Below are 144,179 nucleotides of genomic sequence, written 5' to 3'. Positions count from 1 at the left end.
AGTACCATAGTCAATTCTACAGTCAGGTGTTTTGTCATCTGAAGTCATAACCAGACCTAAATAACCCTAAGCAGTTAGTCATCATTGCAAAATCAAGAAAACTCCATGTAACTGTATATTCACAAATACCCCACTGGCTTAGAATTAGCAAGTAACACCCTAGGTATTCCCCAGGTGGGAAGGGATACCCCCTTGGAAGTGGGTGAATTCCCACTGGATCTCCCCATTTGTGTTGGGGATCTTGACTCACATTCCCTGCTTGGGGAGCCCCATGGGTTTCTTAATTGCTTCCTTCAGGGATGGGAACAGAATTGAGAATATCACCATGTTGGGGAAACCTAGAAAGCTCTTTATTCCTTAATAAGATATGGGGCAAATTAGAGATCAAGGAATCCCAAGCACACTTCCTTTTATGGCTTCTACCTTTTAACTTATAGAAATGAAAATATTTAATCTTTGCTATGTTGAAGAGACCCAGGTAATATCACCATGAGATTTTACTGAATATCTGATAATTAATGGTTATTCCTTCCTGTCTTCTGTTCCTTAGGTACACCTTCACAAATTGGTACTTTATTAATTCTACCCATTTATAATAGGGAAGCATTAACATAATAACAAGTTAGAATATGTGTGTGTGTGTGTGTGTGTGTGTGTATCGCCAAATTATTAAATGGCTAAAATTGCAAAAATAATAAAAAAAATTTATGTTCACCAAATAAAGATCTTCTTGAAAAAAATTTTAGAGCTTCTGGAAGGAGCTAAATGTAGACTATATGTCCTGATAAACTAGTTGGTTAATTCTCTAATATTAATAAGAACTATGTGTAGTCCACTATAGCTCAGTCTCTGCCTTGACTATGAAGAAGTACTTTGTGATTTCATCAGTAAGAACATTTTAAAATATAATTATTCTTTTATTTTATTACTTGACTGATTCCTTTATTCTAGATTACTGTGCTTGGGGATTTTTTTCCCCATACGTCTTTGCTTTAACTGTAAGCCATTTAATTTTTTCAGAAAGTAAGAAATAGATATACTTTAAGTAATCAGCATTGTGTTACTATCTAAAAAGAGAACACAAGACTGATAGACAATAAGATTATTATTTCACAGATGAGAAAACCAGGGATGTAAAAAGGAAAATATCTCACCCAAAGTTTCTTCTCACCCAAAGCCAACACAAACATCAGGAAACAGAGGGTGGCGCTCACGTAAAGTTTCAAAACCCAAACTAGAGTCATTCTTGTCACAAAGTCCTCAAGAGGACTCAGGGTGGTATATTTAGGGCTAAAACACAGATACGGTCTTTTCTTTTTTCCAAAAAAACAGGAACAAGTGTTTCTGTTTTTGTACTTATTAATATGCATATGTTCATTCTTACTCTTATAAATAAACATCTCCTTTTAAAAATAGCCAGCAATTTTTTAGCAAAAGATGTTTAAACACATGGTGGAGGAATCTTAGGGAAAATCCAGAGATTTAATCCAATTTATTCCAAGAAAGGGACAGGAAATTAAATTACTAAACAAATTCACTATTTATATATTTGAAGTGCTGTTGGTTTTATCCATGGTCTCCTCATTGGTGATATAGGCATGTTTTCTAAATGTTTATGCTAAAATTGTCTACCTGGTCTTATTACAGTATATTTGTTTTGAGAAGGGAAAATTCTTCTTTTCCAGATTTTAGAAAATCCCCATCGTATTTCATATGTCTCAGTATGTACAATTTTCTAAAGCATAATTAATTATACAGAGTATATAATTGAAAGATGAATAATTCTCATAGCCCCTTAATTGACCCAGTTATTCATTATAGACAGAATTGGAGGGAAATAAAAGAGCAAGAAAGGGCATGACATCATTTGTGGATTATGTAATAGCTAGGCTTGATTTTATTGTTGGCTGTAGTTAAATATTGTTTGTTTGTTTTTTTAAATAAAACAGTGCCTAGTTCTCCAACATTAACTGTACAAAAAAACTTGACTTCTGTATTTATCAAGGTATAGGCTTATATAACATTGCTTGCTTCCTTGAATAAATAATATTGGTGTCTTTGTCACTTTGGGCCTTTAGCAAGTGATGCTGTAACTGGCAGTGAATAATTTAAGTCATTGCTCTTGAGAAGGCTCTTTTGTTTGCAAGGAGCAAAACTCTACTCAAACTAACTAGAAAAACTAAAAGAGAGGTTTACTGAATAATATTAAAATATCCAGGAATCCTAAGACACAAAATGAAGCATAGTTTGGCTTTTTGTGACCTGGTACTAGAAGTACAAAAACTGAGGTCTTTCAAGAACTGCCTTTATAGTTTCTTCTTATTTTCAATTTTACTCTATTAATATGTTCAATATGTAGTTTTTTATCACCTTTCTTTATGACAACAAGCCCACTCTATATTACCACCTATCAGTTCTAACTCTAAATTCTGAATTATCTGTGTTCCTCAAAACCTTGAGTTCAAATTTCTGAAAAAGAAATGTGATTGTTCTTTTCTTTAATGTCTGCTCAGAGTCTGTGACAATTGACTGTCATAGACAACTAGTCAACCTGTGGATTCATTTAGCTGTGACTATAGTAGGGGAGAGTCATGTGATCAACTAGGGCAGTAAGTGGGCAGATAATAGTTAACACGTCTCATGAAACTGGTTAAATATAAACCTCAGACTGGTAATAGATAAGAATCTGTTTCCTCCTGTGTTAAAACCAATGTTTACTTAATATTTGCTTTTCCTAAACTTAAGTTGTATCTCTAGGAATAAATGTGTTTAATAGAAAGGAAAACACATGAGCAACCATAAAGTTTTGGAATACAATCAATAACAATACATCTACTATCAACCAAACTGTTTATAAAAAGACAAGTTACACGTAGGTAAGAATCATAGTCTCTCACGATGTTGGGTGGCTTCATATAGATGATTTTCCAGTGTAACTTAGATGAAATCAAATATCTGACATAATTATTAAGTATTTTTCTTCCTTCCCTGGTCATTCGAGTCATGGTGCCTCTTCTAGAACAAGTGAAGAGCTGAATCTCTCACCCTGATAGACAAAGTTTGAGGGATATACATTGATTTTTACCTTTTGTTTAAATGTGTCTCTTATTGCAGATTGAATTTGGCTTGGAATTTGGATGCTTGATTTGACTTTTCATTGTTTCCTTATTTGTATTTGATTTTTCTTTAGCTGCTGCTGGTTCTGGTGGTTTGTTTATTTTGTACATTCTATTTTCTAGAAATCTATCACTGATGAGGGCTTAAAAACAACACACACCAGAGAAGAAGGAAAGGAGTAAAGAGTTCAAGCCCTGATAATAATGGGACTCATCCAAAAGTTTGCAAAAACAAAAGGAGATCTGTTGAAAAGTAAGTTATAGATGATGGAAGTCTACATTTATTTCTTCTTATTACTCATTTTGGAATGAATGCTATATTCTCTGTAGATTCAAAATATCCTCAGAATCCTAAGTATGTGGTAAGACCTAGAAAGGGCATGATTAACCCTTTGTCATTAAGACAGATCTTTTATTCACCAATTTTAATAATGGATTATGGCCAGGCACAGTGGCTTATGCTATAATCCCAGCACTTTGGGAGGCTGAGGCAGGCAGATCACCTGAGGTCAGGAGTTTGAAACCAGCCTGACCAAAATGGTGAAACTCTGTCTCTACTAAAAATACAAAACTTAGCTGGGCATAATGGAATCCGCCTGTAATCCCAGCTACGAGAGAGATGCAGGTAAGAGAATCACTTGAATCTGGGAGGCGGGGGTTTCAGTGAGCCAAGATCGTGCCATTGCACTCCAGCCTGGGCAACAAGAGTGAAACTCCATCTCATAAAATAAATAAATAAATAAATAAAGTAAAAAGGTATTTATGCTTTCAGCAGTTTATATTTATGTATCACCATCATTCTCCAAATTTACTTATAATTGCCCATGGAAAATATTTGTTGTAACCAATCACGACAGAGTATAGAACTAACTAGGGTTTTAAAAAGCAAATTGCAGCACTCTTGACAATAGCAAAGACATGGAATCAATCTAAATGCCCATCAACAGTAGACTGAGTAAAGAAAATGTGGTACATATACACCATGGAATACTATGCAACCATGAAAAACAATGAGATCATGTCCTTCGCAGCAACATGGATGGAGCTGGAGGCCTTTATCCTAAGTGAACTAACACAGAAACAGAATATAAAATGCCACATGTTCTCACTTATAAGTGGAAGCCAAACATTGAATACATGTGAACACAAAGAAGAGAACAACAGACACCAGGGTGCCTACTTAAGGGTCGAGGGAGGGAGGGAGGAGAGTAAAGATTAAAAAAATCTACCTATCAAATACTATGATTATTACCTGGGTGGTGAAAGAATTTGTACACCAAACCCCAGTGACACACAACTTACCTATACAACAAACCTGTACATGTACCCTAGAACCTAAAATAAAAGTTTCAAAATAAACAGAACTAGTGTATCTATGGCCATGATACATAGATGTTTTATGTGTTTCTAGAACCACTGGTAAAATTAATTTTTAAAAAATTCGAACCTAAAACATTTTTATTTTAGCATCTTTAAAAATACAGATATAAATTTCTATTTCTTTCAATATGGAGTTGTTTATGAATATATTTTTAACTCAATTCTATTTAATGAATGTATTCTGTATCAAAAAATAAGTCTCTTACTATGAAATTGAAAATGTTACAACTGCATGGCATATTTGAATAAATATAATAGGTGTATCATCCAGAGCTTTGCTACTCAATTGTGTGGCCTGGACACGAGCAATATTGGCCCAGCTTGGCAGCTTATTAAAATTTCAGAATTTCAAGTTCCTTTTCTAACTACCAAATAAGAAGCTTGATTTTAACATGATTCCCCTGTGATTCCTGTGCACATTGAAGCTTCTGAGACATGAATATGAAACAATAGCTTGAGTAGCAAGGATATATACACCAAATGTTTTCTTAGCAGAAAAATAAAACCCTGCTTAAAATCTAGCTAATTACATTGGAGCAATTTAATTTCTGACTGAAAAAGAATAAGGTTCATGTTATTCAGAAATGTTTAAGAATTGTTTTGCAGGACACTGATCAAAATGTTTTCCATGTGCTATCTCACAGGATTTAATCCACCCCGAAATACAACCTTACATATTTTCAAGAAAGTTGAGTTTTGTCCTAATTATATAAATTTAAATTCAGACATAAGTCATGAGTCTTGGTAAGTCCCACTGACTAGAAAACTTGTGAATTTCCTCTTTGATAATATTTAACTCCACTAATTTATCTAACAGTTTTATTTTGTTTCAATTGTTTTATCTATAAATGCAGTATAGCAATATTGAAAAATAAAGCTGAATAAATAAAAATAAATAAATTAAATTAAATTAAAAGTAAGTTTGCTGCAAAACTAAATCAACCAAACTGGAAATCCAGCCTTTTTTTTCCGCCCCGTGGAAATGTTAAACACATTGTCCCCAAGTGAAATACTTAGTAACAGCAAAATTCTTATGATACATGACACAATATAATTATATGATTTTTAAACTAGATTATTTTTAGGATAATTCTTGAGCACCTATCTTGAATAAGGCATTGGCTATTTAACAATAATGATTTTAAAACTCTTTGCGGGTACTTCCTTCCAAAAGGCAGGAATTCTTTCAGGAAGATAGGTATGTAGACCTGGAAAGGTAATTAAGCTTCAGAGACAACATAAGCATGATAAATGCCAAATAAGTAAGAAATAATAAGTGTTTTGTCAGTTCAGTTGAGAAAATAATAATAATTAGGGGAAAAGTGGCTATAAGAGCTGATTTCTTAAAGGATGTTAAATTTAACTTGGGCTTTAAAGGATGGAAAGTTATTGGCAAAACAATATAGGATATCAGCCAAGGGTAGCTGCTCAGAAAGATGGAGAGATAAAGTTCCACAGGTTGAAACGGGAGAATTGTTTCAGGAACAGTGAGAGATCTGCTTGGGGCTGTTTTGCATGTGATGGATCTCAATTATTACACACCCTTTCTCACAAAGTCATTTTGAAATGATGAAAAAAAGAAGTTACAAAATTAAAACCACAGGGAAAAGGGTATCTGCAGTAGACCAAAAATGTTGAGGGATTTCCATAAATAGAAAGTAGACAGGATAAGATTGACAAAGAAACCAAAAGAGAGAAATTCATGGTCTACAGAAAAAATCTATTGTGGTGAGAACTTTTCCTGGTGGAGGTGCAGAAAAACTCCAAGCTCAGATTGAATGAGCACAGAGCTGAAAAACGAATTGAGGAGTTATGATCCAATTTATGACACTACTTTATAACTAATTACACTACTATATATTTATATATTAATTAATTATTTAATTAAAATATTTTTATAAGGTAACTGGAATAGAAATATCTTTCGCCATCCCCATTATACAACTGTAGCTGTTAGCTATAGTAGTTTACCTCTAGGATAAAGTTTATAATGCACTCTGAAAACAAAATGTGGGATCTTTTTTGAGTGGACTCATGTAAAGGATCAATGTCAGAGAGGGCAATTCTGAAAAACTTTGAGAAAGTCCACAATGGATGAGGAGGAAGTTATTTTTAAAAGGAAAGATGACTTTGTTTGACAGTAAGATATACTAAAGCTCTCTACACTCAATGGCATTTCTCTCTTCTTTTATCAAATGTGAGAACCCTTAGACTGCTTGTCTACTTTGTGCTTACCAATCCTGAGAGAAAGTGTGTAAGGTAATAGCTTTCCCTCACTGACACAGTACCCACAATAGCCCTTCCATCAGGTGCAAGGCCCACTGTAAAAACACACTTGTAGAACTGTAGAGGAAACTCATAGCCTCTGACTACTAGTCATCCTAGTAATGGAGAAAAATTAGGAAGAGATCACCAAGGATTACAAAATATTTGACAAAAACCAAAAGCATACAAGACAATGATCAAGACGAATCAAGCAAACATCTAAACATCTAAATTTGGAGGAAACAGATAATACAAGAAACAAAGAGCCTCAAAACTTTTAAAAAGCAATGTCCACACTATGATTCAAAAGGGTATTACATCCACAAAACAAGAGCTGGCTGCCTCAGAAAAGGAGAAATTAGAATACCTATATACTAAAAACAAAATTACTAAAATAAAATATTTAATATAAAAGTTGACTAACAGAATGGACCTGAATAAAGACTGAACAAATAACCCAGAAGATAGAGTGTAATAAATTCTCCAAAGACTAAAGCAAAATAATAAAAGAGTAGATTATATGGGAAAGTCAGCCATGTGGCTAATGTATATATGCTCCTTTGACATTCAACTGGAGTTCCAGATGGAGACAACAGGAAAAATGTGATGAAGAAAATAAATAAGAAATAATGGAAAAATATTTAACTGAATTGAGGTTTGTGTCAGTGGGTTTTTCTTCGGGGAACATAAACAGAATCAATCAGACAAATAGGGACCCCCCCCCCACAAAGAGTACTCAAGAAAGAACAAAGGGTGTTTTAATTCTAAGATGAAGACTTTATCAACCTACTCTGCTAAGCTGACTGTTCTCAACTTGGGGTAGGATGAGGTGGGGTTAGGGCAGGTGGATATTTACCCCAGGCAATGTCCGGAGACATTTTTCATTATCACAGTTGATAGGAGGTGGGAGGGGAACTTCTGGCTTCTGGTGGGTCCAGGCCAGAAATGTTGCTAAACATCCTACAATGCACAGGACAATCGTCTACAATCAAGAGTTGTCCTGCCCAAAATTTTAATAGTATAGAAGCTGAAAAACTGTGCTGATTGAATTCTCCCCCTACCCCTGACCTTAATTGCATTGTGAAAATACTTCCATCCTCCCTGGCACCTGCTTTAGAAGCCCTTCTTCTTTTCTCTGCTCCCAGAAGGTTCTTGTTATGTTTATAAAGCTGTTCTCTCAGAAAGTTGAGAGTATCCTGAAAGTCAACACCATTTTGTGCTTGATGTCTATGAGATTCAACTTTCTCTAGGATGCATTGGAGAAAAATCAATCACTTTTACTTTCCTTTACCAGTACTTTCCTGTGCCTATCGAAGGATCATTTAATCCATGTGTTTGTTCTTGTGTCTCCTTGAGATTAAATGCAAATTCTTCCTAATTTGCAGATATCCTTATTGCTGTCTGTATTATGTCCTAGAGTAGTTGGGGATTTTATTCTTTTGTTTGTATTGTTTTTGTCATTTCAATGGCCTTTGCGGAAACAGGAGAGGTAAGCACATATACTCAGGTTGCTATTTTTACTGAAACTTTCTGATTATTTTTGAAAAGTTACATCCATAAGATGTTAACTATGAAGAATTGAAGAATCACCAGGAACTTGTGAACATATATGTTTTCAGGGTTTGATGGTTTGTTTGTTTGTTTGTTTAAAAAATGATGGAAAGTATTTCCTATGTGTCTTTAAAAATGTATTTTTGATATTGATATTTTTACAAGAAGGAAATTTTCTTCATAGAATCAGATCTTAAAGTGTAAACTTCTTTTAAAACTGGATATTAATAAACATTATCATAATACTTTATAGCCTTTCAGATACAAAGTGCTTTCACAATACATTATTACTCCATCTGACCCTGACAACTCCAGGAATAGGTATTGCTATGACCTTTTAACTGTGAGAAAACTGAAGCCTTGAGAGGTTGGGTGACTTTTGAGTGAAGTCACAGAGTTGGATCTAAGTCAAGTCTTCTAATTATTTAATAAACCTGCTGGTCTACCATACTGCTTTCTTACATTGTATCGGTTCCTCCATTCCATGATGGGGAGGGAGCTATGCAATAATTCAAGTAGAGTATCTTGTATTACACCTTCTCTCTTGATATATCTCCAGAGATGCCAGCCACAGAGCCCTATTAACATGAGTATGCCACTAGCTCATTGTTAAAAAAAAAAATCAGTAAATAAATGACAATGCTCACAGTGTAGAAAAACTTCTAAGGAACCTTCTAAGGCATAGAAAAAGCATAGTCAAATCTAACTTCTCGAATATCAGATCAAAGAAAAAATAATTTTTGAAGAATTTTCCAAATGTGGCTTAAATCATGCCATGCTGTGTGTACTTCTTCCCAGTGTACAAAACCTCACTGTTGTGTCTTTTGATTCATTATTTCCTTGTTTCTACCTTCATTCACTATTTGGGAAGTTAGAAAAATGACTTTTACTCTCAGTTCTTCTACTTTTTTAGAAAGCCATAGCTTTACTCATTAAAGTACTGATTTCTAGTAGAATAAAACTATATGTTAATCATAATCTCCTTTTCCCTTGGAAATTCAGGCAAGTACTGTGATTTGTCTTGAAGAATGTGGACTAATAAAAAAGTCTTTTCTTCTTCTTTTTTCCTTACTAGAACTAGCCCCTGCAATTAGCCCAAAGGGAAACACCCCTTTTTATTGTTGGCTACACTCAGTGTTGCATGGTCAAAGGAGCATTTACATAAGCTAACAAAAGTTAGCACAGCAGGAACAAGAGAAATATGTGTATGACCCTCCCATGAGAAAAGAAACATTTCTGTCTACACTGTTTTTTTACAACTGGTATCAGAAATAAAAAATAGCTTAAATGTTTGCTCAGTATTTAATATGTCAAGTAGTGTTCTAAAAAGTAACCACTTTGCATTATTGCCTAGTCCTCACAAAACTCCTTTGAGAATGGTACTATTTTCTCTCTAATCTTACAGACAAAAGAGAAAGGAAGAGAGACATAGTAGTTTGCCTAGCATGTTGTGAGGCCTGGATTCAAATTCAGTCCAATTATAGCACTTGCTCCTAAATTGTTTGATAATTTCACTTTTTTCAGGAATATAGAAAGTTTTCAATATATTATCAAGATCATTTTTTCCATTTCTGACATATTCTTTTCATGGTGAGTTAATATGCTACTGACTTTTTCATATGTGCATCAGAATTATAGATAGAAACATTAATGTAAATTAAATAAAATTGTTATTATATTTACTACTTTTTTAACTTCCAGGTTTTGTTGGTGTAGCCAAAGTGCTTGCATTTCCTAATTGGCTCCTGACAGCAGACTCTAACTTAGATACATAATGGTTTTTTGTCATTTCATTCAATTCTTTCATTTTCATTTGATTTGTTCCTGGTAAACTCCCTTTCATATGCCCTCAGGGACTGTCCTAAATCTCTGCATTGTCCTCTAGATCATTACTCTCACTCTCATCTTCAGCAAATATCTATGTCTTCATTTCATAGTCATCTAGTATGAATGTCTTCAGGTCTTTCATTTTGTTAATATGGTGCATTGAATTTATTGATTTGGGTATGTTGAACCATCCTTGTATTCTAGGGATAAATTCCACTTAATCATGGTGAATGATCCTTTTAAGGGGCTCTTGAATTCAATTTGCTAGCACGGGTAACCCTTGAAGAAGATGGGTTTGAACTATGTGAGTCCACTTATACGTGTATTCTCTTCCACCTCTGCCACTCCTGAGACAGAAAGACCAACCCCTCCTCACCTTCCTCTTCCTCAGCCTACACAACATGAAGACATTGATGATGAAGTCCTTTATGATGATCCACTTCCACTTAATGAATAGTAAATATATTTAAAAACAACTGTTTTTAAAAAGGTTTTGTATGGTAGATCTACCATCAGTTCTGTTTTCCTCTGAATGAAACATACTTTCTTGTTTCTTAGTTTGTCTTATGATTTTTTTAAACTGGACATTTAAATATACTTCCTTATAATTTTCTTAAAAATGCTTTCTTTTCTTTAGCTTACTTTATTGTAAAAGTATAGTATGTAATACATATACTATACAACATATGTGTTAATCAACTGTTTATGTTATTGTTTAGGTTTCTGGTCAAAAGTAGGATATTAGTAGTTAAGTTTGGCAGAGTCAAAAGTTACATGTGGATTTTTGTCTGTGTTGGGGGGTATATTTTGGGTCAGTACTCCTAATCTCCATATTGTTCAAGAGTCAATTGTACATTGATATTGTCATGCAACCATCACCACCATTCATCTCCAAAATCATCTTGTAAAACTGAAACTCTGTACCCGTTAAACAGTAACTCCCCATTCTCCCTTCCTGCAGCCCCTGGCAGCCACCTTTTTACTTTCTATTCTATGATTTTGACTATGATAAGTACCTTATACAAGTGGAGCTTCTTAGATGTTTGTGTTTATGTCCTTCATCAAATTCAGGAAATTTTCAAATATTCTGTGACTTTTTATCTCTCTCTTTTCCTTCTGGAATATCCAAGATGTGTATGCTGGTCCAGTTGATAGTATACCACAGGTTCCTTAGTACTTTGTTTACTTTTTAAATTTCTGTTCTTCAGATTCAATCATTTCAATGGTCCTATCTTCATATTTACCAATTACTTCTTTTGACTTCTCAAATCTTCCTTGGAATCTCTCTAGAAAACTTTTCATCTGAGTTGCAGTGGTCCTACATTTTCCACTGGAGATGTTTCAGGCAGTGGATGCCTGGAACTGAAGATAGTACCAAACCCCATTGTCATCAGTCAGAACACATTTCTGTTCACATCTTTCATCCACAAATTTCATGCATTTTTCATCATAACTAAATGCTTGTAATGCATTGTGACCACAACTTTTGCAATTTGAGGTGCAACAGCAAACCCAGTACAATTTTTTTCCTTCCTCACAATTAGAAGATCCATTCTTATAACAGATCTTAGCAACCTCAGCATACAATTTTTTTTCTTTCTTAATTAAGCCAAGAACTTTCTTTCACCTTTTCACTTAAAGAAAGCACTTTACAGTTTCTCTCTGGTATATCTGAATTGCCAGTTTCACTACTCTTGCACTTTGGGTCCATTATTAAGATAAGGGTTACTTGAACACAAGCATTGTGATACAACAATGGTCAATCTGATATGCTAGAAAAAGGGGTGATTTATATCCTGGGCAGAATGGAGTTCACCAACATACTCAGAACAGAATGCAATTTAAAACTTGTAAGTTTTTTATTTTTGGAATTTTTCATTTAATATTTTTGGACCAAGGTTGATCGAAGTAATTGAAACTGTGGAAAAGAAAGCTGCAGATAACTAGGGGACTATTGTATTGTACTTTTTAGCTTCAGACTTTCTCTTTAGTTTCTTTTTAGATTTTCTTTCTCTTTATATTTCTACTTTGTTCATACATCAACTTTCTTGGCTTTTCCAGGTTTTTCTTTAGTTATTTGAGCATCTTTAAGACAACTGTTTTTAAAAAGGTTTTGTATGGTGGATCTACCATCAGTTCTGTTTTCCTCTGAATGAAACATACTTTCTTGTTTCTTAGTTTGTCTTATGATTTTTTTAAACTGGACATTTAAATCTAGTAGTGTGGTAATTCTGGAAATCAGATTATTTCCCTTCCTCAGAGTTCCTTAGGGATTTTTGTTTTGTTTTGATTTGATTTGATTGTTGTAGGCTATTACCGTGCTGAGGATAAGCCTCATGTGTAAACAAGGTCTTTTCTGAGCCTCCACCTGTCCCTGGCATTATGGTGACTGTCTAATTTTCCACAAATATGCAATTGCTTTTGAATGTCCTAGTTTTTATTTTTTTAATTTCTGGCTCTCAAAAGGGAAAAAAGAGAAAAATGAATGGGGAATGGGATACTGACCCTTTAAATCTCCTGGAGGTCACTTCATCTGAAGGGAAAAGGGCTTCCAACAATTCAGGGAAGTGCAACAGTAACAGATGCCCATCTCCGGTGTTTGTACTTCCATAATCAGAGGCAGCTGTCAGTGATTAGAACACAGATCTCCAATACTGGAGGATAGGATCTTTATTGCCCACCTTGGTTCCTGCAAGTTCTGTGTAAGCTGTTCTAAGAACATATGCACAGTTGCCTGCCACAAATCTGGGGGTATGGGGTGGGTGGCTGCTGTCAAGCTAAAAGCTGACATTGACTGAAGTTAACCATAATTTACCATCCATGTCTTCCCCTGGAAGTTGCAAACCTTCAGTAGACTCCAGATTTCCAAAATAGTTACATCGAACAGATTCTGCCACTGTAGATGCCTGGCTGGGGAGATGGATGCCTGGTGCTTTCTATTCTGCCGTCTTTCCCGAATCCTCTCATGCCCAAATAAGCCTTTGTAAGGGTCTTTAATAGCTTCTTATACCTGTAATAAATACAAAGACTCTAGAATGAGAATAAGATTTTCATAAAATACTTTTTTAAAGTGGAGATAAAATATTATGTAAGACCATTGTCCTACTGTTTACTCCATACATTTATACAACTTTAAGTCCTTTTTTTCAGTGGTACCAAAATATGCCCTAATATATATGTTGATGAATTGATATTGAAGATTGCTAACAATTTTCATTTGCTATATTCTTTCCTGTAGATTATGCTATTTGATGACTCTCCATCTCAAACATAATAGAAGTATGCTTCCCCTATGGGTTTCATAAACTTCCATTGGCAGAAATGATTTTCCTTGTCTGGCAATATTGTCTGTGCTAACCAAAGTATTTGCTCTCCCAACTTAGAATTTGAAGTTGGGAGAAGTGGCAAGACATGAAAAGCAAGAAGCAAATATTACTGGAGACACCTATGAAAAAGAAATCTTTCTGAAGAACATTTTTAAAGCACCATAATCTGTTTGGTAAGAATGAAATTAATGCACAAAAGTGATAAAAATGGACCACCTGGATGTAGTTTCTGAAATGGCAGGGTATGTGTTCTGGTGTAAAGTACAAAATCTATGTCCTAACCTGAGTGATTTTGTCCCTCTGTTTATGATTTTGAACAATGGTGTAGAAGAGACAGGGGATTCTTCTTTCCCCTGGAAAATCCCTATTTCTTCCCTCTTAGAATTGAAAGGGGCTACCTTTGTGTTATGAGGCTACTGGGGAATTTCAGCTAACTCCTGTGGGGAAAGGGATGGAAGCAAGCATTCCTCACAATCCCACTAATCAACCACGGGTTTCTTATGAGCATCTACAGGATTCCCACAGGTCCCACTGAGGGATAAGTGGTCAAAATAGAATCTCCACATTTAGTCATACTTACTATACTGCCTGTTGCTAACTGTAACAACTGTTCACTCCCCTGAAGCCTGGAGCCAACTGGCATGGGCTAGAAGAAACAGCAGGAAGTCTTCATGGTCACCATGGCTTCCTGGTGACCATCTAACACAAAATTAAATAGAACAGTATTATCTTTTAAGCTGAAAATAAATTTTAGCAGTGTTCTTATTGGTTAGCAAAAACTGCATTTGCATTGATGACACAAACATTGTTATGTTATTCTAGTCTAAAGAGAAACCATCTCAGCAAAGATCATTAGAAAATCATTTTAGAAACCACTAGGTCATAAGCATAATTTTAAAAAATAAATTCAAGAGTCTGTCATAATATTGCTCAACCTAACCAAATGAGAATTTTAACAACAGAAAAGGTATTTTCAAAATAATAATCAAGCCTATGATGAATGAGCTAGAAGTACGTGCAGGACATCTTCAATTTGCCCCTCAGATCCTGTACTCATTCTTCATTCAGTTCTGTCCTGGGCAGCTGGCCAAAGGAAGGGGAGAAAGAAGAAAAGGGAGATGGACTATTTCTTCTCCTCTCCTTCCTTATGTGACAATTAATTTTGTATGTCAACTTTGCTGGGCCGCACTGCCCAGATATGTGGTCAAAAATTATTCTGGATGTTCCTATGACAATGTTTTCAGATGAGATTTAACATTTACATTGCTGAACTTTGAGTAAAACAGATTGTTCTCCATAATATGAGTGAGTTTCATGCAATCAATTTAAAGCCTGAGTAGAATAAAAGACTAACTTACCCCAGAGCAGGAGGGAGTACTGGCAACAAATTGCCTTCACATTTCAGATATGAACTACAGCATCAGCTCTTCCTAGGTCTCCAGCCTGAGGGCCACTCTGCAGATTTTGAACTTGCCAGCCTCCACCATCACATGAGCAAATTTCTTTAAAAATTCACACATACGCACACACACGCGCACATGCACACACATATTCGATTAGGTCTATTTCTCTGGAGAACCCTCATACATCCTGCTTCAGCTCTGAAAGCAGGAAATAGAAGCATACCCCACTCTCATACTATAGCTCAGGTAGAATAGCCCCTTCTCCTCTGGTCCAGCTTTCACTAGGTCAGTCTAGTGTCTCTCATTCTTTGATCGTAAGGATAGTACTATTTCCCCCTGTAGCTAGTCTCTTGTGTCTTACCATCCTTTAAGTCCTAGCACTGCCCATGCTTCTGAAAGCAGTCCTTTCATTCTCACCACAGAGGTTGAACCTGGGTTCTCTACTCAAGCTGCATATTAGAATCAGCTGGGAAGCTTTTAAGACCTCCCAACAGCCAGGTCACAAACCAGACCAACTAATGCAGAACCTCTGAGGGTAGAACACAGGGATGTATATTTTTCAAAGCTCCCCAAGCATTTCCAATGTACAGCCAAGACTGAGAACCACTGCATCAATGTCTCTTCATTTGAACAATTTCGGATGAATGTTGTTTCCAGCCAGAACCTGAACAAATGTACTATCATCGAAAATATATATATTTGCTTAAAATCCTATAAGCACTTGTCACCAGTACTTTTCATATGAGTATTTTCTATACTGCTACATATTGTTATTTTGTTATCTCACTTTTAAGACTGTGACTTATTTTTTTTCTCTCTCTCCCATTCTCTCCAAATGTTCCAGCTTATGGCCCAACTCAAAACCTTGTCTCTCAGCCACTGTTCTTAGCTTCTTTTATATATATACACACATATATATACATGCACACATATATAGTTTATATATACACATGTATATATAAACACATATACCTATACACATATACACACATATGTACATATACACATATACATATATACACATGTATGTATATATACACAAACACACAGGTAACATACACAAGCACACATACATATATATATTTATACACACACACACACATATCCACCCCTCTTTCTAAAACACGGCTGACCATGTTGCCCCATATGATGCAAATTTCACATTTTTGTTAATGATGCTCTACAACCCATATAAGTTGTAACTTCCTGACTAGGCACTAAAACCTCTGCATTCATCACAGTCTGACATTCATTATTCTCAACAATTCTCACCCTCAACCCCTTTCTAATGTCATACACTCTACCAACTGTTATCTGTTCTTTTGCCTCCCCTTTCCCTTCACACTTCCTCTTTATGGTCATTTCTCCTGCCTGAACCCCCTCTTCTGTGCTTCAGCAGCCTGTCCTTTCAGTCTTTCAAGACTTACATGTTCCCTCCTCAATTAAGACTTCTCTAGTCCCTCTATACTGCTAAATAACGGTAAACCATTATTAACTCTCTTGAGGACTAAGAGCAGTTTCTTGAAGGAAGAGATTTATAAACTGGGACTGAAAAAAAGGGAGGGAAGGGATGGCAAGATGGAGAAGAAAGGTTCAAACAGCTAACATAAAAGCCCAAAGGTGAGAAGCATCCATAGCACAAGTGTGATGCACTGCAAATATGTCTGTAAGGGTAAATGAAGGAGATTGATGAACAAGGGGCCTTGTAAACCTCGTGAGGAGTTTTGTCTTAAACCTGATAGCAATGGAGTGCACAATTTTACAAACATCATTCAGAGTTGTAGAAAATATTTTGGAGGAGAGAAATATCACAAACAGAGAGAACAGTTGTAGGCGCTCAGAGAAATGCAAACGTTCCCAGCCTGAACTGGGTTGGTGGCAGTGAGAATGAAAAGGTACCATTTTCTGCATTTTCCTTAAGGTTAAAAATTATGCTGTTGCCGCATGGAACAGTTAAGATTCAGAGTAAGAATTCAACACCTCTAGGGTTCTTTCGATTGATTTAAATATTATATAAAATGCACATTTATTTAAAAAATAGTCAAATATCTTTAACAACATATCAAATCAATTACCATCAGCCACAACATCAAAAGTCAACCGTTTCATTGATTTTTCCGAAAGTCACCTCCTGCCACAGTGTTTTCTCATTCCACCCCCTTATTTATTTTTGGCATTTAACAGGTTTGTTAGTCATTTGAATATCTTTGTTTTTACAGGTATATATGTGAATCTTGAAAAACCTTTTGTGAGTCAAGATACGTCAGTATATAGAACTGACTTTTTATGATTACATCAAAGAATAAATATGGTTCAAATGTGGGTAACAAGTGACCAGGGTGGAATCTCCACTGTTGTCACAATAGGTAAATACAATTTGACCGATAACATAACTCAGAGTTAGAACTTTATTAAATGATTTTGCTTTATTTAACATATGAGAAAGTTATTTACTATGAAAAATTTAAATACTAAACATTTCGATTTCAAAATTATTCTAGTGAGGATGTTACACTGATAACTGACATACATGGAAGAACATAAACTACATAATGATGCCATGTGGTCATATATGTAAAGCAAATGTAACCAGAGACCTTCACCCTCAGAGATATACATGAGTGTCACTCAAACCATCAGTTTGAGTTTGATGCTCCAGATCCTCTCTATGAGGTCTGTAAATGCCTGAGACTTTGCTTGTGGGGTCCCCCATTGCTTCCTTTCTTAGATCTGTGCCATCTGTTAGCCTGGCATGCATCTAGACATGAAACTATAACTTTGCTGGTATCCACAAAAACTTACAACAAACATTCTGTCAGTCTAGTAACTTCAGTGATCATAGGAAATTAAGATTATCCATGGAACAGCTGTGTTAGTCCATTTGCATTGCTATAAAGGTATACCTGAGGTAGGGTGTTATAAAGAAAAGACGTGTATTTGGCTCACAGTTCCGCAGGGTGTACACGAAGTGTAGTACCAGGATCTGATTCTGGTGAGAGGCCCAGGAAACTTCCAGTCATGGCAGAAGGCAAAGGGGAGCCAGTGTGCCGTGTGGGAGGAGAGGGAGCAAGAGAGAAAGGGAGGAGGTGCCAGGCTCTTTTAAATAACCGAATCTCATGGGAACTCAGTGAGAACTCACTCATTATTGTGCAGAGGGCACCAAGCTATTTATGAGAGATCCACCCCTATGATCCACACACCCCAAGCCCCACCTCCGACATTGGAGATTACATTTAACATGAGACTTGGAGAGGAAAAAACATCCAAACCATATCAATAGCTTTCTTCCGAGTCCTGTGGCCTCTTCTTTGTACCCATTCTCAGCCCTCTCATCTCTTAACTCTGTCCTCCTCTGCTCCCATGTGTACGAACAATCTCATCTGAATGGCACACACACACACACACACACACACACACACACACACACACACAACAATTACTGAACCCCTCGTAAGGCCAACACTATACCTGCAAGCACTTACTTCACCTAAGAGGTTTATCAAAAGCTTTCTAAATAAATTCTGTTCTCCATCTACTATGCAAATAAAACTGCTGTATCTTATCATGTGTGTAATAAATGTGAATGCAGAAAGCAACCTTGCTTACTAAGCTATGATATTTTGCCCAGATCATAATCTCTCTGGTATTTGCCATTATCCATCACCATCCGTTATTACCTATCACTCATCTTCACAGAGCAAATGCATCATCTTTCTTCAGGAAATGGATTACATTGAGGCGAAGAATATGCTCTTTGTCTTCCAAGGAAGAAAAAATGAAGGAACAGTTGAGGGCTTAGGAACAAACAATAACTACATGCTAGATGACCTCCTAGGCATTTTACAAATACTACCACATTTAATATGCTTTTTAATTTAGTTTTCACAACAAATAAATAAAGTTTTATCATCTCTCTTTTACACAGGTGAATCCTAAGGCTGAAAGAGACTGAGTAACAGCTATTAAGTAAGGTAGTAGAGTCCACTTTTATTCTGCTAATATTCTGAGCTAAAGACTAGCATAGGCTGGGCGTGGTGGCTCATGCCTGTAATCCCAGCACTTTGGGAGGCTGAGGCTGGCATATCAGGAGTTCGAGATTAGCCTGGCCAACATGGTGAAACCCCATCTCTACTAAAAATAAAAAAATAGCCAGATGTGGTGGCACACACCTGTAGTCCCAGCTGCTCAGGAGGCTGAGGTAGGAGAATCGTTTGAACCCAGGAGGTGGAGGTTACAGTGAGCCAAGATCGCACCACTGCACTCCAGCCTGGGCGACAAGTGAGACTACGTTTCAAAAAAAAAAGACTGGCATAAATGCCTAAGTTTTTTTTTTTTTTAAATCCCTTTTGTTACAGCTATGACATCACTCTTCAATATAAATTCATGTCCTTTCATGTGCAAGTTAATCAAAAGTTAAGCAAGAAGTGTGTCTTAGTAAGCATTTAGGTTCACTATAGACCTAAGAATGAAAATTTCAATGTCCAAGGCTTAGGATATCACCTATTTCTATAGGAGATAGTAACTGGGGATACAGTCAAAGGTTTACCTTAGTCAAATCATTCCTTCATTTCTTTATCTAACACCATTGCTTTATTTCAAAGTCAAGACGAAATTCGAAACTGAACATGGATTCTGTGCTCTAACCAAGTTCTGTGACCTTAACATATGTAGCCAGACTTTTACCACTCACAGTCACCTCCCAGACAGAGGAAATGACTCATCATTTTTCAAAAATGGAAGTCTTAAAGTTAACATAAAATATCCCATGACAAAAATATCTTTTTATATGTAATATAGGAAGTATGAACTGGTGTATTTTTATAAATGTAATTCATTTTCAGATCTTTAATTCTCAAGTATCTCTGTCAAAATTTCAATAAAAGTAAACCCATAATGGAAAAATAGACTATTAACAGAAAGGAACATCTATTCTTGGGTTTAATTACACATATAAGTTTTATATAAAAATTTTAAACTTTACTTATTTAAAGATGTGCATCTATTACAACACCATACCTCCAAATTCCACAAAATTTTTAAAATTGTTGAAAAGAAATAATGATGTACTTTCTTTGATTACAGATAAGGTATGATTAATAAAAATACGACTATACTAATTTTGTACTTAAAAATTTAGACAATTTAAGACTCAATTTGAAGGGGTCAATTGAAATTATTAAAAGTCAGACTGACCTCACCATGAACATTCAGCAGGAAAAAGCCATTTTCGTGGAGCTAATGTCCAATTCTCTCTCTCTCTCTCTCTCTCTCTCTCTCTCTCTCTCTCTCTCTCTCTCTCTCTCTCTCTCTCTCTCTCTCTCTCTCTCTTTCTCTCTCTCTCTCTCTCTTTCTCTCTCTCTCTCTGTTCCTAAGCCCTCTTTCATCATATATATATATGACAGTGTTTTGCTCTTTCACCCAGGCTGGAGTGAAGTGGCACGATCTGGGCTCACTGAAACCTCTGACCCCCGGGTTCAAGCGATTCTCCTGCCTCACCCTCCCAAGTAGCTGGGATTACAGGCACCTGCCACCACACCTGGCTAGTTTTTTGTACTTTTAGTAGAAATGGGGTTTCACCATGTTGGTCAGGCTGGTCTCAAACTCCTGACCTTAGGTGATCCACCTGCCTTGACCTCCCAAAGTATTAGAATTACAGGCGTGAGCCACCATACCCAGCCCACAGCACGCATTTTTATATTATAAGGTACAACATCTCAGAAGACAGAGAGAATAGCTTCAGATATGAACCTCAGAAAGAAGTTCAAAAGGCACAGAGATCTGCTTCAAAAAGAAAAAAAGAAAGTTGAAGGTCTTGCTCCAACAGAGGGATTTGCTTTAAATTACTCCAAAAAGAATGACTGGCTGATATCCAAAGAAGAAAAAGAGCCTTTGCATTCCTGACATCTGATATCTTAATGCATGATACATAAAAAGCAATATATTTCAAGGACACACTAATAATCCCCCATGCAAAGGGAGGATTATCCTCTCAGAGACAGAGGGGGAATAAGGGGAAAGAGAGAGAAAAAGAGAGAGAGAGAGAGTAAGTACATACACAAGCCTGCCTGTTACTGGAGGAGCATGGGTGCCAGGATCTTTGACCCAAGGATCCAAAAGCTTGGCTGAATACAGCATTTCAGTTGTTCCCCGAAGTGAAAGCAGTAAAATAAAGACCAAAGGAAGCTCTAAGTTTAAGGTCAAGACCGAATTGCATAAGAACCAAGGATGTAACCTAGGGTTAATGCCTGGTGGAACAAAAAGTCACCCAGCATTTTCAGGGTGATGGCAGACTGTGAGAAGGCAGGTTGTAGAAATGATAAGGTTGTTTTATGGCATGCTTTTATTGGCTGCGTCAGAGAGAATGTGAGGGCGTGTTGGGTATGTCCTTGAAGTTATAGGACCTTGGTTTACATACACTTTGTTGCACATCCAGTAATAATAAGCAAGGCATTTCTTATTCTTGGTTTTTATTTTCTTTTCCTTTGTTCTGGCCTTTTTTCTGTAATTCCTGCCTTAGTTAGTGACACCACCACTCCCCTCTTTGAGCAACCCAGAAAGAAGGCAGTCATCCCAACTCTTCCTCCTGCCACCACATGTAATCTTTGTCTTTAAACAGACTCAGTGTGTTTCACTTAAGTAAATGTATTTGGAAAGAAAACTTCATATTACTTACTAAAAGGGAAAATGACTATCAGTTCTATAAAAGAAATCTATTTTTTAATTAACGAAAATGAAACGACATCATTAAATGTTGGCAGAAATTCACTCTGTCTTTGTTAGAAAGACTGATTAGAAAATACCTTTTAAGGCCAGGCGCAGTGGCTCACACCTGTAATCCCAGCACTTTGGGAAGCCGAGGCGGATGGATCACCTGAGGTCAGGAGCTCGAGACCAGCCTGCCCAACATGGCAAAACCCCATCTCTACTAAAAATACAAAAACTTAGCCAGGCGTGGTGGCGGGTGCCTGTAATCCCAGCTGCTCGGGAGTCTGAGGCAGGAGAATCACCTGAACTCGGGGGTGCGGAGGTTGCAGTGAGCTGAGATTACACCACTACACTCCAGTCTGGGTGACAAGAGTGAAACTCCATCTCAAAAAAAGAAAAAAAATACTATTTAAGACACAGATTAGCATAAATCTAAGCCTTTCTCCTGAAGTTAATCAGAAGGGGTAACAGGTAACTGAAAAAATTTTAAAATCATGTGACAATATGATTTCATGCTTCATCCTCATACAACCAAAATGTTTTCTGTAAATGAGTCCCTCACTTTGGGAAGCACTGGACTGTGGTATACAATTCAAACTCAGTAGCCTGCTATGATCTTACTCCCAATTCCCTTTTGATCTGATTTCCTGCCACTCAGCAAGTCATATTTACAACTCTATTCATGCTAAAGGACATATCATTTGGCCCTAGGAATTCTCCATCGTGTCTACTGAAAAACATATTAGGCCTCTGAAGAGGTTCTAGATGTGAAGCTTTCAGAGACCCCACCCAGGCACCTTTCTCCTTAGTATGAGCAAAGGCGCTAGTCAGGCTCCTCTGAGTTCTCTTGTTGACTAGGCCTCAAGCTTACCTTTCTAGGTTGAACAAACACTAAGACAGTTTCTAACAGCTCAACATTGTTTACTTAGGATGAGCCTACCCCCCCCCACTTAAAGTGCAAGCCTGATAATACTCAAGGCTGCCAAAAGAGCTTCCTGTTGTTCCAACCAACACCTGAAGACCGGGATCCCGGTTTCCAGTCTCTGCGGGAGGGGAGGGGCCGAACTTCAGTAAACAGCAGTGAACAAAACTAGATGGGTTTTACGTGGACTAACCTCTTTTCCGGATTTTTATAATTTTTCATTTTCCTGAAAAACTCTATGGAGTCCCCACGCACCCTTCTCCCTGATCCTTCATTCTCCCACCTAATCACCTCTGTACAGGTCAAAGTTGAGCTTAGTTCACATTGCACTCTTTTCCCTATTGTAATAATATACATTAATTCTTACCATTTTATTTAGTGTTCAGCGTTGTTTATCTTTCGCAGCATTTCATAGCTACTTCTAATGTACTATATAGTCATTATTCACTGAACTACCACTCTCACCCGCTATGCTGTGCTCTGTTCTGTACTCCGAGTGCTGAGGTCAGCCCCCGTATTGTGCCTCCCATATTAGAAATGGCAAACATTCTCTTTACTCACAAGTTAATAAAGTGAAATAATAACACAATGTATTTTGTCAGATAAGTACCCATCTACCACTGAGGTGGTATTTTCTTAAGAGCAACCTTTACATTTAAATAACTCTTAAGAGCAATCTTTATGTTTAAGTAACTTACATTTAAATGTGCTTAGAAAGGGGGAACTAAGTTACCTGACTGCTGTGAACAGGGTCATGAGGAGAGACTCTAACACACTGGTTTAGTTTTATTTCAACTTCAGAATCATAAGAGGGACATTACACATTGCATCAAATTCTATAGTGTAAAAATAAAATAAAAATATCAGCTTACTTTCCTTCTTTCTTAGTTTGTCGGTGTCATTTTTAATTCCAACGTTTTGTTAAACCTCACATCTTCCTCTTTTGAATTTCTACTTCCTTTTAAAATGGCAATTGCCATTTTTTTTAATATCTTTTGTCTTATATTAGTAAGAGCATTTCTCTAATTATAACATGGGGAATTTACATGTGGGTTACAGTGGAGACTAGATTTTTACATCAAAATTAATTTTGTTTTATTTGCTCCTAATTTATAGGTGAAAATGCTATTTTACATGGAAACGTATTTTGTTCCATAAAATTAAATGAACCATAACCCAGAAGTGCAACGAGACACACACAGCATGACCACATTATTTCTGAAAGCTGAAGAGTTGCCAGTCTGCTGATCTCAGACTTCTTGAACCACATCGTTCAGTTCAAATTGTTTCCCTGCAATAGCTTTGAGTCCCTGCCAAACAGCCACTGAAGGACTCTGAAAAATACAAGGTAAGGAGATGGCACCTAAGAACATTTTTTAAAAAATGTTAACTCTTTTATTGAAGTTTATTTCATTGCTTTTATCAGAGAGACTGATGTCACATCAGACATTTTCTCACCTAAAGGTAACATGCAATAATTGCCAAGATAGCATACTATTCGGAACGTGGAACCAAATGTGTGGCCTGCATGGGCATTCCTCCTTTGCCAATAAATTGCAAATGCTTCTTTCTTTCTACAAGTGTACAATGTTAAACATTAAATGTGGAGGTCTTAATGTGGGTTGATCTTTAGCAAATCAGGTCTCCTTTCTGTTTTCAGTTGCTGCCACTATCACCTATGCGCAGAGTCAATGTTAATAATGTTAATGAAACCAGGCAATATATTAAAAGCTTTAGCCACAATCATTAACTCGAGTCTGGAGTAAACCATGTATTCCAGGGCCCAGTACGCAGATCGCCTGTGGGTGTCAGCAAGCTGCAGCCACTCCGCTATCCGACAATGCTGTTACGTAAACTTCACTTTTGGGTGTCTGTCCCTGTAGGCATCCTCCACTCCACACCCTAAGTTAACCATCACTTGTTGAACAGGGGCCCTGCCTCATGGCTAATATTTGGCCTTGAACTTCACACTCCATTTCCTGAACACTGGCTGCATCTTTGCTTCCAACTGAATGGGCCCTTTCCTTCTCTTGCCTAGCACTAAAGCCGTAACATTGCCTGCAATTCCTATTGTTATATCCTCCCCACCACATTCCAACCCCTGATAAATCATTCCTGGCCCAGAAACGCAGTTCCACTACCCTGGGATATAATTATTTGGAATGCTGGTGACTCACTCGACTTTTAGACCCTTAGTCCTAACCTCTTTGTTCTTTCTTACTTCTTTTTCCCTGACTTAAGACCCAGCATATGTCAAAGCAGATATGGTATGTAAGATAATGTCAGTGTGCAAAAAGCGCTCATCATATAAAGAAACTTAAGTGTATCTTTTAAGTCAATGCAAATAATCACCACAATATGTTTTGTGGGTTTTAACTTTTTTAATGAAAACAAACTTTTGCATTTTCTCTAATGAGAAAACAGTATAGTTCCCTTTTATTTATTTTTCCAACATTCGACAAGGCACAGGATCAAGTTATTCTTTTTGAGATGCCATAATATGCCAGGTATTGGAATGCCCAGCTAGCACTTGCATTGTATAGTTAACATTGTGCTATAAGCATGGTTCTTCCTAAAAGCTTTCAGTACTGTTTATATTTTGTGCTGCCCAGTTCCCATGGTAACGTGTTTGTTCCCATGGAGAAACAAAAGTGAACACCTAACCAGGGTTGAACTTGAAGATATAAAACTTCACTCAGTAGATAGTTCACTCAGAGGCTATTAAGGAGGAGGAGAAAACAGAAGAACAGAAAATATACCTAGGTTTCTAGTTCCAGTTCAGAATTAAGAGACTACTGATTTACTTTGACCTGCTGTATAACAAATCATTCTTGGTGTCGGTGTCATTATTTGCAACTTTAAGGAGACCTTTTTTTTTTTTTTTTCTCTCAAAAGCAATTTTAAAAGTAACTACTGGCAGGCGCGGTGGCTCACACCTCTAATCCCAGCTCTTTGGGAGGCTGAGGCGGGTGGATCACGAGGTCAGGAGATTGAGACCATCCTGGCTAAGACGGTGAAACCCTGTCTCTACTAAAAATACAGAAAATTAGCCGGGCGTGGTGGTGGGCGCCTGTAGTACCAGCTACTTGGGAGACTGAGGCAGGAGAACGGCGTGAACCCGGGAGGCGGAGCTTGCAGTGAGCTGAGATCGCGCCACTGCACTCCAGCCTGGGCTACAAAGCTAGACTCTGTCTCAAAAAAAAAAAAAAAAAAAAAGTAACTGTTTAGACAAAGGGCCCTTTTTAATGGTGATTTGCTAGTTTATCTTAGCAGTTTGGTCCTTGTAGTTGCAATCTGTATTTCCATATTTCAAGAATTTTTGGAATTTTCATAAAACCATCTAAATTTAAGTAAACTTGATTTATTAAAATAACTATAAACTAAAGCAATAAGAATGTGAGCAAATGAGTATAAGATTATCTTTAATGAAAACAGATTCTTTTGCTTTTTTTACTGCCCAGAATTTTTCAAGCCTAGCTATTGCCATATTATGCCATTTGAAAAAAGCTTGAAAGCTGCAAAAGGATGTAAATTCAGCTTCTTTGGTTTAACGTGAGGAAAGTTGATAGCCTTTGTTAAGGCTAACACTACCATGCCAAATTCCTAACAACGTTACAGCAGGATTTTGAATGCCAGTAAACTAATTCACATCCATTTGCAAGCTCCAGTCAAGTGGCATAAACCCCACTTGCAGAAGACAAAGCAAAATGACTGGGCTCCTCCCGCCGCTCTGGCTCTTCACTCTGCTGCCGCCCTCCCTCCCGACTGTTGATGTTTCTTCCCCCACTTTATAATCTAGACACTTGCTCCCTTTCCATTTGATACTACTTCTTTGTTTGCTGTTCTTCAGCCTTCTTTGTGCTTTTCTGACCTCCTTTTTTCCATTCTCTGCCGCTGTTCCTGTTCTACATTTCATCATTTTTTTCTCCAGCTTCACTTTTGTGCATTTGTGCATTACGCTCTTCCCACGTCAATCTTTAGCCATTTTTGTATTGTCCTGACTTTCATTCTTCTTCTTTACCTTTAGTTTATATTCATTCTGACCACCTTTTCTTCTTCTCTTTGCAGCCCCTCTGTTAGATGTTCGGCATTTTGCTCCAACTTTAAAACAAATATATATATATTTGTTTTAAAATATATACAAATATATATATATTTAAAACAAATATATATATCTGGGGGACAGTGTAGTTGACTTAAAATCTAACCACTATTATGCAAAATTTTAGTTGAGAGAAACTATATATATATGTAGTTCCTGGATGACATTCTTTTCTCAGTCCTTCTGTGTATTATTTTTCCCTAGTTGTTTAAATCCCAGTCCCACTGACTTCGTGCAAACGATTATGATTAAAGCGATTTTAAATATTTCTTTAATATAGTAAAAGGTGAAGAAAAAGTTACCTTAGAAAACAGCATTCTAAATAGACTGCCTTTAAAAATAAATAAACAAATAAATAATAAATAAATAAATAAATGTCTGTCCCATTTGTAGGTTCACAGGGAGTAATATCAATGAGATCTGCCATCTCCTATACTTGTCTACATCAGACATCATTCACCCCAATCAAGTAGTGAAGAGTGAGACTCAAATCGGCAAGTCTATCCTGCTGAATTGCTGCCACTCAAGATAAAAATAACTTTCTTACATTGTATGGTCCACTAGCAAGCAGCAGAATAATGGTGTATCCCAAGATTAGTTGTGGTTTCTGGAGTGATTATTGCAGGGAGATGGAACAGAAAAGTTTTTTCTCTTACTTACTTTTGTGTGGTATTGGAGACAGGAGGCGTGTCCATCATTTTTTACTGCTTATTACATACGAAAAATAGAATAATGAAAGCTTTCACAATACGGAGGTTTTCTCTAATCTCCTATCATCAAATAGGCATACATTTTGAACTGATTTTTTTTTTTTTAAGTTTTGGGAATTGGATGTTCACCTTTCTTTTATTGACTTTCATCTAATTTTCAAAAGTGTGCAATAGTAGATTGCATGTGAAGGTAAATGGTCCACTGAGATTTAAATGCATTGCTTTGAACTAAAGAGATATAAAATTCTGATATCTGAATTCTTCATGGCTATATACATGTTTACTAAGTCCTTTTGCATAGTGGCAGATTCTTTATGCTTTTGGCATATTTGAAGTTAAATTTTAATTCATATTACATTTATTAAGTGCCAAGAAGACACACTCATCTACTATTTTAGAATTTTTTTAATAAATTCGCAGTCTTGTAAGTTTATGAAAAAAATATTGACACCATAATATATACTGGTTTCATAGCACTTACAGACTTGGTAAATTTTACCTACAAGAAAATCAGTTCTTTGTGTTTTTCTTAGTTTACTGTTTTTGCATTTAACAGTTTTGACCTTGATTAAAGACTCCAGGTTTTCTGGGGGACAGTGTAGTTGACTTAAAATCTAACCACTATTATGCAAAATTTTAGTTGAGAGAAACTATCTGTATCTTCTTTTTTTACTGCTGTGATTATAGAGCCAACACACACAATCATGTAGGTTAAGCATTGCTAGGGAGCCATTCTCACCTATGTGTCGGGATTCATGGGATTCATTTTGCAATTCCCACTGCAACTATGCCATGAGTTTACTCACCAGATGGAAAAAAAATTTCTGCTTTGACAATGTTGAATGAAGTCTTGCTTTACTCTGTAAAAGTATAAAATGTAACATTTTTGGGTTGAGGGGACACTTAGAGATCTTCTGGTTCTCCTCTTTGGTTTCATAGAGAAGGAAAATGTCTCCACAGAAATAATGACTCCTTACCACAATTTTATCACTATATATATATACCCTAAGATTCAGGATTAGAGATGGCTCTCCTGATCCCTGGCCTTGGGAATATTGTTTTAAAACCATTCATGGCGACATAGAAAATATTACATTTCTATCACGTAATTTCGTAGATACAACCTTCTAAGTTTTCAGCCTAATTTTCTTCCTAGACAATTTTGTATTGTAAATTACTAGAGGACAGAAATAATTTCTAGATAATTCTGTGGGCAACTTGCTGTGTAATCCAGCAACATACTCAGTAGGTTTTTTTGAGAGAGGATGTCACCATCTTCATTGATTAATGTAGTGGAAAATATTTAGAAAAGGAGCTGTTTCATGCTACTCTGGCATCTATATTGTGAAAGTGTGATTTTGGAATACTGACATTAAATAACGGAACTAGAGTTTCTTAGGAATTAAAATCTTTATTTTCCCATTAATGTGTTGGGGAACTTCACTAGTTTATTCATCTTCTCTATGGAGGTTTTCTTTATTACTATCAACCCACACTTTCTCTTTTCTTCTTTTTTATTACTCAACACCAATGTGTGGTTTTTAATATATTATTTTAATTTGTTTCTGTTCTCTTGCTGCATGTAGAGAGCTTGTCAGCTCCTTGTGTAGCGAGTTTGTCGTTTACTTTGTTTTCGATCCTCTATGATGCTGGGTGGGTATACAGCCATTGCTAAATGTGTACTACTTAAGGTGACAAGAATTGAACTAGAAACACTTCAAAAAAGGCCTAATTAGAAGCAATTACCAAATTTAGTCTGTGTTGCCCAAAAGCCTTATCAAAAAGTGTACATGAATCTAAATGCTAACAGAATTAATGGCTAATGAGAAAATTTTTACATAAATATTACTCTAAAACAATATCTAATAGTGATGCCTAAAACTTTTTGAGTAGATTAATGCATACTGATGAAAAGAACAAACAAGGAGTTGAAACGAGTGCATGTCATCACAAAATCATAATGCCTTTTAAAAAACATTTTATCCTTTTCTTTTTTTCTAGACCTGAAAGGGGTACATGGCAGATATAATCATAAACTTTCATTTCAGAGAGCAATAAAAAAGGAGAAGAAGAACACACTGGTACTCCAACAAGTCATAGTTTCTGCCAGATGTTGCAAAAGTGAGTTAGATAATTGACCTTTCTTCTGGGGCCTGTGTCAACTTTGAATGGAGCTTTCAATTGCACAATAAGCATCTGGACAGTTTTGACATCTTTATAACACTCTTTGAGTTCTTAAAAAGCTACCATTTTGTTTAAAGATGATTTATGTGAAGATTAAAACAATTACTTTAGTGCTAAGAATAATTAATCCTGTAACTCAATATCAAATACCATTGTCTTCCCAGAACTGGGTCTCTCACTACTAATCATAATCAAGATACCAACTGTCAAATCAAATCAAAATTAAAATTTGATTAATTATTTGATGATATTAACATTCAAATCTAGTTCCTTCCCAAGCCTAATTTTGTCCTTGTGTTTGCTTTGAACTGAATTATTGTGGTTTAAATAGCCCGTTTTACATGACCACTTTAAAACAAGATCATAAATTCTCATAAAAACAGGCTAAGGAATTCATAATCATAGCTCTTGGCCGCCACCTAAAGGTTTCTTTCTTGTTTTATTTTACATGAGACCTACTATGCATTCCTTTTAGAATAAAATTGTCTTGTCATCACATGTTTCTACATAAGTACAGGGTAAAAAGACTTTTTCAAGTATGTTTTTCACCTTTATGTATTTAAATTAACAGCATATATAATTATGTCTACTTTTCAATTCATTCAACACACACAAAAAAACAACTTAAACCAGGTTCTTTTAAATGGCCAGAAAATCTTTCATGCATTTAAGAAATAGTGTGTTCTTATTATGTATCACCCCCACGCCTAGGCCCATAATGAAAGAAATTTAATTAAACTCATGTTTACTGAACCACTGTTGAATGTAATGTAACAGAAAACTCCTCAAATTCCAACAAGAACATTAACAGATATAACTTCTTCATTATGCTTGAAAGTAAATGAGATACTATAATTGATGATTCTTGCTCCATATCCTATTATCACTTCCTTTATTCTCCTCCTAAAAAACACTTGATTGAATCAAGCTAAATATCTTCAACACCTTACTTGGACTCTGACAAAGTCAACTTTGGAGAATGGATTTATGATATCATAGGGAAAATTAGTTATGAACTCTACAAATTTCTCATTTGAAAGCTCATATGGATAGAGCATCTATGAATCACCCGAATTCTTGTTAAACATATAGACAAGTTGCATTAGCACATGCATTCTCCAATATATATTCCATGTACTTACCCTTGATTTATTTATAGAACACCATTCATGATTTTATTAATTCAAAAAATATTTACTAAGGCCGGGCGCGGTGGCTCAAGCCTGTAATCCCAGTACTTTGGGAGGCCGAGGCGGGTGGATCACGAAGTCAGGAGATCGAGACCATCCTGGCTAACATGGTGAAACCCCGTCTCTACTAAAAATACAAAAAACTAGCCGGGCGTGGTGGCGGGCGCCTGTAGTCCCAGCTACTCGGAGGCTGAGGCAGGAGAATGGCGTAAACCCGGGAGGCGGAGCTTGCAGTGAGCCGAGATCGCGCCACTGCACTCCAGCCTGGGTGACACAGCAAGACTCCGTCTCAAAAAAAAAAAAAAAAAAAAAAAAAAAAAAAAAAAAAAAAAAAAAATTTACTAGGCACCTACTATGTGCCAGGCACCCATCATTATCAGAGTTCAATAAAGCGGACTGGTCTTTTCCATCATAGATCTTGTGAAGGAAACAGAAAATGAACAAAAAAATAGGTAAAACACATAAAGATACTGGCTACAAAGGAACTAAATATCATATCATAATAGAGAATAGTTCTGGGGAGACACAGACCAACAATAGGTAGTTAAGTCAAGAAAGGCCTCTCATAGGAGACAGTTTTTAAACTGGGACCTGAAGAATAAATAGCCAGCTCTGCCAAGAATAGAGAGGAAGAGGTGGAGGAAATTATGTGTGCAAAGGACAAATACTAACAGAGGGCCAAGGGAACTAAAGCAGAGTGAGCCAAGGGGCGTGTCATGGATGGGATTAGAGAAGTAAGCAGGAACCAAATCATGCAAGGCCTTGAAAGCTATGGTAAGGACTTGGGGTTTTATTTGAAAGAGATGGAAAGCCATGATAGTAGTTAAAAAAGGAAGTAAATTGATCTGTTGGCTGCCTGAAGAAGGAATTAGAGGCAGCCAAGAGAAAAGGGAGATAGAAGTCTATCACAGAAGTACAGGTGGGAGAGATGATGGTGATGGTGACATGGACAAGGTGGTAGCAGTGGAGGCAAAAACAAGTGATCACATTTGTGATGCATTTTGGAGTGAGGCCTTGGTGGTAGATCAGATGACCCTGTGGTTCTGCCGCTCCTTCCCAGCTTGTTAGCATTTGCTGCCATAACTTTGAAAAGCTGATATAGTTTTCCATATAAGATTTTATATCACACCCAAGCTTTTAATTTAGATTTTTAAATTTTAAAGAAAATATCTTAATAGAATGACCAATTTGTACATCAAGAAACACTTATTATCTAGTATCTTCAGCAAATGAAATAGTCCACAAAACTAATTTTATAAATAATGGAAGTGTGTCTATTAAAAACATCAAAGCTTATTTTACTTTAACCACTTTGAAATAATTATTTTCTAAAATTGTTCAATATTTCCTTGATCTTTCAAACAGAATATATTCAAAATAGTTAAGCTTTTCAAAAACTCAGACTTACTGTGAAGAAACATATATGAAACATACCTCTATAGTATGTAGTATGGCTAAAAACAGTGAGATGTAAAACCGAGTTTCCCCACTCTGAAAAACTGAAAACTACCTTGCTTTGAAATCACTACATTTTTATTTTGTTGCCTCAGTTTCCCATAGTTCTTATTGTGCCTGACTGTAGTTCTCAACTTCTGACTCATTCTAACACACTGCTTTACCTTGGCTGTAAGCTGGGAACCCTGCTGTCAGAAATCCATGCAAGTTTATAGAAAAAGACTCCAAATAAAGGCTATGAAATTTTGCATTCTATTTTGATTGCACGGAGGCCTTTTTACACTCTGCTTTCTCAAGTATAGTTTAGGCCACTGAAGCTGCTTAATCAGCAACATGTAAGTCAGGGAAATCTCCCTACATTAGCATGTTATTTCCCACAGTTTCATAATTCCCCTTGAAAACTGAATCCGCATTACCATATACATTATCATTTTTAAGTTTCTGCAAAGAATCCTTCCTTGTGATACAACTTCAGCTACATCATCATAAATGTTGACTTTTCATTTGATGCCTAAAGTATAGTTTTCAAATGTAACACAAAAGCATGTAAAACTTGACCCCAAAAGTAGAATTTATGTGTCTCATATAAGCGTATAAAATTTGACCCAAAAAATAATTTCAAATGTCTTGACTCAGACTACAATGTTATCTCTTTTCTTTTTTCATTTTGACATGGCATGGAAACAAAAACAGATCAAATGTCCGCAGAAACTCCATCAGCAACACTGCTTTCCAAGTGTCTTTTGACAAGTAATGTGTGCATTTTACAAATCCAAAGGCAATATTTGAAGTAGCTCTTCCAAACAGCTGTATTACTCAAAGCTATCTCTATATCACCACCTTGTTTCGTGGAAGAAAATGTGGAAATGTGTACTGAAAATGTGTAAATGATTAAAGCATCAGTATAAAGAAAAAAACATTCTGAACATGAATAAAAATTATTTTGAGGGTTTGTTGAAAAATCAAACACCAGATGTCCATGGCTGACTTGCCAAATGAAAATCCTTGAAAGAAAGGTTCAGAAATTGGCATTTCAAATGAATATACCCCAGCTGATTGACACAGGTGTACCTTTGAGCAATCCTGGATAGCACTGTGGTAGACCCCAGGTAAGCAATCCTGTGGGATCTGCTTTTTCAACTTTGTAGTAGATTGTATTTTCCAAAGTGACACTGACATCTCTCCACCAAATGATGGGATTTATGTTACCTCTTCTTGGACCTGGGTGAACTTTTGACTGCAGTAGAAGTGACGCTATGTGACTTCTAAGACCAATTCATAAAATGCAATACAGCTTCCTCCTAACTCCCTTGGGATGCTGGCCCTAGGAAACCAGCCACCATGCTATAAGAAAGCCAAGCAGCCACATGAAAAGACCACATGTAGGTCTTTCAGTCATAGATCCAGTTGAACTCTCCATTGACAGCCAGCCTTTAACCACTACATGAGTGAGACTTTAGATAATTCTAGCCCCCAGCTTTTGGGCCACCCCCGTAGACAAAAGACGAGCTCTTTCACCCAACCTTGGTCAAATTTCAGATTTGTGAATGAAATTTATGTTGTCACTGTTCTAAGCCACTAAATGTTATAGTGGTTTGTTACATAGCAATAAATAACAGAACAAATTCCAAATGCTTCCACATCTTCTTCAGATAAAATGTAAAGCCCCACGTAAACCTTCATGCATTCCAGTTTGCATTTAAGGATTTCACATTCTATCCAACCAGATCCACCCCCAGCCCAGACTGACTTACTGGGTCCTGCTTTAGCTAATTGGCTAAGTCTACAGTTCTGAATCAGGAGAGATTTTGTTTCCCACAGAACATTCGGCAATGTCTGGAGACATTTAATGGTTGTCACAACTGGGGGAAAGGGTACAACTGGTATCTAAATGGGTAGAAGCTAGAGGTGTGGCTAAACATCCCACAATCCACGCATGACCCCTCCCCTGCAACAAAGAACTATCAAGCCTAAATGGTGCCAAGGTTGAGAGACTCTGACCTAGCTCTGGTCCCCAGCAGTGAGGTACTCAGTTTTCACGAGTGTCTTCATCATCATGTAGGTTGAAGGTTCTCAACCAGGAATTAAAGAAATAGTGTGTGCTGGGGGAAGGGGAGGTTAGAATATCAGGATTTTCAACCTATACTGTTGCTACAGCCTAGATGTTTGTGTCCCTCCAGAATTCATATGTTGAAATCTAATCCACAATGTGATGGTATTAGGAGGTGGGGCCTCTGGGAGGAGAGTAGGTCATGAGGGCTCCCATGAGTGGGATTAGCACTCTTTTAAAAGAGGCTTGAAGGAGCCTTTTTTTCCCCTTCCACCATGCAAGGATAGAGTGAAAGGGCACCATCTATGAGATGTCTGGCCGTCACCAGACTTTGAATCAGCTGACATGTTCATCTTGAATTTTTCAGGCTTCAGAACTACAGGAAATAAAACCTGTTGTTTATAAATTATCCAGGCTAAGGGTTTTTGTTATAGCAGCTTAAATGGACTAAAACAAGTGAGCTTGTGGTGTTCAACCATGGCTACAAATTAGAATAAGTTGGCAAGGGTTTTTTTGTTAGTTTTCTTGTTTTTTGTTTTTTTTTTTTCGACTATCACTGCTCAATCTCCAACTCTGGAGATTCTGATTTTAAAAATACTGGAATCTAGTATTTTTTAAAAGCTTCTTAAGTTATTTTAATGAGTAGCTAAGCATGAGAACTGAGGCACTGGCCACTTCTCACCTGGAGACTGTGACTCCTAACCTGTTCCAGATTAGGTCACAAAGGGGAGATTGGGGAAATCTAGAAAACAAAATTCAAAAATCCCAGTGGGTAATTCTGTTGGCTCCATTCCCCTGCTGAAACCCTCTGCCTTACATAGTCCTCTGCTCTTAGTCTGCCATATTCTGGCAAGAAAAAGACCTGAGCCGGACTCCTCCTTCATTCTAGTGCACTTATTTGGGATGGAAGCAAACCTTAAGAATTAATTGATTCTTGTCAAGCCACTAAGTAGTACCATTTTTTAGCAAATGCTAAACAATTCTGTCATAATAAATTCAGTCTGCTGTGCACCTCTTCACCTATGAAATAAGCTCTGTTTACTAGATTTTCCATTAATTACCTAAGATGGATATAAAAACATTATTCAATATTCTTAGAATTTTAGCACTGGAGTGTCAAGCTAAATCAAATAATTTATATATTTACATAGTTCAAGATGATGACAATAGTTTACTCATAGTAAGTTATTTTGCTGAGGTTTATCTCTCTCTCTCTGCACAGGACTTAACCTCGCTCCCCAACCAAAAAAAAAACAAAAAAAACAAAAAAAAACAGCAGTTAGGCAACTGTCCTGCCATCTGCCTCAGATGCGAAGCAGATAAAAGTCGGCTCACTAAAAACAAAAATGACTTGGGTGGAGAGGGAAAAATGTGAAATAGCCTGTTATTATAATAATTACCTCAGTAAAATGTGTTATTTTATCATGATAATGAGATTTTCTGAACATGTTATTACATTTGTGGTAAAAAGAAAAAAATCAAAACTATGTTTTTGTTTTCAAAATCCAGTCATCGAAGGAAAACACCAATTTAATAAATTTCTCAATAATTATCAAATTATAACTTTATAACTCTTTCCCATCAAAGCCAAAGGCAGAAAGAATCCTTAATGTCATATTTACGCTCATTATCTACAACAGAGAAAAGCTGAATATCTATAATAGTTTTGAGTGCTAAGTGTACAGAGTAAGTGCCCATCTGTGCTGGAAGGCAGTCATAATTGTGAGCATAGGTTCTTGACTAGCATTGCCTGGGTTTAAATCCTAAGCCCACCATTTACAATGTGATCTTGTGCATATTATTTTACCCTATTAACTCAGTTTCCTCCTCTAAAAAACAGTGATAATAATAGTACTGGGATCATAATTACCTTTGGGAACTAAAAGATACAATGAATAGAAAATGCTTTGCCTAGTCCGTGGAACATAAGATGTATTTAAAGAATGAGCGTATTTTCACTCTCAAATCTATAATGACAGCTCATACTTCCCTTTTTAAGTTTCAGAACTATATTTCCAACTGCCTTCTGGATGTCTCCATCTGAATTTCCTCAGGCCACTTCTAAATTATCTTTTCCAGTATATATTAGTTTTTCTCCATTACTCCTTGACTTATCACTAAAACCATTTTACCAAGACAGAGTAAGGTGTTTGGAATGGGTTTTGAGCTCAGGTATCCTTCTAAAGGACGGCTATATGGCAATTATGCTTCTAGTTGTTATTTATCTCCCTTTTCTAGAGACACATTGTTTGCTGTCAAACAGAGTATCTAAAATAATTTTAACTGACACCTTAAGCTCTTCAAAATATTGTTATCTTATAACCTTTCTAATATTCTAAAGAGCATTTTTAATAGTTTCTTAAAGGTACTAGGCTTAATGTCTTACTTAACACTTTCTGTAAACAACAGAACTTGATTTTGCCCCATTGTGTGTACCTCATTTCTTGAGCACCTCTCTAATACTGGCCTCAGTGTCCATGATGAAAAGTCATATTCTTACTTAGTTTTGAGACCAAAAACCAACTGGGCAAGATCTAGGACTGTAGGACTTTTTTTGATAAAAGTTGAGGCAATAGGCCGGGCACGCTGGCTCATACCTGTGATCCCAGCACTTTGGGAGGCCGAGGCGGGTGGATCACCTGAGGTCAGGAATTCTAGACCAGCCTGGCCAACATGGTGAAAACCTGTCTCTACTAAAGATACAAAATTAGCCAGGTGTGGTGGTGCGTGCCTGTAATCCCAGCTACTCAGGAGGCTGAGGCAGGAGAATCGCTTGAATCCGGGAGGCAGAGGTTGCAGTGAGCTGAGATTGCGCCATTGCATTCCAGCCTGGGCAAAAAGAGCAAAACTTCTTCTCAAAAAGAAAGAAAAAAGTTGAGGCAATAATGAGCATCAGGAAGCTATTGCTAGGCTCTGCCCAAGTGGGTAAGTTAAAAACAGGTGTCATAACAGGATTCAGTAAAATTTAGTAACTAGAAGAAATGCAAGTTTTTCTCTCAGTCTAACCAGTAATTCAATAAATAACACCTGAAAATCAGAAACTGTCAGTCTTATAGAGCTACGACAGAGTATATTTGGAGGATTCAAAATCAATTGAACATCAAGGAAAAGAGAGTTCTCAAAAGATAGGAAACTTTCAGTTTTATGAAAGTCAATCTAATGCAACAAGAGAGAAGCTATTATAACTTGAAACTTCTTCCTGTAGGCTGAATAAAATACAGAGTTAAGAGGTACAATGGAAACTGGTAAGAGCTAGGACACAGATCAGATAACAGGCAATCATCATTTGGCCGAAGGAATTACAGAGAGGTTGTTAGGAATTTTCGTTATGCCACATTTCATTGACAATAATGTAATTCCTGCTGAATTGATGCTAAATGCTGAGTTGATCTAAGGAAATAAAGAATCAGAGGCTGGGCACTGCTCCCTTTGTCCATGAGCCACTGTGCAGGGATCACAAACTTAAATGCCTGTAGGACTTGGGCACATAACATACATCAGTGAACTCAGCGTGGCTACATGAAAAGCAGGAACATGTTCAAAAAAAGAAAAACGGTAACTGACTCTTAAGGAGACAGCAGAGTGGTAAGGGTTGTAGCAGACTGGAGAGCTCGGACCCGTTCTTAAGTAGGTGGAAGATAAACAGCCCTAGCTCATTGCCTTGAAGAAATGCAGACCCAGTTGTGCCCAATATTCTGATTAAGAGATGCTGAAAGTAGGATTTTATGAAACATCCTGATTTTTAAGTTTTACACAAAATTTATTAATTTTTTTTTTTTTTTTTTTTTTGGAAACAGAGTCTCACTCTGTTGCCCAGGCTAGAGTGCAGTGGCAATCTCGGCTCACTGCAAGCTCCGCCTCCCAGGTTCACGCCATTCTCCTGCCTCAGCCTCCTGAGTAGCTGGGACTACAGGCGCCCGCTAATTTTTTTTTAGTCGGGCCCGGCTAATTTTTTTTGTATTTTTAGTAGAGACGGGGTTTCACCGTGTTAGCCAGGATGGTCTCAATCTCCTGACCTCGTGATCTACCCACCTTGGCCTCCCAAAGTGCTGGAATTACAGGCGTCAGTTACCACGCCCAGCCAAAATGTATTATTTTTTAAACCACTCTGTGGAATGATGCTATGAGGGCCAAATAAAGATCTACTGGTCACATTTGGTCCATGGGCTGCCAGTTTGCTAGTCTCCACAACAGGGTTTTAGAACTACGCAGTGACCTTTGTTTCTCTTCCTTCACTTTCATTCTTTGTATTTGATTCTGGGACTTGTGTTTTCCAGTCAATCAAGAAGATCCAAAGAGTCCAAGTGAAAAAGTAGGAGTATATATGGGAGCAAAGAGACCTTAGTTAGCAAAAATACAAACACTTAGTGATTAATCAAATATGTAAAATTTAGACTAAGTAGCAATTTTTGTATTTCTTTTGCTAACTTTGACAAGATAGATTATGGCTACCTTAATAAAGCCAATTTCTTATCTCTTGGCCATCTGATATCCTTTAAACTTAAATCTGTTGGATATTTTCCATTTGTCCATCCAGTTTCCTTCTCTATCCACTCTGTGCCCCCAGGAAGCTGGCTGGTATAGATTGCATTAAAGGACTACTTTACCTCTAGCTTCCATTGAGTTTGGCCCATCTGGGAGCACTGGCAGGAGTTTGGAGGGTAGAGAGAAATGAAAGTCAGGGCATTTATTTGCCCTGCTTTCCCCCTGCTGGTCCATTGATTTAATCCCTTCTTCCTATTTGGAGGTCCTCCTTACACAGCCCCCCATTCCCCATGTGTGAGTGTATGTATGTGTCCCTTGAAATATTGTCTTTTACTGTTCCTCCAAGCCAGGGATGCTAAGGTTCCCCACTATTATAAGTCTCAGAGGACTACACCACCGGTTGTTCCTTTTCTTAAAACCTTCCCTACAGGCCTCAACTATTCAATTTGTCTGCTTTCTGTTTCCTGCTGGAAGCCTGACTTAGAAAGCCATTTCAAAGTACACAATCCATCCCCAGCATTGCGATCTTAACTGGACAAAGCATCTCATCAAGTCCTTTAGTTCTTATTTCTTTGGGTCTTTTGGCTCGCCCTGTTTTCTTCTACCTGCAGACTAGCAACTATCCTCCTAACCAAACCAACCACACCCACCCTTTCCTTCTTACTCCTTGTCAGAAAGTTTTTCCTGAGGGTTACATTCCCCAGGGTTTAAAATATAATGAAAAAGCAGTTTCATGGTTTTCTGGTTGGAGGATGAATTTGTACAATCTTTTGGAAAAGCAAAGCTATTTGGCAGTAAGTGTTAGGAGCCTTGAGAATGTATCTAAACTTTGACCCAGTAATTTTACCTTAGGAACTTTTCCTACGAAAAGAATCCTAAATATTAAAAAATTTGGATAAAGAGGCATGCAAATATGTTTATTAATAAAATGGCCAAAAACTATACACAGAACACACTCCAACATTGATGTTTGCCAGTTGTCTTCTGTTTACCCCACCAGCTTCTCTCTCCAATTGTCCTCCGTCATGAGAGGCTACCCTTCCTAAGACTCTGACTGTGGCTCCACTAACTTCTGGCTTTGGAATGAACTTTACTAATGGTATGTCTTGATAGAAATTGAAGATGAGAAGAAGAATGAAGTAGGAGTAGTTATTTTCCCTGTCCCCTTTCCGCAGATAGCCTCAGGCTGGCCACCATTCTTGAACAAAGGTAAAACAGTAAAACAGCCTTTCACATGCCCTCTTCACATAACTCAATCTCCCTTAGGTTCAGTAATATATGCTTCTCTTGTCTTTTGAAGCCTAGGGACAGTGATGCATTCTGTTCTGCGCCCTGCACCCATGCACACTGTTTCTAACTCAGGGATACTGTGCTGTCACTAACACCCTAACCCATTAGAAAATTCTCCTCAAATTGCCCAATTTAAGTACACCAAATATATTTCACTGCCAAGAATCTGGCGCAATCACACAGCATATTTAAGTATACTAGGCACCACAGTCACTATGGAATAATATGTAACATAGAAAGATAATCATAAAAAGTACAACAAAAAAGATAAATCTAGTATGATTTATCAGGTACATAAAAATAAAGCAAATAAGATTCATCATGAAAATGTAATAAGTTTTCTATAATAAAAAAATATTACTTTTTTAATGAGAAAATATTTAATGACTTAAAAGGAAAGACATTGTAAATCATGCCCAGAAGACTTTGAAAAGACCTTGCAGAAGTGACAATAGAAATGATGCTTGACAATCAAGTAGGACAAATGAGAAAAAAAAAAAAAAGTGGGGAAAAAAACATGTCTGGCTGAGAATGATGCCTATGAAAAGGCAAGTGAAAGTGCTTGTAGAAAACCAGGATTCTCTTCTGAAGAGCCTAGGGTAAACAGAGTTGAGAAAGGGCAGAGGATTTCACAGAAAAGGGTACTGGGAATGTGATTTGGGGCCAGGGTGTCCAAGGTTTCATAGCTGATGTTAAAAGTCTCTCCATGGCCTAGGAGAAAGGTTGGAGAGTGGCATTAAATGAACCATAGAAGGGTTTAAGAAGAGGACAAACAGTTTATATTTGTGTCTCCAAAGGAAAACTCTCCTACCACTGTGGAGAAAGGAGGGCTAAGAGTTCCAAGAAAAAAAAAAAAAAAAAAAAAAGCCTGAACTAAGAAGTTTTACTAAGGAGTAAAGAGGGTAAAGAGAATAGAAAAGATTTAGATGCTTCACTAAGACAGGATTAATATAATTTGTAAACTAATGAAAGACAGGTGTTGTCTAGCATACATCTGTAAGAGGGAACAGTGATACCTGGGATACACTTAAAATCTTGGTAAACTTCCCTGCTACTTTAGCTTGAAAAGGGTTCAAACGGCCAAAAATACTGTTTTCATTTTTTTGTTGGAATTGTACATCGTACTGAAGAGCAGATCTTTATAAATACATTTCTTATATTTCTGAACCTTTAAAGGACTAAATTCCCAGATATGGGATTAATATTTCAAATATTTTCAAGATTTTATTACATAGTGCCAACCGATTACAAAAAATGTTACAGCCAATTTGCAATTTCACCATAAATGAGTTCCTGTTTTAACCTAGCTAGCACTACATACTGTCATTTTTTAAAAGTCTTTGAGCATTTGATGGGTAACAATAGTATCTCATTTCTTAAATTAGTATTTCTTTGATAACTAGTAAAGCTGAACTTTTTCCATGTCTTTAAACATCTGTATTCTCTGTCCTCTTTACACATTTATCTATTGTAGGCTAAATGTTTTCTTATACATTTGTATGAGCATATTCTATGGTATGTGTTTTCATCCATTTCTGCAACATTTATAAATACCTAAGGTTTAAAAAAAGTATCATCAAATGTGTCCATTTGTTTTCTTTAAATTGGATAAATTATTTTTACATGTAGAAAGAACTTTCATTGCCAATGCCAGAAAGTACTGACCTATATTGTCTCCTAGTTTTACACTAAGTTCTTTAGTTTATGATGAATGTATTTTGATATAAAGTAAGTTTCTAGATTTAAGCTTTTGTCCAAGTAGCTAATAATTGTCCCAACTCCATTTATTATTTATCCCCTCTTCATTGATTTTTGAAGCAAATTTTATATTATATTAAATTGCTATTAATATTGGGTTCTATTTCTGAACTATCTTACTTTTAACAATTTACCAAATTAGTCATCTTTTTTATTATTATTACATATTATTTCCAAATCAGATTATAGTATCTTTCAAAAAAGGGATTGGGTTCTATTGATGCTTGTGTTTTCCATAGGGCCCATCACTTTACACATAGTAAATGTTCAATAAATATTTACATATTTATTAGATGAATGTTTAAATTGAATATCCTGTGCGTAACATGCAAAGAATTTCCTCACTATGTTAAAAGGTCACATTCTTCAAGGTGAAACATGAAGTAATTTTGAAATTGGAGAAGGGGGCTGAGAATGGCAGTATTCCAAGTATAAAAACTCCATGTGAATTTGATTAGAATAATTTAAATTTTGTAGTGACTTCACTCTCCAGAGGCTATGTGATCATGAGAAAATGCTGAAAGGGAGAATTTTAGTCATGGGTTCCCTCTGAGTTATTGAAGTTCAGAAAGGCCTTTAGCTGTGTAATGATGTGCAAATCAGTCCACATTCCACGGTGGCTCAACAGATGAACTATGTCAATGGTGAAATGTTGTCTTTATAATGTCTGCTGATACCTCTATTTGAGAGAACCAGCTGTTGGTCCTTTATACTGCTGTCCATTTAGAAATCTGAGCAATAAAGTAATACTTAATACTTATTGCATATTCATTTACCCCCCTAGCTACATATTAGGGTAAACATGTTAAATTTTAGATAAAAGGCAGTATTAAATATATGTGTCTCTGGCACATGCAAGTGAGTGAAACTTTCATACAGTTGTATATCAAACTGTACAGAGATGACTTCAGACTAAAAAGATTGTGGAACAATTTTGTTTGATTAAGGAGACATAAAACTAGATTGTCATAAAGAATACTAGGATTACAGACTTCTATAAAAAGACATGCTCACTACATCTATTCATGTGGGTAAAGAATAGTATAGTTACCAGAAAAGGAAAAGTTATGTATTCAGCAAAACCAAAGATATTTGATGTTATTTTTATGACAATATGCAAGTCTTGAAATAAGTATTCATGTATTTTCAATGTTGTTTATATTATGAAATTAAAATAGTCCTAATTACCATTGCAAAAATCCTTGGGATAATATATGATGAATTCTAACATGTTTCGCTCATGACCTCTTTTGATTTTTTACAATTATTTTACTGGGTAGTTTTGTGTAGCATGTGTTTGCATTTTATAGACTTTAATTTTTAGAGCACTTTTAAGTTCACAGCAAAATTAAGGGGTAAGTACAGAGTTCCAATATACTCCCTGCCCCCACATGGGCTCAGCCACTATCAACATCCCACATCTGGTATAATCGATCAATCAACATTGACATACGATTATCACCCAGAGTCCACAGTTTACATTAAGGTTCACTCAGTATTGTACATTACATGGGTTTTGACAAATGCATAATGACATGATTCCACCACTGCAGTACCATACAGAGTAGTTTCATTGCCCTAGAAATCTTCTATGCTCCACCTATTCATCTCTCCTTCTCGCAGTCCCAGGCAAACACTATCTTTTTACTGTCTCCATCAGATTGCCTTTTCCAAAATGTCTCAGGGTTGGAATCAAACAACATTTAGACTTTTTGGTTGGTGTCCTTCACTTAGTAATATGCATTTAAGTTTCCTTCAAGTCATCCCATGGCTTGATAATTCATTTATTTTTAGTCCTGAGTAATATTCTATTGTCTGGATGTACCACAATTTATTTATCTACTTACCTACTGAGGACATCTTGGTTACTTCCAAGTTTGGGAAATTACGAATAAAATTGGCAGACATAGCTTTCAACTCCTTTGGGTAAATACCAAGGAGCACAATTGCTGGATCATTTAGTTTTGTGAGAAACTGCCAAACTGTCTTCCAAAGTGGCATTCCCACCAACAGTGATGATGGTTCCGAGTGCCCTATGTCCTTATCAGCATTTGGTATTACCAGTGTTTTGGATTTTGGCTGTTCTAATAGGAGTGTAGTGATACTTCATTTTAATTTGTAATTTTGATAGTTTTAATATAGTCATCACATAAATGAGTTGAGGCTGCAGAAAATTAAATAAGTTACCCATGATTCTACAGCTACTGGGTAGCAGATTCAAACTTACTTCTTAAGACTCCAAAGCCCATGTGCTTTTTGCACTGTGGTTGTCTTATAGCTAGACAAGAAAAGAATTTAAATTCATACATGTGGCACATCAGCGGTTAGTTTCCAGTCACATTTATTGCTTGTCTTAATTTAGTTTTATCCAGAAGAAGACCGTGACACCAGGAAATATTGGGGGGGTCACAGGGAAATGAAGGAAGGAAAGACAACCAATGAAGGATCTATTTGAATGCAGATATCACTGTGACCAAGTATAGCTTGGTCATACAGGGGAACTTCGGAAAATGGTGCTAAATATTATTCCTAATGTAATGTGTGGCGTTAGTACATCTTCTACTGTTTGAGACTGGCCCAGGACAAAGAATGTATAAAAATTAAAAGTACTAAGAAACTTTTATAGAAATTTGACATTTTAGTGATACCCATTTTTTCCAGTAATTCATTTTACTTTATGTTATTTAAGTATCAATCCATGATAGATTGAAAATTAAAAACTAGTTCAAAAATAGTGTAGAACACAAGGCCTAAAGTGACTTCATACAAGAAACAGGGAGCTGGGGTATTTATACCTCACTTCCTATCTGGTTGGTGCACAGTTAAGACAGCACCCGGGAATTTTGTTCATTCTCTAGCACTTCTAGCACACAGACTTCCAGTTGTGTGCGATGAAGTGGTGAGCCAGGGCAAACATCATCTTTCTAATGATAAGATAAAGGCTAAGCAAGCATTAGTTTCCTGCATGCTATAAAAGGATAACACCATACACAGGCTCTGTGCATAGGATTAGACTATGCATGGATAAAATGTTTCATTCAAAAGTACCCATATTTTCTACCAAGAAAGCCAAAGACAAGAGCCCTCCTCTCCTTTTCCCACACCCAGAAAGCCAGTGTACTAACATGTGATGAAAATTCTGAAAATCAGATATTCCCAACAAGGATTTTGAATCTTGAGCAAGTGATCCAAAGCAAAGGGAGGATTCAAAGTTGTTCTTAAGAGTTAGACACTTCCTGCTACTGCTTATGCCTCCGTGTTTTCTGGCCTTGGTTAGTCTTAGTCTCCCAGCTTCCTGCTGATTCTGTGAGCTCCCAATTTTCTTTCAATAATTTCCTTTTTTTTTTTTTTTTTGAGACAGAGTGTCACTTTGTCACCCAGGCTGGTGTACAGTGGTGTAATTTCAGGTCATCGCAACCTCCACCTCCGGGGTTTAAGCAATTCTCATGCCTCAGCCTCCCGCATAGCTGGGACTGCAGGCATACGCCACCATGCCAGGCTAATTTTTACATTTTTAGTAGAGACGGGTTTTGCCATGTTGGCCAGGCTGGTCTCGAACTCCTGACCTCAGGTGACTCTCCTGCCTTGGTCTCCAAAAGTGCTGGGATTACAGGTGTGAGCCACCACACCTGGCCAATAATTTCCTTTTTTACTTAGAATAGCCACAATCTGACTCTTTACTTGAAACTAAAAGTCATGACAATATGAGATGATTGAGAAGTATCAGAGCTCTGATTTCTGCCTGCTCACGAATTCCCTTGGAAAAGTGAGGTTGGAAAAAAAAAGAAAAGAAAGAAAGAAAGAAAGAAAGAAAGAAAAGAAAGAAAGAAAGAAAGAAAGAAAGAAAGAAAGAAAGAAAGAAAGAAAGAAAGAAAGAAAGAAAGAAAGAAAGAAAAAGAAAAAGTGAGGTTGGTTTCTTTGCCAATGTTTGTCTCAGTTTCCACATTTGTAAAATGGGGCTAGCTCTGCAGCATGCTTCAAGGAAGATTAATCTGTGAGATGTTCTCTGAATAAAGGGTTCTTCCTTTGGAGAATCTAATGGCATGCTGGTCTATTGAGTTTCTGGAAATTCCTCTAGTAAAGGATTTAATTTGACTTTAATTCAGCATTTCCCAAGCTTAATCATGGAAGTCTTGTTTCAGAAAACATTAATATCTCACTGATTGAGTCATCCATAAACTATCTTGGCAAAAGACATTGGCTCCAGCAGTTCATTTTTCTTTGAATTTGCACCTGACACTGATCTTTGTTATTAAACACTCATGAGGCCTTTAAGAAGTCTCTGCATTAACCCATTAAAGTAGGAGGTTCTTAAACTTCAGAGCATATAAAAACCATTTGAGGGCCTTGGTATAATGCAGATTGCTGAGCACCATACAAGATCTACTAATTCAGAATCTCCTGGAGTAGAGACAAGGAATTAGAACTCAGAATTACTCTATGGGGGATTGTGTTGTATGCAGTCTTCAGTCTACAGTATGAGAAACACTGTCTTATTAACAATTCAGTGAAAAATATCTTCAAGTAACTTATGTACTTTATCATTAGAAGAAGCCAGAGGTCATAGTCACAACAATATATCTCACTGGTCTGACCATTAATCATCTTCTGAGATGTCTCAGACAAGCTCATAGATAACTTGTGAATATCCACCCAAAACATACTGAATGGCTCTGATCCCAACTTCAAACATTTTAAACACACTAAATTTCAAATGTGTCTGTACGTGCCACTGTGAGATCAATAATTTGGTCAAATCTAGTTAACATGTTAATAGCCACAGCTGTATGTGGTGTCTTACACCTATAATCCCAGCTACACAGAAGGTTGAGGTGGGAGGATAGCTTGAGTTCAAGCTTGAACCAGGAGGTCAAGGCCAGTTTGGGCAACATAGTGAGATAGCAAGATCCTTTCTTAAAAAACAGTCTGAATGTCTCCCTCACTCCTGCTACCTATCTATAGCTTATTCATTCTTACCATAAACTGACTTAGTGAGAAATCAAGGTTAAAGGAGTAGGGAAGAAATTTAAGTCATCTCATTTTATGACCTTTTAGTAACTCAGCTCAAAGACTCTAATGATAGGAAGCCTGGAATGAATAACTAAAATGTTATTTTTAGACTATCTGTGAATTTCGTTTCCTCTCATTACCACAAATGATGAAAAATTAGCTGTCAGAAATTTCAAAGCAAGATAGCCAAACATGATAGAAAAACAAATTAATTAAGTCACCATCTTCTGAAACAATTTTCCTTTATTAGAATTCTTCAGGTAATACGACGAAGATAACAATACTGCATTTCTTTAAAATGTGCTGTACATTTCCTTATAGGAAAAAGGATGAGTTGTGGTGATCAGTGACATTTATTGGAAACAAGTAAACTTTTTGTTCCTGGGTCACTAGTTGTATTTACTTTAAGAAAACCCTAAAGATGATTTGCAGTCTTTCAGGAGAATTAACTTTTATGTTTACAGCCCAAAATGTGCAGATAACTTTTTTGTAAATAACTGGCAGGGGTCAGTCTCACATCTAGGATGTTTCATTTTATTTTATTTCAACAACCAGAGTTACAGCTTCTTTACAACTGAGAAGTGGTAATAAATGGTATTGTGCTTCTTCTTCAACAACTCCATAGCACTGGCACCTGACATATATTTGCATGAATTTCACGTAACAAAATGTAGAAATCTTTCTTTCTAAAGGGCTTCAAAATTTCCCGAAACAGACTTCTGAACTTCATTTTATTCCTCTTGCTACATGGTTTTTCTGGATTAGTATATATAATATATCAACACCTAAAAATATAGTTACAAAAATTAGTGCATACCTCATCAATTTCATAAAGTTACATCCTTTCTTGTTTGCATACATTTATATGTTATTTGTTACTGTAACTGCCACTTACAACCCAGCATCAGGAGTTGTATTTTAGAATATCATGGAATGGTGATGTGATAGACACTTTAAAGTGTACTGACGTAAACTTTGCGTCAATCCTTACAGGAATGAGGGATTTAATTTTTTTTTTAACTGGAGCACTGCACATCTCAAGGGTGGCTGCATTCAGTAGGTCTGTGTCATAACCCCTGGAAAACACACAGGCTGCCCAATGGAAGAGTCACTAATCAGATATTGACTATGATACTTTTGTGTTCAAATTTTCAAGTCCTCACACCCTTCCTAACTAATGTGTAGGTCTTTCCTTTAGGACAACCAAAAAACAAAACTATAACTGTTCAAACTTGGAACTAAGAAAATAAAAATTAAAGCGGAGCTGGATTTATTTCTATTTATTTAGAGTACATCACCTGTGGTAGAATTATGTTGCTAAGGTTGGGATCACGGCTTTGGTCTCTCGAAGGGACCTGCTTTGTAGATCCAGGGCGCGTTTAATTTTCTAGCTGGGTTCCTGGTTTGCTTAACTAATTCTGTGCACCTCGCTGTGCAGTCCACACCTGAAAGGGGGAGTTTCGATGTTGTGGTTTATGAACCAGGTACTTTCCATTCACTCAGTCAACAGAAAGAAAAAGAGAGAGAGAGCACGCCTCCTACCTTTTTTTTTTTTTTTTAACTACAAATAAGGAGACGGAAACTATTAAATAAGAAGGGGGGAAACTCCCGCATATTTCACGTTGACCTGGCTGGACTGGTCTGTTGCCTGTAAGAGGCGGGTGTTGTATTAAAATAAGAGGTCAAACTTCTGGACTGGGAATCACTCCTGCCCCTAGAGGGAAAAGAGAACCATCACAGTGTTGAACTGGAAACACTGCCTCGTTTCCAATGCGGGGGACTGAGTTCCCTCCCTCGACTTAGAGTGGTAATGACAGGACCCGAGGAGGCGCGCTGCTTCCCGGACAGTTGCCCAGCATAACACCCGCATCCTACTTGCACCTAAATTTCTGAGCTGCAAGCAGGCAGAAACGCCTCCCACCTTCTCTCCTTAGCTCCCCTCTCCCCACTTAGCTGCTGTCTGTAACTTCTTTGTTCCGTTTACTGGGAAGGTGACGCTTAAGATCAAAAGACCCACTGTAACTTGCAAAAGCCCAGAGCCACCACCAGACGCTGGGGAAAAACAGGGCTGTCCAGCCCAGGGTTAAGGTTTTGAGTAGGGAAGGAGCAGCGAGAAATCTCGGCCAGTCGCTCCGGGAACAGCCCCTGCAGACTGGTCCAACTCTCCAAAGGCTAGGGAGACCGGGGCAGCCTTGTAGTGGGGCAGAGGACGAGCTCCTAACTGCAAGCAAAGTGCTGAGTAGAGGGCGTTGGGGGCAGGGGCGGTCCTTTGACTCCACTTTGTATGCAGCAGCTGCGGGGCAGTGAGTATCTCCGAACAAAGCGGCGAGCAGCGCGGGGGTGAGAGATTGGGGTTTGCTCGCAGCTGCTGCTGGCGCTGAGCGAGTCTCCCACCACCCCCGCGAGCGTTGGGGTGCAAGGATTCGGGGGAGGAGGGAGAAGGGAACTAGGCGTGCCATTCCTGTTGCGCGGCTACGCTTCAGGAGTTCTTGTGAACGATGGGAATGGCAACTATCAGAGCCAAGGGGGGAAAAAAAGAGCTGGAGTGAGCAAAACAAAGAGCGAGTGTGGGCCGTGGTGACTTCATGCCTCACCAATGTCCCGCCCACGCTGCTCCGAGCTGTTACTGCTGCTCCTGCCCGGGCTGCAGCCGCGCCTGCGGGCAGCCGAGCCGAGGCGCTCCGGTAGCGTGGGGAGGTTTCCTAGCAACTCTCTGCCCTGAGTATACCGGGCTACCCGCAGGTCTGAAGCCCCCCGGGGGGCCAGAGCAGGACCACCCCTCTCCCGCCCATCGCCGCCCTCGCCTCTCTTGCATCCTCGCCGTGTGCACCCCAGAGCGCGCCAGCAACTCGGGCTCTGGACTGCGGGACGCCTGAGCCGCGCACTGGGGCCGACAGGACAAGGGCAAGCAGCCCCCGCCCCGCGTAGCCGGGCTCCGGCACCCAGCGGAACCTCCCCTCCTGCGCTCGCAGCCGCGGGCCCCACTCCCCGCCAGGCAGGGAGCGGCGATGCCTCGCTCTGTGCCTGCGGGAGTCGGCGGGTGCTTCTAGGGAGCTCCCAGAGTCGCCTCCCCCTGTTGCTGGCATCCCGAGCTTCCTCCCTCGCCAGCCAGGACGCTGCCGACTTGTCTTTGCCCGCTGCTCCGCAGGCAAGGCTGCAAAGCTGCAGCTAGTGAAGTTGGCCTCCCTGCCCACCTGTGGAAGAAACTGCGCTGATTGATGCGCCATCGACTTTTTTCCCCTCGACCTCGCCGGCGTCCCCTCCCACAGATCCAGCATCACCCAGTGAATGTACATTAGGGTGGTTTCCCCCCCAGCTTTGGGCTTTGTTTGGGTTTGATTGTGTTTGGCTCTTCGCTAAGCTGATTTATGCAGCAGAAGCCCCACCGGCTGGAGAGAAACAAAAGCTCTTTTCTTTGTCCCGGACCAGGCTGCGGAGCCCTTGCAGAGCCCTCTCTCCAATCGCCGCCGGGGCCCTTGGCCGTCGAAGGAGGTGCTTCTCGCGGAGACCGCGGGACCCACCGTGCCAAGCCGGGAGGGCCGCAGGGGCCCTGAGATGCCGAGCGGTGCCCGGGCCCGCTTACCTGCACCGCTTGCTCCGAGCCGCGGGGTCAGCCTGCTAGGCCTGCGGAAAACGTCCTAGCGACACTCGGCCCGCGGGCCCCGAGGTGCGCCTGGGAGGCGCGAGCGCGCGTCCGGAAAGCAGCCAGGCGGCGGGCGCGGGGCGGGCTGTTTTGCATTATGTGCGGCTCGGCCCTGGCTTTTTTTACCGCTGCATTTGTCTGCCTGCAAAACGACCGGCGAGGTCCCGCCTCGTTCCTCTGGGCAGCCTGGGTACTTTCACTTGTTCTTGGACTGGGCCAAGGTGGTAAGTTGTTTTGTTTTGTTTTCTTCTTTTCCTCAAAGGTCTTGGGCTGGCACGAAGAGCTGCCCAGCCAGAGCATCCCGGCCAGGTAAGTTGCGGTCATCAGAGAACTTCAAGAGGGCGGGTGCGTGGCAGCGTCCTCTAGCACAGATGGCCTCTAGGCCAGGTGTCAAGCATTTCTGCCCTGGAGCGACAGCAAGGACTAATTATCAGAGGAGGCACTGTGTGTTACTCCTAGGTGTTGAGGAAGCCCTAACAGAAAGGAATTTTGGAAGACAGGGTGTCCTGTTTACAGAAGTCATTTAGGGGCCCTGGTCCATTCTTAAGGGCATCGTCTGTACAGAATATTCTCCCCATCTTTCTAACATTTGGGTCCACTAACGACTAACTTGCCTTTAACTCGAGGCTGTAGATAAGTTGGTTATAATGGGAGTAGTCTTCAATTTTTGAGTCCAGAAAAGGACAGCATACGAGTTTCTACTATCATTAGTGCTCAATCTGAATGAGTCACCCACACTGGAGGGATATTCATGCTTTAAGTCACCATCCTTTCAGCTTAAAAAAAATACTATCTAATTGATCCCTCACAGAGATCCATCTCTGGTACAGAGAAGCAGAAAGAACTCTGGACCAGGATTGACAGCTTTCTGTCCAGGCAAACCATTTATGTCAGAGCTACCTTGATGTGGAGAGGTTAACTCTTTATGAAATTCATTGTCCTCGTCTGTAAAACGAGGTTAATAATACCTGCCTTCTCTAAATCACAAAGGGAAGTTCAAGTCAAATAGTACATGAGAAGGTGTTTCAGGACTTTTGATTTATGAGACAAAATCAAATGTAAGGTGGTATACCGGATTGGATTGTTGGAAAATTATACAACTAAGTAATAGGACGAATCATGAGTTTAGAATGAGTTCTTAATGGTTTTCAATATAGACCCAACATTTATTTTTGCCAATGCAGTGACTATTGTCATACTTTCTTTTTTTTTTTTTTTTTAATTTCACTTTTTGTCTGTTTGGTCACCAAGTCCTTAAATTATATTAGATCCTTTCTCTGACCTCTCAGGCTCAAGGAGAGTTGAATTAATAGTTGTAATTGTTTTGTAGGTTAAAATTTACTCCTATACTTTGATGTGCCAAGTTTTTGCCTGAAGCTAATTAAAGCAGCCAAGTCATAACCTTATAAGTAGGCTCTCTCTCTCTCTATATATATATAAAAACATTTGGAAACATCCAGCTGTCTTTAGTAAATTGTTGCATATATAGTTTTCTAATATTTGTTTCAGGGAGATTTGCTCAGTTATCTGAAATGGAGAAATTAGAGTAAATCTCTTGATCTTGTGGTTATTTTTTGGCTTGTTTGTTGATTTCAAAATAGTGAAAAGGCAAAGGAAAAAGTAACATTCATTATCAGTTATCTCTTAAATGGAAGAAGCATGCATTTGTTGCAACAAATTTTCCACAAAGCATAATTTCATCCTGTTTCAATAAGTAATAAAGTCCTTTTCTAGATTTAGCAAACACACACACACACTAGTAAAATGACCAAAATTTGTGTTATAACAGTATATTTTGTTCCCAATGTATAGACAAAGGAAAAAGTCTCACTTGCCTCTAAAATTTACTATTTATAGTACATTTTAAAAAAAAACATTAACTGTGCTTATAAACATTAGTCAGGCTCTTGTGAAAAAGCATTGTATTTCTACCCAGCGTCTAAAACTGATTTGAAGGAAATATTATGAATGGGCCTCCTTGCACCTGCAGACCTGAAAAGGGAATGCTTATCTGAAATCAGAACAAGGCATCCTTTTCCCAGTCTCTGTCAATATACAAAGGTTTCTGATGTATACTGATTTGCATGGCAGTTAAAAACATGCAAAAAATGTAAATTATAGCCAGTATAACTCAGAAAATTAGAGATCAGCATAAACTGCTGTACTTTTGTGATATAGCTACAAGTCTCAAATTATATGTCTTTACAATGCAAATTAGATGCTTAAAGCAGAATAGAAATTTAGGTATCAGTTACAAAGGAAATCTTGTTCCCTTGCTCAGTAGTTTACACGAGGAAAATGTTGAGGGCAATAAAGCCATACAAAAGAGACCAGAAGCTGCATAAGACCAGCATAACTTTGAGTTTAATTTTTAAAGCAGAGTTTACAGGTCTCGAACACATAGTTTATTTTTAATAACAAATATATAGTGAGCAGTGGGAGATGTTATTAATCAAATCCAAAGATTTCTGATGTAGAAAAAATTATTGCAGTTTGTTTTTTAACTATCTCTGGTGGAAATTACCCATAGCTAGAGAAATAATAGCACTATAAAATGGTTAATAAATAACCAGAAAACATAAAGTATATCTAGTGATTAATATTTGAAGAGTTAATGTAGCAACATTGTTTCCACATTTACTTATTTTAAAAGATAAAGAACTTTCATTACCTACATTTTTATATAGCAATATAAGTGTAACAAATTTCAGATATCACAGTTTCTTTTTAAAAAGTGGTAACTATTATTATAATGAAATTTCACCTTCTGTTAATTCAACTATCAATTATTTATTCTTTTCAACAACAACCAACTAGATTAACATTATTCTGTGACCGTAGCATTACTTCCCCTCAAAACGTTGCATAGCATAAGTGTTCCCAGAATTCTTTATGCTTACCTAAAGTGATTGGATATTTAAAAGAACCAAGGTATAATTAACAAAAAATTCATCCTTCTAAATTATTTGCATAATAAGCACCCAAATTAATTCATCTTGAAGCAATGGAGACACTTTCTGATAAATTAAAAATCATACATGTTTGCCCTCTAAAGCTGACAGCAAAGTAGCTGATATGGTTTGGAAAATTCCAGAAAAATTCCTGTGCCCCAAAATAACTTATTCTCTTGTTACCAAATTATCTGAAATCTCACTACTTAATGGATTCTTTTTGGTTAAACATGGTATTAACCCTATGATTTTTTAAAGTTTTTAACATGGTATAATGGAAATTTTCAAATGCATACAGAATTAGAGAGAATGGTACAAGGGACCGCTATATACTCATCACCCAGCTTCACTAACCATCAACTCAAACCCAACTTCTGTCATCTCTGCTCCTACCAGTACCCAATTCATCCCCTTCTCCCAACTAAATATTTTGAAAGAAAATTTTCATGTCATTTTATTTTAAAATATTTCAGTAAATAAAAATTTTATGGGAGGAGGAACACACTGTAGCTAATCTTAAAGATGAATTTTTTAAAAAACTGAAACTTAGGGCAACAAGAATGGTCACAATGTTTAAAGGGATCAATTGCAGAAGAGAAGGACACAAGGAATGGCAAAGACACAGTTTCAACCATTTACTTTTCAATAGTTCTATTAAAAATATTTTTATTTAGAAAGTATGGATACATAATAGCTTTTTGATATGCATGTGTATGAGGAGGGAAAAACAACATGAGTAAATCTGCTTCCCCAGAGAAATGTTAATTGTTTTATTCCAATGAAATCACAGCAGGTACACCTTATAAAGTTTCAGTTTTAAGGATCCACCCATCCTTGCATGATTAGCTTTTCTCCTATCTACTGTATAATTTAAAGCAATATCCATATATGTGGCAAAATCTTTTTATCTCTTATTTTTCACTCTCCTTTTGCTATAAGTCCTTGAAAGAGTTGTCCATAACTCTTGTCTCCGATTCTTCTCCTCATCTTCTCTTTGAATCCATTGTGAGCAGGCTTTCTTTATCACCTCTGCAGTCCACTTTCATAAGATCAGGGTAACCTCCACATTGCCATATCTGATGTCCAATTCTTAATCTCCATCCTGCTTGATGTATCATTTGTTGGTGACTTGACACTGTTGACCTTGCCCTCCTTGAAAATAGTTTTGTTGGCTTCTTGGACCCACGCTCTCTTGGTTTAAGCTCCTTCTCCACCTCTGATGTTGATTCTTCCTCATTTCTTAACCTCCAAATGTAGGAGTGGTTCAGAACTCACTTCTAAGAACTTCTCTGATCTAGTCTTGGGTCTTTTTTTTCTTTTTTTTTTTTCTTGAGAAGGCTCACTGCAAGCTCCGCCTCCCGGGTTCAGGCCATTCTCCTGCCTCAGCCTCCCAAGTAGCTGGGACTGCAGGCGCCCGCCATGACACCCGGCAAATTTTTTGTATTTTTAGTAGAGACGGGGTTTCACCGTGTTAGCCAGGATGGTCTTGATCTCCTGACTTCGGGATCTGCCTGCCTCGGCCTCCCAAAGTGCTGGGATTACGGGCGTGAGACACCACGCCCGGCCCAGTCTTGGGTCTTAAATACCATTTCTACACTGACACCTCCAGAGTATTTATCTCTAATCCTGACCTGTTATCTGATCTCCAGAAGGTGCAGCAATTGTGAGAACCACGTCTCCACTACATGCCTAAAGGCAAAAACCCTAACGCATTCAAAACCAAACTCCATTTTCTTGTCCAGTCTTCATAATAACACTGTGAGAGAGGTCCCTATTTTTGAAGCAAAGAAACAGGAGCAGAGGGGATAAGTAACTTGCCCAATGTCACCTGTCTAGTAAGTAGGAGAGATGGGATTTGAACGTAGTAGAGAAAGCCTGAATTATGCTTCATAATATGAGCTTCCTAAGCAGTCTTCATCATTTCAAACCTTTGTCCACCCTTTCTACTCAGAACTTTTCCCTAGCTCCCCCATTGTCTTCAGGCTCCTCATACAACTTCCTCCCAGCGTTGCTATGGACACACCCACGTGTGACCTCCTTGAGGGGAGAAGCTGCTTATATTTTTGTGTGTCCAGTGCTTGGTACACAGTAGGTCTTCACAAAGTATCTGGGGTAAATGACCCCATGGATAACTTGAGGATAATAGTGAGCAATCTAAAATTGGGCAGCTAAGCAAATTCTCCCTAATCAGTTCTAAGCCTCACTAGAATTTGAACTTAGAGAAATAAAGTTTTCTTTTAAAAGTGGGTTACACCATAAAGGACACTTGTTTCTGTTTTCCCAGCCCATACCAGAAAGCAGTCTCTTGACCTTCTGGGCAAATCATTAGCAAAGATTAAAAGCTGAGACTTAGTACTCTTTAATCTTATTTTTCAAAGTCTGTCTTGTTTTCAAACTTTCTGTGACAATTATTTCTATTGTTGATAATAAAATATAAAAAGTGATCCTAATTCTTTACCCTTGGTATCAACTTTAAAATTGATTTTGATTTAGATTATGAAAACTGGAATTTGTAGTAGTTTTCAACTAAGTACTTTAAAAATTAATAAAAAAACCCAAGCTATTCTAACTGCTTTAATTACTATTCATTCAGACTTTCTTAAAGCACATACAGCTTTATGACAGGCACTATACTGAGTTCTGGAGTTAAAAAATAACAATAGTTAAGTTTTGTGTATTATTTACTGTAGGCCAGGCACCCTCCTAGACACATTATATGAAAATATATTATTTAATGCTTACAACCCTCTTAGTTATATACTGTTATTCCCATTGTATAGGTAAGCAAACTAATTAAAGAGGCATTGAATAACTTCTTCAAGATCTCTTAACTAATAAATAATGGTCCCAGAATTCTGATCTGTGTGGTTTGAGTCAGCATTCTGAATCATAATTATAAACATATAGATTGCTTTTCAAAGGTGAGAGGAGTCCCTACCTTGAACCTTGGAAGGTTCAGCTCTAGCTGTCCTCAGACCATGACCTCAACCATGGGCAGGGAGTCCATGGGGCTTGCTCAAATAGCGTCTGTCACCCCCTCTAGATCATCTCCAGAATTCTTAGCCTAAACAGCCTCAGGCTACTTTTATGGCCTGCCATCTGGAGGTAAACTGAGTCACCCCTGTGCCAAATCCTAGGTGAAGATGGCCAAGGACACTGACACAGGAGAAGTAAACAGAGCTTGGACATGCAAGCTGAAGTGTGCATGTAGGTAAACGACAGGCTACCTGTGCTGCAGAACAAATCTAGAGGTGGGAGAAAAGAGGGGAAGATCATGGCCGGAGAGGCAACACTTCACACACTGCCCGGTTCCTAATCAGAAATCTGGAGGTGAATATTCCAAATTCAGACCTAGCCTTCCAGGTCATTATGCATATATATTTATCAAGGAAGGAAGATAGAACTTGTTTTACCTGTGGGTTTCTTTGCCTGGTTTGTAGCTGTTAAATATTTAGTCTGTTATGCTCACTGCTATTTGTGCTCTTGCTGTTGGCCCTGACAAAGTTAGGGGCAGACTTGTCTACTAGTTTAAATATTACTGGCGGCCGGGTGCAGTGGCTCACACCTGTAATCCCATCACTTTGGGAGGCTGAGGTGGGAGGATCACTTGATGTCAGGAGTTCGAGACCAGCCTGGCCAACATGGTGAAACCCCATCTTTACTAAAAATACAAAAATTAGCCGGGCATGGCAGTGCGCACCTGTACAGTCCGAGATTCTTGACAGACTGAGGCACAAGAATTGCTGGATCCCAGGAGGTTGCAGTGAGCCAAGATCATGCCACGGCACTCCAGCCTGGGCAACAGAGCCTGGGCAACAGAGCGAGACTGCATCTCAAAAATAGATACATAAATAACAAACAAATAAATATTATTTGGGAGGAGACAAAGAAAGCACCAGAGACCATTGCATAAGGTAGTCTGGTAGTCTTGACTACCTCATGTCAAAGTGCCTTTATATTTTAGTAACTAAATCCCTTTTGGTAATCTTCGAGATGTGTACAGATTATACAAAATTTTACTCTCTTGCAAATCATGTTATAATGAGAGTCAAATGTATGCATAGTGTTAATTTAGTTTTACTTATTTCCCACTATTATTTAAAAAAATATTTTAGAAGGCCGAGCACAGTGGCTCACACCTGTAATCCCAGCACTTTTAGAGGCAGAGGCGGGCGGATCACGAGGTCAGGAGTTTGAGACCAGCCTGGCCAACATGGTGAAACCCTGTCTCCACTAAAAATACAAAAATTAGCTGTGTGGTTGTGCACACCTGTAATCCCAGCTACTCAGGAGGCTGAGGCAGGAGAGTTGTTTGAACCCGTGAGGTAGAGGTTGCAGTGAGCTGAGATTGCACCATTGTACTCCAACCTGGCAACAGAGCGAGACTTCATCTCAAAAAAAAAAAAAACAACTTAGGAAAGAACATTTTTACTGATGCGAATGACCTAATTTGGTCAAATTATTCAGCTAGCATGTATTTGATATTTAATATCTATAAATGAATGACTATATAGAAAAAGCAGTGCCATACTACATTCAAGGAGTAAAAGGACTATTTTTCAACTTAAAGTCAATCTTAATGTGACCTTATTTCATCTTTCACAGTAAGTAAATTATTTGATTTACACACCAAAAAAATGTATTGAAAGTCAGAATGGTTTCCATTGGGATTTTATAATTTAATTAAAACAGACCCAACTTTAAACAAAAGTGCTAAGATCAACTCTTGCTAGGAAGCTACTAATATTAAACAGATATATTTAAATTATCTTCCTGCAGTTATTGAAAAAAGTCCTTAACTAATATTAGTTTAGGAAACAAAAATAAGATTATCAACTTAAAATTGCATTGTTAAAGTGTTCTTATCAGATATATACTTTTAAGATGATTTTTAAAGATGCTTCTATTTTGAGTGCTATTATCCAAAGTACTAAATGTTCATTTTTAGGCCAAGAGCAGTGGCTCACACCTGTAATAACAGCACTTTGGAGACCAAGGTGGGTGGATCACCTGAAGTTAGGAGTTCGAGACCAGCCTGGCCAATATGGTGAAACCCCGTCTCTACTAAAAATACAAAAATTAGCCAGGCATGGTGGCGGGCACCTGTAATCCCAGCTACTCAGGAGGCTGAGGCAGGCGAATCGCCCGAACCCAGAAGGCCGAGGTTGCAGTGAGCCGAGATCACGCCACTGTACTCCAGCCTAGGAGAGAAAAAGTGAGACTTTGTCTAAAATAAAATAAAATAAAATATAAAAGTTCATTTTATAAAGCAGCATATAAGGTCTTATAAAGTGGCCTTTCATGCTGACCTCATCAACGAGCCAACCATCACTGCTGGAATGGTTTTAGGCATGCGCCGTCTCTGCCAGGTATTTTATTGTTGTTTTGCTTTTTTTGTAATCAACAAATACTGTTACATTTGTTAAGGACAGAATCTGTTGCTATTCCAGATAAATGTTGGTATAGTTTGTTTATTCTAGAGGATTGCCAAAAATTGTACAGTCTCGTGATAGTACAAGGTAAGAAAGCAGAGTAGCTGTCAAGGGCTAGTTCAAGTCAAAGTTCATGGAACAGACCAAGTTTGGAAGTGGAGAGAAGGACTGCTGATGAAGACAGGAGGATGAAAAGCTAAAAATATTCCAGCTCTGAAAAATTGTACCAAATATATCTTATTAGGTATGTGAGATGTGCGGTGGATTTGGGCCAGGAATGTTTTGGTGTTTTCCATGGTTTTGGACTCAACTTCCTTTTAGGATAAAACGGGTTGATATTTCAAGATCTGCCAATAGTAAATGAAGCCACAGTTAAAAGTACTGCTGTTTCATGTGTACATGTGGTACAAGGGTTCTTTCCTTGGAATTGAACAACAAACAGCTTCCCAGGTAAAGGCATTTTTTTTTTTCTGATTTTAGTAAGGACCATATATTTAGGATAATTTCTTACTAACCGTTACAGGTACTAGGTAGGGAAGGGGGCTGCGTGAAAAGCTTCATCCTTATGGAATGAGGGATTACCACTATGCTTTAAAGGATCATTAGAATATTATGAGGTCAAACAAAGAAAATAATTAAAAGGAAAATTCAAAATTCTACAAGGACTGGATTGACAGGATTTATATTAAGGAGTATCAAATAGGGAATGTCTTCTCTAATTGCCTGCTGGAGAGGTGCAAAGAGGCCAGGCGGGGTAGGCTTAGTCATGTAAGGTATTCATTGACTGCAATAGAACAAAGGATGCAAAGAAGTTTTGGGGTAGCCAGGACTTGCTGTAGAACTGGCTGTTCTAGTTGGAAACAAAGACACTATTGTATCTGAACTGTATTGTTGGCAGCAAAATGACTGGCTGGTCTCTTTCTTAGTACAAACCATACCTCCCAAGGTATTGCTCCATTGTCTTTTTGTGCATTTGGTTTGGATTTTTATGGGGAATTGAAGACAAGTGGATCATGAAGTACAAAATAAAACGCTCTAGAAATGACAGACGGGGCCCAATTTCCAAGAAAATTCATCTGGACAGTGGCAGCACTGAGAAAAGAAAAGAAACATTGAAGAAGGGAGTCACTTTCAGGCATCCTTGGTTTTGGTTAAAAAGGTCCCTTTTGTTGAGCGTGTCAGTCACTACCAGCTGGAACAAGGGCCCTAAGGTGAGGGCCAATGTATATAATCAGAGAGCCTGACCTCAGGTTGATACTGAAAATATGAGAACTAAATGGCATTACTACCAGTCTTTAGTTTAGAAGATATAGCATGTTTGAGGCCTTGTGAAGAAGGTGTCCAAGGCCACATGATACTTTGTAACATCTGATGGGATTGTGATCACATGGCAGAAGGGAAGGGGGATCTTCAGCACGTGCCTGTGGCCCACTTAAGACAGCATAGCCAGCTGGAGATTGGGCCTAGACCACCCTTCTAGGGCTGTCTGGGGCTGACAGTTGGCTACTTGGGGGTCAGCATAGCACTGATGCCAGAACTCACTGTTGCTTGAGGATGGATTATCTGGTTATAGACTTGTCTGGGCAGAGATTGACTTTTGGGCATTATGAAGTCAGACATCAGGGCTTTTTGGACAAATTCTGCCTCCTAGGGATATGTTTGAGCTAAAAATAAAAAGATATGTTACTTCTGACTGCTTTCTACTGGGGGGGGTAGAAATGTTGGGTCAGCCAGAACGATCACTGGATGTTACACTCCTCCTTCTCACAGGGCAAACTTCTCAAAGACTGCCCAGATGGTATATGATATTTTCTCCTATACTGCATAATTTTCAATTCCTTTGGGATTAATCTTAAGAAAAAAAAAAAAAGCCCACATGCAGAACCAAAGTATTCTTGGCCCTTTGAACAAACTAAATGCTTCTAGCATGATACAAAAGAACATCAAGCTCCAGAGGATGCCAGAATTGGCCTCCAAGTTGTACAATACAAAGCTGCCCTAGTGTCAGAGGACCCACTAACTGGTCAGTCCACTTGAGGATCTTTGTTAGGGCTCTTCATCGACAATCAAGGAACTAAATACCCTGAAAGTCCAAAGAAATATTGAATTACCTCAATGTTTTGGAGCTTACCTCTCCAGCCTAGTGGCACTCTTATACATGAATTTCCTAGGCGGAATTTGGATTCCCAAAAACATTACCCTTAAAAGGGCAAACGCACCTTTCTAGGCCTCTGAGGATGCTGTACAGTAAGTGGTCCAGGATGGTCTAAATGAGTTGGTTACACGAGACCAGGTTGTTGGATGTTGCCTAGATATACGGTAGACTCTTCCATCCAAAAGATCACAAGAGGTACCACATAAACACTGGGAGACTGACTGGAAATTACAGAATCTGAGAGGGCTTTACCAACAACTTCTATACCCATGGCACATTTGGTAAAAGATTTTTCATTCATTTTTAAAAATTTTTTTTCTGAGTTGTTGGTGTGCAAAAGTGAAAGGTGGTGGGAATCCGGGCTCTTTAGGGTTGTTCAGGAGCCAAGGAATCAATGGCCACAGATACTCACACTGCATGTGAGATCACAGAAACCTAGAAATACAAAGTTTGGAGTTTGGTTGTCATTTGTTTGGGAATAGTGCAGAGCCTTCCAGGCCAGAAGAAACAGATTAACTTAGCTGCCTCTGCATAATCAATGGATATGCAATGTGGGTCTGACAAGGTGCAGAGACATCCTATTCCCTCAGTCATGGTGAGGGTGTAGCTCCTGTATTTCCCATTCAAATACAAATTGGTTGTACATTTTGAAAGGCAGCTTGTGGGTCTTAGTAGATATGGCAGCGTTGAACCTGAAAGGTATTAAGTGTTAGAAGACAAAAGAAATCTGAGGTCCAAGGGAAAGCTAAGTAGGAAACAGAGGGGCTCAGACATCAAAGTTTAGACCTAGGAAGTTGGATATTGGCAGATAATTTCATGTCTTTGAACAGGTTTGCTGCCGTTTGGCCAGTTTTTATTGATCTGGCTGCCTGGGCTGACTCTCAGTAGTAACCTAACAATACTGTGTGGTTTTTAACAGATGACGTATATTTGGGAACCAGACAGAATAAAGATGCAATCATGTAATAAAATGGCCCGGGAAATTCCTTAAGGAAGTTTTCTCTGGCCCTCCCACTCTCCCTTGAGGTGACATCGTCCTGTTATCTGCTGCCTGCTGCACCCTGCCTGTTCCATTTGATAGCACTGCCGTTAAGTTCTGTCTTATGTCAGGTTGTGCTGTTATTCTACAACAGGAACATATGCAGGTGCCCTATCCCTAAAACACTGCACAATGCCATGACTTAATTGCAAGTATTAAATAATAACAAAAAAATTCAGGGATGGAGAAGCCATCAAAATTACTACCTCAAAATTCCTTAAGAAGAGGAGTTTTCTGCTCTCCACTCCCAGATGATAATGTCCTTTCTCTTTTGACTAAATCTTGGCCCATTCTCTTCCTCTAATCAAGTAGCTTTTGATAATACTAACACAGCTACCTATGAGCAGGTAAAAATTCGTTATAGGAAAATCTTGGTCACCTAGAGTGCCTATGAAAGGTGATGTTTTAAGTAGTTAAATTCTATGGCCATTTATATTCTGACTCTTGCCTTTGAACATCTTTTCAACAAGTGTGTGTACATTTTCCTTTCTTGGTAAGTACATCATTTAAACTTTCTTTGATATTTGAAAAAAGCCTTGCAGTTATCCTTTGATCAGATTTGCAAATTTTCACCATTACCATTTAATCAATAAATGAATTCATTGCTTGAGCACCTGCTCAGTGCATTTCACATTGGACTAGTTGCTATGGGGACAGAGAGGATGTAAGGTGTCAAGGAGATGGGGTGGCTGAGCCTGAGGAGCTGTGTGGGCATACAATACGAGATGGTGCTGTGGGGCAGAGGTGGGTGGTTTGGGCCATTAGTGCTGTAGAGCTTTAGGCTTCTGATTCAGACAGGAAATAGGTCAAATGTGTTCTGATGCAAGACAGAACATTGCAGTCTTTTCTAAAGATTAATACTTAGTTTCAGTTTTTCTCATTTTTTAGGAGGGAATTAAAATCTAGTCCCCTGATTAATTGAAGGTTCCAGCTATTTAGATTTTATAATACATATGGTCCACCTTTTCTAGGCATAGTGTATTTTGCGAGATGGTCTTAAAACGCATCAGCACAAAGCAAAATCCATACTGTGTCTCCAATAGTACATATAATTATTTGCATTGTTTTTAGCTATTAGAAGAAACTTTTAAATGTGTGTGTAAAGACAGGAAAAACAGAAGTGCCAGTATTAATTTTTTAAATGAGTAGAGCGAGGATATCACAATGGCAAAATTCAGGGACAACCTGTGGGAAACAATAGTGCTTTGTGTGTGTGCAGAGAGCAGTGCAGAATGGCCAGAGGAGCAAGTGCAGTAGGAGGACAAAGCTTCCCCAGGGAGACGCACCCTGAGCTGAGCTCCAGAGTTGACCAAGAGAAGGGACAACATCGGAAGAAAGTTACCCGAATGTCACAGAAGTAAACAGAAAGAAAGAGAGAGCACATAGGATGTTTTGGGCAAGGCAGGGGAGACACCCATTCATCCTCTCCTTCAGTGAATACCTACTGAGCTCTTACACTGTGCCTGGTATTGCTCTAAGCCTCAGGGATATGGCAGAGAACCAAACAAAAAGATCTGCTCTCATGGAGCTTTTGTTCTAATTTAGAGAAACAGACATTTGACATATTAAAGAAATAGAATGTGTAGCACACCAGACAGCACTAAGTATCTAGCACCTTCTGTAGAGAGAAAGAAACCCAGATGGGTAGTCAAGAGTACTGGAGATGGAGGTATGATCTTAAGTAGGATAATTAGGGAAGGTCTCACCGAGAAGGTGCTATCTGAGCCAAGTCCCAGGGCCTCAGGGAGGGAAATATGAACAATATATCATCTGCCTCAATAATATATAACTTTCTAGTAGGATATTGACATTATAATCCAATAAATTCTTTAATTTTAGCTAAAATTGAATATGTGCTAATTATTTAATAAATATTTTTCAACAAGTGTATGGCAAGTACCATTCAAAGTATGAAAACATTATGAAACTAAAGGACAAAAGTTCTTGTTCTCATAAGTCTTATATTTTGGGGGAGGACGGACAAAATATTTTTTAAAATGTAGTTATACATAATTATCTAGTATGTTCAAAGGTGGTAAATACTATGGGAAAAAGTGGAGCAGGGTTGGGGGAGGACAGAGTTGCCATTTCAAGTAGATTAGATGAGGTAGGCCTCATTAAAAAAAGACCACTGTTTGAGCCAAGCCCTCAAGGCAGTAAGAGAGTTAGCCTTGTGGGTAACTGGAGAAAGGGTAGAGAAATGAGAGGCTATGAAACAATGTGAGATATTTTTAATGTGTGGGAGGATTGAAAGACTGGTAGTGGCAGATTTTTGGTATCTGGAGCCTAGGCAGAGTGAATTAGCTTGTAAGACAAGAGGTGGTGGTCAGACAGGGTGTTATGTGAAACTGGAATTGTAGAGAAGTTGCAGTTACTGGTAATTACAAGGTCTAAAGTTCTTAACATGGAAGCAAAGTAGCCAAATCAGGGTGGAGGACAAAATAATTGGAGGAGAAGAGAATAAGGAGCTGATGCATCTTGTATTGCAAAGATGATGTGTGTATATACAAAAATTGTCAGGAATTGACATAGGAGTACTGTTGGAGAAAATTATAGCAAGCAAGGAGGCAACATTTTCCAAAAATGAGACAGCATCTCCCTGTGGTTGGTAAATGTCAGTGAATGCCTGCAACAATTCAGGATAGTGGGTGATATAATGTAAGCTGCAAGTGTCAAAGCTCAGGGTGGGATGACTAGGGGATAGAGAGGAAGAAGTGCCTGTGAATAGCAGTGAGGACTCAAGAAGACGCTTACACATCTCCAAGCTCAAGGATATTTGGATTCTGGGAGAAACATCAGCCATTACTCTTGTGGTCAGGGGAAGACGAGTTCTCAGGGGAGAGCCAGGTTTCTGTTCAAGCAAGATGGTAAAGGGGACATTCAGATAAGGGACTGGGATATGGGCATTCCTTCTGGAAATGGACTGTGAATTTCAGAGGGCACAGGGGATGGGTTTCTGGAGTTGTAAAGGAGTAGGAGATAAGGAGAAAAGAGGGATTGTGCAGAGCCTTCTAGGGATTAGAATGTGTTGCGGGAATGAGGGTGAATCTGGGAGTCTTGGGCTTCTTGTAGAAACTGGTGCAATAAACATGGATAAGTGAGATTAGTCTTTGGGATCTCAAGGTAGATAGTGGTGATGATACTGTGAGTGGTTGAGGGGCAAGGGGAGGTTCTGAGATTTGCTCTTGATTCTTATGGAAGGAAGAGACAAGGTCTAAGGAAGCCTGACTTAGTTTTGATGTGAGGCATTCACTCCACCCCATCTCCTGTCGAAAGCAACATGGACTTTTTTTGGGCGTCTTGAGACACTCTTGACTCCAGATGATTAAAGTGATTACCTAAGAAATATACAACACCTGAGGATTATACCTGAAGGGGGCGCTGCAGGCAGAGAGAAGGTATGTACATTGACCATGACATAGGGCATTAGGGGAAAAGCAAAAGAGAGCACCTTGGAGTTAATGGCAGGTAGATTTGTTAGAACTTTATGCTGTGGTCTAAACGTTTTTGCTTCTCCAAAATTCATGTATTGAAATGTAATCATCAATGTAATGACATTAAAGACGGGGCCTTTGGGAAATGACTTGGTCATGAAGATAGATCCCTGGCGAATTGTATTAGTGCACTTATGAAAAAGGCCTGTGGGAACTCGTCTGTCCCTTCTGCCATATGAAGACACAGCAAGAAGGTGACACCTATGAGGAAGGCACCCTCACCATACCACCCCATCTGTTGCTGCCTTTGTCTTGGTCTTGCCAGATTCCAAAACTGTGAGAAATAAATTCTGCTGTCTGTAAATTATCCAGTCTAAGGTATTTTGTTATAGCAGCCTGAATGGACTGAGACACTTGAGTACTCATGTGGTGGAAATAATTCCAGGCGTTTTGTTTTGTTTTATTTTGATTCGATTGTTTAGTAGGGTAGTAATGTGATCACACTGTATCAGTGAAAGAAACTGGTAATGTATTTAGTGAGTTTTAGTGGTAAATGGTGTTTGTAAGAGACTCTGAGAACATTGTTACATTAAAGCAAATGATCAATAAGGAGGGCCTCAACTAGGATGGATCCATGGGAATGAAAAGAGGGAGCAATAAATACTAAAGACACTAAAGTAAAAGCAAAAAGTCTTGGTGACTGACAGGTTGTTGAGGCTGTGGTATAGAGAGGAGTCAAGGTTGACCACAAAGATTTAAATCAGAATAGATGGGAAAATAATGTAATTAATGGAACAGATCATTCAAGTCAGGAAGAGGAACATAATGTTTGAGATTCGAAGATTTTGAAGTTGTGGCAGGAATCTGGGTGGGTTGCCCTGCAGATAGTTGAAAGTTCAAGACAGAAGCTTGGGTGAGAGTTTGGAACTGAAGGTACCAATTTGGTGGTCATGTTCAAGGAAGTGAGGCTTGGAATCTGTTAGTTCATAGAGTCATCAGGCTGTAGAGTTGAGTGAGCAATGTGAAGATAGCCAAAGACATAACAGTCTTGAGAGTTGCTTGAGAATGAGAGAAGTGATAGAGTGCCCACTTACTGTTGAAAGACAGAGGAAATTTAAACATTGCTGAGTGCTAGTTGCTAAATGTAATTAAGAATTATTATTTGCCTTTGAGTGATCTATTAACTAGAGAGCTAGAGGAAATGATCTTGGTAATGAGGAGAGATATTTTTCTAATAAGAGAACAAAGACAATTTTGACTTGAGAAGAAGGAATATTATTTAGATTTTCTTGATAATACAAAGGTAAAGTTAGGGTCATATCTTAAATGAGAGGACTTGGTATGAGTTCTTATGGATTTCATGAGAAAGAATTAGAACAGTGAAAGTGAAAACATATGATGGAAAGTCAACAAGAAATTAATGAAAGCAGGGTCTAGGAACTAGATGAGGTGAGAAAGAAATTTGGAGGGAACCCAATTCTTAATAGGCTTCTGGCAGTGTCCCATAAGGCAGCCTCAGATAAGCAAATATTGCTTAGGATGCATCATCCCATTTGTGTCTGACCTCCTGTTCACTTTCAACTCCATGTTTCAGAGTTCCTGAACCAGTAGCCTGCTTTCTGTCTCCTCCTCTGGCTCCTCTTGAATTTGTTATTTATTCTGCTTCTCTTTGGTTTTTCATACATAAGAACTCATTCATGGTTCCGTTATCCAGTGGCTCCTCTATAGCTCATGAGAATTTCCTGCTGCAGCTCGTGGCCCCAGAGAGTCCTAATGGCTCTGTCCATGGTGGAGGTAGTGAGGTGTGGGGGGTGTCTTGGGTAAGACAGAAAAACCTTGAGCAAGGTGATGAATACATTGTAAATTTAGCTGTTTCTAGTGCTGATAACAAAGATGGGGGAGCATAAAAATAAGAGCTGTGACCTTTGAAAGAATAGAGATTGATAAGTGTTACAAGATGGAAGTTGGGGAGAATCTCATAAGTAGCCAGTGGGAACAAGGAGAATATATTTCCAAAGCACTGTTTGAACACTTCCCCAAGGAATGATGAACTCTGCATAAAGCTGACTTTTGATGAAGGAGAAACAGTAACTGGACCATTTGGGGAAATATGGAGAATATGGAATAAGAATTTTATAGGACAATATGGACTATGGTTCATAATACAGTATCAATATTAAATTTTCTGAATTTATCACTTCTACTGTGCTATATGTTTTCAAATTTCTACCAATGATATTAAACTGAACAAATGTTAATTGAAAATTATAAGATATTAAAGTACTATGGAAGATTATCTATCCTATAAGATACAGTTAACATATTTTATGATAATTCAGAGTTCCTTTTTGTCTGAGTCTCCAAAATAAAATGAATTTTAGAAAAGACAAATATTTAGAGTCACATTTGGCACTGAGGATAGAAGAGAATTTACTTTAGAGAACAGGATATAAAGTGTAATATTGATGTGTAGTTCAAGCTATATTAGTATTACTATTGATCATAATATTAGCTTGGTGCTAAAGTAATTGCGGTTTTTGACATTACTTTCAATGGCCAAAACCGCAGTTACTTTAGCACCAACCTAACAGTACTAATTACCAGGATACTTAATCTTACATTGGTATCACTACCTACTCCGTTAAATTTCTTAGGCTGCCGACAGTTGGCAAGAAATTGCAAGCAGAATATAACAAATAAGTTTTGAATTTGAAAAGATTTTTTTATTATCTCACAAACAAGTTCAATCCATATGAAGAAGCATTAAAATAAATTAATCTGAATATAAGAGGATATGTAAATCAAATGCCATATATGCCGTATAGGGATAAACAACTTTAATTAACCACTATCTAATCTGTAATCAACAACAACAACAACAAAATAAAAACATAAGCTGTCACTGGCTTTTTTTCTAAAAATCATATACTGTAGTTTAATGTTTTGCTACATACTGGCAGGAAAGAAAGAAATATTCCTTTACTGTGCACTGGCTGTCTTTTATCTAACAAATAATCCATCTAAGTTAATTTACAGTGCTAATTGTAAATAAACTTTATTGATATAATTTACATCAATAAACTGCATTTATTTAAAATGTCAGTGGATGAGTTTTGCCAGATGTATAGACCTCTGCAGCTATGTACCACTACCATCAACATACAGAACCCTTCCACCCACTAAAGTTTTGCTCATGCCTCTTTACTGACAGTGCCAAAACATAAAACAGGGAATAATCAGTGTGCATTATTGGGCAACTGTTTTATCTAATGTATAGGGATTTTGGTGGCCCTTTTTTAAAAAGCAAAAACAAAAACAATTCCCTTTATTGAAGTTGTTGTTGTTGTTGTTGTTGTTGTTGCTGTTGTTTTGAGATGGAGTTTCACTCTTGTCGCCCAGGCTAGAGTTCAATGGCGTGATCTCAGATCACTGCAACCTCTGCCTCCCAGGTTCAAATGATTCTCCTGCCTCAGCCTCCTGAGTAGCTGAGATTACAGGTGCCCGCCACGATGCCCGGCTAATTTTTGTATTTTTAGTAGAGACAGGGTTTCGCCATGTTGGTCAGGCTGGTCTTGAACTCCTCACCTCAGGTAATCTGCCCGCCTCGGCCTCCCAAAGTGCTGGGATTACAGGCGTGAGCCACCGTGCCCGGTCTTTGGTGACTTTTAAAATAAATCTTTCCTATTATAAATTGTATCTTAAGACAGTCCCATAAACTCACAGAACTGTACATACTATAAAGCAAATGTTCTCCGCCAATCATGTCACTGTAAGTTGCACTCTACTTTTCAAAATGTTTTCACAGCTCAGTGGAGGAACACAGCACATAACGAGGGGAACATTTTTCCTACATCATCAACGAGGAAGCAAAGCTTCAGCAAAGTTAGTTTATGAAGCGGAGGCCAGCGAATAGGCAGGGTTAGGAGAAGAACAAGTTGCCTTCTCCTCTGTTCCAGATTTGGCTTTCAAGACAGAGCTAGAAATTCACAAATGGAAACAGCGACTGCGAACACCACTTCCTATGCTACTGCCTAATTAGCATGCAGCTCAGAGCTGTCCCCTGGCAAGAGCCTGGGGAAACATGGTTGTAAAAGGACAGCTCTCCCCTCTGCTGAACAAGTGCCAGCCAATCTGCTTTATGCTCTCAGTGAGGTGTTCAGGCTGGGGCTTTTTCATGCTAAAACTCAGTTTCCCTGTGCATAGAAAAAAAAATGAATTTTGAAAAGGGTACCAAAGTATTTAGGAGAGTCTCTGACTCCAAGGATGGAAAATAATCTTACTAGGGAGAATCTAACATTCTTATCTTTAGAGCGGGAAAATAGGATTACCTTAGCACCGATGATAAGAAAAGTAATGACATACTACTTATATTAAAGAATTATCTGGAGGTACTGGAGATTACTGTTGACTCATCACTTAAGAACTAATAATAGTACTAATTAGCCAGGGGTTTTCAGTCATGCTTTGGGAAAATTCTCTTTTTTATGTTATTCTCTATTCTACCTAAGACAGTGTTTACAAGAAAAGGTTCTGTCATCAGTACTGGGTTCAAACTTGATCTCTGTATTTACCACTTCGGTGACTTTAGGTGAGACAGCCTCTCTAAGCTGTAGTTTTCCATCTGTAAAATGGGCATAGCAGAACTTTCCTCATGGGAACTTTATGAAGCTTCAAGTAGATCATTTATATAAAGTGCTTGGCATAGGGCCAACACAGTGTAATACACAGATACTTGTTTTTTTAAATTTTCTCTAATTTTATTGTACTGTATATATAGATTTAATTTTCAAGTGCAGAGTCAAAACATATTAAATACATTCTTGAATTTTGAAATGTGATTACAGGAAAACCAAATCCTAAGTGACCTAAAATTCATGTTGGATTCTAATTTACCAGTATATGTTTTTTACTTAGCACTAAATTTCTTACAATATAGAGTGTTGCTTTGCTACCCTAATCAAGTTCACACCTGCAATATGACTTTAAGTTTAAAAGATACATTGTAGAAAATGTATTCCTAATATCCTTGGGCATTTTTTTAAAACACCTTAATCATGTCATTTGAAGTTTGGACATGAATAGCAGAGTGCTTTTTTTTTTTTAGTTGGAGAAAGGAAACCCATACCTGCCAAGTGAAATACCTGCCAAGTGAAAATGAAAATAGGACGAACCCCTGAAACTCTAGTGTGTTAGACTGAAAACATTATTTAGAGGAACAGAGTGGGAAACCGGTGAATATTTTGGCTTTTATAGAAAGGGAGTGTGCCTCATAAACAGGACAGTTGGAATGTATGGAAAATTTCCAGTGAAAACAAGACACAAAGCACATGACTAATAATTGCTTTTCCAAGTTAGACAAATGCAGCTTTAACCAGAATTTGCCACTGAGGGGCCTTGGGGGCCCTCCTTGAATCTTGAGACTTTGATCCTTTTTTCAAGTTCCAAGTCTAATGTAGGAAAAGCTATACAGATAGATGATATGGTTTTGATCCCATCTTTCTTCCTGTTTCTGCCATTCCTGAAAATTCCCAGCAGGTGAGTGTCAGAAGACAAATTGAAGTATTCAGCTAAATGAGCAACTGCAAAACTGAATTTATTCCTCTTCAAGAATTACTCTTCTTGTATGTTGAGTGACCATTTGGCTGCCAAGAGAAACTGCCTTGCCTAGGAAACAATATGGACTGCAAAATCAGTTTCAAACACAAATGACAAATCTTCCTTATGTTTTGTCATCTTCTTTCCACATCAAATATACATGTAAAGATGTACAGAAGGCATAATCTGAAGATAATCAAACAGCTATTAACCAGATTTCTGCATTTCACCTATCCTTCAAAACCAGCTTCAAGTCTACCTTTACGTTGAGAGAGTGCATCTTTAACTATGGTGTTCTCTTTCTCCTTTCACATTTCCTGTAAACTCATCATGAATTGCCTTGTCTATTGTTTTGATTTCTCATTGAACAACAAAGGAATACTCTGTGTTTAGAGTGACCTTAGACTTCAGCTTTCCTGAGGAGTTTCAGTTTAACATCTTGCACCGGTACAATTAACAGTGCCCCTTTCAAGTTAAAAAGTGTCTCGTGTAGATCATAAATTATATAGTCACCCAAAGTGTGCAGCAATCAGAGCTTTTTCAGTGCGAAGTTGATTATGATGGGCATAAATGAATCATAATCAAACGATCTGATATGATCCCATCTGACTGGGCTTCTTGTGATGGCCCATTTCAAGAAGGATGTCATTAGTGGCTTCACAATGGTTCTTCTTGTAAATTCCCTCATGACCTAGAGTTTTGATTTATGCCATCCCAGACCACTTTAAGCTCTGACTCATGCTGGGATTGCCCTAACCAGGGCAGGGCAGACTAATGGAATGCATTGCATTGCCCTAACATTTCTTAACCTGCCCAAGGTTGAACATGTTTGTTTGTTTTTCTTTTGCTCTCCAAAAATCTTTATGCTAGCATAAAGCCCTGTTATAATCACACAAATTACTCACTATGTAACAGGAGAAGTTGAAATTTGTTCCTGAAACATAAAGATTGCATATAATAAAAACCTTAAAAACCTATCTATTGAGAACCAAAGATATTAGTGCTGTTTCCTAACGCATTACAAGAAAATTCTGCTCAGTCAGGGGATACTCACCTTTGGAGGTACAAGGAACATTTGATGAATTCAAATTAGGTTTAGATCTGTGCAATAAGGAAAAGTAAGTGAATTTGGTGGTCTTGTACCTGAGGATGGCAGCATTTAAAAAGGCTATTTTAATTTAGTAGCATTTCATTATATCTTCAAAGTTCTTTAAAAATAAGCTAGTTCAGGTGAACTACACAATATCAGAAGACCAAGTGTAAGAAAATGGTAATCTGTGTTTGTGGAAACAAAAAGATGAATTCATCTAGCTATGTATCATTATGTAAACATAGTTCCATTGCCTTTTGTGATAAATAGGTTTTGGAAATGAAGATTACTTAAAAATATATGTAGTCAAGACTTACAAAAACTCAGGAATTAAATTGCCAAATTAACCTCTACTTAGAATATTGTTTATTAATTACACATTTATTGAGTGTGTTCTAGTATATTGAGTGTATGTATGAGGCTCATAGACGGGATATACAAAGAAAATGTATTTAAGCACCTTTCCTCCCAGGAACTGAGAATCTAGTATTCTTACTTTTCCAAGGAAAAACAAACAAACATGAAGAAATACATCTCTTTAGTGTGGATGGTCTACTTCACATAAAGTGATTTTATGCTTAACATTTCTTTTAAAACATTTACATTTATTCTATTAGAGTCTCTTATTTATCTTTCAAAACTCAGATGAAAATTCATCAGTTAGGGATTGTGTTTATCTGCAAGTAAGAGGGTCTTTGAAAACAGGATTAAGTAAGATTCGAGTAAGACTTCTTTCACATCAGACCCAGTTCTGAGAGTAAACGAGCAGATACAGGGACTCCTTGGTATTCTAAGAGGCCTGAGCTGCTTTCCTCCTGTTGTCTTTAGCCTCAGCTTCTATGAGACAATTTCCCTCAAGTCTGAATAAGTCTGCTGCAGGTCCGGACATTACATCCACGTTCCAGGCAGAAAGAAGCAGGATGGGCATAAGGGGAATAAAAAGGAAAACAAAAAAAACTTTTTTGAAAACTTTCACAGATGCCCCATTCAGAAACTTCTGCTTCCGTTTAAATTATCATAATTAGTTATGCAATCATCATCATTGCAAGAGAAGGTGAGAATTGCAGCATTTCAGTTCCTCTCAATGCCACCTTCAACAAATCTAGGTCCGTTAGTTAAGAACATGCAGGCAAACAGCAATCTGTGCTACAATACTCTAATCATTTATCACCCTCTGGGGGAGATTATTATATAGACATTGCTAGTGCCCCACCCATGCTCTTTTTATAGGACTGGTGCACCCATCCTCAGCTGCTCTGCATTCTGGCTGTTTATGGCTCACAGTTGTCACTTTCTCAAAGGAATTGCCCTCCACCAAAAGGAGCCACATTGCTCAGAGATGCCTGGAACATCGACCCGCTCCAACCTCACTCCTCCCCATACCAGGCTGCATGCAGCCATTGACCGTCTGATATGGGTAGAAAACAGGCCCCAGGCTTCCAGGTGGGACAACTTTGTGTTGTCATTTGGGCTCAAAGCTATGGGAGGGGTCAGGTTGAGGCCAGACTCCCTTTGCACCAACGTATATGCTTGCTGCTTGCACCAACGTATATGCTTGCTCCCTGTCCCAGTAAGTCACTTGCTAACAATCTCTACTCCAGGGTCTTTCTCAGGGGAATTAAAACAATTGTTTTTTCTTGTAATGTCCTCATTCCCCCAGCTTCCTGCTGAGCTGCTATATAAGAATTGAACATTATTGTACCACCTCCTTCTCTTCCAAATACACGTTCAGACTATCAAACCTAATCACTGGAACAGCAAACAGAGAAGGCAAGATAGAGAGGAATCCAAACTGGTTTTCACTAAACATAAATACTATTGTAGGTTTTCCTAAGTGAAAGTAGAGGCAAAATTACTTAGAGAAAATAGTTTGCCCCCTAAAGATACTTATTTTCATTTCCATGGTCTGAATGCTTGTTTTCTACAAGTTTGAAACAAATTAAACACTATGGTGGAGGCAAAGGAGAGGAATGTGCCAGCCTAGCTGGGTGATACTACAGGATTGTAGTATTTCCTGAAAGCATAATTCAGAAGCCAACTACAAATATTTTGAATTTCATGAATTTTGTTCAATTAATTCTATATGAGCACAGTTTAAATAGGCATTGGTGGTATTTAGCAGCTAAAGTTTTGCCACAGATGTGTTATCGTTATTTTAATGACATCTGCTTCTTTGTCTATTTCAACAAATAGGTCCTTGCTCCCCCTGTTTTGAGGGATCATCTCAGGCACTAACTTCTCAGTAATATATCTTCTCTAACTCTTCGGAACCTACCTACTCAAATCCACCTTTTTCGGAGAGCTTTCTGTGCTTCGTCCTTTTCTCTCATGCCCATTTACTTAATCCCTGGTAATGTTTAACTGACTTTTGTTTTGTTTTGTTTTTTTGCTGCACCTTATTTTCAAAGAAGTAGGCCTAAGCACCTACTCCTTGCCTTTATTTTTGTAGGGGCCTTTAGGAAACCTCAAATCAAAACTTGGAATAACTAGGTCGTGGCCAGTGATTAGAATGCCAATGTATTTATTTGTTTTAATTTTTATATTAAATGATAGCATATATTATATTTCTCTGTAAAAGATAGATTCAGTAATCAAGTAATATATTTTTAAGGCATATTTACATGACCATGATATGTATATGTAGAAGGAGGAAAACCCAGTTATACTCTAAACTTTACTCTTAAGCGTGCTCAATTTGTCTGATTTTGACTGTTATCAAAGCAGAATATGCATTAATTACAACAGTGTTTACTTGTTTTATTTTTTAAGGAAGTAGTTTTATATAGTTATCTAAATTTAATTTAATTTGTATAGTAAATGCAATTAGGAAAGGGATGTTGCCTGGAAAAAAAATGCATTTCTTACAAATCATTTTGTCTAGGAGTAACAGAAGAATCCAGAATAATTGATTCTAAATATCAAGTACTACAGTTTTTATCAGTTATAATTGTTCTTTTTGCCAGATAACCATGAACATCCTTTAAATGTTGTTAAAATTTTATTGACTTTACTACAGAAAAAAACTAGAAATGTCTCTAAAAACTTTAACTTGATCCAATCACTTGACTTATGGAAAGATCCCATTCTAAACACTGACACTTCTGTTGTCCTTTTTAGTTTTGGGAAGTTTGTTGGTCCATATTTTCCCCCTGTCACTTCTATCAACTAAATATTTTCAAAATAATATGAATGAATGGCACATCAAAAACAAAGAATACCTAAGTGGGTGTCATGAATGTCTTTTCCTGATTTTTGTGTACTCTGTCCTATTGACGATGGATATTTATTATGTTTTATGACAGATAGCTATGGAGGTCATTTCACATATGTCATAAACATTTAATTCTGGGAAATAATTTAAAAATTATTCAGCTTAAATCAATGTTCATGTTGCAAAATATGAATAAAATGCAGGTGTTCTAAGAGATTTTCAGTAAGCCAGTTCATAGTCATGCCAAAGTTGTATTTGTAATAGATTGGATGGATGTGTATATATTCAACGTTGTGGGCTTTTAAGAATCATTTTTAAACAGCTAAAATAAATGCAGCACTTTTTACTTAATAGCCATTTTTATATATTAGATTTTTTTTTTTTTTTTTTTTTTTTTTGAGACGGAGTCTCGCTTTGTCGCCAAGGCTGGAGTGCAGTGGCCGGATCTCGGCTCACTGCAAGCTCTGCCTCCCAGGTTCCCACCATTCTCCTGCCTCAGCCTCCCGAGTAGCTGGGACTACAGGCGCCAGCCACCTCGCCCGGCTAGTTTTTTGTATTTTTTAGTAGAGACGGGGTTTCATCGTGTTAGCCAGGATGGTCTTGATCTCCTGACCTCGTGATCCGCCCATCTCAGCCTCCCAAAGTGCTGGGATTACAGGCTTGAGCCACCGCGCCCGGCCAGATGTATTTTTAAAACTTTATCTTTATGACCCAAGGGACTTTCATTTTAAAGACAGCATGTTACATTTACAACAAGTTTGAGGACACATAACATCTTTCTTTGTTTTTTGAACATAGAGCTTAATACACACATGAACATACACGTATGTATGTGTCTATATATATAATGTGTATGTATGTGTATATAGATAATATACCCATCATAGATAATATTAATTATAATGACATTACAACAGTTTTTTTATCGAATGCCTACTGTGCCCTGAGCACTCTGTTTGGCATGCTTTACCTTACTTCATCCTCACATCAGCAATTTCATATGGTTATAGTTAGCCCTGTGTTACAGTGGAGGAGATGGAGGCTTGGAAAGTTTAGGTAACTAGCTTAGTAAGTAGCTGTGTTATGGAACATTGGAAGTTTCTTCCCAGTAACTATTTAGCAATACTATCTCATCACACAATGAGAAAATATAAGATGCACAGCACATGCTAACAGCTCCAGAAATACAATTACTTAGAATGTACACATTTATTGACAATATGCAATTAAATCTCTTTCTGATTTCTGTCAAGGCAGGTTTTGTTGTTGTTGTTTGTTTTGTTTGTTTTGTTTTGTTTGTTTGTTTTGAGATGGAGTCTTGCTCCGTCGCTCAGGCTGGAATGCAATGGCATGATCTTGCCTCACTGCAACCTCCGCCTTCCAAGTTCAATCTATTCTCCTGCCCCAGCCTCCCAAGTAGCTGGGATTACAGTATGTGCCACCACACTCAGCTAATTTTTTTGTATCTTTAGTAGAGACAGGGTTTCACTGTGCTACCCAAGATGGCTCAATCTCCTGATCTCGTGTTCTGCCCACTTCAGCCTCTCAAAGTGCTGAGACTACAGGTGTGAGCCACCGCTCCCAGCCTACCTGGTTACTTTCTCTAGATGGGAGATAGTAATGTGACATAAAACTGCCCCAGGGACTCCAGAACTGCTGGTACAGTTATACTTCTGAAGAACTAGGCCCCAAACCAATTTTTCTCAGAATTCCAGATGATAAAAATATTAGCATCTTTTTTGTGTGTGTGAGAGTCACAATGGATGTCAATTTTCTAACCCTTTTTATTTCTATTTTCTTCCTGCTCTTTCCTGAAAATTTTCACACAGCTATAGCAAACAAAGAAAGTAGCTGGGACTACAGGCATGCACCACCATGCCTGGCTAATTTTTGTATTTTTAGTAGAGACAGGGTTTCACCATATTGATCAGGCTGGTCTCAAACTCCTGACCTCAGGTAATCCACCCACCTTGGCCTCCCAAAGTGCTGAGATTACAGGCATGAGCCACTGCACCCAGCCAGCAGTACATTTTTTTAAACTTTTATTTTAGAAACAGAGTGTACATGCGCAGGTTTGTTACCTGGTGTATTGTATGCTGCTGAGGTTTAGGGTATTAATGATCCCACCTCCCGGGTACTAAGCATAGTACCTGACAGTTTTTCAACTCTTGCTCCCCTCCCTACTTTTACCCTCTAGTAGTTATCAGAGTCTGCTTTTCCCATGTTTATGTCCACGTGTATCCAATGTTTAGCTCTCACTTATAAGTGGTAACATGTGTTATTCGGTTTTCTGTTTCTGAGTTAATTTGCTAAGGATACTGGCCTCCAGCTACATCCATTGTGCTGTAAAGGACATGATTTTGCTCTTTTTTATGGCTGTGTTGTGTTCCACGTTGTATATGTACCACATTTTCTTTATCTGGCCCACCACTGAAGGGCACCTAGGTTGATTCCGTGTCTTTGCTATCATGGATAGCACTAAAGCAATACATTTAATACATTTTTTTTTAAATAACATGGGCTTTATGAGGCACTGAGAACTAAAACAAATGAGCACACAAGGAGGATCTGAAGATCTGTGCTTTAGCACATTATAATACTTCTTCCATTGGCTTAAGAATTTCCCTTGGGATCAATAAAACATAATCCTTATTAAAATGCAGTGTTTGAATATAAAGAACAAGGTGCACATTGCAACATCACTAGGCAAATAGCTGAACAAGCAGCAACCGCAATCATAAAGTGGGAAAACCCACTCAGGCACACCCTCTAATGAGGTGTCGGTGCAGTGCTGAGGGCTGCTAGGAAACCATTGCTATAAAGTAGTTTTCCTGTAATGTTGGATGGGAGGGCAAATTAACTATGTAGATCCAGAAGCTGATAACAAACTGTCCGTGTCTGTAAACAGCAGTCATGCATTGTTGTATATGCAGTGTAAAGATTTTTACTTTCACAGAACAGTGTGTTTGTATGTGTGTTGTGGGAGGAGAGGGAAGGAGAGAGCGTATGTGTGTTTGTGTGGGAAAGAGAGAAGAAATTCCTAGCACACGCTGACTAATAGCATTCATAATACTTTGAACATTCAGCGAAAATAATTCCTGTAATTGTTGATATAGGTATATTTGGCATTTTACTTACTTGCATATTTTTAATTAGAAAGAAATTTCTTAAAATGCTGCATGCCAAACTGTATCTGGCATGTCTTCTGTGAAGCATAACCATGACACTCTCCAGAAATGATGTTTGACACTCTTCCCATGCAGTTCAATTTATGACCTTCCTCCAGTCCTGCAGAACCATGTGGCCACCTCCTCCAGATCCATTTATGGGATCTTTTTTCCTGTAGCTATGTAGACCCTGAGAAATGTCAGCCCTGGAACCTGGAAAGTATTGACAGGACCACATTTCTCTCCCTCTGGGTCATCATCGTTAGGCGTCTGAAATTTGAGAATAGAGATGGGCACTAGAACTTTTTAAAGAAAAGAATCAGAATACAAAGAAAACAGATTTTCACTTGTGAATTTGTTTTTGCCATGTGTACTAGGGAAGTAGGAGCCTTATCTGAGCTTGAAGCTAGGTTAACTTAGAACAGAGTCAGACAATTATTAGAAGCAAAGACCGGCATCCTAGATTCCGCAGCATCCCTTCCTTGAGTCTACGGTACTTTAAATTTTTTTTTTTTACTTGAGTAGCGTTAGGTGTACAAGTGGTTTTTGATTACGTGGATGAACTGTATGGTGGTGAAGTCTGGGCTCTTATTGTTCCTATCAGCCAAATTGTGTACATTATACACGATAGGTAATTTTTCATCCCTCAGCCCTCTCCCAAACCCTTCTTCTGAGTCTCCAATGTCCATTAAACCCCTTTGTATGTCTTTGGGTACCTATAGCTTAGCTCTCACTTGTAAATAACATGTGCTATTTGATTTTTCATTCCTGAGCTACTTTGCTTAGGATAATGGCCTCCAATTCCATCCAAGTTGCTGCAAAAGACATTATTATTTTTTATGGCTGAGTGGTATTCCATGGTGTATATGTATACCAGATTTTCTTTGTGCACTCTTCCACTGATGGGCACTTAGATTGATTCCATATGTTTGCAATTGTGAATTGTACTGTGATAAACATGTGCACACAGATGTCTTTTTATAAGATAACTTCTTTTCCTTTGAGTAGATACACAGTTGTAGGACTGCTGAATCAAATGGTAGATCTACTTTGGAGATTGCAGTCTTTTTTGGAGTTATTTCAATTATATTATTGTATATAATCACTTGGAAAAAACATTCCTTTTTTTCACAACCTTGCCAGCATCTGTTGTTTCTTGACTTTTTAATAATTGCCATTCTGACTGGCATGAGATGGCATCTCCTTGTGGTTTTGATTTGCATTTCTCTAATGATAGGCAATGTTGAGCTTTTTTTCAATGTTTGTTAGCCACATTAATGTCTTCTTTTGAGAAGTGTCTGTTCATGTTCTTTACCCTCTTTTTGACACTACAGTCTTAACTGCCAACACAAAAGTCTTACCTGTTGAGTGAAAGTCTTGGTCAAGTCTGAACTGAAATAGACTTAATTTCATGTTTCATTTGAGTCAAGGCTAAGAGTTGGCAAAAGTCAAATCAGGTCTGTGTCTTAGTTCATCTGTACTGCTAAGACAAAATGTTTGTGACTGGGTAATTTATAAACAATAGAAATTTCCTTCTTACAGTTCTGGAGGCTGGGGAGTCCAGGATTAAGGTACCAGCGTCCAGTGTCTCGTGAGGGACTTCTTGCTGTGTCCTTACGTGATGGAAGCGCTGAAGGACCAAGAGAGCTAAAAGTTTTGGAGTCTTAATCCCATTCAGAAGGGTGGGGCCCTCATGACCTAATCATCTCCTAAAGGCCCCAGCTCTTAATACTATTGCATTAGAGGCTAAGGTTCAACGTATGAACTCAGGGGGACACACTCAGACCGTAGCAGTCTGCAAATGTGCATAACGTCTACACCTAAATTGGTTTTCTTTCTGGAAACAAAACGAAAAAGGTCACTCACTTTTCTGAACATTTTAGTAGCAAGCAGATTTTACAGTTTAGCAGCCTACAACAGATGGAAAATGTTTAGGCTAAGGAGTTTTCATACTTTGGGAAGCCAAGCTGGTGGTAAAGGAAGCACAAAATATTAGAGTTAACTTTAGTTCTTTGTGTTCTAGGCCAGGTCTAGAAAGGTTAGTGAAGTGAAGAAGTTTTGGACAATGTATATACAAAGTTGATATAAAGTGAAGGACAAAGGAGATACACAGAGGAGATGATAGAACATTAGAGGTATTAGGGAAAGATGTTTTCTACTTACTCCATTGAGTGTCCGGGGAAATACAGGGAAGGGTGCTCCATACCACCCCAGTTAGCACTTCTAGCTGTAAACACAGGAGTAAACACAGTTCCTCCCTCTCTACTCTTCTCCTACTACTTTCCCCTCTCATCCCCTTCCACCTCCAGGTCAGAACCGCTTTTATCCTGTATTTCCAGAACGTTGGGGAAAGTTGAGAGAGAAAGAGAAAAAGAGAAAACAGTTGGAATATGGCTAGCTAGAGATTCTGTGGTCTCTATTCCCTTTTAAATTACCATGACCATGTGAGATTGGGCACATACACACATGTGCATGAGTGTGCACACAGACACATACTTTTCTTGTATATGTAATATATTTTTTAAAGAGATAAACATGGATTAGAAGAAAGAAAATGAGATGACAAAGAGAGATACTAAATGTGACTGCCTCTGGGGAGCAATCCTTAAATATACCCTCTTCCTCCACCCCAACCTATCCCTCTCTAAAGCAGAGTGAGAGGCACCTTCTCCCTGTTCTTCTACCACTTTGGTGAAATCTCTCTGTGTATCTTATACTATGTGATACTGTTTGCTTATATATGTCTCTCCTCATTTGGTCTGTGAGCTGCCTACATCCAGGATGTCCCTTTTCTTTACTCTGAGTGAGATGGACAGATCACACTGTGACTTCCAGTGTCCTTACAACATCTCATGGTAAAGAATAGACTGTAGGAAGTATGTGATTGTTCTAGTAAAAACTCATGATAAAATGATGTATGACTCATTCTGTATCATAGTTTGCGTTTCAACCTATACTAATGAGCCCTATTTTAATTGTTTCAGCAGTTAGTGGATAGGGGGATAATGGCAAATAATTTCCAGGCACCACGATGTTATTATTAAACTATTATGGACATGTGCAGGAATCTATGGAAATGTGAATTGGTCATGATCTTAGATCTTTAGTCATCCAATCTGAGAAATTAAATTTACTAAAACAACTCATTCAGTTTAACCACTTTAATTCTAAAATATTAAATCATGCCAGTATGTCTGGTTCTGGTATTCCTCAAGCCAAAATAATCAATACTCACACAATTAGAATTCCCAAGTTAATTACTTTATATGCCCATCAAGATTGTTTTGCAGAAAATTCATTATCTGTGATTTAATGTGAATTTATATGTTGAGATTTATGTCTATAAACAATCATTTTTGTAGGAAAAACTCTAGAACCCAAAGCACCTATTTGCTTCAGAGAATATGAAATACAGTGAAACTTACTAAACTTACTAAAAAATTTGGAGGGTCCTTGCCCTCTACTATTGCAGCAGAATTGAAGCCAGACCCCCAAACCTGATCAAAATCACATTTTTGTCACTCTTCTTTCTCCCAAATTCATAACTAAATCATAATTATCAAGGTATCTGTTAATTACAATGAGCAGGTCAACTCTTTCCAATAAATTATATATCTTTGTTGTTAGATTTTTGTAATAAAAGGTCCTCTTGTTTCAGTTTTTCAAAATGCATTGTAGTCTAGAATTATATATGCTTTCTATTTTGAGAGTAAATTATAACTGTTTTCTCCTTCATTACAGAGGACAATATATGTGCATCTTCAAATGCAGCATCCTGTGCCAGGTGCCTTGCGCTGGGTCCAGAATGTGGATGGTGTGTTCAAGAGGTGTGCCTTTTTTTTTTTTTTTTTTTTTTTTTTGCTTTTTCTCATGGTTGACTTGAGCTATAGCATGACTTCATTTTCCTAATATTCTGTGCCTTGAAGGTGCATCAGGAAAAAGAAAGATACTGCAGAACATAAGGAAAATTTTATTTGGTTTTATACTTGGAAATAGCATATCTGGCTGAATATAAAATAAAGCATAACCTTTTTATTAGGAAAATTACGGTAATTTTGAAATGAAGTACAAACCATTTTATGTTTTCCATCTGTTCTATAGAGAGAATTGGCAACCACAGCTAGTAACTTTTGATAGTTCAGTAGGCTTTGGTGTGGAATTCTTGCTTCAGCTTGAGGCATAAGGTTATGTATCCTGTTGTTCAAAATAACTGTTTTTCTGTTCTACCAAGATAAACAGATCCTAATAACAAAATTCTTAGTAAAACAATTACAATGCATTCCTTCTTTCTTGGCTCTAGGGTTGTTTTGTGAGTTTTCTTTTTTTGTCGGTAATCTAGAGTTAGAACTGCCTGTATCTAGTAAATTGCACTGAAGAAGCAATCTGCTAATTTGGGATTTCTTCTTGTATGAGATTACCTAAATAATTTTACATTTACTTATGTAGCTCCTGGGAATTAGAACAAACAAATGGGTCTTTAATGGCCTTTTGCTTGACATGGAGATAAGTCTGTAGCTTTTGTCTCCTCTGACTTAACAACTGTGCCTACTGTTATCCTTCCGACCTCCTTTATTACTTCTTGGAGAAAAAAGAAAGTTGAAAGGTAGCAACAAATGGTGGATATCATTTTCTTCTAGGAAGCAAGTCAGAATAGAGGCAGGGGAAGAGTTCAAGAAATCGTAGGCATGTCTGAAAGTAAGTCTCCCTACCGATAGCCTAAAGGCTTCCCAGATGGACTCTGGGCTCCACCAGTGAGAAAACCAGATGTCATTCATGAACTACAAAGTGCTTCATCAGAACCCGTGGAGCCAGGCATGTCACAGAGAGGACAATTTCAGAGTTTCTGGGTCCGATCCCATCACTTCCTGTGAGCCAAATGACCAAAAGAATTCACTTTACTCTAGCATCTCCCTTTCTTCATCTCTATAACCTCAAATTTGGTGTTTGCTTCCAGGTTTTTCTCTGTCAAGAATGTTTCATGGCTTGTTATTTCCTGACCCCAAACCAGTACTTCATTTTAGATTTTTACTGCTTCACTAAGGAAAATCCTTAGAGCCCTGAAGTTTGTGCCAACTTGCTGTCAACTGCTGAATGCTTTAGTGAGGGTAGTTTGGAAGAGCCTTCAAAAGAGAAGCCCAGTTGTCAGCCACATGTAAGATGTTAGCCATAGAACATTCGATTTCAGAGGGACCCCTTCTCCCTCTCACACCTCCGACTGGAAGAAAATAATCTGGAGAGTCACAGCTTTGGGAATAACTGTCAGTCCTGCCATAGAAGGAGGGATTTTGAGTATTCGGAGGAGTCAGTTGTCCGATAGAAGGAGCTAAGTCAAGGAGAAAGGAGGTGGCTGCTGGAGGGGAGAAGGAAAATCTATCACTATTGGTGACATTCTTCAGATGGGATCTTAGGGAAAACAGTCAGAAACTCACTTGGGTGCTCGTGTCCTCAAATATTCTATACAGCGCAGTTCAGCCTAGTTTATGTATTGAAAGAGCAGGCTCTGAAGAAACACTGAGTTGGATTCAAATCCCAGTTCCACCAGTTTCTAATGTTATAAACTTGCACATGTTACCTAACCACTTTGAATCTCAGATTTCCATACCTCTAAAATGGAAATACAAATTGAACCCTCCACACAGTCTTTGTGAGGATGAAATGAAGCAATGTGGGAAGCATTGGGCACAGAGGCATGGCTTAAGAAATGGGAGTGAGGACTATATAGAACTTTAACAAGGCTCTGGAACAACTCATTCAGGGTTAGGAAACCAGGAGGAGTGCCTGCTTTAATAACACAACCTCAGGGGAAGCAGCCAGTTTTAGGACTTAGCCACCATCCGTGCCATTAACAGAAGGAGCTGTCCACTCCCTGCAGGCCGACCTGATGTCATTGAGAGGAAGAATGTCTTATTTAATTTTGGAAGATCCCTCACCCTTTAGGTGCGGATGTGGCTGATGCCAATGATTCCTCAACCAGTAAGCCTGGAAGGAGAGGCAAGGGAGAGGCAGGCCTTTTTTTTTTTTTTTTTTTTTTTTTTTTTTTTTTTTTTTTTTCTGCTCATGATTAGGATAGATAAATGGTAACAAAGTAAACCTGGCTTGAATAATTTTCAAAGCTAGTCAAAAGCAAAAGGTCTCTAGAAAATTTAGACAGGATATATCCAGTTTGCTTGCACTACTATGTAGCACGTTAATCTGCCATTCCATGTACTTTGCTTTCTCTTTCCTTCTATACTACATAAGTAATTGGAAAGTAATTAGGATAGAAAGGGCATCATCAATGTTACCTAGTTTAATGCCCCATGTTCCTTTCTAACATCTATGAAAGACATTATATATCTTGAAGAATTCCCTTCCTCTCCTACCCGTTATATCTGATGCAGAGTGTCATGCATAGTTAGAGTTCAGAGTGCAGGCTCAGAGCATAGTTATACTTTCACAGTATATATGATAGGAAAAATTTCACTGTCAAAGGGAATATGATAGAATTCTCTCACTTCTGTGCAAATTGCTATGTTTGGAAGTCAAAAAGACTCAGTCATGAGTAGGAAAAAGAAAAACCTTTTCATATATATATCCCCAGAATATTATATTAAATTGATGAAAATAACAACCAATAAAAAGCCAACCAGGTCAGGTGCAGTGGCTCACACTTTGGGAGCACTTTGGGAGGCCGAGGCAGGCAGATCACCTAAGGTCAGGAGTTTGAGACCAACCTGGCCAACATGGTAAAACCCCATCTCTACAAAAGATACAATAGTTAGCTGGGTGTGGTGGTATGTGCCTGTAGTTCCAACTATTTGGGAGGCTGAGGCAAGATAATTTTTAGAAGCTGGGAGATGGAGGTTGCAGTGAGCCAAGATCGTGCCACTGCACTCCAGCCTGGATCAGGAGGGAGACTCTGTCTCCAAAATAGAGAGAAAAAAAAAAGCCAACCAGAGAAACTTCAGTCTGAGCTTTTCCTTCTCAAATAGGTTTTAGATGCAGAAAGTGGAGTAGGATTTTTGCTTGTGTTTTTCTTGTAGAAAGAGTAAAAACATAAGGATTAGAAGAAATTAAAATGATATAAAATACCAAAAATGCAATATTTGCTATGTCATTTTCTTTGAATGTAACTGAGATGATATACACTAAAAACATCAGTGATTTTCTTTCTTTTAAACAGGATTTCATTTCAGGTGGATCAAGAAGTGAACGTTGTGATATTGTTTCCAATTTAATAAGCAAAGGCTGCTCAGTTGATTCAATAGAATACCCATCTGTGCATGTTATAATACCCACTGAAAATGAAATTAATACCCAGGTGACACCAGGAGAAGTGTCTATCCAACTGCGTCCAGGTTTGGTCATTTTCAAATACATCTATAATGATTCTTAACTTGAAATTGCAACTTATTTTAATTTGCTCATTTTAAATATTATGTGGCAGGCAGTATTGTTATTGTAGAAGCCACAGTGGACTCAGAATCAAGAAATTAGAATTCTAGTCTTTATAGTGCCTGCAGCCAGCTGTGTGTCTTCGGACACTGCAAACCTGACCACACTATATTCTAATTATGTGTTCTGTTCACATAATCTGATCAGGTTGTGATGTAATTGTGTTTTTCTACTCTACTGTGAGCCCTAGGAGCAAGGGGACATGTTTATTCCACTCTGTTTTTCCAATGCCTAGCAGAGCGCTGGCATGTAGTAAGCACTCCATAAGTATTTGCTAGCTTGATTGATCCCCTTTGGAAGGGATCTTCCAAAATTAAATCAATCAAGCAATCAATATTTATGTGATTGTGATTTAATCACAACCAACTTGTGATTAAAAGTTTATTACAAAGTTCTTAGAGCTTTTGTAATAGACTTTCAATCACAAGGCTGCAATTCATGATTATCATAATTACCTTGGGCCATTTTGTGATGGCCCCTGAGATTAATTTACACCTTTTCTCCTATACCTCTTTTTTACTTCCCCTTCCTTCACAGTGTATTTCACAGTTTGGCCTATGTTGTAGGCCACTGGACATTATTCACTTTCCTCCACTGCTACAGAATCCTGGTGTAAAAACTACATATAGTAAGATAAATCAAGGTACACAGATGTGCACCACTCAATTAGATGCATGTAGTTTAAAATAGCTCGCAATTGTATCCAAGCCTTTGTCATTTCATTGTGGGTGGTCCTGTCCTGTCATTAATTTTTAAATAACCATTCTTGACACATTCCCTTCCCCATTCCAGAAATGTGCTATTTCTTCCAGACTCTGATTATCAGAAAAACAAAATCCATTACTTTCTTGGCCCTGGGCATATTCCCAGTTTCCAATTAAAACTATGCTCTTTCCCTTATTAAATAATGACACAGCCCAGTATGGACATTGTGAGCAACAGCTGGAAAGGGATATACGAAAATGAAAGTAATTAGATTGGTAAGATTATAGCTATTCTCACCTTCCATTGTAAAAAATTATTTAGTGTGGTAAATAAATTCTTTTTAGAAAAAGAGAAAGAGAGAGGGTGAAACAAAAATTATATGCTCTTGTTCACCTAATTCCAATTCAATACATCCACTAAACTCTGCCCTTAGATATTCCTATAATTACACATGCCTCTCTCGTCTGTGTTTTCTTTTGCCTTTTTCTTAGTACTGGAAAGTTTGAACATTATCCCTAAGCTGGTAACCATTTTTAGCTCTTTTTTGTGTAATTTGTATCTCCATACAAATATGCCTATTTTTCTAATCGAATGCCAATTTTCAGCAGCTTATATATAAAGCTTACCATATATCACTTGCCTCTAGTAAATATGACTACATCCTTAAAAATGTTTTATTCTTTTTTAAATTCTTGAGATGTGACAATCATAAGCTGCATTTTTTTATTTATTTATTTTTCTTATGCTCCTTCGTGCACACTGAATATAAGCTGTATTTTAATGTTATAGTTGCCCAACCATCTTTAATGATTTTTTTCTTTTCCTGTTATCCTAATAGGTTTGTAGTCCTAGTTTTTCTGATCTATATGAGCCTGAGATTACTTCTAGCATCCCCAATTTCTTATGCATTTCCATATCCCCAGCAAGACTACATACTAGAGCCTTTCCCATTGTTAATCTACCTGATTCTTCAGGATCTTAATCCAGGCCATCGCCCCTTTCAGCACACATGTAATTCCATTACATTTCAGCTTTCATACTCAAATGAGTCTGGAAATACTTCCCAGTTCACACTTGAAGAGTAAGTTGTTAATATCATCTTTCCTGCAAATCTTTCAGAATTCTCAATACCTGCCTCTTCACTCTTCATTTTCCTTCAACAGGATTTTCAAAATAGCAGAATTGAAAAACCCACACCTTAATATTTGCACATGAAGTAAATAGGAATTATATAATAGAATAGAAAAATAATTAATAAACAGTCTCTTAGTCTGTTTGGCTGCTATAGCAAAGTACCATAGATTGGGTGGCATACACAACAGTTTATTTTCTCATGGTTCTAGGGGATGGAAACTCCAAGATCAAGGTGCTAGTGGATTTGGTTACTGGTGAGAAGTCTCATCCTGGCGTGCTATGTCCACACAGGACAGAGAGAAAGTGATAAAGAGAGAGAACACACATGCACAAGAGTGAGAGAGTGAAAGCTCTCCAGTATCTCTTCTTAGAAGGGCACTAATCCCATCATGTGGGCTCCATCCTCGTGACATCATCTAAACCTAATCATATCTCCCAGAGACCCACTATTCAAATACCATCACATTGGAAGTTAGGGCTCCAACATATGAATTTTTCAGAACACAATTCAGCCAATAGCATTTGATACATACATAATATTTTCAAAAGTCCATGGAATATTTTTAGAAATGAATTACACTTTAGGCAGGAAAACACAATTCTAAAAATAAAGCTGTTCTTATATGCCAATATCTATAAGCATGGCATAGTAAAATTTTAAATCAATACAAAATGATAAGTAAATATTAAATAATGGCAACTTTCAGAGAAGCCTCTCATAAATAATTCTATCTCCAAGAATAAATTGAAACTCTAGTCCTATAAGCCAATAATAATAGTAACAAGACTTCAAAATATACGGGTTGTTACTGAAGTTGTTGTTAGGAAAATTCACAACTTTAAGTGATTTTATTATTAAAGAAAAATGACTCCAGATGAACTAAGCATTCAAGGATATAAGAACAAGATAAACAAAAAAATTCATAAGAAAAACAGAAAAGAGTTCCTAAATTTAATAACAAAGCAAAATTAATGAAATGCAAAATAGGAAAAAAAGAATAAAATGAATGTATAAATCCAAGAGCTGGTTCTCTGTAAAGTCTAATGAAATAGATAAATTATTGGCAAATCTAATTAAGAAAAGAGGACAAAAATCAAATAACCTAATTATATAAACCATAATTATAGAAAAAATTTCAGAAAGAAGCCTTTAAGAAATATTAAGTACAAAAATCTATGATAAACTGTTTAAATCTTGATAATATAGATAATTTTCTAGGAAAATATGTCTAAAATTGACTCAAGATAGAGAACCCTAAGAAACCTAATATACAAGAAGTTTAAAAAGTTATAAATGTTTATAATTATAAAAATTATAATTACCTCCCTTAATAAGCAATACTCCCTAAAGACATTAGGTCTAAATGCTTTCATGAGAAGAAATGTTTCATTATCATTCAAATACTGAAGGAATACATTATCTCTGTGGTATATAAACTCTTATATCACTTTATTTATTTATTTATGTATTTATTGTTGTCATTATTATTATTTTGAGATGGAGTCTCCCTCTGTCACCCAGGGTGGAGTACAGTGGCGCAATCTCAACTCGTTACAACCTCTGCCTCCCAGGTTCAAGCGATTCTCCTGCCTCAGCCGCCTGAATAGCTGAGATTACAGGCACCTGCCACCATGCCCAGCAATTTTGTTTTTGTATTTTAAGTAGAGACAGGGTTTCACCTTGTTGGCCAGGCTGGTCTTGAACTCTTGAACTCAGGTGATCCGCCTGCCTCAACTTCCCAAAGTGCTGGGATTTCAGGAGTGAGCCATCGAGCCCGGCCTAAACTATTCCATCACTTTAGAGGATGCCTAGAAGCTACTTAACTATTACAAGGTTAGCATAACTCTATTATCAAATTCTTAATAAAATTTTAGCAAATCAAATTAACTGTATGTGATAAGAAGAACAATATCACCAAACAAATAGACTTAAGCTAGAAAACCAAAGATAGTTGATTTTTGGAATTGATTTATTTTTATGATGTTAGTTTGCCAAAAAGAGATAAAACATTGCTATCTCAACAGATAACAAAAAATCATTCAATAAAATTTAGTGCCCATTTCTGACAAAACCAAAATTGAAGAATACTCCCTTAGGGTATATTAAAATCCTTCTCAAAAGTATACATAAATATGATTACATTTTTAAAACTTAAATAAGAGTTATAAACATTTTGAAAAGATAAAGCAAAATTATCATGCCATGGAAAATCCAAGCAAATCAAGTAAAGCTAACTATTGAATTTTTTAAAATTTTACTCTGGCAGGTTGTTTTTTAAAATATTCAAAAATCAGTGAATTTCCTTTGTAATATTAAATATAATGAAGAAAAATGATCAATTGTGTGATTATCTCATAAAAGCAACCTAGAATGTAAACTGTTTAGGAATAAACTTTTAAAAAAGTATAAGATCTGGGAGGGGGGAGGGATGGCACTGGGAGTTATACCTGATGTAAACAACGAGTTGATGGGTGCTGACAAGTTGATGGGTGCATCACACCAACATGGCACAAGTATACATATGTAACAAACTTGCGCATTGTGCACTAGAACTTGAAGTATAATAAAAAATAATAATAATTTTTTAAAAAGTATAAGATCCATTGTGCTGCTTAATAGAAAATATGAATAAATGGAGAAGAATTTTATGCTCCTGAATATAATAGCATAATAATGACAGTTCTCTATAAATATAGTCTATAAATATAACAAAGTCCAAGTGAATCAATAAATGTAAGACAATCAATCCAAATCAAATCTGAATGAAGTTTTTTAAAACACATCTTCACTGAAACTTACTATGCGTGTATCTTTGTATATAACCGCATATTTCTTTAGCATGCATTCCTGGCAGTAGAAATGCTAGGTCAAATGTATGACAATGTACTTACTTTTTAATGTATATTGTTACATTATTCACAAAAAAATTCGATGTTCAGTTTAGCCTTTCATTAGTCAACCATGCCTGCTTTCATTCTTTTTAATGTCTGCTATTTGTTTAGTCCATTAGCTGTTTTCTTTTGCCTTTTTCCTAGAACTAGAAAGTTTAAACATTTTTCCTAAGCTGTTAATCATCTTCGTCTCTCTTTTTTTGTGTGTGATTTGTGTCTCCATACAAATATGCCTATTTTTCTAATTGAATCCTAATTTTTAGCAGTTTATTATATATTATTTGCCTATTATAAGTATATTCTTTTAAATGTCTTACCCTTTTTTAAATACACAAGTATGAAAATTATCAGTTGCATTTTTTCTACTGGTATGTCACAAATAATTTATACACTTCAATGAGTTTAGCTTGTTCTTTTTTTGTAGATATAATGATGATTTAGTCCTTCTGAGACTATAAATGAACAGTTCAAAAGTTGGAAAATTGTTTCAGTGCTATAGACAAGCAATGATAGTGGTAATGACACAGGAGAAAGCCCGGTAAACTTGAGGAGAATGGAGAGGTGGAATCCACAGGAGTTGGTGATTGATGGGCCATGTGGGACTCCCAGGATCTGGCAAGCAACTTAGTGTGGTAGGGAATTCTGCTCCTTATGAATGGAGTGGTGTTGATTTAAACTGGGATGTCTTGAGTTGAGAGAGAGAGACTTAGCTATATGAGGCTGAAGCTCCGGGGAGAGATAGGACTTGGAGATAGAAGAGAAACAGGAGACATCAACAGGAGATGGTAAGTGAACGCAGTGGGGAAGAGATCATTGGGAGTAGGAGAGTGAAAAAAGAGAAATAATTTTATGTCAGTCATTGCGGAGCTTGATTTTATTAAATTTCCCGCTACTATTTGAATTTCTATGTGCAAATTAGCATAATTGTCTAACGTGTGTAAGTCATCTTTCCCACATAGTTGTGAGCTCCGTGTGGCAGAACTAGTTTGTAATCCCCATATATAGCAAATATTTATTAAATTAAACTGAAAATAAGTTCTTAAAAATGAATTTGACATCAAAGACATATCCGTCTTAGGGCATAATATATAAAGCTCAATTCTGGCAACCCCAGATATATAGAAACATACTCCATGATGTAAAAGTCCTTTTCACCATGAGTTGAATCAGAGTCAAGGGCTTGATATAATGCATACCTAAGTGGAAAATGCATTCAGCTCTTAATATTAACTTTGATTTATCACTTTATTCTTCTCTGATAAAAATTTATGACTTCCAACGTAGCCTCTGTTAAAAATTTTTCAAGAATATATTCACTACATCATATCTTGACTAGGTTTCTTAAAAATGTTAGTAGGACTATATTTTAATTGAATGTTTTAAATGACATTAAAAAATGACATTTTCGCCGGGCGCGGTGGCTCAAGCCTGTAATCCCAGCACTTTGGGAGGCCGAGACGGGCGGATCATGAGGTCAGGAGTTCGAGACCATCCTGGCTAACACGGTGAAACCCTGTCTCTACTAAATAATACAAAAAACTAGCCGGGCGAGGTGGCGGGCGTAGTCCCAGCTACTCAGGAGGCTGAGGCAGGAGAATGGCGTAAAAACCCGGGAGGCGGAGCTTGCAGTGAGCTGAGATCTGGCCACTGCACTCCACCCTGGGCGACACAGCGGGACTCCGTCTCAAAAAAAAAAAAAAAAAAAAAGACATTTTCTTTAATTTTCACTTCTTAAATTATACCTTTTTCTTATTTTCACCTATGAATCTTATGGAAAATGATAACAGAAGTAGACTATTGATCCTATTTGATGTCCTCTAAGGAAACTGGATATTAACTCTTTAGGAAAATAGGAGAGAGAAGGGAATTCTCTAATTCTAATTTAGAAATAATACAATGTATAGGATAAGGATTAGTTTAACCTATATTTCACTAACTTAAGAAAATGTTTCAAACTTCGTTCATTTTAACAATGGGCAAAAAGAATCTTCTAATTTAGCGTAGATTTAGTAAGATTTTCCAGATATGCCTTACCTCTTTCTTGATTTCAAAATTTAGAAAACAAAACAGAACTTACACATTTTCTCTCCACCCCGGCACACATTCCTCACTTTATTTCCCACAGAAATTAGGAAATGTACTGGAGTCTGTATCTTGCCATTATAAACTGGTCCCATTTGGGGGCCCTTCTCCTTCCACTGCTGAAGTATAATGAATAGAAATTGGCTTATAATTCTTCCACTTACAGTTTTCCACATTTTCTCTTGGTTTTAAAATTTCATCTTATGCAGAATGCTTTTTACTTATCTTTTCCTAGTGTGCAGTCATGTTTGTTGTACCCAGTACATCAGGGATGCTCACACCATTCTTTGAGTAGTTTAAAAACTCATTTTAACCACTTTTTATTCTTTGTATTCAAACCAATCATTGGCAATAGCTCTAAGTAGGTAATTTAATTAACTCTCCTCCATGTCTTCTTTCTAATTCTGTCACAGACTCACTTCTTCCCTTTAAAGTTAGTGGAAGGAAATGAGGGTCTGAGTCCTTAGAATCTCAAAAGGCACGAGGATAAAGCTTTCCTGGAGATAATATAAGTGGTGGCAGGAACATTTGGGAGCCAGATGATACTGTTTTCCTCTTAGAGAAACTCTGTGGAAGCTCTCCCTACACTGTGGGAAATAATTCTAGATACTGACTTCTTTCTGTGGTAAATATGTGGGCCCTTTGAAATGTTGTACCAAAATGTGCTTCAAATATAGTTTAGTTATAAAACATTTATGGGTGACTATGTATGTGCCAATTACAGAGGCTTCAGAGATGAAGCAACAGTTCTTACCCTAATGTTGCTTAAAATCTAGTAGTAGTAATAATTACTAACATGTGCATTTACTATATATGTAATACTATGGAAAATATTTTACATAGATTATCTTATTTAGTAGCTCTTAGCTGCTTAAAAAAAAAAAAAAAGATAAAGATGCCCAGTCTAGAATCTCATAATTATATGGTAAACACTAAAATGGTGGTATGATCCAGTTGCCATGGAAACACAGGGGCGGGGCCCTCAGCTCAGTTTAGGAAGGAGCAGATTAGTGAGTGGTGTCTAACTGGTAATTACACGAAGAAGAAGAGGTTGGGTCACCACAGGCAGAGGAAGGACCACAAGCAGGGCATAGGAGTATGCATTTGTAGGGTGTATATGGGGGAATTAAAGCAGATTTGTTTTGCTAGCACTAAAGATGTAGACAAGAGTAAGTATTATGTAGGAACTTTGATCTGACATATTTAGCCATTGGGCATTGGCCATCTGGTGGAGAGCTGTTGACAAAACATAAGCAGTTTTGAATTTTAAAAAGACAGATTTGGTGGTATAGATAATGATGGCAGGAAAATGAAGTGATAGAGGTAGACAAATGAAGAGGTTATAGAAATTATCCAGGCAAAAAGACAAGAAGGGCAAGGGTGGATAGGAATATATCCCAGTATTCTGGCATGCTAGAGGAGTTCAACTGAAATGTTTAACTTGACGAATAATAGGTAAGGAGAGTGAGTGAAAACTAAACTACTAGATTCTCAACTCTTAAACCCTTTACTGCGTCAAAAGTAATGAGTTTGAACTATAGTGTTGAAATTAACCTGATTCTACCCTGTGTTAGAGATTCTACATTCATAAAGGAAAAAAAAAGAAGGAAATGTTATGGTGGGCCCTAAATTATAGTCAATTATAACTATTTTCCCCAAAGTTGGCCTTACATATGTTTAGTGGTGAGAATTGATTGTTTAATATAGGAAAAATTGGTGAGATAATGTGATTCGAATTCCAAAAAAAAAAAAAAAAAAAAAAAAAGGAAAATTAGATAGCTCTGCATTCAGAAGAACTGAATGATATTTTAAAGACATTCACATAAACACACACCCAAATAGATTCTTCACATTTACTTGTATTCCAAAAACAGAAAACTATTGAAAAGAATGCAGTATGGCAGCAAAGTACATAAACAAAAAAGCAAATGAAGTATCACCAGAATTTTGTTTTCTGTTGTAGAAACTTACTTAGGTTACTTCCTGAGACTGGCAAATAAAGATACCAGAAATGTAAAGTAATAATTACTTTTATCTTCAACACCCAAATCCCCTAAAATGACAAGAACAGCTATAATTAAGTTAATGTGAAATTAAAAAGGAACACTGACATATCATCTATTAATATTCAATATAAATATTAACCCATGGTACCTTACAACTAAAAATATCTGGAGCGCACATGCCAGGTTAAGTTTAATTTTTATATAACAAATCCAGTTGCATATAACTGTTTAATAATTCCTGATAGTTGGAATAGCCCAGATAGTTGTAAAGTATTAATAGAAATATATTCAACAGGGCTTCTGCAAAATTAATAAAATTCTTTAGGTAAAATGGCTTTGAAAATCATATATTATGCTTGAGGAGGAGTGAATGTGGGAGGGGGTTATTGTAGTCGGGCTTGTCCTACTTGGGAGGAAGGAGGAAAAGTGAGGAGCAATCATTCCCCTTCCCTTCCCTCCCCTCCCTGAAATTCCCAGGCTGTTTGTTTAAAACCAATGGATATTGCCAGTAGGCATGTGATGAAACTGAGGGTGCTGTCCCTGTCAGGGCAGAGATCCACGGTCTATCTGGACATTTCTGTTGTCCTTTTCATATAGCCACGTCCCCATGCCAACTAGAGTTCCTTTGGTAATAATTCTGAAACCACTGATGGGAAGTGGAGATTTTCCTGGAAACCCTGACATGGGTCATAGCACTTCATTAATTAAATCATTTCCAGGGTCACTCTAAGCCCCTGTTTTATACCCTATTCCATTTCTCCTCCAAAATTATGCCCAGGCATCTTGTCCAAAATAGTTTATAAGTGGCTCTACGATGAGATCACGTACAAAGGTTAAGTGGGGGCGTTAACTAGGGACATAATATCCATAGTGCCACACAAAGGTATTTCTGTGTCCTCTTACTGTGGAATACTGATGCCTAGGACAGCTGCTCCCAAGAGTTTTCTCCTTTATTTATAATTATACAATCCAAAGCCAACTTGAGAGCATATTATGAGGAACATCTCAAACTGATGGGCATGACATGGTAATCCCAGCTTGACCCCTTTGGTTTCCTCCTTATCAAACAGAGCACGATTTGGGGTCAGCCTATCTAGGTCTATTTACCTTGAATTGACTACTTAAAGCTAGACTCTCACAACAAGCTCAGGGGTCTTGCAGTGTAAAAGTATTGATTATTTTTCTTGCCAGCAATTACTAAAAGGCCTGTGTATGGAAATATTCTCTTTTCCTCTTTATTAGAAACTTCTCTGCTGAGGCCTCAGCTGACCCCGGTATACGTGCTAAGGCCAGAATCTATGGAATCCAAAATCAAGGCACAGCAGCCAACACCCTCACACCCCAACCATTTGGCAGTGCTTTCTCACAGTCTTCTTCTTTGCTGAGGCCAGTGAGACCAGAATTTGCTTGCTAGGCTATGAGCAGCTGGTTTCAGCTGAGCGCCTTCGTGTGGCTAGCATTTGGTTGGAAGGCCCTGAATAGCTTACCTCCAAGGACTGTGCCTTTGCTGATGCTACACAGGCTCTGGTTGTTTGCTGAGGTCACCGACCCATACCTTTGCTGGGTCCCTGGCACAATATGCTGACCATCTATTACATCTAGCAATACCTCTGAAAACAGCCATTCATCTTTAGACAGAGCCACCGTAAACTGCAACGATTCACCAACATAAAAATACCATGATACCATGTGGCCAGTTTACAAAAACAATCTTTTTTAAATCTACAAAGATGACAGTACTTTTCATCAACAGCAGTTCACCTAGAGAGAGTCGATACTTTGGGTCTGAGTGAAAAACAAAATACACTGATCCACACATCAAGGTTCAAGTCCCTGCACATGAGTCGCTCTCCCAGTAGTGCTGAATTTCTACTTCTCTTCGATCTGGTCCAGTGTACCAGTGTTTAACATTCCCCTGAATTTAATTTCTCCACTCAAATTGCAGAACACTGCCACAGGAACGGGTCTTTCTGTCAACAGAAGCCCAAAAGCAGAGCAGAATATAGGATATGCTCTCTGGAGGCAGCCTAACTTCTGAAGGCAAGGGATGAGAGAATGGACTGGGCTGGGCCACGCCTGCCCTATTTCTCCTTTCAAATATGAGCCAAAACCTAGGAGCATTACACCAAAGGGGTTGCCTGCACAAAAAAAGCAAATTGGGAAGGAGTAGTCCCTTTCTCCCATTATTATTATTATATACCAGCAAAACCTTATTATTTTGAATACAGTAGGTAATTTGGCTGAAAAACATCTGATTTGTGAAATAATTGAAAAGAAAATATTGCTATTTTATACTAACACCAAAAATATAATTTGATAAATTAGAAGGTTCTTTAAATAAGTAAATTATGTATACAAAAGATGTTTATTTTAAAAATGTCTTCCATTCAGAATATTCTTATGGAAAAATAATGACTTACAAAGCATTTGCTTAATAGTTTCAAAAAGTAAAATTTACAAATTATGAATTGCTTACATTTCAATAGATGCCTTTTCACTATATACTTTAAATTAAAAGTAGAGGTACCAACTCTATAGAGGGTTAGGGGGGATAACCCAGGTCCTTGTATCTAATAGTAATATGACAGAAAACTAAATAAAATTGTAGTACCCTGTGGGGACTACCAACATTTGTCCTTGTGGCAGCCCCCTCTTCTCATCCAGTTGTTCTGTCCACAGTGGGTGCCTCACTCATGGGGCCCCTCCTCAGCATGTGAACACCCACTGTGTGTTGGACAAATGCTGATCCTTACCTGCCCCAGGTCCTCCATGTGGCACTGCAGGGCACCATTCTTTAGCCCACTGTCTCATTCTTTCTCTTGGCTAACTGATGGGAAGAATCATATCAACTAACTAGTGACGAGCTACTAATTATTTTGAACAACTTGCTGTACTACACAGTACTAGAGTTTTCTCATCTCCTGTGTAAATACACTTTAACCCAAAAGAATGAATTCATGCCTTTATCCAATAAGAGTTCATTTAAAAAAAAAATGCCTTCCCAGTTTTCCTCAAGTCATTCCACAAGTACAGCCCCCTCACTCTCTTGAGATAGAATGCCGCTTACTGGTTTGCACTGTGTTTTTCTAGCTACTAAGGCAATGGAGGTTCATATAATGATACGATACCCTGTTACATTTATACGGAGCTAGCCTATTTGTTATTATCCCTATTCAGCCTATAGAATTGTGGGAAATGAACTGTAGGATTTGGGACTAATAAATTGGTATGGTTTTCAAATTGCCTTATAATTATACTACAATAATAATTATACTATAATGATTATAATTATACTAGAATATTCCAAAATTCATGTGCACATTTGTGATGATTGTGCTAGGTGCTAGAATGTGACTAATTTATTGATAGCTTATCCTGAAAAGTTTAAAATGAAGACTACATGATGTTTTTCTTCTGTCGAACTAGGAGCTGAAGCTAATTTTATGCTGAAAATTCATCCTCTGAAGAAATATCCTGTGGATCTTTATTATCTGGTTGATGTCTCAGCATCAATGCACAATAATATAGAAAAATTAAATTCTGTTGGCAACGATTTATCTAGAAAAATGGCATTTTTCTCTCGTGACTTTCGCCTTGGATTTGGTTCATATGTTGATAAAACAGTTTCACCATACATTAGCATCCACCCTGAAAGGATTCATAATCAATGCAGGTATCTAGGGTTTGATGAGCATATGCTAAATTAATTTTTTGCTTATAAAATCTCACTTTGTTTTTAATGTAAAGAACTTACCAAGTTTTATATTTTTGTCTTATAAAATAAGAATAAAAATATTTGGTGAGGTGGGAAAGTTTGTTCATATCTGAAAACTTCTGAGATGACCTGTAGATTGGGCTTTTTATTTTCTATTTCTTTAAATATTTAGTTAGTTTTTATCACCAAAAATAAACAAACAAACAAAAAACAATGCCTAATGTTAGTAGCTTTGAATGAAGCTTCAATAGTTAGGCCGCCATGTATATAAATACCTCTTTGGAAATGCTGTATTTTTATGCTTTGATTGCTCCAAAATTGCTGAATTATGATTTGACACATTTCAAAGAGTTTGTGCCAGCACGTCATCTATCTCTCCAATACTGTACTGTGACTGGGGATAATGATGTTGCCTATGATGTGACTACAAAGAAAGCTCAGCTATCACAAAAAAGTGGGTCAAAAGATGAGAATTTGACTGCTTAGAAAGCCTTTTTTCTTATCATTTTAGAATTCTTATTCTAAATAACAGATGTCCCACTATGAAAGAAGAATTAACTTTAAAAATGTAAGTGTCTCACACAATATTGCCATTAGCCCGTTGAATTTTCAGAAAAATAAATCCGTTTGGATCTTTTTTCATAAAAGACTTTATCTTTCTTGCTTCTACCAATTCCTTAGATTACCTTAAAATACACATTCCAATTTACCGAAACAGCTCTGTCATCTGTTGTACCAGAACAGGATTGATGCATCCACTAATGGAGTTTCATAAGCCTTCTTGAGGTGAATGTACCAGAGGAATCATTCTTACTTTCTGGATATCATGGATTCTCAAAATAATTTTAATGAATTTTGATTGTTCATCAATAATTCCACCAAGCATGATTTTAAAAATTAGTGCAGTATTAAAAAACAAGCAGTATTATCACATTTCAACTAAATTCCTCAAAAGCATTTTCCAAAAGTGTTTCTCAGCTGTTCAATGATAAGAAATCACTGCACATTCTTTTATTCACCTTAAAAATTCAGTGCAGATTAAATATTGAAAGCCCTTAGCTGTCCTATATTAACAAACATGTTTAATCATCTTTATTTTTTTGAATACCAGCTACTTATAGTCTTATTTCCTACTTGCAAAGAAATGATCATCAATATTGAACTTCTCTCTAATTTTATAAGCACAGATTTTTGTCTTATAAAATTCCCCTGGCACAAAAGAAGTACTCCCTTTTCACTCAACTGTACAATTTTACTGTTAAGTATTCTAGAATGCTTAAGAAAGAAGAGCAAAATAAACTTTACACTTCCTCTTTTCCCATATAGTGACTACAATTTAGACTGCATGCCTCCCCATGGATACATCCATGTGCTGTCTTTGACAGAGAACATCACTGAGTTTGAGAAAGCAGTTCACAGACAGAAGATCTCTGGAAACATAGATACACCGGAAGGAGGTTTTGACGCCATGCTTCAGGCAGCTGTCTGTGAAGTAAGACGTTTCACATTATTGAGTGTTTGCTAAGATGCAAAACTTTCAAAGAATTTAGAATTTTTGTTTTCTCTTTGATTTGAGGAGTGAAAACGTAGTGTAGAAGAAAACATATCTTACTATCTCTTACTCCTCACCAAGGTGATTCATTTTGGTATGTGTTTTGTACAGAGGGACTAAATTGGGGGAGGGATTTAAATAGGAAAAGATAAAAGGGAAAGAAAAGGTTATGCACGTGAAAATTCTTTCCAAAAGGGCTGCTTTTCTCATGCGCCACACTCCAAGGAGGAACTAGAAGTAGACTGTTGCCCTCCTCGCTTCAGCTTGTTCTCCTCCTTTTTTTTTTTTTTTTTTTTGAGACGGAGTCTCGCTCTGTCTCCCAGGCTGGAGTGCAGTGGCGCGATCTTGGATCTCGGTTCACTGCAAGCTCCGCCTCCCGGGTTCACACCATTCTCCTGCCTCAGCCTCCTGAGAAGCACCTGCCACCATGCCCAGCTAATTTTTTTTTTTTTTTTTTTTTTTTGTATTTTTAGTAGAGACGGGGTTTCTACTAAATAATTTTATTTAGCCAGGGTGGTCTCGATTTCCTGACCTCGTGATCCGCCCGCCTCGGCCTCCCAAAGTGCTGGGATTACAGGCGTGAGCCACCGCGCCCGGCCTCTCCTACTTTTTAATCTATCTTATTCTTCCTCCACTGGAACACTAGACATCTCTAGCCAGGAACTAGTGTGGTCACATGGCTGTGGGAAAATAGAGGATGTACAAATGAAAGTTAAAGCTATTTATGCAGCAGCGTTGTACCCATGCACATCGTTCTAGCCTGACTTAATGTTCATCGACTCAAACATGATGTTTACTTGAGGTAAAAACCACAGTACAGATCTATGTTATTGTACAAAATCTAATTACATGTTTATTTTTAAGAGTCATATTGGATGGCGAAAAGAGGCTAAAAGATTGCTGCTGGTGATGACAGATCAGACATCTCATCTTGCTCTTGATAGCAAATTGGCAGGCATAGTGGTGCCCAATGACGGAAACTGCCATCTGAAAAACAACGTCTACGTCAAATCGACAACCATGGTAATGTAGCAGTAGCCCCTTAGTAGATATGACTCTTTTGGTTAAAGTACAATTTTAAATTGGCAACTCCACTATTTTTGTACCAGGAAATTACCTAAAAAAGAAACAAGGATAAGCCATGAGAGAGAATTTATGGAACAGTGCAATCTATAAATACTGATCAATAAAATGTATGAATCAAACACTTTGACAGTTTCTAGTAGCTGACTCTTTGATGAATGACAAAGCACAGTATAATTTTTGAAAATAAAAATGATACAAGATTTTACTTTTTATGTAATTCTAGGACAGGGGAAAAAAGTATACCTTTGCTTTTTACAAACAGACCAGTTGTACAGGGTCAATATCTACAAACATTTTAAGGAGGAAACCTCACAGTACAGTAGGTAGAAACTAAATAGAAACCAAGGAAAAAAGACAAGAGAGAAAGAGAGTAAAACAAAGTAGGCTTTCTCTATTTTGTACCTTACTTCTCTCTGCATCTTATCTATTTAAGGTCTCTTTAAATCAGTGACTATCTGGCTTGCTTCCTGAGGGTTAGTATAAGCTCGGAATCATATATTTAATATAATCACCTAGAACCATATCTTCCCTGGCATTATCTAATTCTAGTTGTGAAGAATCAACAGCCCAAAGCATCATTTACTTCTGATGTTGACACTTATTTATATATTCTTGCATATGTTAAAACAGAACCTCTCCAACTTTCTCAGTTCAGGAGACCTTAGTCTCTCAGTGATTTTATTCCATGACACTCATGGGTCAAAAGAAATACCTAATAGTTCTGTTTTTCAAGTGGTTAAGTCCAAATAACTCAACTATTTTTGTCTTAACAACTTAGTAGCTCCTTAAAAATAATACAAATGTATCAAATGTAGAGAGACATGTTTCAGTTTTAGTAAGCAACTTACGAAGAGAAATTTTCAAATCCTGAAATAAGATTGGTCATCACTACCCTGATTTCTTCTTCCATGTTGATTTTCAAGTTGACCAGCTCGGCAAAGATTAATGTCATTTAAAAGAATAAGACCGAATGTAAACTTAAAACTATGAACTCCCTCCAACTAGTTCTTCATTGGTACCTGATACATGCTGAATGTCACTGTATTTCTCTTGAAGATTTAAATTATTTCCTGCCACCCTTGGGAGTGTGCTGCAGTGCACCAAGACACCCCACACGCAGTTTGGGAATCACAGTATCAGAAGCATGAAAATTATGCTGAAATTTGTGTGGTTCCCATGGATAAATTTTAAACAGATCACCAGTCCATCTGCAAAACCCTACGAGATATGTTGAAATTCTAGAGTGGCAATTGTATTACCATATGAAACAAGTTCAACCCTTGGTCATTTTAGTTTCTTGAAAGTAGCATCAAAATATAAACATTTTAAAAGGTAACTAGAGATTGAATTCAAAAATTCAAGAATTGGAGTTATTCCAATAGCGTCTTTCCCTAATTCTCTTCTACTCAGCCTTATTTGACTTTGACAGACCCACCTACTTCTACTTAGTCATTTCTTATCTACATTTCCTTCTATTTAACCTCTTTTGATCGGTGATAGGGTTCTAATTTATTTATTGAGGAGTGGGAGAGGGTACAGGAAGAATTATTCTATTGTGAGACAAAGAGAAGGTTTTTATTTTTTAAGAAGAAATAACAATGACATTATTCTCAAATTGTATTATTCTTTGGGAGTTTTGCCAAGTCATTGAAGTCATCTCTCCATAATTGTATTTGAAAGGATACTATTGCTCATCTAGGGAGGATTTCCTAGGCAAAGAAATGCTGTAATAATTTCAGACATATATCATGTTATAGAACCTTATGGAAATAAGTTATAAGTCCAGTCGAATTTTAGATAGGGCTTGGATTCTTATGTCATCAGGAAATTGGATGATTACATCGATAACTTCTCTTACCTTCTTGGTCATTGTTCCCAGTATTTAAAGGAATGACCCCTTCACATGTCACTGCTATAGTATATTGAGTAATCCAAGGAATAATGTGTTTGTTAACACCTTAGAAGGATACTTTTATTTTATTTACCCCAGGTCTTTGTTTCAAGGAATTATCTTCCTAAAAATTCTCATTCCCTTCATTTGTAGGGTCACTGCCTACATATTAGGTAAAAGAAGCTGAAGCATTTTGATTGATCTTTTGACCACGAATTTATATATTCAAGATGTGCTACTGCTTTGGAACCTTCTGTATTGAAAGCTACCTTGACTTTGACTCTAGGCATATTTATTTGTGCATTTTAAAATGACCTCTATCCTCCCCCATTTGGCCATTATGGAGGAATTTTAAATTTTGTATAAGACAAGTAATCAAACACTTTGCTTCTTGGCTTTATCTCCAGCAGCCGATGCCAGTAATGTTGAATGCTATCTGAGCTTCTTGGTTCAAGACTCTGAACCAAGATTCTTGGGCTTTGTATTTATAAAAGGAAATAATTGATTTTAAAAAACCCTTTATATATCTAAATTACATGGGACAGAGTTCTGTTGCTTATACATATAACTATTTCCTGAAGGTCAATGTGAACCCTAGACTAATAAAAACTGCCATTTTATTGAGTATGTATTCAACTGAAAGCACTATAGCAATCACTCTGCATACAACATCAAATTTATCTTTACAACAACTCTCTAAGGTAGTTACAGTTAGCCTCCTTTTACAAATAGAAGGACTGAGGGTCAGAAAAGCTAAGTAAGTTGCCTGAGGATAAACAGCTAAAACATTAATAAATTGCAGAGCTGACCCCAATCCGTCTCAATCTTATATTAAAATCTGCATTCTTTGCCATGGTCTGTCGACTGAAACGTAGAAGAAAAAGAAAAATAATGTTCCTATTGTCGTTTCTTGTCTTTCTGGTTGCAGTCTTACTTATGAAAGTATAACCAGATGATTTGACTTGCATAAGTTATAAAACACTATGTAATATAAAATAATTTATATTTATACATTGTGATATTTGTATATGGTTCTGGCAAATGATGTTACACTATTGAATAAATTACATTTTCCACTGCTTTTTCTTCAAGATCAAGTGCCAGAATAAAAAAACTTTAGCAGTAATATAGTTTTATAATTTATCCGGTAATAATGACAATTTGAAATGTGACATTCTTTCTAAAATGGCAGATGTTAATACAAAAATTATTAATGGTGTAGTAGATTATTAATACTTAGGATCTGGAATTTCACCCTGTCTCCCCACCCAGCTTCTCCAGGGTTATTTCCACCCTTAGTCAGAGCCCTCCCAGAAACTGATCACCCACCCCTTGGTGCAGGCCAAGAATAGCATGAAGGTCTTCAGTAACAATGAAAGGACACCAAGGAACAAGTATGTGGAGGTCATCCAATGAATCTTATCAATGGGATTTTCAGATGCTGATGTGACTCACAGTTTTAAACAGCGAGATTCAAATTGGCAAGATCCTACCACATTCCTGTTGCATGTACGAGTGCATACCATATATTCACCAGTATTTACTGGTTTAGGCTTAGTGTTTTTCCATGCAGCCTTTTATATGCCTCATCACATTATGGCCAGTGATTCTTTATCCCTGCTATCATATATCTTCTCAGAATCCCCTTACTGCTGGCTTCATAGTTGGTTCCTTTTCCTGCAGGCTCATTTTGATAGACTAGCTGCTGAGTAGATCAGCATCTTATAGTACGGAGGCAGAATTGCAGAAGGCCTATTAGGCATTACAGAACAGTTTTGCTTTCTTACTGGCAAAAATAAAAATAGTCAACACTGTGCCTCTCCTCATGCAACTTTAACATGTACTTGACTTTTAAGTATGCCATTTAGGAAGCTTTCTTTTGACTATGAATCTTAACTACTTGGAATTATACTTAATTTTTCCAGGACTGCAGATGAATAAAGGAGCTTAAGAAGCTACTTTGCTAATGTAGTCCATAACTTTGCTACCAGAGTTAACAAACGTTCATAAAGCTGCTACATTTATTCCTTCTGAAAGGGATATTTCTGACATTTTCAAAGTCTGGAAGACATTTATAACTAATGTTGATTTCAGACAGAATTCCATGTGAGGAGATAATTGTGATCTTTTAATAAAGAGATCCGTTAATTTTGTTTGCTGTTTCCCGACGGAGACACGGCCTTTTCTACTTCAGAAAATGTTAAATCTCTCTCTTCCTCTGCTTCTCAACTTCTTTGTCTCAGACACATACTAATAAAAATGCAAATTCATTGAACACTTATTTTGTGCTCAACTTGAAACAACTAGAAAGTTTTAAGTCCATGTGCAGCTTTTAAAAACGATTGTTCCATCTTTTGGGGCCTTTAAAAACTATGAAGTACCCGATTTCAGTTTGCTGAATGATCTGCTTCAAATTGTAAACACCATGAGAATTTTTTTTTTTTTTTTTTTTTTTTTTTTTTTTTGAGATGGAGTCTCACTGTGTCACCTAGGCTGGAGTATAGTGGCACGATCTTGGCTCACTGCAACCTATGCCTCCCAGGTTCAAGCGATTCTCCTGCCTCAGCCTCCTGAGTAGCTGGGACTACAGGCGCCCACCACCGCTCCCAGCTAATTTTTTTTATTTCTTTTTGTATTTTTTAGTAGAGATGGGGTTTCACTGTGTTAGCCAGGCTGGTCTCGATCTCCTGACCTCATGATCCACCTGCCTTGGCCTCCCAAAGTGCTGGGATTACAGGCGTGAGCCATTGAGCCTGACCTGAGAACATTTAAATAGTACTTTTATAGGAGAACTAATTTGAATGCTTCTCATATTCTCAAAAAAAGTGGCCTGGAAAGAATCTCTGCAAACAATATTTAGTTGGAATTGTTTTAATTGAAAGCAAAATTGCATGTAGAAATCACCTGTGGCAGACTCAAAGTAGCCTGGCTCTGCTTGTTTGCCTTTCAAATGGGGCAAAATTATGGTTTGCAAAAGTGACACAATAAAATTCAAATTTGATAAAAATTTTTATAGAATAGAATATTCCCATTAAATTAGATATTTTGGGTAAACCTTTTTGTTGCCATTATTATTGAAAAACTTACAAAAATCATCAATGCATACCCTTCTTCAGTAAATAGAGTATCATGATTACAACTGATGTCGTATTTGCCAGGAGCCGCAAACTCAAATATCTCCAGGGCCAGGTAAGAAAGATAAGCAAGTGACATAGGTCAAGGAAAGCACATCCAAGAGCATATCTTGCCTTTAAGAAATGCCTCCAAATCTCTCTTATTAAGCAGTCATTTGTTAAAAACTGTCTTTTCTTAAGCAGACCTACGGTGTTTGTCTCTTTATGTTCATTTAACACCATCCAACATTCCAGTGAAATGTAGCTATTGCTTTACTTCTGCTTTATAAATGAGGAGGGGAAAAGATGCTAAAGGGGTCAGCATCTTGTCTGGAGTCACACACCCCTATATAGCAGTTCCCATAGTAGACTCTAAGCTGTGTAACATGAAACACTACTCATCATTGGTCTTAATAACTACAGAATGGTAAGTGAAGGCTTTATGAAGTTAACCTATTAAATCTCCACCATCTGAATGGTAGATACTAGTGTTTATATGTGCTTTATACCTATGGAAATGGAATCCCAGAAAGGTTCAGACAGCTGCCCAGTGTCACATAGCTAGTAATCGCAGAGCCAGAAGTTGAAGCCCAGGTGATCTGTTCCAGAGTCCGTGCTGGTGGTGTGGTTCTCAGCTGGAGCGATTTTACCCTCCAGAGGACAATTTCAGGCCCCGAGACATTTTGGCTGTCATAACTATGGAAAGAGGTGCTACTGGCACCTATTGTGGAGAGACCAGGGTGCTGTTAAACATCCTACAATGCACAGGACAGCCCCTTTGTCAAATAAAAAATATACCCAGCCCAAACCGTCAATAGCACCACTCTTGAGAAACCCTGGTCTATGCAGTTATCACGGTACAACTATGTAGATAAAAGATTTAACTATCAGGACAGTTGTTGACTGACACATCATTTGAAGTTTCATCTCCAAATAAATCTCTACTATCTGATTACTTCTGTGCTATATGCCTCTTTTCTCTAAAAAATCATGCAGATAATGGAGGTTTTTATTTAAGCTGTTTGGTTTTTATATCTTATTACAATATTCTATACTGCAAATTTTATATATTCTATTATAAAAATTTGTATTATGGATCTCACTTGTGTAAAGAGAATCTTAAATGCTTTTTATCCACCTAGATATACACATTATTAAAATTCTACCATACATCTGTACACAGTTATCTCCTTACCCAAAATTGCCCCCAGTGAATCCTTCTTACCTCTTCTTTCCTTCTGACATTTATAAGTTACTTCCCACAGCCTTAATTACTTAGCAGCTGTCTTGGCATATTGCTTTCCTTCTCCCTTTTACCCCGAAGTGCTTGTTATCTCTACTAATTATTTTCAGAGTTTACAGAAACAACATGTAATGGGTTAGACAGAGAGGGAGTTGGAGTTCAGGAGCAGTGACGTCACCAGAACAGGAGAGTTGGCTGAGAGGGAACATGTCTCCTGCTAGTGAAATAAAAGACATAAAAGATAAAATACTTTTTTGAAGATACGCTGCTTCATGAAGGAAAGGGGAAGGGGCTTAGGCAATGGTCATTAATCCACAGGTCTCCTGTCAACAGTGGTTTACTTAAACATCTGTTATACATTTGTAATTTTTAAATATCTGCCTTGAGGTACTTGGAATTCTCTTTTAAAAGAGATTTCTCTCTAGGGCTCAAAAAATCTGTTTTTTTAGGCTTGAAAATTCGACTAATCTTTTTTTTTTCCTTTTTTTTTAAATTATACTTCAAGTTCTGGGATACATGTGCAGAATGTGCAGGTTTGTTACATAGGTATACACGTGTCGTGGTGGTTTGCTGCACCCATCAACCCGTCACCTACATTAGGTATTTCTCCTAATGTTATCCCTCCTCTAGCTCCTCCACCCCCCGACAGGTCCTGGTGTGTGTTGTTCCCCTCTCTGTGTCCATGTGTTCTCATTGTTCATCTCCCACTTATGAGTGAGAACATGCGGTGTTTGTTTTTCTGTTTTCCTGTGTTAGTTGGCTGAGAATGATGGTTTCCAGCTTTATCCATGTCCCTGCAAAGGACATGAACTCATCCTTTTTTATGGCTGCATAGTATTCCTTAGTATATATGTGCCACATTTTCTTTATCCAGTCTATCATTGATGGACATTTAGGTTGGTTTCAAGTCTGCTATTGTGAACAGTACTGCAATACATGTGTCTTTATAGTAGAATGATTTATAATCCTTTGGGTATATACCCAGTAATGAGATTGCTGGGTCAAATGGTATTTCTGATTCTAGATCTTTGAGGAATCGCCACACTGTCTTCCACAATGGCTGAACTAATTTACACTCCCACCAACAGTGTACAAGTGTTCCTATTTTTCCACATCCTCTCCCGTATCTGTTGTTTACTGACTTTTTGATGGTCACTATTCTAACTGGCGTGAGATGGTATCTCATTGTGGTTTTGATTTGCATTTCTCTAATGACCATGACTGATCTTCTTAATAAGCTTCTGACCAAACTAGAACTTTCCAGATTTAAGTTTTGTGTTTATTTGGTCAAAGTGACTTCCTGTTTTTGGAGAGGGAAAGAGATTAAGAAGTCTTTGAAAGCTGCTTACATTTTAGAGTGCCATTTAAATATTGATTTTATGTGAGTTAAGTAAAAGCTGGTTGAAAACATGTATTAAATTTTTGTTAAAATGCAAATGTTTCTAAAAATTAAGAAGGTGAATGCTTGGCAAGCTGTGACTATCTTTTCTCAAAGCAAAAATACTTGAAAAGTAGTTGTTGCCATTAAAAAATATTTCCAATACAGCTAGACTTACCTTGCCTCTACTTGTTCTCTTTATTCACTAGCATTATGCAAACTGTCATAAATCTATTTTAAGGTTATGCCTTTTATTAGGAACACGTAATAAGAATTTAGCTGGTAGAATTTGTGTTTTTGGAGTTTTTTTTTTTTCCCATTGCTTTAAATTTATATTCATAAGAATTGCTCTGAGAAAAACTTTTCTTATGCAGACCCACGTGTTAATGCTTTTTAAGTTTCTTTATTAGTTGGTTTCATATCATGTGTAAAGGCAACTCATGAAAATTTGATTTGTTTCTATGGCAACAAGTATAGATGATAGAGAAATAAAGTGTTGTTACTTAGAACTTACGTTATAAGTGAAACTAGCTAATTTAGCTCTTTTACCAAGTTCACATAGTTGCCACAATACAGAAATGTTTACCAAGATGGTTTAACAGGATTTTTCCTTAAAGAAAATACAGTCAACATTGGAGAGTGAATTGGGAAGCAAAAACTATGGAGTAATTTGTACTTAAGTGTTATGATACTAATTGGGTTCAGTTGCATACTAATCTTTGGCTTATGCCATTAGGCACCAGTGAATGAGGAGAGACTACTACCAGTGAACTTTAACATCATCTCTCTGATAGGTATCTAGCTATGAACTTGTTATTTGAGACAATCATTTTAATTTCTAGAAAAGTATTTATAGAAAAAAAAATTACCAATAATACATCTAACTACATAACTGTAGATAGCAATTTATATAATCATCAGATTTCTCACGTTCTCTAAACTAAATTTTATTCCAATTTTCCTACTCTTCTGTAACTTTCTCATTACCACAGAGAGTGGCACAGATGGCACAACATAAATTTTATTTATCAAAGTAAAGCAGGTTTAAAGTACATCATACAACAAAAATATTGAGCATAATGATAAGTTGAGACATCTGTAATCTATACCTTGTATAAGCAATTGAAATAAGAATCAGAATTGGTATTAGTTTTGATCATTTACTGCATGCAAGAAAATGCACTAAAGAGTTCACATACTGCTATTATCTTTTTAATCTTGCGAGCAATCATGGCAGGCAGGTATCATTCACATGTTACAGAGGATGGAACTGAGAACTTTTGTTGTAAGGTGACAAACCTAGGAGTTGAGTAGAGAGTTTTCTGCTTCTAAAGAGAGTTATTATATCATGTTTTATATATATATGTGTATATATGTTATATAACTATATCATGCTGTATATCAAATGTGTATATATAGGTATATCTGGATGTTTCAATGTGTATGTGTATATATATGTTTAGAGGCATATATATACACACATGCATATATATTTGCAGTTCAATATTTGTTACTGAATTTCACCTTAGAATGTGATTGTCACTAACGTGTCTCTATTTCTGAATATTAAATTATCTGTCAGTTACATCACTTGGAGTCCAATGTTAATCTAAAGAGATGCTGATCACTCTTTGTTAGTTATGTTGCATTCAGCTGTCTTCATCTTTTTAAGTTACAGGTTTTTATGGGACTTTTGTCTATAAAATATTTTAATACATGGATATTGATGTTATGTTTTTTAAAAATTTAAATGTCTCTAGTAAAACCATAGTCCTTCCCAGGTACATTTTTATGTAAGTCATACAGTTTTCTTCATAATAGATGTTTGAATAGGATGGAGCTATGAAATTTCACTCCCTTATTTATTTTATTATTCATTACAGGAACATCCCTCACTAGGCCAACTTTCAGAGAAATTAATAGACAACAACATTAATGTCATCTTTGCAGTTCAAGGAAAACAATTTCATTGGTATAAGGTATGTTAACTCCGAAAATGTGAAAATTAAATTTTTTTCATTGGTAATTGAAATTAAGACATTTTTTTAGAGCCACAGATAAGGATTCTGGAATTATTATACTTTGTACAATCTAAATTCTATATTGTATTACTAAAGTATCCTTTACAATGTCTTAACTTAGCATTTAAGTATAAGTTCTATTTAGGTTTGTAACATCTAGAACTGAAACTGAGAACTGAGAATTGTATTCAGTACACTTGAGCGCAACTTGATGCTTAGGGTGGTCTCAAATGTGGCAATAGTGGAGAAGCCTTACCAGGAAAAAAGTAGTTCACAATCCATCTTTGCATCTTGCATGTCTAGAGTGCTTCTTATTCTGGTCCATGAGCATAACCTCCTAATAGGTTAAAGTTGGAGAATATCAGCTTAATTCTCAATAGCACTGACACACCTAGCTTTGGTCTAGGTCATTCAATAATGGACCAAAAAGGGCCATGGAAGTGGCTGAGCCAGTCAAAGCCTTGGTGACATAAGAATAATCTTGGTGGTGTCTGGAGTCCTTTGGGCCAGGTGAGACCCTCAAGCAAAACAAAGCAGCTGTGTCACACTGGAGGTGCCACGGATCCCTCAGCCTAGAACTGTTTCTCTGCAACGCTGCTGTAGCTTTCTTTTCACAGTCTTTAAGGCTCTTTCTTCCTAGAAACTCTCTTGTTTTCATTTTCATGAAGCTATGACACCTTAATTTTCATTATGCATCTCTGTTCACTTGGTCTCCTTCCTCTCCTTTGCTATCTTTGCTTCTCCCATCTACTCCCTAATTATACATCTCCCCTCAGTGGCCAGTCCCCAGTGCCCTCTACTTATTTTTTAAAACTGCAGAGAAAGTGCATTTTTTTGGCTTCAATAAATACTTGAACCCATTTGGATTTGCCACAAGCTGGTGTTCCCTCTACCAGTTTCCCTATTACCTACCTACCTTATCATCTGAAAGCACTACTTTAATCACAACACTTCTTCCCTTAGAAACCTATGGTGAAGCTTTATTTATTTAGGGTAAATGTATGGAGTACAAGTGCAAGTTTGTTACATGTGTAGATTGCATAGTGGTGAAGCCAGGGCTTTCAGAGTATCTATCACTCGAATAGCACACATTGTACCCATTAAGTGATTTCTCATCATCCATCCCACTCCCAGACCCTCACCCTTCCAAGTCTCCATTATCTATCATTCCACATCATGTATACACATTATTTAGCTCCCACTTATGGGTGAGAACATGTGCTATTTTTCTTTCTGTGTCTGACTTAGTGAAACTTTATTTAATTTCTTGTTTTCCCAAATGTATATACCATGGAATCACATTTTAAGGTAACAACAAACTAACATCTGCAGAAGTAGGACTCTGGTCAAAATTAAATGGCCCAAACCACTTTATTAACAATCATAACAGCTTCCACTTACTGAGTACTTAACTATTGTCAGGGATTGAGTTTGTAAACATTTATTAAACTAATCCTTTTAGCAACTCATAAAAATGAGGGCAGTCATCTTAATATGCCCATTTTAAAGATAAGGAACCATATTTTAGGAGATTAAATACTTACCCAAGGGTTTCTAACAACCCAAATCCTTTGCTCTTAACCTCTAAGCTTAACAGTTGGCTTTGAAATACCGTGCAGCTTTTCATAGCTTTTGCATCCTCTTTGCTGTTTCTCTAACATTATTTCTTGGTAGCATTATTGGCTCTAGCAGTTTATTCCTATTCCTTTAAAAATTTGCCATTAACTGATAAACCATAAAACCAGGTTTTTTGTTATTAATTGAATTATGCACAATATTAGAATCAACTGGCTCCAGTGTGAGCCCCATGCATGCCCTTTATAGTCACCTCCTTTGACTGCCTAGAGATCTTTTTTATCAATCACCTTTCACCTGGGTTCTAACAACCTCATGGCTGATCTCCGTAATCCATCCTCCATCTGGCTGCCAGGATGATCTGTTGAAAACACAGTGTGACCACAGTACTCCCTTGAGTAAAAGGTTTCAGCGGTGCCCTCTGAATTAGAAGACCAAATCTCTAAGGTGGCACATAAGGCCATGTGGTCTCCGCTTGCCTTTTTGGCCTCATTGCCCCACTGTTCCTTGCCTTGCAGGGATGCTTCTCATCTCTCAGCCACACTTCTAATCCTCCTGTGCCTAAGCACTCAGCCAGGCTGTTTCTTTCCTCTCTGCCTTTGTTCTTGCTGCTCACCCTCGCCTCTCATGTCTGGAAGTCCTTCTTCCTCATTACTTTATTAACTCTTTCTCATACTTTAAGACATAGCTTATAATTCACCTCCTCCAGGAAATAGTCCTTGGCAACTTTCCCCAGATCTCAAATGCTTGCCAGGTATCCCTCTCATTAGGGTCTGTGCACATCTCTATTGTTTCACATGTTCACATGTACAGTGTTTAGTGAAATTGTCATTTATATGCCTGTGAGATCCTTAAGGGTGGAAACTATGTGACCTAGTGATTTGGCATCTCCAAAGTGTGTATAAAGTAGGAGCTCAATAAAAGTCTAGTAAATAAATTTTTAAAATCTATAAATGATAATTTTTTCCTTATGACTTGAGATACCAAATTGTTAGTGTCTAAGTAATGACTGGCATCCAGAAGGAACTTAAGGATATTTGTGAATAGAAAAAATGCAAGAATAAATGGATTTCAAAACTTTTTACCATTTGATTTCCTATAAATACGTGCCCTTTATTCAGATTGACTTTTTTTCTATTTTTGCTCCATCTTCAATTCATGTAGACCTTTAAGCCTTTGCTCATTCTCCCTAAAAATACCTACGGTCTTCTCCATAATTAATAAGCAACATCCATCAAGAACACATACCCCATGAAGTTTCCACTTGTGACTATGATTTTTCCTAACTGAGGAAGTTTTGGGAAGTGCTTCATTAAATAGTGTTAAATCATTTCCAAATTGCAGGCCTACTCTGAACCTTTTAAGTTGCAAATGTGCATTTTATGTTTCTAAGTGGAAGAAACCATACGCAGAACTTCCCAAGCTTATTTCCCCTCAAAACCTTTTATATGCTTAAAATCTCTTGAGCTTTACATTCCATGGAAGATGTGTGGGAGATGTTCATCTGCATTTCGATTGGATTTTTAGGTTGTCATGTACAGTGATTCCGGATGCACACACACAGTCATGCACATATACAGACACACACAACCACTACATGGGTATATGTTCTGGCTGCTCTACTAGATTGCTTATATTTTTCTTGTGTCTTATATGTTTTCATTCATTTAATTGTTCACCTTCAACTGATAACTACAAAAATATTTACTATTTTTTGGTTGCTAACCCATTACATACTATTGTCATTCTTTAAATGCTACTCATATGTTTAATAGGATCTTCTACCCCTCTTGCCGGGCACCATTGCTGGTGAAATAGAATCAAAGGCTGCAAACCTCAATAATTTGGTAGTGGAAGCCTATCAGGTATGTATATATTATATACAATTTTTAAAATAAAATTTTTACACCAATTTCTATGGCGAGGTACAAAGTAGTGCTATGTCATCTTGAGAGGAGAAGTAGAAAGCATTTTAGATTAGGAATTAGGAATCTGACGTTCATCCCTGGCCCTACCACTAACTAGCTTTTTGCTTTGGGAAAGTCATTTCTACTTTCTGTGCCTCACTTTTCTCATTGACAATCAATGAAGATTGGGCTAGAGGCTATCTAAATTTCCTTCTACATCCAATGCTCAGTGAATCATCAAGTCTTAGCTATAGAATGTACTTTATTACCATGAAATTGCATCATTTCCTATCCCATAATGATAAAGTAGAAGTCCACAGTTACATAAGGCAATAATCTGCCAGGGAAGTTGAACTATCTGGGATACAGCAATTATTAAGAGGACTGTGTTGGGGTCTCTATGATCAACCACTTGATTGTTCAACAATTATTTTAGCAGTTTTATCAAAAGAGTTTGATTAAAAGAATCAACTTAGTGGATATTCTATTTTCTTGAGTTCATCATTGTATGCTGTCATCAGTCCTATGAAGAGTGAATGTCTCAATGCAAAGAATTTAAAGGAACATCTGTTCTTTCAACCTGGATCATTCCTGAATAGAACAACCTCTGTTAAGACATTGCAATAATAGTGACTGCTACTTTTTTACCACTAAGATCCAGTCACTTTCCATACATGACCTCATTTAGTCCACACACCTGATCTATAAGGCAGGTGGTTAGTACCCACGTTGTATATTAGTAGAAACCAAAACTTGAGAAAGTGAAACAAGCTCATCAAAGGTTGTTCAACTAATAAGCAGAAGAAAGTGGGATCCGAATCCAGGTATTCCTTTACTTCAAGCCTCAGGTGCTTCCTCCTGTGTGATACCACCTGTTTTTCATTGTTTTACAGTGTGTCAAAAGATATGCTTTATGCTACCTTGAATTTATGGGCCAACTATAAAGTCTCACTTTCCCAAATCCTCTGACGCCCTTCCTGACATGTAGCGTTTAATAGTTAAATTGTAGCCAAAGCATTGTGGAAAAAACTCTGGCTTCTCTTCTCATTTTCTCCAGACAGCGCACCTGCCTTTAGCTTGGGCACGAAAGAGAAAGGCAGGAAGTAGACACAAGATATAAAATGAAGAACTTGTTTAAACTTTCAACTTCTAAAAGGAAAATAAATCTTGCTTGATTTGTTTTCGCTGAGTATAGTTTTCTATGTCTGAAAAGTATGCTGAGTAAAATAAGGAAGAGCATCTTAAGTTACATCTTTCTGACTGTTACAAAAGAAAAGAACAGTGAGACTGAAGAGGGACTTATCACAGAAAATCCAATGTGTCTACAATTCGTTCCCATCAGTAGTCTATTCCCAAGAATAATCAAAATAAGAGAAAAGCTTATGCTGTTAGAAACCACCCTAAATTCTTTAGTATGAACCTGTTTATTACTCCAAACAAAGTATATAAACTGACAGATTTTTACCTGTGTGTCAGACTGCCCAGTGGCAAAGGAGATAGCAACATTTGGTTATTTTGCCTAGCATAGGTATGCAATGCCTTAGCCCACTGTAAACAGTGGAAAACCTTAAACAGTGGAAAAATGATATTAAATCCAACAAAAACTTACTGTGGCTAACTACTCTTCTTAAGTTGGAATTCTGTTATTATTTTATATATGTTTACATTATCAAAAATCTTCTAAACTTTCATTTTGTGTTCACAGTCCAACAGAATCAATTCACAATCCATTGAAGAATTATATAGAATCTGCCTCTGTACCTACTAGATACTAAAAGGGAAGCTTAAGATTATGAATTTCTGAATCCCCAAAATGGGCAAAAATTTAAGGATTTGGCTTCACTTCAGGCTTGAAAAACATTGGCCTAACTAGCAAAGATCTTTTTCTTTTCTTCTTCTTCTTCTTTTTTTTTTTTTTTTTTTTTTTTTTGAGATGGAGTTTCACTCTGTCTTGCCCAGGCTGGAGTGCAGTGGTGAGATCTTGACTCACTGCAACCTCCACCTCCCAGGTTCAAGTGATTCTCCTGCCTCAAGCTCCAGAGTAGCTAGGATTACAGGCATGTGCCACCCACACCCGGCTAATTTTTGTATTATTAGTAGACGCAGGGTTTCACCATGCTGGTCTGGAACTCCTGACCTCAAGCAGTCCACCTGCCTCAGCCTCCCAAAGATCTGGGATTAGAGGCATGAGCCACCACACCAGGCCAACTAAGATCTTAAGAGAAGCAGAATTTTAGAAGGGTAAACTGAGGATGTTCATTGTGTTAGGCATTTCCTTCTGATCTGCTGGTTGCCACATATCAACATCCTTGTATACCACTGGAAGTTTCTATTGATTTACCAAAATTATACAATTAATTGTTGCAGTATCTATGAGCTCTCTGGAAGACAAAAAAAATGTGACTGACATAGTCTTACCTACTGTAAATAATATTTACATTGAGAAATTAGAGGAAAGTCTCTTGTTCTAAAGATATGCTGCCAGAATTCCATGATTATTTGTCAGTAAGCACGTGTTTCTATGTTGATTATACCATTGAAGAAGAGAAATCACTCAAGTAAAGAATTAGAAGCCACTGGAAATTATTTTTCTTTTCATAACCAGCTGCTTGCTCTTTTCTTTAGGTACATACTTCATTTTTCCTTTTTTTTTTTTTTTACAAGTGAAGGATTTTTGCATGTGGTAGACTCAGTTGTATGGAATAAAGTGCACACAGATCTGAAGCATACATTAAAGTTAGCTAGATCCTTTGGAAGTCGAAGATTGTAAAGAAAGAAATTAGTGTGTGCCTGCCACACAATAAGCATTAAATAGATATTTATTGAATGAGTGTATACATGGGTGAATAAATGAATGAATGAATGGTTTTCTGCCCAGTAAGAGGCCCTATTTTGATATTAAGGATTGCAGCAATCTTGGCTGACACAAACAAGTCCCAGGGACTTGGGAAAAATTCTAAGCCATTCTTGGAGAACCTTATAGAACCACATAGAACCATATCTGTTAGGTAATTCTTGCTCCTTCAGTGTAGAAATGGCCTTCCTAAAATGTACTTGTCAATTCTGCGTCAATAAGGCATTTTAGCTATCATGATAGTCTCAATTGTTTGAAACAAAAAATATTTCTTTAGCAGCTTTATATGACAGAAGCATTTTCTACATTTGCAGGTGTCAAGATTTACCCTTTATGATGATATATGTGTTCTCAAAGTTTAATTATACTTTATCATAAAATATAGTTATTACTGGATTAAAAATGGCTATTTTGTTAACAGACTGATAAATATCTTTGAAGGGCTCAAAATGCAGTCATGGAAATATGTAAAAAAATAGAATAATTTGAATGCAGATAATCGAATCCTTCAGTATTTCTTATGTATTTCAAATACAATTGGGTCTTTATGTGGAAACACTGTTTTTATTCATCCTTTTATAGAAACAGACTCTTTGATCTAGTTAAAATGAAATCTATAATGATTTAGTAAGCTTGACTCTGCTTTGTTGCTTACATTTGAAACTACTCTCATATGTAATTTAAAAATAATGTCTCTGCAGAAGCTCATTTCAGAAGTGAAAGTTCATGTGGAAAACCAGGTACAAGGTGTCTATTTTAACATTACTGCCATCTGTCCAGATGGGTCCAGAAAGCCAGGCATGGAGGGATGCAGAAACGTGACAAGCAACCATGAAGTATGTGGGTGTGCATTTTTCCCTTTTAAAATAAACTAAGTTGCTTGGCATATTTTCTTACAGAAAAGTCAAACCATTCTGAAACATTTTACTTACTACTGCCTCTAAGAATCTTATTTATACTTCAAGGTAACTTTCATTGTCTCTTCTCAAAGTTCCTCTTTGTTTTAGCTATTGTTCTCTCCAACTCTCAGGTTTTAATATGTATAAAACCTGTATGCATAAAATATGTATAAAACCTATACATTTTAATATGTATAAAAACGGTTACTGTCTTAGAAATAGTGATTTCCTTCAAAATCTCATTTTGGAAGAATGGTTTTTCTTACCTTTTACATTGTTTTTTCCTTTTCATTTGCTTACATGCCATCTTTCCTTCACTTTCAATGTGCGTGTGTGTGTAATATTAAACAATTATTTATCAATAGTAACTTTAAACTTAGGTGTCATGACCAGCATAAATTAGGAAATCATTTATTCTCAAATAAGTAGTGTTTATACTTGTAATAATGATAATGCCTTTTTGGTTTCATATTCACAAAGTCTCAAAGTAATGTGAAATTTTAAGTCACATACCACAGAAAAGAATGGGAATGATAGAGCAGTTGATAAAGGCTAAGAATTTCAAAATCTTTCACTTTGTGATTGCCCCAATACACTCATAATTATCTAAATTATCTACAAGGAGGTAGGGAAATTTGTTAAAAACAATACAAAATGAGAAGAGCCATCATTTACCAAAAAAGAATGGAGACAGATCCAGATTGTAACAGTATCAGGAAACAGAACCAGAGGAGAGAGAGATTCTCCAAGGATTGGCACAATAGAAAGAGTAACACAAAGAAACATACTCTTTAAGGGAGTCTTTGTTGGGTGAAGTGATTTTGAGTGAGTCATTTATGTCATGAGGCATTGTCTCATTTTTAAATGAATGACTTGAACTAGAAGATTTCCAACCCCTTTTCCTTTGAAGTTCTATGATGATTAATTATGTAATGTCATGCTATAGAAAAAAAGAAAAAGTTATTGAACGTGATAGAAGATTCTAAAAATGAATAAAAGAGAATCCTGTCTTCTCTTTAGTTAGAATATGTTTTTCTATCTTAGGAATTTTAGAGCTGTATATTTTAAATTAATTATTGCCAGTTTTTAATTCTGTGGTTTCTTCTATGATCACTCCATGGATTTTGTTCAAAGGATATCATATTTTGCAAAATACACTTTGGCTTTTCATTAAAACTACAGAGAAAACTTTTTACTCGCAAATATAGCACTAAGTTACTTTATGAAAAAATGGCTACTGTCTTAGAAATAGTTATTTCCTCCAAAATCTCATTTTGGAAGAGTGGTTTTTCTTACCTGTTACACTGTTTTTTTTCTTTTCATTTGCTTGCATGCCATCTTTCCTTCACTTTCAATTGAGTGGTTTAAATAGTTTAACTCTCAGGAATAGTCATATGACCTCTTAGTTATGGAAACCCCAGAGTATGATCTACTGTTAGAGATGGCAGTGGCCACATTAACTTACGTATCTGTTAAGCCTCAGCATTCTCAAAGACGAAAGCATTTTAAGTATAACACCAACTGTATTGATTTTAATATTACGGAACAAATTCTAGTGTTTCATGTATATATAAGCCAAATTTAGATACTTTATATTATTGTATCATAGACACATATTCCACCCAAAAAGCTCAGCACAAATTAATTTTAAATTGCAATGGATCTCAATCCAACATGAAATAAATATACCTTATTTACCAAAGTACCTAAAGATGGTAAGGTGAGCCAATAAATATAAATAGACATATTAAATCAATTGTGTTGTGCAAAAAGAAGAAATAGAGAAAAAGAAAACATTTGACCAGTTCCTGCCAGCCCAGCTCCTTAGTTCTGGGCTATCTTCTTCCACTGAGACAAGCAGATGACCTGTGCTGAGGTCTTAAGATTTGAGAATGAGAGTCCTAAACAATTTTATTTTGAGTAACATCACAGAAAGCCACATGTTTTCCTCCACTGAAACCCTGTATAAACTAAAATGTAACTGAAGCTTTACTTGGGCTCCTAGAAAATAGGAACAAAATTAAAATTGTTCATTTGAACATCTTACCTCAGGGTTTTTAAAATCTTTTATTTATTTATTTATTTATGAGACGGAGTCTCGCTGTGTCACTGAGGCTGTAGTGCAGTGGTGCGATCTCGGCTCACTGCAATCCAAGTGATTCTCCTGCCTCAGCCTCCCTCCCAAGTAGCTAGGACTACAGGTTCATGCCACCACACTCAGCTAATTTTTGAATTTTTAGCAGAGATGGGTTTTCACCATGTTGGCCAGGCCGATCTCGAACTTCTGACCTCGGGTGATCCAACTCCCTCGACCTCCTAAAGTGCTGGGATTACAGGTGTGAGCCACCGCGCCAGGTCTCATCTCAGGGTTTTAAACCAGTAGAGCAGAAGCCCTTTACTTTGGTTTATGTGATCTATCTCTAGTGTCAAATATTCAATACCCCACATTTTAATGGCTGAATTTAGAAAATGGTCTATTCTTTCTTATGTTTGCTAAGAAATTAATCATCAGTGATGGGGTAGACGCTTCAAAAAGGCTTGCACTCAAGTCTATTTAATGGTGCAATATAGGGATTAGCAGTCATTATATTCTTTAACTCTCAAGTTCATTAGTTGGAGAATAAATGACATTAAAAAGAGATGTTGCATGTATATGAAAGTGATTACATGTGTTTATTTTACAAATATTTTTAATTTCTCTAAGATGGTTCCTTATCAATTCAGTTATTAACAGATATAATATTAGTAATAAAAATAATTAAGGTATGTAAATATATTTCCTTTTTCCTCCTAAATTTAGGTTCTTTTCAATGTAACAGTTACAATGAAAAAATGTGATGTCACAGGAGGAAAAAACTATGCAATAATCAAACCTATTGGTTTTAATGAAACCGCTAAAATTCATATACACAGAAACTGCAGCTGTCAGTGTGAGGACAACAGAGGACCTAAAGGAAAGTGTGTAGATGAAACTTTTCTAGATTCCAAGTGCTTCCAGTGTGATGAGAATAAATGTCATTTTGATGAAGATCAGTTTTCTTCTGAGAGTTGCAAGTCACACAAGGATCAACCTGTTTGCAGTGGTCGAGGAGTTTGTGTTTGTGGGAAATGTTCATGTCACAAAATTAAGCTTGGAAAAGTGTATGGAAAATATTGTGAAAAGGATGACTTTTCTTGTCCATATCACCATGGAAATCTGTGTGCTGGTGAGTATAAATATACACAGGCAGCTTTTACTTGTCACTATTACACCAGCATAGATGTTAAAGTATCTTTAAATCACATCTTTACAAATTAGCAAAATTGAATCTGAATTTGTTATTCAAAGTTTCATCGCCCATGAAATTAGGGCATGGCAACAGATTTATAGTATGTGATTTTGATATTTATATTTTAACCTATTTTATACAGGAAATGCTTCAAAATAAAAACCTAAAATTAATTGCTATTCTCATGCTTTCCTTGATCTTGGAAAGAAATATACCAGAAAAGGAAATGCTGATGATATCTGACACATTGTCTAGAAGAATCAGAGTATTCTTCTAGAAGGATCTGATTCATTCTGGTAAATGGTCACTCCCTCCAACTTGCACATAGGATTTTATTTCTGTCAGGATGATGGGGAGTGAGGTATAAGAGTATATTTTTCATTCATATGAAAATCTTTAATGCATTATTATAAATGGTATTCCAAGCTGGCAGGAATTTAAGCCTCTCCAGTTTATTTTGGGCCACCACCAGCAACGAAACTGCCAGAGGACAGCATTCTTCAAGAAAATACTTCCTTACTAAGTAATCTAAAAGATTCGTCCTTGAGGCCACACACAGACCAAATTTTAAACATAAAATAAATTAAAATAAAAATACCAAGATTACTCTTGGGCTATTCAATTTACTGCCACCTACAGGTTAGATTCCAGAAAATCTAATCAACATTTGCAAACTAAAACAAAATACCATTTTTAAGTGAATTAAATAAATTACCTGTCATCTGCGTTCTGTGATAATTTTCCTGTGACAATATGCTAAATTTACTCGTTGAGAAAAACATCTTTTTAGTATCTGTATTTTAGTAAATAAATATTTGTTAAATTATTGATGAATGGAAACATCATCATAAGCATATGGGATGCAACAAACCTATAAAAAATAAATGGTGCAATCTAGTCTAAGCTGAAAATTTGGCCTGTATCACCTAAATGTGCAGTGGAAATTGTCTTTTTTTCTATAACATACATAGAATATTTTAATATATATACAAACATGTATTCAACTGTAACTGACATCATGGGTAGGATGGATTATAGATGACTTTAGAATGAACCAGCCGTTGTCCACCATATTTTACAGGGAGGAAAAATATTATTTTACAGTGAAGAGAAAGAATTTTCTGAAGTCATGTCCCACAACTGTCAATCTCTCAAGAGAGTTTCAAATACATTTGAGTATTTGTCCCAGTCCCTGCAGTAAAATATCTAGTGTACTAGCTTTTCTATATGAGTATGATACTTCTGACCCACAAGCAGTTGAAAATCTGCTTTGAATTGTTTCTGTGTAAGTGCAGACTGTAACTGACATGTACTTTCTCCACTAGTCTCCTTTGGGAATAAAAACACATGTTCACAGGCCTGCTGGCGAGGATTCAGCATAAGCTTGCACAGCACACAGGGCTTGACCGACATTTGTCTGGCCTGGACTTCATTAGTTTTACACTTAGCAAATTGAGCTGGTCCTACAGTAGAATCTGTGGAACAATTATCCTGTGAGGTGCTCAGCAGTAAAAGAAGAGAGAGAGGGAGCTAAGAAAGGAAAAGAAGGGAGAGAGATAGAAGGAAGGAAGGGAGGGAAGGAAGGAGAAAGGAAAGGAGGCAGGGAGGGCGAGAGGGAGAAAAGAGGAAGGTTGGTTTGTGGCTAGATAAGCTTCAGAATTCCTATATAATCATGTGAAATGTACTTCCTTTTGACAATTTCTAGTGCACACTGGCATATTAAGTTTTGGACACTTTTTCTGTCTAAAATCCATTTAACTCTGTGTAACTGTGTTTTCTTCACCCCACATGCATAAATGCTCCCCCACCACACACACACCATCTTTCTTTCTTTTTTTCATTTACCATCTAAGAACAGCTCACAGGATAGAGGAGGATCTGTCCTGCTAACTTACTAAATAATGCACTGAGGATGTGAAAGCATTTGTTCAACTTCCCAAGAAATCTGATCTTTAAACATGGCATTAGCAGTACTGAAGCACTAGAAAGGTTTGCTTCACAGTCCTGTAAAGTTATCCTAGGCCTTCAGCAACATCAGAAGACTGAGAGAATAGGTGATGGAAGCCATTAATCAAATACCTGTATTTTTTCTAACTTCAAGTCAGGGAGTTAACATTACTTCGGCCTTTGCAGTTTCTTGATATGTGTGTGTTTTTAATGTAAAACTGAATATGCGATGACATTCAAGTAGTCTGGCAGCCACTGAAGCAGGGGTGCCCTTCAAGCTTATTAGGAGAGTGCATTAACATGGGGAGATTATCTACAGTAGAACAGTTTTGAAAACAGATCCTCCTAAATCCAACACTGTTTGTGTCAGACCAACGAAAAAGTGATGTTGTTTCCATTCATTGGACTGTCAGTGCGTTTCCATGGAGATGATACAGGAATCCATGGTTAAAAATTCTTTACAAAGTCAGTGATCCAGATAACGTAGGTCCTGCGGTGTCTTCCTCACAGGGCATGGAGAGTGTGAAGCAGGCAGATGCCAATGCTTCAGTGGCTGGGAGGGAGATCGGTGCCAGTGCCCTTCAGCAGCAGCCCAGCACTGTGTCAATTCAAAGGGCCAAGTGTGCAGTGGAAGAGGCACGTGTGTGTGTGGAAGGTGTGAGTGCACCGATCCCAGGAGCATCGGCCGCTTCTGTGAACACTGCCCCACCTGTCATACGGCCTGCAAGGAAAACTGGTATGATTTCTCTGATTCCAAACATACACAAAGAATAGCTACTTTTGTCCTTTTTTGTTCTGACTTCCTTAATCTTAAACGTTGCTGGATACATTGTGACCAGCACGCTAAAAAAGAATTAAATGAGAAATGCTATGAATTAGAAGACTTAAATTCAAATCTCTGACCCTTGGATAGCTGTGGAAGCATTGGAATAAATCTGGACACTCACTACCTTAGCTTTTTGGAAATTAGAGGTTACCTGCTGCCCAGCATACTATTTAGTAATAGAGTGATCTAGGACAAGTTGTTACAATTTTCTGTGCCTCAGTTTCCTGATATCAAAAGTGAGGATAGTAATAATACCTTGCTATATTTCTGTGAAAGAATCAAATGATTCATATAAAAAAACTCACCTTTGGACTTGATGCATGGCAATCATAGAATGTTAGCTGTTACTGCTATGTTTTATTTTTAATATTTTAATGATAAAGAACAATGGTGTCCGTGACACACCCTAGAAATAAGTGATCTATAAATGAAAGATGATATGTTAAATGAAGGTGACATTACTCTTTTGTGCCAATAAATATTTCAGTAACAATTTGAGATCTGCACAAAGTCTACTAATCTAAACATCACTGTAACTTCCAGTTTGTTTTAGTCAGCATTTTAAACCATTGACTTTCTCAGATTAGTAGCGCAAGTAAGTTTTTTAGAATTATGCATGGTAATTTATTTAAATCATTTGGAAATGCAATCCTTCAATGTAATGATGGTGTAATTTCTAATGAACATAATCAAAATTTGATTTGTTTCTGCATTGTTATTTTGTGTTTTGTTTTCTTGTGGAAAATATTATAGTCTACCACCTTTTTAAAGAATAAATATTTTCACTTCTGTTTCCCCTTGCAGGAATTGTGTGCAATGCCTTCACCCTCACAATTTGTCTCAGGCTATACTTGATCAGTGCAAAACCTCATGTGCTCTCATGGAACAACAGCATTATGTCGACCAAACTTCAGGTAGGCCAAAGCTTAATAATCAAAGCACAGAATAGTGTCTGTAGAGGATGATCTTCCTCCAAAAGACCCATAAGTAACCATGCTAAAGAAAGGACCGGGCCGGGTGTGGTGGCTCACACCTTTAGTCCCAGCACTTTGGGAGGCCAAGGCTGGTGGATCACCTGAGGTCAGGAGTTCGAGACCAGCCTGGCCAACATGGTGAAACCCCCATCTATACTAAAAATACAAAATCAGTCGGCTGTGGTGGCTGGCGCCTGTAATCCCAGCTACTCAGGAGGCTTAGGCAGGAGAATCGCTTGAATCCGGGAGGTGGAGGTTGCAGCGAGCTGAGATCGTGCTATTGCACTGCAGCCTGGGCAATAAGAGCGAAACCCTGTTTAAAAAAAAAAAAAAGAGAGAGAGAGGACTGAGGGCTTTATTTTTAAATTTTGAATTAAATTTTAAAAAACATTGCTTTATTCTTTATAACAATAATAAATATGTGTTTATGTGTCGTCTTCTACCTTAGATACTTCCTTCATGTTCACTGGCTCATTTAATGTCATACAACTCTTTGAGATTGGTATAATCTCCATTTTACAGATGGGGAAACTGAGGTTCAGGGAAATTTTTGTATGAGGGCTGCTATCTCTTAACTAGTAATGTTAAGATACATGTCTTAGACCAAGATCTTCAAACTAAAACTTCCATACCCTTTTCATTACATCACATTTATGATCATTCATTCTTTTTTTTTTTTTTTTTTTTTTTTTTTTTTTTTTTTTTTTGAGACGGAGTCTCGCTCTGTAGCCCAGGCTGGAGTGCAGTGGCCGGATCTCAGCTCACTGCAAGCTCCGCCTCCCGGGTTCACGCCATTCTCCGGCCTCAGCCTCCAGAGTAGCTGGGACTACAGGCGCCCGCCACCTCGCCCGGCTAGTTTTTTGTATTTCTTTAGTAGAGACGGGGTTTCACCGTGTTCGCCAGGATGGTCTCGATCTCCTGACCTCGTGATCCGCCCGTCTCGGCCTCCCAAAGTGCTGGGATTACAGGCTTGAGCCACCGCGCCTGGCTATGATCATTCATTCTTAAGCTATATTTTTATCAAAATGAAAAGCACCAGGAAGGAATGGCACTTTTCAAGTTACATATTTTGTAAAAGCAGATCATTTTTACTTAGAAATTTTTGGCTTCACCTGAAACATGAAAGCAAATATTGATTAGACATGATGAAGTTCAGAACTGGAAGCAAGTTTGAATTATGAAGGAAAATTATGGCTCAGTAGACTTCATCTCTTAGTGAAATGAGTCTACATGGGGAACTCATATTTCTGGTTCACTGAGGACTTGATAGCCAATTTATTTGGATGCCTTTCCATGGAAGTACATTGCATGGGAATTCAGCTGTGTAGATGAGACGGGAAACCTAACCACTCAGCCACACCATAGCAAGCACACTCAGTGGTTACAGGGTACCATCTTTGGGAGATTTAAAAAACTGAATCGTAAACTCGTTATATTGTATACATTAACATGTGCAGTTTTTGTATATCAATGATACTTAATAAAGCTGTTTAAAAAAAAAAAAGCAAAACAAAACAAAACAAAAAGTTATTTAGAACCCAGAACCCTACTTTGCACAGGGGTAAGGTGTGGACCTCCACATGCATTAGAAACTAACCTTGAAATTATATCTTTATTAAAACATTCCTATTGCAACTATTATTTCAAGTCTCTCCAACCTGTAAGAAAAACTCCAGCTCTTAGAGAGACTGCACAAAAGAATAAACTTTCTCCAGAGTGTTGTTTCCTTTTTCCCTCACATCCACACTGATCTTAGCCCATAATGAACTTGGCTCTGAAAAGAGCCCCATGTGCTGCCAGCTGGAGCTGCAGCAATCACTCCAGAAAGCCAAGTGCCTTTCTAATAAATAAGGCCTTACTATCAACATGTCATTTATTATGTTAAGTAAACACTACTTTGACTTAAGTGTTGTTACAAAAAGTATTCCCTTAAAGCTCCTTAGGAAAAGTCCTGGCCTGACCTAAACTAAGGAAAGTATAGGCTAGGCATGAATGTTTGACCACTCATAGCATTTCAATATGCATGCAGATTTGAGCTCCGAAGATGCCCTCTGTTGTAACCTATTAGAAATATTTCCAAAATGTGTCAGTAGCTAGGGGCCACCCCTCCCCTTCACAACTATTGTGCAAGGAGAGGGAAAGGGCATTTGTTAGGCACCTCTATTATCTATCCACTCAGTCGCACTTAAAGGCTGTTCTTTCAGGCTCTCTGGCTGAGCTCCCACCAGGCGAGAAGCCACTAAGTGGAATCAAGCCGGGCGCCCCCCTGAGGATCTGCTTAGCTGATTGAGTAGTCCTAAATCAACCAAAGGAAATGACAATCTGTCAGAACAGAAGGCATGTGTGTTATGAACCCAAAGTCACTGTAGAAGCCTCAAAAGACACCACCTTTGAGCAGAATATTTTGGATTCTCTCTCTGTGAGACCTGTAGCAACAGGGACCTACACTGGCATTTGGTGTTTCCATTCCAATTGTAGCACTGGGATAGCCTTTGACCTTTCTTTCAAAGTACCTTATCTCTCACACACACACACACACACACACAAATAGGCTTAATTAAGTCTTCTCGCTTGAGAGGAACCCTTTCCCTTATCACCGAGCTTGGCCTTATTCAAAAACATGCTTAGTCCTCACTGGAAATTCAGACCCAAATCAGCCAGGATTGGTTGGGAGGTGCACTATGCTAAGCCTTAGCAGGTCACCACCCTAGTGGCCATCGGAACTTTGGATGAGGTCCCCAAACCTTGGAGAACGGGTGGGGGCACACATGCCTCTTTAGCCACAAAGTAATTTTATTAATCTGGGGCAGCTGGTGAGTTAGTTCTATGGAATACTTGCCTATTGTGTAACCATATTCCTCTTAGATTAGGGTAATGCCTCTGGCAACAACAGAGTCTGTAGACTTTTAAGCACCAGATCTTTGGCAATGAAGGTGTGCCAAAGATCTGGTGCTAAAACGAGATCTAGCATGTCCCTCCTCTTAACACAACATTTCTTTTTCCAGCTAGTAATTATTTGTCCTAAGTATTATTTGTTCTTAAAATACACAGTGCATTTTTAGAGGCAAATGGAATAGGTGTAGTTAACGACAAGTAAAAAGTAAATTAATGAAAAATGAAGAATGACATTTTCATGTGATCCCAAATGGGACACTCCTATTTCCTGGAGAAGCCATGTATAATAATAATGAAAATTTACACTTCAATTTCTGAAGAAATATTTATTTACCTATTAGAGTAGTTTTGATTTTAGTTTTTGCAGATGTTTACTTTATTTTCCATTACTGGCGTGGAACAAATGAAGACGAAGCATAACAAGAGAAATATATCCTAAGGCCCAGAATGGCTCAATAATTTTTTGAAATCCTATTTTCCCTTTAGTGATCAACCGTACACACCACAAAAACTATTCCTCTTTCTGTCTTGGATTAAATTATGCTTGGTTATGGGACATGGACATATTCCAGTTAATACAATTAAAGAATCAAGCTGCAAAGGAATAATATGATTGAATACCTTAATCATGGCTATTCTCCAAAGGAGGGTTGTCTATTGAAAATATTTTCACAATAAACGTGCAAGAAAAATTAGAGAGCTTACTGTTTCTGAATCAAAGGTAATTTCAATCCCCTGATTTGAAAATGTAGATTTGCAAATATCTTTGGCACTATTAATTGAGGCGTGAACATCATTTACGTGATAGACTGTTTTGATTTACTTATTCCAATTTTTAATCCATTTATTTGTTTGCTTCATTACAGAATGTTTCTCCAGCCCAAGCTACTTGAGAATATTTTTCATCATTTTCATAGTTACATTCTTGATTGGGTTGCTTAAAGTCCTTATCATTAGACAGGTGATACTACAATGGAATAGTAACAAAATTAAGTCCTCGTCAGATTACAGAGTGTCAGCCTCAAAAAAGGTCAGTGAATTCTAAAAAAGAATTGCTAACAGTATGTTATTGCCTAGTTACAATATTTAGGCCCTTAGTTAATAATAATATTTCTTCTCCATTAAGGATAAGTTGATTCTGCAAAGTGTTTGCACAAGAGCAGTAACCTACCGACGTGAGAAGCCTGAAGAAATAAAAATGGATATCAGCAAATTAAATGCTCATGAAACTTTCAGGTGCAACTTCTAAAAAAAGATTTTTAAATACTTAATGGGAAACTGGAATTCTTAATCATTGCTCCTAAAGATTATAATTTTAAAAGTCACAGGAGGAGACAAATTGCTCACGGTCATGCCAGTTGCTGGTTGTATACTCGAACGAAGACTGACAAGCATCCTCATCATGATGTGACTCACATAGCTGCTGACTTTTTCAGAGAAAAATGTGTCTTACTACTGTTTGAGACTAGTGTCATTGTAGCACTTTACTGTAATATATAACTTATTTAGATCAGCATAGAATGTAGATCCTCTGAAGAGCACTGATTACACTTTACAGGTACCTGTTATCCCTACACTTCCCAGAGAGAACAATGCTGTGAGACAGTTTAGCATTGTGTCACTACAAGGGTACAGTAATCCCTGCACTGGACATGCGAGGAAAAAAATAATCTGGCAAGTATATTCTAAGGTTGCCAAACACTTCAACAGTTGGTGGTTGAATAGACAAGAACAGCTAGATGAGTAAATGATTCATGTTTCATTCTTCCAAGAGGTGGACAGATAAAACCTTAATCTTAAAAGATTATTGCTTTTTAAAGTGTGTAGTTTTATGCATGTGTTTTTATGGTTTGCTTCTTTTTACAAGATGGATACTAATTCCAGCATTCTCTCCTCTTTGCCTTTATGTTTTGTTTTCTTTTTTACAGGATAAGTTTATATATGTCACAGATGACTGGATTAATTAAGTGCTAAGTTACTACTGCCATAAAAAACTAATAATACAATGTCACTTTATCAGAATACTGGTTTTAAAAGCTGAATGTTAATAGGGGACACTGTAAAGTACCATCAAAATCTGAATAGCTTCATTGTGCACAGGTGTGGAGTTTTGTATCTTCTTACCTGGTAAACTGAAGGGATTGTTTGGCCATTTCATTTACCTGATCATTAATTCACAAGATATTTAGAAATTCTGCCTCAAGCAAAGTACCACATTTTGAATATTTTCTTAGATTTTGATTGCAAGTAGATATCAGCGTTTTTTAAATGAAAAGCTATATTATCTTTTCTCTTCAAGGCAGCCTAAGGATGTTCTCTCCCGGAATCACTCCAACCCTTCTTGCCAGAATCCATAAAAGTATAAAATTGGAGGAGAATAGATGATATCTTAGATATCTTAGAAATAAGCTATTTTTTTTTTTTTGAGATGGAGTTTCACTCTTGTCACCCAGGCTGGAGTGCAATGGCATGATCAGGGCTCACTGCAACCTCTGCCTCCCGGGTTCAAGCAATTCTCCTGCCTCAGCCTCCTGAGTAGCTGGGATTACAGGCATCCACCACCATGCCCAGCTAATTTTTGTATTTTTAGTAGAGATGGGGTTTTGCCATGTTGGACAGGTTGATCTCAGACTCCTGACCTCAGGTGATCTACCCTCCTCGGCCTCCCAGAGTGTTGGGATTACAGGCATGAGCCACCATGTCAGGCTGCTAATTCTCCTTTTTAGTGAGTTGGGGAACTGAACCTCAGAAAACTTAAATAATTTCTCAAAAAACACTCAACTGATAAAGTGGCCACATTGGAAAGGAGTTTCTATCTTCTCATTGCCAGGCCAGTGTTCATTGCACAATATCATGCTACCTCTTGAATCTTTAAAATATTCAATTGGCAAATGTTTTTCAATGTGATTTACTCAAGTCTTAAGTGTATGAGGAAAGCTCAAAGCAAAATAGAAAAGAATAACTCAAACCTAATTGTCCATAATCAGCTTCCAGTCTTTCATGCTAATCAACTTCTTAAGAGACTGAAGCATGGCGCACCTACAAGGGAATTCCTTTGTACCATAGCCTATATGAACAGTGTTCCCTGGAGTTCTCCAGTGCTCAGCTTGAGACCTTGATACACGGGCCATGAGCCTTGTCTTCCCCAGTGGAAATTTCTTTACACTTACCTTATCCCTATGGACTTAGTCTGATTTTATTGGCTAGCAGTCTAACAGTCCTGTGTGGATACACAGTTTTGCCCATGACAACAAAAGAATCTATTTAAAATATCTTTTTATAATTAACTTCCAAGATTTGCTGTCTTCCAGCACTTGAGTTAAAGTACTGGATATTGGCAATTTGATGAAGACTAACCCCATCTCATTTTCTACCCTAAAGAGAACTGAAAAACCTATAATAAGTTGTTCTGGGGCCAATAAACACAGCAGCTCTATTAGATGTCCTCTACAGCCAAGCAATTTCAATGCTAACTTGAATTGCACTTCCTTCCTCAAACGAGAGATTGACATAGTTCAGTACTGTGAGTCACTTGTATAAGAAACCTTTGATCACTAAAAATAATGTAAAAATTGGATTTAGTATCCTAATACACATAACATTCTTCTTAAAAAGGAAAATGGACGGATGCCTGACAACCCTCCAAAAGAAAAAAGTGTAAGATAGCCATTAATTAAGATGACAATTTTTGAAACAAACATTATGATGTTTATGAACAATAAACACATTCCCATATGGAATGAATTATCTAAAAGAGTATAACAAAATGAAATCCTTAAAAATCAAGGGTTTATATTTTTTTACACCCTCACTTGTTTGCACTAACTTTATAGTGGACCAAGGCTGTTACCATAGGAAGGGGCAAACTTCCTTGTAGGCAACTCACTGTTAGACGATGATTGTGGTTATGCTTGCGAAGTCTTGTGCTTACCTTTTTTGTTTTTACTTAAAAAGCTAATTTTTAAAGATTGTAGGGCTTATATTTTACTTGAATAATTGATATTTTCCTGGGTAATGATTTGTGAGATGAGAATTAATATTTGACTAGTTAGAATTAATTAAATGGTAAGGGAACACAGGGTACTCTTAGGTTAAATAATTTATGTAAATAGAGTCTATTTTCAACTAATGTGGCCACAGGAGCCTTTTGAGATTCATTGATATTAAACACAATTAATGAAATTTTAAATCGTTAACAGAATTGAGAACTTGAACAACACTTTTAGTACTGCAGCATTTTTGTGTCCTAAAGTATGTAATGATTTATAAATGTGCCATACATACACTACAACATAACATTTGCTTTGTTATGCATTTTATTTCTCTGGGGACACCATTGCACTGCAGTGCACATGTATTTATAAACATTTGTTATATTTTTGGAAACTTGCTAATATTTATTAAGTCATAGACTTTTCTGGAAGACTTAAAAATTCACTAAATTTCTGATTATGTCTTAAATGTTCAGTTTATCTTTGGTTTATTAAAATAACAAAAAAAAAAAGAATATAAGGTTAAACACAATAGATATCTCTGGAAGCAATTTTCCAAAACTCAACATTAAAGTTCATGGATACATGAGATGCAATACTTCAAAGAATAAATCTGAAATATATTTGTAATATTTACTTAATATCCATTGAAGATATCCTTATGTAAGACAACAGTCAGCCATCAGACACTGAAATGTATTATGATAGACTATGAAGAATTTTCTCTGTAGAATTATATTCCTCCTAGAACCTGGTAGAGTAGATTACACTCAAAGGCTTATTCTTTCTTTTCTTATTCCTGTTTTTTCCACTCACTCTTCCTGAGAGATTTTCTAAAGCTTCAAGCTTAATAAACCTAATAGTGAAAAAGAACTGAATTTAATGGTATAATGAAGTTCTTCATTTCCAGACACCTTTAATTGACCTTAAAGCTCATTTGAGTCTATGCCCCTGAACAAAGACAGACCCATTAAAATGTAAGAATTCTAAATTTTCACAACTGTTTGAGCTTCTTTTCATTTTGAAGGATTTGGAATGTATATGTTTTCATAAAAGTATCAAGTGAAATACAGTTACATGGGAGCTCAATCAGGTGCATATTGCATTCTGTTATGTTGACTCAATATTTAATTTACAACTATCCTTATTTATATTGACCTTAAGAACTCCATTTTAGGCAATGTAGACCACTGAGATATAGCTAACATTCTTTCAGATAATTTTCCTTCTCTTTCATAATTCCTCTATAGCAAATTTTATGTATAACTGATTATACACATCCATATTTATATTTCATTGATTCCAAGACATCACTTTTTCAATTTAACATCTCTGAAATTGTGACACTTCTTGCAATTGCTGGCACTTCAGATGCAGTGTTTAAAATTATGCTTGAATAAATAATACACTAATCCAACTTTACCTAAAGGTTTATGGGTCTAGGGGAATTTTGTTTTCTTATAAAGATTTGAGAGCCCATTTATGATAACATATGAAGCCAAAATTTCAGGAAAATTGAGACACACACAACTCAACATGGAGCCTAACTGATTAGCAGCTCAGATCCCGCACATCTTGAGTTTACAAAAGCTCTTTCAGGCCCCATTTATACTTTACGTGAGTGCGAATGATTTCAGCAAACCCTAACTTAACTAACAAGAATGGGTGGGTATGTCTACGTTTCATTAACAAATTTTTATTCTTTTTATTCTATTATATGAGATCCTTTTATATTATCATCTCACTTTTAAACAAAATTAACTGGAAAAATATTACATGGAACTGTCATAGTTAGGTTTTGCAGCATCTTATATGTCTTGTATCAATGGCAGGAGAAAAATATGATAAAACCAATCAGTGCTGTGAAAACCAACTTTCTTCTAGAGTCCTCTTCCTTTTTATTCTTCTTTATCATTTGCCGATTTTTTCCCCTTGGCTCTGATCACTTTAACTTCAAGCTTATGTGACGACTGTTATAAAACTGCTCATTTAAATTATTTGAATTATATGAAATAATTGTTCAGCTATCTGGGCAGCTGTTAATGTAAACCTGAGAGTAATGACACTACTCTTTTATCTACCTGGAATACTTTTCTGCATAAAATTTATCTTTGTAAGCTAACTCTATTAATCAGGTTTCTTCTAGCCTCTGCAACCTACTTCAGTTAGAATTGTCTAACACTACTCTATTAATCAGGTTTCTAGCCTCTACAACCTACTTCAGTAAAAATTGTCTAATACAACAATATTTTTAAAAAAACACTGCAATTATCAAGGATGGAAAATGTGTGATTAGTGTAAAGAAGTTTTACCAGCTTTACACATTCCCACAGATAAATGTGAAATTTTCATGAGAATTCTACACAATGACAAATATGGTACATAAATTTTATTATGAATATTGAGTATAAAATACTTTAATTCTAAATTATAAGAAAATATAAATTTGCACATATTAATATAGAAATTCATTTTGTGTATATTTAACATAGCTTTTAAACTATTTTACATTTATTAGCTACTTCATTATGGTTTCTTGAACTTCTGAAAAAATTAGAAATGTTTTAAACTTATCAGTAACCTAAAAACTTATTTTGTTTCATCTAACAAGTACTGCATTTGTAAAAAGAAATTTAATATAGAATATATTTTTAAATTAAATATTTGAATATAATATAGCTGTAAGAAAGAAGCAAGTTATCACTGAACATATTTCTTATTATTTCTGGCTTTGAATTATACATAACTTAAATTGTCTTAAATGATACAGAATATTGGAGAATATGATACTTTCACATAATATACTATGAACCTGTTCATATAACTCTGATTGACTACTAACTTCTGTTTTATGTATTTATTAAAGAGCTGACACTGTAGTTTGTTGTGAGATGTTTATTTTTCTAACAGAGCTTATAACAGTTAGGACAAGGCATTTAATTAATGCACCATTCTGTTTAATAGTAGGTGTTAATCAATATGAAATTCTCTTTTAAAATAAAAGTGTAAAAATCTAAGAATACACAAAATGCTTCTTTATTTACTGTGTGTTACATTACTCTCAAAGCTTCCAGACAACAGTACTTTGTCCCACAGGAAATGTAATAGCATGTATACAATGTCATTAGCAGAGGACATTACATAATTCCAAAAAGATACTACTCCTAGAAAATTGTAGGGCCAGTGATAAACAGGGGAGCCCATCCCAGTTGTTCTTTTCCTTTTTGATAGTTATTTGCAGTAGAAACAGAAGAAATATTCTAATGACAAAAACCTGAAAAAAGTAGCTAAAAGTTAAAATAGGCATTTTCTACGTGCCAGACTTCTACCACCACCTTAAGTATAACATATTCATAACCTTCAACTGCACATTCTCAAAAGTCAGACTTAAATTAATTGAATTTTATTGAATACCCATGTATTGTGATTTTCCTTACCCTAGAGAAGAGAATAAAGCAGAATGTGGTAGATGCTGAGATCAGCTCAGTCGTGGAGACCCTAACCCAGTGGCGCTAGAGGAATTAAAGACACTCACAGAAATACAGAGTGTGGCTTGGGAAATCTGGGGTCTCACAGCCTTCAGAGTTGAGAGCTCTGAACAGAGATTTACCCAGGTATTTATTGACAGTCAGTCAGTCATAAGATTTACTGAAAGCATTCCTTATGGGAAATAAAGGGATGGACTGAAATAGAGGGATGGCTCTGGCTAGCTATTTGCAGCATGAACATGTCCTTAAGGCACAGAACGCTCCTGCTATTGTTTGTGGTTTAAGAATGCCAGTGGCTCAAACCTGTAATCCGGTGGCTCAAGCCTGTAATCCCAGCACTTTGGGAGGCCGAGGCAGGCAGATCACAGGCTCAGGAAATCAAGACCCTCCTAGCTAACTTGGTGAAACCCCGTCTCTACTAAAAATACAAAAAAAAGCCGGGCATGGTGGCGGGCGCCTGTAGTCCCAGCTACGGGAGGCTGAGGCAGGAGAATGGCGTGAACCTGGGAGGCGGAGCTTGCCATGAGCCGAGATTGCACCACTGAACTCCAGCCTGGGAGCCAGCAAGACTCCCCCTCAAAAAAAAAAAAAAAAGCCTAAGCAGTTTTCCACCCCGGTGAGCCAGGTGTTCCTTGCCCTCATTCCAGTAAGCCAACAACCTTCCAGCATTGGCATGGAGTCCATCACCAGCATGTCACAGTGCTGCAGAGATTTTATGACCAGTTTTTGGGGTCAGTTTGTGGTCAGATTTTGGGGCCTGTTCCCAACAGGTAGATATATTAAAAATGAAATAAGACATTTAGACAGATTAACTTTTTTTTTTGAGATGGAGTCTTGCTCGTCGCCCAAGCTGGAGTGCAGTGGCGCCATCTCGGCTCACTGCAAGCTCCGCCTCCCGGGTTCACGCCATTCTCCTGTCTGAGCCTCCAGAATAGCTGGGACTACAGGCGCCCGCCACCACGCCCGGCTAATTTTTTGTCTTTTTAGCAGAGACGGGGTTTCACCATGTTAGCCAGGATGGTCTCATCTCCTGACCTCGTGATCCGCCCGCCTTGGACTCCCAAAGTGCTGGGATTACAGGCGTGAGCCACCGGCGCCTGGCCAGATTAACTGTTCTTAAGGAGCTTTTAACAGTTTGAAGGAAAAGATAAGGTGTAATGCACCTGGTATGATTTGGCTGTGTCCCCACCCAAATCTCATCTTGAATTTCCACATGTTGTGGGAGGGACCCAGTGGGAGGTAATTGAATCATGGGGGCAGATCTTTCCGGTGCTGTTCTTGTGATAGTGAATAAGTCTCACGAGATCTGAAGGTTTTAAAAAGGGGAATTTCCCTGCACAAGCTCTTTTCTTGTCTGGCGCCATGTGAAATGTGTCTTTCACCTTCAGCCATAATTGTGAGGTCTCCCCAGTCATGTGGAACTTGTAAATCCAATAAACCTCTTTATTTTTGTAAATTGCCCAGTCTTGGGTATGTCTTTATCAGCAGTGTGATAACTAATACAGTATCTTTCGATAGAAGGTCTGTGCTAGAGAGACCAGACGGACACTTACCGGCGGTTTCACAAGGCCTTTAGTTTTGAGAACCCATCTTGATTGTGTTTGGACTGCAGTCTTTCAAGCTTAGAATCCTGATTTTTTTAATGAGAGTTATTTGACCCATTTCTTCCTTTCTTCTTTAGTAATAGAACCTACCTCCTGAGTTGCAGCAGAGCATACAGTTGAGACTCCCAGACTTCTTTGTAGCTGAAAGCAGCTACAGAACTTAATGTTGGCCAGTGGGATGGAGGAGGAAGTGATATGTGCAGTCCTGGGGCTCACTTCCTCTTCTTCCTTTCGGTTTTCTGGGACAACTGGAGCAGCTGTCCTGGCAAAGGAAGCCTTGTGCTGAAATTGTTAGAGCTTCCCCTTTAGCCATTGACTGTTCACCTCAAGACATCTCTGGTAGGAAAACAATCTTATCTAAACCATTGCATTTGATATTATAGCAGATAATCTGTACTGTAACCAATGAACCTTTCTTTATATAATTGTGTCACTGAATCCTCAGGGGTGAAAAGTACCATTTTCCTTAATTTTTCAAATAGGGAAAATAAGTCACAGAAAGGTTAAGGATCTTGTATGAAAGCATGCATCCAGTAAATGGCTGCACTTACTGCAGGATTCATACCCAGATCTGCTTTACTTTCCACAAGTAACTGATCATATGTATTGTCAGCACAGAGTTCACTAGTTCAACAATCAGAAGTTAACCTTTGTCCCCACATGCCATAAAACATATACAACAAATAAAGCTGAGGAGCTGATATATGTGTACAAATACTACACAGGGAAACGTTAACATCCTTTAAGATGACAAAACGTGAAATGTACTGAGATTCCAGAGTTAGGAGAGCCAGGAGAATAAGAGAAAGCCCATGGAAGACAGCATTTGGCCTCGCCTTGCAAGAAAGGTGACTGTGGACATGAAGAAAGGGGAGGTAAACTGGGAGATTTTAGAAATGACAAAGTATAACCAAATGCAGGAAAGAGTGTGGACTCCATCCAAGAACATTGAAATCATATTGAGATACAGCATTAGATAACAAAAGGCAGTAACCGACAGGTCCCAAGTTATGGAGAGTTTGATTCCCAGGCTAAGAATTTTCAGCTTTGGTTACTGGCGAAGAGAAAACTGTAAAGGTTTTGCACAGAAAAGTGGTATTTTGGGAGTTAAACATGTTTGACATATAATTACATAAACTAAATATAATTTTAAGCATTAATTTTTATACTTACTAAATGCAAATAGTATTTAACAGTATTAAATATTCAATGCTATTAAATGCTATCTAATACTAAATTTAAGTACAATTTAATACTAGTGTAAAAGACTTGGAAGTATTCAAAAGAAAAAAAAATTGAAATCCAAACCCCTAGTGGCAATCACTTTCATATGTAGGCATATTTTCATTTTATTTTTCTATGCACTTTATAACTGCTATTATATAGATAATGCATATTTACTGTAAAATGTACTTATATGCATTATACAGATAGTGCATATTTACCATAATATCTAGGTTAAAAATACCTAGAAATTAAAATTAAATATTACTCTAGTGCAACCACCCAAAGTTGGTCATTGCCACATATTTTTCAGGAAAAAAGTACATATATAACATATGTAACAGTATATGTAATTACATATATATTAAATATATATGAAACAAATATATATATATTTCTATATTTGTGACTAAGAAAGAAATATACTATCTATAGTCCGGTATAAAGAGATTTTTTTTTCCAAAAACATATCAAACATTTATCTATGTCAAGATTTATAGCTGTTTTAATAGGTGAATATTGTCCCATAAATGTGCCATAATCATATTCATTGAGAGTCCTTATATTCACTGAGAAAAGAATGAGCAGGATATGATACAAAATATCAAGCAATATTCAACAAAAAGGGACTAGTTAAATTATTTTTGACTGGGGGAGACTTGTATGTTTGTAATGAAGAGAAGAAGGAGCCAGGGTAGAAAGAAATGTTTATGTTGTGTTGGGAAGGTTTGGATGCATCTGATGTACGGTAGGAAGACATTTCAAATCGTAACAAAGAAAAGTCCATGAGGCCAGGCACAGTGGCTCACTCCTGTAATCCCAGCACTTTGTGGGTGGATCGTCACTTGAGCTCAGTAGTTCGAGACCAGTCTGGGCAAAATGGCAAAATCCTGTCTCTACTAACAATACAAAAACTAGCTGGGCCTGGTGGTGTGCACCTGTAGTCCCAGCTACTTGGGAGGCTGAGGCAGGAGAATCACTGGAACCCAGGAGGTAGAGGTTGCAGTGAGCCGAGATAGCATCACTGCACTCCAGCCTGGCAACAGAGCAAGACACCGTCTGAGAAAGAAAGAAAGAAAAGAAAGAAAAGAAAGAAAGAAAGAAAGAAAGAAAGAAAGAAAGAAAGAAAGAAAGAAAGAAAGAAAGAAAGAAAGAAAGAAAGAGAAAGAAAGAAAGAAAGAAAGAAAGAAAGAAAGAAAGAAAGAAAGAAAGAAAGAAAGAAAGAAAGAAAGAAAGAAAGGAAGGAAGGAAGGAAGGAAGGAAGGAAGGAAGGAAGGAAGGAAGGAAGGAAGGAAGGAAGGAAAGAGAGAGAGAGAGAGGGAGGGAGGGAGGGAAAGGAAAGAAAGAAAGGAAAGGAAGGAAGGAAGGAAGGAAGGAAGGAAGGAAGGAAGGAAGGAAGGAAGGAAGGAGGGAGGGAGGGAGGGAAGGAGGGAGGGAGGGAGGGAGGGAAAGAAAAGTCAGTGAAATGAGCATAAAGGCTTTTCATGAAGTAGTAAAGTAGAAAGGCAGGAAATACGAGCTATTGCTAAAAGGAAGATTTGAAAGAACTTGGGGACTGGCTAGATATGGGTGATAAAGAAAGGAGTTAGTTGATGTGCCAACTCCAAAAGACACTACAGGCTTCTATCCAAACTGGATAAAACTCCCAATGTGGTCTCACAAATCACATTGGTCTTGCCAACCCATGTCCTTTAGCCTAAATTCTTACTTTATCAAAATATTGGACCAGACAAATCTGGGAAATTTTAAACCAGGTCAATGATCATGCTTTCAAATATTATCAAAATAAACCTAATTGAAAGATAATTAATATCACTTTTGATGTAATTATTTATATATGAACTTTTTCATCATAATTAGAAGCAGTTGTGGTCTGCACAAGAAAAACAAGTGATACCTTGTCTTTCATCATGGCAATCCTTTAGCAATGATGTGGGCTGGTGCATTATTTCATACTCAGGGCCCAGTGCTGTTTGACTTCTTCCAACGAGTTATCTTAAGATCTGAAAAAAAATTTCAGACTAGACTGGTGAGAGGGAAACTCCTTCTTTATTGGGCTTTGGCATGCTCTTGCTGTTTTACTTTGTTACGATTACAAAATTCATTCTACCATCATTAAAGTCCAGAGAGATAATTATTCACTTAAAGAATCTTAATTTATCATTAACATTTTTCCCATTAAATACAAGATAATCTATAAGTTCACAGTTTCAAAGGGTAGTTCCCAGACTGAGAGCATCAGCATCATCTAGAAGTTTGTAGAAATACAGATTTTTTGGTCTCCGTCCAGACCTTCTGAATCAGAAACTCTGGGACTGTGGCCCAGCAATGTGTTTTGTTTTGTTTTGTTCTTTTTTTTCTTTTTTTCCCCTGGAAGTTTATTAGAAACCAGCAATGTGTTTTAACATGCTCTTTAAGTGACCCTAATGCCCACTGATGCCTGAGAACCATCTCCAAAGAGTGAAAACTAGCATCAGATGACCAACAGGGTACAGATTATGTCCACCCCAGACAAAACTTTATGTGATCTTGAGGGGAAGAAAATGTTCTAGGAGACATAGCAAGACTCTGTCTCTTACTTAAAAAAAAAAAAAATCTTCTTTTAATTAGCCAGGGCTGGTGGCAAATGCCTATAATCCCAGCCACTCGGGAGGCTGAGGCAGGCGGATCACTTGAGCCTAGGGGATCAAAGCTTCAGTGGGCTATGATCACTCTGCTGTGCTTCAGCCTGAGTGACACAGTGAGATTCTGTCTCAGAAAAAAAATATATATGTGTATATATATATATAAATATATACATATATAAATATAATATATATATTATATATAATTCTATAAGCACACATCCAATTTGTCTCTTTCACTAATTTTGCTCTTATTCTGGTAGTATCTCTGCTTTAATGAGGGCTTGGAAAAGGGAAAATGACCCTCTGAGTGCCAATGACTAGCAAAAGGGAAATGAAATATAGAGACATATGTGTAAGGGTCAGTCAGACCCAAAGAATAAGTGAAACATCAGGGGAAAAAATATACATGTGTCTCATCATTGGAAAAATAAAGCCAGGAAAAATATGAGAGATCATCAATCAATAATTGTGGGGAGGAGCCAGAGGGGACTTGGATTAAAGGAAAGTATAAATCTAGAACGTATAACTTTGTCTAACACAATTTTCCATGATACTCCAACTAGAAGATAAGTATCTAGGCACCTATTACGTTAGGCTTCTGTGAGCTATGATGTCTGTATGTGTTCCATTTTTCTAGTAACACACTAAATGGAAATAGGCCAAGGCATAATTTAGGATATAAATTGTTTTGATGAAAGGTTCCATCTTCTCTTACAAATGTTTACTAGTTTAGCTAGGGAGAGTAACTAGCTCTCATTTCGGGCAGCAGTCTAGGTGGGCCTACTAGTAAGAGGGTGCTATAAAGTTAGCTCCAGGACCTCCCCTCAAAGATTGTTTTTGAGAAAAGATTTACAGACTATGATCACAGTGCTCTTCTAAGAACTGTTCATTAATAAGCCACAGAGATTAAGCAGTAGGTGTTTTCTGTTCTTTCTGAAGATTATCAGGTTTTACCAGGGACAATAGAATAATACTAGCTGGAAATTAAAATTCCACCTTTATTTATTTCAATATCATATTCATTTGTTAACTTGTTTGGTCTCTGTTTAGATTATTAGCAATGAATAAACACTTTGTCTACAGTTTCCCAAAAAGTTTTGTTTTTTCAAGAAAACACAATTTCTTATATATTTTTGATGGGGCATTTAATAGGCCTGAAAAAGCTTAGCAGGGTAGAATTTGTCATGAAAATTTACTTTTAATCCCTGCCAGATCCAGTAATCAGGTGGGCAACAAGGGCACGGGATGCTAGAATGGGCCTCTACCTACATCACTTTCAACTGGGGCACCTACTAAGTGTTATACCAAGACACGAAGGTGAGGTGTGCCCTCCCTCCCACAATTTCAGATGTTCAAAGGAAATGGTACTGAGAATCTGCTATAGAACTCTGGACCCTCACTCCATGGAGGATATAAAGAGGGAAGAGATAGGAGGAGAGGAAGATAGTTTTAAATTTTTTTGAGACCTCTCTGCTGTGAGCCTCCACTCCACTTCTATTTGGGGACAGTCTGAAGATGTTCCATCTAACCTTCTGCTTGGTGGGGCTTCAAGGGAACCACAAGGAGCTTTGAAATGTATTCCTTACTTTTAAGAGAGAAGTCTGATGCTTGGCTTGTGCCAGAAAAAGTCCTCATTGTATATTACTGCTAATAACACATAAGACTGTGGCCTGGGTCCTATCTCCTCCCAGGAAAACTAAAGGAAATAAATGTCTCGTACTAGTTTTGGTATGTCCATCCGAACTCTAATTAAGTGTCTATTCTCACTTCACAGGTTAGAGTTTAATTTGAAACAGAATATCTAAGTACCATTTTCTTTCTTTTCAAATAGCAAAACAATAATATCAGACACTTCTCAGGAATGATTTTGAATATAACTACCAACTTCCTCTCCTCTGACCAGAGAATCTGAAAAGAACCAAAAACATTTACAAAACATTTTCAATTAAGCTATTTAAAATGTTTTCTTAAAATTAGAATTTATATTTTGATACATTTGAAATTTATGAGATTACTTTGCATAAAGTAGATTACCCTTTTTTTTTATTTTACATGTGCACAATGTGCAGGTTTATTACATATGTATACTTGTGCCATGTTGGTGTGCTGCACCCATCAACTCATCAGCACCCATCAACTCATCATTTACATCAGGTATAACTCCCAATGCAATCCCTTCCCCCTCCCCCCTTCCTCCTCCCCATGATAGGCCCCGGTGTGTGATGTTCCCCTTCCTGAGTCCAAGTGATCTCATTGTTCAATTCCCACCTATGAGTGAGAACATGCGGTGTTTGGTTTTCTGTTCTTGCGATAGTTTGCTGAGAATGATGGTTTCCAGCTGTATCCATGTTCCTACAAAGGACATGAACTCATCCTTTTTTATAGCTGCATAGTATTCCATGGTGTATATGTGCCACATTTTCTTAATCCAGTCTGTCACTGATGGACATTTGGGTTGATTCCAAATCTTTGCTATTGTGAATAGTGCCGCAATAAACATACATGTGCATGTGTCTTTATAGCAGCATGATTTATAATCCTTTGGGTATATACCCAGTAATGGGATGACTGGGTCATATGGTATTTCTAGTTCTAGGTCCTTAAGGAATCGCCATACTGCTTTCCACAATGGTTGAACTAGTTTACAATCCCAGCAACAGTGTAAAAGTGTTCCTATTTCTCCACATCCTCTCCAGCACCTGTTGTTTCCTGACTTTTTAATGATTGCCATTCTAACTGGTGTGAGATGGTATCTCATTGTTTTGATTTGCATTTCTCTGATGGCCAGTGATGACGAGCATTTTTTCATGTGTCTGTTGGCTGCATGCATGTTGTCTTTTGAGAAATGTCTGTTCATATCCTTTGCCCACCTTTTGATGGGGTTGTTTGTTTTTTTCTTGTAAGTTTGAGTTCTTCGTAGGTTCTGGATATTAGCCCTTTGTCAGATGAGTAGATTGCAAAAATTTTCTCCCATTCTGTAGGTTGCCTGTTCACTCTGATGGTAGTTTCTTTTGCTGTGCAGACGCTCTTTAGTTTAATTAGATCCTGTTTGTCAATTTTGGCTTTTGTTGCCATTGCTTTTGGTGTTTTAGACATGCAGTCCTTGCCCATGCCTATGTCCTGAATGGTATTACCTAGGTTTTCTTCTAGGGTTTTTATGGTATTAGGTCTAACATTTAAGTCTCTAATCCATCTGGAATTAATTTTCATATAAAGAGTAAGGAAAAGATACAGTTTCAGCTTTCTACTTATGGCTAGCCAATTTTCCCAGCACCATTTATTAAATAGAGAATCCTTTACCCATTTCTTGTTTTTCTCAGGTTTGTCAAACATCAGATGACTGTAGATGTGTGGTGTTATTTCTGAGGGCTCTGTTCTGTTCCATTGGTCTATATCTCTG

The 144,179-nt window shown here is 37.3% G+C and overlaps 2 protein-coding genes and 1 non-coding gene across 3 annotated transcripts; 2 read left to right on the top strand and 1 right to left on the bottom strand.

Annotated features, from left to right (window-relative positions):
• Positions 1-46,957: 46,957 nt before the first annotated feature.
• Positions 46,958-50,437, bottom strand: LOC106997497 (uncharacterized). The gene is made up of 3 exons (XM_015133902.3): positions 50,313-50,437; positions 48,028-49,923; positions 46,958-47,514 (listed from the first exon to the last, which is right to left on the bottom strand). Exon 2 carries the CDS (start codon positions 49,813-49,815, stop codon positions 49,462-49,464), a length of 354 nt encoding a protein of 117 aa, XP_014989388.3. The 5' UTR covers positions 49,816-49,923; positions 50,313-50,437; the 3' UTR covers positions 46,958-47,514; positions 48,028-49,461.
• ITGB8 (integrin subunit beta 8) lies at positions 49,767-130,268 on the top strand. Its single transcript, NM_001265993.1, is given in 14 exon segments — positions 49,767-50,596; positions 82,188-82,273; positions 85,609-85,783; positions 98,126-98,372; positions 99,741-99,906; positions 100,831-100,989; positions 110,561-110,656; positions 114,049-114,138; positions 117,736-117,870; positions 120,734-121,139; positions 123,660-123,885; positions 124,780-124,889; positions 128,711-128,874; positions 128,971-130,268. Coding segments are annotated over 14 exon segments (2,310 nt in total). The 5' UTR covers positions 49,767-50,469; the 3' UTR covers positions 129,094-130,268.
• Positions 96,422-96,492, top strand: LOC114677226 (small nucleolar RNA SNORD56). Its single transcript, XR_003728517.1, has one exon. It is a non-coding gene; the product is annotated as a small nucleolar RNA SNORD56 (small nucleolar RNA).
• Positions 130,269-144,179: the final 13,911 nt, after the last annotated feature.

This window comes from Macaca mulatta, chromosome 3 (genome assembly GCF_049350105.2).
Source record: "Macaca mulatta isolate MMU2019108-1 chromosome 3, T2T-MMU8v2.0, whole genome shotgun sequence".
Classification (NCBI taxonomy): Eukaryota; Metazoa; Chordata; class Mammalia; order Primates; family Cercopithecidae; genus Macaca; species Macaca mulatta.
The sequence above is the reverse complement of the archived record's forward strand: the minus strand, read 5'-3'. Positions and strand labels throughout refer to the sequence as shown.

Coding starts and splice junctions, on each gene's coding strand:
- LOC106997497 (XM_015133902.3), bottom strand. CDS start 49,815: ATGCCAGCAACAGGGGGAGGCGACTCTGGGAGCTCCCTAGAAGCACCC.